At 36.3% G+C, this 144179-nt stretch overlaps 5 protein-coding genes, 1 long non-coding RNA gene and 2 pseudogenes across 58 annotated transcripts; 2 read left to right on the plus strand and 6 right to left on the minus strand.

Moving 5' to 3' along the window:
• Positions 1-12896: 12896 nt before the first annotated feature.
• Positions 12897-14213, minus strand: LOC116134119. Its single transcript, XM_031419810.1, has 2 exons — positions 13789-14213; positions 12897-12961 (listed from the first exon to the last, which is right to left on the minus strand). The coding sequence occupies exons 1-2, from the start codon at positions 14117-14119 to the stop codon at positions 12939-12941; spliced, it is 354 nt and encodes a 117-aa protein (XP_031275670.1). The 5' UTR covers positions 14120-14213; the 3' UTR covers positions 12897-12938.
• A 1023-nt stretch (positions 14214-15236) lies between these two features.
• LOC116134118 (scarecrow-like protein 3) lies at positions 15237-17364 on the minus strand. Of its 2 annotated transcripts, XM_031419809.1 has the most exons (2): positions 17120-17364; positions 15237-16951 (listed from the first exon to the last, which is right to left on the minus strand). In XM_031419809.1, exon 2 carries the CDS (start codon positions 16947-16949, stop codon positions 15537-15539), a length of 1413 nt encoding a protein of 470 aa, XP_031275669.1. In that variant the 5' UTR covers positions 16950-16951; positions 17120-17364; the 3' UTR covers positions 15237-15536. The 2 variants fall into 2 exon arrangements, with proteins under 2 accessions (XP_031275669.1, XP_031275668.1); XM_031419808.1 differs by having other exon boundaries at positions 15237-17364.
• Positions 17365-19809: 2445 nt separating this feature from the next.
• Positions 19810-96506, minus strand: LOC116134115 (putative disease resistance protein RGA3). Of its 48 annotated transcripts, none has more exons than XM_031419784.1 (23): positions 96483-96506; positions 95132-95267; positions 94963-95046; positions 94711-94830; positions 94536-94615; positions 91860-91862; positions 71137-71193; positions 70963-71041; positions 70754-70834; positions 70485-70678; positions 70178-70270; positions 69584-70083; positions 68548-68705; positions 68419-68454; positions 56026-56258; positions 55678-55905; positions 55166-55518; positions 54953-55044; positions 54741-54841; positions 54278-54575; positions 20758-23511; positions 20403-20636; positions 19810-20291 (listed from the first exon to the last, which is right to left on the minus strand). In XM_031419784.1, the coding sequence occupies exon 21, from the start codon at positions 22869-22871 to the stop codon at positions 20772-20774; it is 2100 nt and encodes a 699-aa protein (XP_031275644.1). In that variant the 5' UTR covers positions 22872-23511; positions 54278-54575; positions 54741-54841; positions 54953-55044; positions 55166-55518; positions 55678-55905; positions 56026-56258; positions 68419-68454; positions 68548-68705; positions 69584-70083; positions 70178-70270; positions 70485-70678; positions 70754-70834; positions 70963-71041; positions 71137-71193; positions 91860-91862; positions 94536-94615; positions 94711-94830; positions 94963-95046; positions 95132-95267; positions 96483-96506; the 3' UTR covers positions 19810-20291; positions 20403-20636; positions 20758-20771. The 48 variants fall into 48 exon arrangements, 26 of the variants coding, with proteins under 26 accessions (XP_031275644.1, XP_031275653.1, XP_031275645.1 ...); XM_031419793.1 differs by lacking the exon at positions 96483-96506 and adding an exon at positions 95608-95686 and having other exon boundaries at positions 94711-94794; positions 94963-95022; XM_031419785.1 differs by lacking the exon at positions 96483-96506 and adding an exon at positions 95608-95686 and having other exon boundaries at positions 94963-95022.
• On the minus strand, positions 26336-31720 carry LOC116134120. Of its 5 annotated transcripts, XR_004128675.1 has the most exons (15): positions 31582-31720; positions 31332-31392; positions 31158-31236; positions 30955-31038; positions 30695-30863; positions 30382-30474; positions 29799-29855; positions 28867-29024; positions 28541-28773; positions 28397-28461; positions 28273-28316; positions 28009-28065; positions 27731-27901; positions 26676-26884; positions 26336-26577 (listed from the first exon to the last, which is right to left on the minus strand). It is a non-coding gene; the product is annotated as an uncharacterized LOC116134120 (long non-coding RNA). The 5 variants fall into 5 exon arrangements; XR_004128676.1 differs by lacking the exon at positions 29799-29855 and having other exon boundaries at positions 30742-30863; XR_004128673.1 differs by lacking the exon at positions 29799-29855.
• LOC116134125 (putative disease resistance protein RGA3) lies at positions 36514-39008 on the minus strand. Its single transcript, XM_031419814.1, has 2 exons — positions 36624-39008; positions 36514-36531 (listed from the first exon to the last, which is right to left on the minus strand). Exons 1-2 carry the CDS (start codon positions 39006-39008, stop codon positions 36514-36516), a joined length of 2403 nt encoding a protein of 800 aa, XP_031275674.1.
• Positions 42958-50555, plus strand: LOC116134114 (annotated as a pseudogene).
• On the plus strand, positions 77376-88686 carry LOC116134126 (annotated as a pseudogene).
• Positions 96507-99061: 2555 nt separating the features above from the next.
• On the minus strand, positions 99062-101926 carry LOC116134127 (disease resistance protein RGA2-like). Its single transcript, XM_031419815.1, has one exon. It carries the CDS (start codon positions 101924-101926, stop codon positions 99062-99064), a length of 2865 nt encoding a protein of 954 aa, XP_031275675.1.
• Between the last annotated feature and the right edge of the window lie 42253 nt (positions 101927-144179).

Raw genomic sequence — 144179 nt, forward strand, 5'->3', positions numbered from 1 at the left:
TTGATGTTCGACCAGGAACTCGAATCCGGATGGAGTCAGCGGTACTCCTAATCCTATATTTCTGAGTCAATGGATCCCTTCTTGACCATCGTTCATTTTCGCATATGAACAACGCATGACCAAATAGGCTTTATCATACAAAACATGACTAGTCTCGTACTATACACCCTATAAACCATACGCATCCGTATCGGATCTGACCACAATGTCTTAGGTCAAATGACTACATCGTGCACTGATATAACCAAACGATAAATCATTGACTACATGCTTTTCCAAGTGATTTGTCATTATTCAGTCACGTTCGAAAAACAGTTCACAAACCGTTAATCCATACCAATGCCCCAGTGACATGACTATCATCGTCATCCGTACTTATATCAACTCATGATATCTTTCGGAAGCATCCAATATGACTACGTGCAATATAGTTTCCCAAATTATATGCTTCCATAGGGAACCCTTTTCGATAATTCATTTACTAATTAAATGAATCATCTGGACATTATATACATACTATTTTAAATGCATGACTGAATAAAGAAAGCAATTTATATATGAATTGAAGAACTCTCTTATATTATTATGATATATAGATACAAGACAAAATGCTCTAAAACCAACAACACGGATATTTTCTAGGGCATACACTAATATACACTAACAGAATGTCAATAGACATTGGAAAAGGGAAATCTCTGGCCAGAGTATAATGAATGTCAGATGCAAAGTAATTTCATATTGACGAGTTCCATTGTATCGATTGACAATTCGATTAAAGATAAGTTAGGGTTTGACATACCATGAACCATTCTTAATTGGGATTAGATGATGGAGGGATTTTACTACATAATACATCGATCAGAAAAGGTTCATTGGAGTTACACTATTGTGGTTTAGAGGTTATGGAACATGCTAGACATCTAGCTAATCAGTGGGGTTCGATTATAAAGAGTTTAACGAACATATATTGGGCCCATGGCTAGATCACAGTGAACTAAAATGGTCACACATAAAACCAAGCTCAAGGAGAGAGAGTAATACATATCATTAATCAGATTAATGATGTTCGAACGTAAACAGTGTGCATTCGAATTAACGTATGTGTGAGAAATGATTATCCATGGATAGCTAGCACTAACCAAGGGTAATAAGAATTATTAAATATATTATTGAATCGGATTAATAAGGGGAAAAAGTGCATGGTTTTATTCTAAGAGAGTTAGAATATTATGGGATTAAAATTTGGCTAATTATGAATTAACCATAAAACCAAGGACTTGACATAAATTCTCTTTTCCAAGATTAATTTTAAATTGTTGAGGACTTCCCAAGACAATTTAAAATTACTTGTGCCCATGGTATATAAACCAAGTGTTATACCGTTTTCAAAATATTGAATCAATTGAAACAAAAAACACTCTCTCATTTCTCCTCACTCTCTCGGCTCTCTTCCTGACTTGTGGACACATTTTGAGGTTCTTCAAGTCTAGAATTCCAAGAAAGAAGATTCAAGTGTTGATAGACAGGAGTAGGTATTATTCCATCTTACCTTGAAATTTTTTGGGCTTATGTGTATGTTTGTGTTCTACCTTGCATCCACATCTGTGTCATCATTTTACACCATTCCATGTCCAAAATGCATGAATCCCAATAGTATATGGGGAAGAGACACCAGGCTAAGCAAAGTGGCAGTGTAAGTTGATGGACAAGTAAGAACATTAGAGCAAAATCCTCTAACAAGCAAGGGGTTTGGATATCCTGGTACTGTGTCGTTTAGGAGGAGGTATAAGGTAATGGGGAAGATTTATAGAAGAAGAGTTAGGTGATGAAGGTGATAAAAGGGGAGAAGGTAATTCTATATGACTAGGAAGATTAATTGATGATTTTCAGTAATAGGAATCTGAGGTAAAGACACAATGTTGAGTAGGACTACTTTGTTTAAAAGGAAAAGAATGCTATGAAAAATGACATCCCTAGACAATAACACTGTTTTAGAATGAATATCAAACATTTTAAAGCTTGTGACCAGTGTTATATCCTAGGGAAACACATTTATAAGCTTTGGGGGCAAACTATCTTTAGTGGATGTGTGTTAGTAGCAAAACATAAGCATCCAAAGGTTCTGAGGAAAAATAATATGGAGGTTTATGGAAAAGTATTTCAAGGGGGTTTTCCATTAAGAACAGGAATGGGCAACCTGTTAATGATATAAGTAGCTGTGAGTATGGCTTCCTCCACCAAAGTATTTAGGTAGAGCTGATTGAAACATATAAGGGATCTAGCTATTTGAAGCAAATGTTTATGTCCTTTCAACTAATCCATTTGCTGGGGTGTATAAGTGCATGATCTTGATGTAAAATGACATGTCAAGGAAAAAAATCTGACAATCTTTACTAAGAAATTCAGTTCATATCGGTTGGATTTTTTAATGGACAGGGAGAACAGATTTTTAATCATTCTAAAAAATGTAGTCAATGTATGAAATACTTGACTACTGATTTAAAAGAAAGACTAAGTAGCTATACTGAAATCATCAACTATAGTCAAAAATAATGGGCCCCTGTAAGTGTAGCTACTTTATAAGGTCCCTAAATGTCGATATGAATCAATTCAAAAGCTGTTGAGAGTGAGTTGTGCTAGGATGGAATGGTAATCAATGTGTTTTGACAGAGGACAAACATCACAAATAAAAAGTGGCTAAATCAGAATGTTGATTACAAAAAATTATTAGAATATCATGTGATGGATGGCCTAATTTGATGCCACAAAGTCAATGGTGGTACATTATTAGTGACAAAATAAAAAGTGTATAAGTAGTGCATTAGCAGGTAATTCAAACCTAGATACAAATTGTGAAAAAATTTTAATTGTTTTTGTGTAAAGAGGTTATCTAGAATGTATAATATTCCACTAACTTGCCAACTATCAATAATGACTCAGTCTATAGGTCCTGTAACAGATAGTGACTAGGATAAAAACCAACTTGATGAATGCGGACTCTGAAGAATATTTACTGAAAGTAAGTGAACTTAAAATTGGAATATGTAAACCTCATTAGTTAAAGCTGTCTGCAAAACGACTTTCATGTGTTGGACAAAATTAATCGATCCATCAGGTAGTATACAGGTGGGGTTTATGAATTGAATTATAGGTTTAAACAAGGCAAGATCATTACACATATGACTCAAGGCTTCTGTATCTATATCAAGATCCTAAACCTAAAAACTCAATCGAACTTAATGCTTGTGTTAGACCAATACTGCAAAGTTAGCGAAATGAGCAAATCGATTGTAGAGACATTAGCTGATGCCTTTCTTTCAAAAGCTGGCAACTCTTGCTGGATTAATTCTGATATTGTTGTTCCCCACCAGTTCTAGTATTACGAAGTTCTTTCTCAACTTCCAGAGGTTTATCATAATTTTGCAAAGTCTTGTGTTGAGTCTTTCCCTTTTGTTCTTTCAAATTTGTACCAATCTAGATAACCATGAAGCTTGAAACAAGTCTCCTTCGTATGCATCGTTATTGCCAAAATCACAATGCCTCTCTAACTTTTTAACCATATCCTCCTCTTGTATCCTATCTTGCATTAGCTTCTTTCTTAACACCCTGTGCTTTTGCAAACATAGCACTATTTTCAAGATTATCTGCAAATGCTAATGTACCTCTCTCTGCTTTTCAACTCGCAGATCATTGAGTATGCCTATTAATGGTGGGTAACGGATCCATAACCAAAATCTGATTTCGAACATGATCAAAACTATCATTCAATCCCATAAGGAATTGCATCAAATGATTAAAAAGTTATCTTACCACGATTTAGCTGCTCTATAGCTACACTGTGGTATAGGCTAGACATGTCAATTCATCCCATAACATCTTTCGCTTTGTGTAGTATGTACTAGGCATATTTCCTTGATTAACTGAACTAATATCCCTTTGTATTTGATATAACAAAGGTCCATTACATTCACCGAACCTTTCTTCCAATTCCTTCCACAAATCTTAGCGAGGTTGTATACAGGAAAGCTTCAAATATCTCTCGCGAAATCGAATTCAAAATCTAAGTAACATGTTAATCTACCCTCCTTCATTGTTCAAATTCTAGAGAACTTTCATCAACCATTTTACATTGTCCATTAATAAACCTTGACTTCACTTTGGCTCCTAATGCGAGTTTCATCGAACGACTCCAAGACAAGTAGTTCTTATCCATTAGTGGAGAGTTGAACAAGAATCCTACCTGGATGATCAGAATTTTGCAAATAAAGAGGTCTTCACTTCTTATGTTGTCTCCAGTCATACTAAATCAGATTCCACGTTGTTTCACTTCGAAGATTCGAGCTCCTTATACCAAGTTCCATGTCGACAACAAACAATGTATATCACAAAACTAGAAAAGCAATGGATTCGTAGAGGATCTATTGCTCTGATCCCATGAACAAAGGTAACGCAAGCTTTACAGAGTAAAAGTAATTTTGGTAAAGTAGTACATTCTTATTATTGAGTAAAGTAAAATGTTGCTGTATTTATACAAAGAATTGTAGCTACGTACTTGATAGCTAATCAAAACTAATCTAACCAACTAACTACTTTACAGCTCAGCAACTACCTAGTGTATCCAACTGAACAAAACAATAAAATAATTTATTTGTATTTTATTCTGTACATTTTTGAAAGGTAAATATTCTCATTCCGGGTGACATGTTAGGTTAGTTTTGCAATTTGATGTGTGAAAATATTGTATGAAGTAACAATCGGATTAGATTAATCTGCAATATTCTCAATTTTTGTACAATGTATTTAAAGTACATTAATTAAGAAGAATGTCTTTATCGATTTTAACCTTTTTTTTTTTCATTCATGGTACCGGCCAAGTGCAAATCAGTTGGAATCACTGGGTGTGATTCCGACCAACTTTTTTTTTTTTCAGTTTTTTAATTTTCTTTTCAAAATTTTATAATTTTTGGATTTTTTTATTTTAACAACCGACTTTATTTTAATTTTTTTAAAATTTATTAACTCTAAAGTTAATATAAACCAAACTAGGGGTGAAAAATACATTTAATAAAGTTTAGTTGAAAAAAGGTTATTCAAGTTAAAAATTCTAAAGTCAAATAGTAAAGGGTATTATAGTCTTTTTATAATTTTACCCCTATTAGTTAACAGATTTCATTGACAGAGATTGACAATGGGTGAGAAAAAATATAATTACGGCAACCCTTGGCTGAAAAATGTTATTCACTCTTTAAAATTTTAATGATAGGGTGTTTAGTACTACGTTCTTACGAAACTAAATGTATTTTCACCGAATATTTACGTAAGTACCAATTTTAACATAAATTTACGTAAGTACCAATTTTAACATAAGGTCTAGGGGTGATAAAACTCGAGATCGGGTATAAGGCCTAGATTGAGGCTCCCCTGTCCCGGCCCAGGTTGATTACCTAGATTTTTGTGTAATTACCCAGCCCAGTACCGGGTAATCTTGGTTTTTTTTGCTCTATTCCTGATAAATTTGTCAGGCCTTTTATGTAGTATCTATATAAAAACCGAGAGCAAGCTCTCGAGCTTTTTTAGTTTAATTTGGGATAATACACAATGTTTTCGACCTTCCTCGTTCCCCTATTATACATATCCTAGATATACTAAGATCAAATCTTTGAGTGGAAGACAAATATGATTCCAAAGGTTTATATTGTAGTTATCACAATATTAATAATAGCAGGAGTATACTTCAAGGGATTGGTTTGATAGTCAAATAGATTTACTTTCTTTCTTAAGTTATTAGGTTCAAACCTTTGAACCACTTACTACAATAACATTGTGAGTTATTAGGTCTAATGTCGTAACGCGATGATTAATTAAAATACGTACAAATTAATCCGGACACCCCAATTTCCCCCTAAAAAAAAAAAAATAATAGCAGGAGTATTCATACAAGTTCTAGGGCAAAACTTTGAAACAAATATTTAGCTCTTATGTTGTAGTGTGAGAAGTATTTTTCAGAGGCAAGAGCGAGTGGATTCACCATCTTTAGGGTGTTCCGAGGAGGATATGACTGCCAAGAAGCTATGCATGCTAACTGTGCAATCTCATTACCGGCAAGATTGAAAATCATATCTGCACGAAGATCCTAATTTGTATACATAATAATATTGTTTTTAAAAATAAGTTCTGCGAAAATAATATTTTTAAAATCTATTAAATTTAAATTCTTCTGAACATAAAAATCATGCCCAGAATTCAAGCAAAAGCTCTGTCATCTCAATGTGATATAACACAAAAATTGTGTGAACCAACATACGAACCACGCCTTTCTTTCTATTTTCCATATTTATCTTGAACCAACATTAACAATACTCTGAAACCAAAATGAGTCCTAGGGTTTGTGTAACGCGCCTTGCAGTGTTGATAGTATCTAGATTATTAATCTCCGACACCAAAGTTTTAGCACAAGTCGATACAATTTGTCAAGTAAAAATGCTAATGGTTGAAATGGAGTGCGAGAATTCTGTTCTTAGTCCGCAGCCAGATGTTTCACCATCGCCACGGTGTTGCATGGCAGTGAGGAAAGTTAGCGTTTCATGCTTGTGCAACTTTGTGATAGCTCCAGTCGAGATTAATCTGGTTCATGTTGCTCAATATTGTGGCACTCAATTTACACCAGGAACAAGATGTGGAAGTAAGTAAATAAAATTTCTGTTTTTGTTCGGCTGATTTATGCATATGTTAATAATTAAGAAAATTCTCAGGTGCGGATATTCTGATATTTGTATAATGTGAACTATATTTATGTTGATAATATGTATTCTGGCTTTTGTTAGAGATGAATGGATTCTAAATACTAATGTTGTGATGCAATTGTGTTTGTTAGGTTACACCCTTCCACCAGCATGAAAATGGCAAAGCAATAAGCTACAAATGAGACAGATTGTTCTTCCACCAGTATGATATATTTGATTCAATATTTTCCACTTCAAGGCCACAATGTGCAAGTGAGATCATAAAATTTAATTATGTAACAGTGATGTGAAAGTAAAATATAATAACATTTCTACAATCTTTGTCAGAAAATTTGGTAGGGTGTTTGAATTTCATGAAAGAAAACTCATCATATGACCGAATTAATTAAATCCTTTTATCCAACAATATTAATCCATCAACTAAACTTCACCAAATCCCTTACAGATAATCACCAAGATCGTGGTCTTGATTTTCAAGCTCTGTTGGTCTGTTATAGTTAAGCTGAGATGATGTTAGAGTTCACAACCCAATTAGCATCAAAACTAGAGGTGTTATAGAACTTAATCATGTAATTTAGACCTTTAATTATCACCTTAATTATTTATTAACAGTAATGGGGACGTAATTGTTTTTCAGATTTCACCCCGCTTTCAAGAGCATGAGGATGGATATGAATTCTGTTGAATGTGTGACCGTAGCTACCAAATCTCCACTTTCAATAAGTACACTACATTTCGGTAACCAAATTTGCTAGAATGTATGAGGGGAAGAAAAGCAATGCATGATGTGACCTTTTACTTATAGGGTTGTTTTAAGTGTGTCCTTAGGACACACATTAAGAATATTAGGAGATAAAAGATTTATTTATTTCGACGTATATTATGTGTAAAAAGATAAAAAAGAAGATATTTTCAATATATCGAAATGCTAAACTTTTTGTCTTTCAGTGCCTCATGTTGAAAATCCATTAATCAAAACATTAAAAATTTTAATTTAGATACCAAAATCAGTTGTCCGATGAGTTTTATATTCTCGATTACGAGTGTCACTTCCTCTGTTGCAAGTTATATGTATCTGAGCAAGAGTGGTACGATTTTCTGAAAAAATGTGTTACTAACATAAAAACTCATCTTCAATTGTTCACAATTTGAACTTAATTCTCGAGAAAGGTTGTTCATCTACACAGCCACATACCAATATCATGCTCTAAATTCAAGCCAAAGCTTTGTCAATTTAGTCTGGGGTAACACAATATTTGTGAACCCAATTTTGTTGCTTCCCTTCATTTTATATATATATACACATTACACATTTTAGCCGCCACCAAGACTTGAACCAAATTAATTGGCATCAAATTCTGGAGTGATCACATAAAAATGAGTCCTAGGGTTAGGGTTTATGTAACTTTTCTTGCAATATTGATACTAGCTGGCGACCAAGCGTTAGCTCAAACCCGTTGCGCTACAAAAGTGCAAGATGTGGCCCTTGAATGCGAGGATTATATTGTCGACCCAGGGATGGAGGATTCACCATCTCTCGAATGTTGCGTGGCGATGAACATGGTTGGCGTGCCATGCTTGTGTAGCTATGTCATAGAGGGCTGGGAATATTTGGTTCCAGTTGCACAGAAGTGTGGCAAGAAATTTAAGCCTGGATCGAAATGTGGGAGTATGTAAAAGATGAAGTTAATTTACTCTTATATGTTATTCTTTCTCATAATTTCTTTCATCATGAATCATGAGGTTAATTAATTTCTTGAACTTTTTTAATTTGTTTGATTATGATTTTGACTACAATTTAGAAGAAAAAATAATTAATTAATTAATTACCTTGCAATACTCTTTATATGAAAGAAATACAAAGTTTTCTTGGTGAACAAAGTCCTTATATATTTTTAATATATAATTTATATTTTCGCTGGTTTGTCTTTTAATTTATCATATTAATTAGTCATTAAACTCTTAGATTATGTCGATATATATATCCTTTTTATAGGTTATAGCACACTAAAGATTAAGATTTTCGACATTTACACGTAAATCTTAATTACAAATATTAGGATAAGTGGAAGTATCATTTCTGATCAGACAATCGACATTGAATTTTTTTTTATTTTTTTATTTATTTATTATTATTTTTTTTTAACCATATACTCTTAGGTATCGATATGTTGATATAATAATTAAAAAAAAAAAATTATGTAAACATATATATCCAAATTTTGATGGAAAAGTATGTATTTTCATATGCTAATGTTGTGATGTATTTGTCTTAGGTATCACCATTCCATCTGGCTGAAAATGGGAGAGCTTGAAGTACTGACGAAGCAGCTGGGTTTTGCTTAAATTTTATATCTAAAATCATATATGAAAAATAATAAGCAAGATCTTGAGACCTTTCTTAATTATTGTATGTTTCTTTCTTTGAATGTTAGATTTAATAAATAAATAAATATGAATTTAATTTCCACTTCAATAGAATTTGGGAGAAAAGTATTATTATATTTTATACTTTACAGTAGATATAATAGATAGGATCGACCGAATTAACCTGAAAAGGAAGCTATCAACATAATTAATATGTTTTAAAAAATTTATATATAAAACATCACTCTTTAATTACATACAATATCACTCGAAACTCAATTTGATAGCCTAAAAGAAGGAACAATAAGACATGATGTAACGGAAATTGGATAGGCACTAGATACACTCTAGTGCAGCAGCTCGAATACATCGTTCTTGTATTTAAAACTTGTTATATTCATTAATTCATAGCTTCCTTTGGTATCTTCCAAGAATTCAATGCTCATGGAACCGTATAAACTGCAGAGAAAGATAAATATAATTCAATGCTAATTAAAATGTATCATTATCGAAATAAAATATAATGAACAACATTGCGAAATTAAAAGGAGATAAAAAAAATTATATTAAACTTAATATTGTATAGAATTAAAGGTCTAAAATTTGAATATTCTCATATTTCAAAAGAATAAAAAATAAAATCGACATCGCACATATGTAGATCTATTAGGTAAAGATGCAGTAAATAGCCAAGTCAATAATCTTAATTTCCCAAAATGTGAAAATTTCATTTAAAGACAAATTTAACCGTAAAATCGTATTCAACTATATATTTCTTTTTTATTTTTACTTTCTATAATGCTTGTAAGTAGATAGAAATCAGTCTTACTTCCACATTGCGTTCCATGTTTAAGTGGGTTGCCGCAGTCATTAGCCATCTCAACCACCTTCTCCAAGCTGATGCTATTTTCCAAGTCCTTGGTAATTCTTGAGCAAAAGCAATCCATGCCAATTTGTTGCAATGCAGCACAGCAAAGAGATGATAGAGGGGCGTTTGGCCCGGGCTGGTAAAAGAACATCCGGCATTCATACCAAAGGGCTGTGGCATCACCATCTGAACATGCAGCCTGCGGACTTTGAATCGGAGGCTGCAGCGGCGGCAAGGCCTGAGTGTTGCCTTCTCCCACAAGTAAGATGGCTGTGACAGCGATTAGGGTTAGGTCCATTGCCATGACCATTAGCTACTTGTAATCCTTCTGTCTGCTTACTCAAGCACTAGGCATTTGATTCTATGTTTCTGTATTGTTTCGACCATTTTTTAATACCTATTTACACTTCTAAATGTGGACAGAGTAGCATGTTGTTCTCTTTTGCTTACTAAATCTGGCAATTTTATTTGTTAAAAGATAGAAATTTTGGTTCGCACTGATCAAACTTGAACAAAATCAACCCAAAAAAAGCAAAATATAATTAGAAGTAATTCATTAAACCATACTTAATAAGAAGGATTGTTGTAACCATTTTCCTTCTTTCTTTTTTCTTTTTATTTGATTTAAATAAATTAAACCAAAGTTCTACTAGTAAAAATTATGTTAGGATTATTTTAGAATAAAGATAATTATGTTAAGTCTTTTATAATTATGTTATTATCTTATTATGATAGAATTAGGATTATCTTATTATCTTTTTATAATTATGATAGAATATTTGAATTAGACATTAGAGTACTTTTGGGAGTCATTTGAAGTCAAGTGTAAAGCTATATAATAGCTTAAATCTAGATTGTGGTTATCAATGAACAATTTATCAATTAATCTCTCTATCTCTTTTCTTAAAGGTCCATGTTCCTCATATAAATAGATCATATCCCAAGCCTTATCATTGGTGCTCATGTTCCCTTTCCATGGCCAACCTTTCTCGCCTAAAGGCTCTAAAAGATCTTGTCTCTCAACATGAGGTTAGGCTAGACGCCCAAGAGGCCAAACTTGACTCCCTAGAGGGTCTTTTAACGGTTATTACACTAAAAGAAACTACCATTGACACCAAGCTAGAACAAGGACAATGACGAAAAGAGCTCATGGGGGACAATGATGTGAGTGGCGATGGCCCTCTCCCGCTGTCACGCCTGCGGGGTGGGAAAGGCGAAAGAAATCCCTTAAGGGGGGGGAGACAGTACCTAGTGAGTCACGTACCTGTGTGGGCACCGCGAGGAACTCCTGTGTGAGGCCACGGGCGTGACAATAAAAAGTCACTCGAACCCAAGACCAAGGGGCTAGAGTCAATTAGGAAGCATGGTGGGGGGGACAGTACCTGCCACGTAGGGAGTTATGTGAATTCCGTGGCGGGGCCAATTAGGGTGTCAAAGCCAGGCGGTCTGTTACACCCGCTCGACTCAATTTCGCATTCTTTTGAGTCTACGCCACCTTCTAAACCTTTCCAATTGGAGGTGCTACGTTTTGATGACATGGATCCGCAACTCACGACTTTCTCCTCGAAATCGAAAATCATTTCTCAAGTGGGCCTCATCGACCATTTTGCCGATTATGTCATAGTTGTCGCTGACCACTAGTCTACGATTGACCTGCCCTTGGTCCCTCTCAGTCATAATAACAACAATCCTCCACCACTGTCGACGGCCCTCACCAAGCATCCCACAAGTTTCGATCTCACTCTGGTGTCGTTGCTAGGCATTGTGTTGGCTCACGACAAGGGAATAAATGACTTCTTTACTGTGCTGATTTTTGAACCTGGTCGAACTTTTGTCGTCTCTTTATTGCTTTGGACCTCATTTGCACCAAATGATTTCTTGTGGTGCAGTACCTTGCAACCTTGAGGACAAGTTTGAACTAAAGGGGAAGGCAATGTTAGGATTATTTTAGAATTAAGATAACTATGTTAAGTCTTTTATTATTATCTTTTATAATTAAGATATTTAGGATAGAATTAGGATTATCTTATTATCCATTTATAATTATGTTATTATCTTATTATGATATAATTAAGATTATCTTATTATCTTTTTATAATTATGATAGAATATTTGAATTAAGCATCAGAGTCCTTTTGGAAGTCACTTGAAGTCAAGTGTAAAGCTATATAATAGCCTAAATCTAGATTGTGGTTATCAATAGATAATTTGTTAAATTAATCTCTATGTCTCTTGTTCTTAGAGGTCTCTGTTCCTTATATAAATAGATCCTATCCCAAACTCTATCAAATTATTTGTTTTGTAGAAACTAATATAACCCAAATTGTAAAATATGATTAGAAGAAGTAATTAATTTTATAGTTTGACTCCTTAAGTGATTATGTTAAAAGTTGTATTTGTCGTACGTCGTTAAGTTGGTGGATTGTTATGACGTATATATCTGTGGTTTTGAGCTCCCTTCTCTCTAGAGTTAGCTTTTGAGAGTGAGTTTTATCCAAATCTACTTTATCATTGTGTTTGGACAGGTTAGTGGGGTTGTTACGATGTTTGGACAAGTTTGGACATATATATATGACATATATATGTGGATTTATGTCTTGATGCATAAACATTACAGGTTGAGAAGATATAATTAATATATTGCTACTAAGTTATTTTTTATATATTAATAACAGTGGCAATAGTAATTAATCTTCTAATAATGATTTATCAGAAGCATTAGTTAGCTTAATTTGACAGTAATATAAGAGAAACGCTTAGTTTGACAGTAATATAAGAGAAACAGATTCAAGCAATCACCATATGATTAAATAATAAAAATGCACTTTATTATTATTACTATTATTTCTCCATTAAAAATAAACTTAATGGAAGATGAAGATTTACATAATTAAAATAAAGATGTATTTCATTGAGTTATTTGTAAGTGCCCCCCATTAGCTTCCCCGAAGAAAATTTCATGCTGGTGGAACTGTATAGCCTGAAACAAATATCAGTTTCAAAATATTAGTGCCAAAAAATGAACACAACTAATATGAATTTCTTTTATAATATGCTCAATAATCTATAAGATTGGTGAATATTTTATAATTTAAGAGAGTATTTAATAATTTTTTAAAATACAATTTTTTTTAGAGCATATTTTTTGTGCTTCTAGCACAGTGTACCAACTCCATGACTCTAGCACAGTGTTCCTACTCCACTAATATGATACTATAAATTTGCTTCTATTTCAAATGAAGGTGATAAGATTTCAAAAGGCTTCAAATGAAAGTGATAAGATTTCAAAAGGCAATGCCAGCTAATTTCCATCAACGTTTTACTTTTCATACCTTACATCAATTCAAAACAATTCAAAACCCCTATTAGAAATAACAATTTCCCTCCTCTTATCACTATTTTATTCAAGTTCTAACTTTTAATGTTTAATTTAAGGGATTAGAAGTAAATAGGTTTAATCATACGAAAGAAAACTGATAACATAGACAAAAATGTTATCTCAAAAACCTGATAAGAGAAATCATTATTCACCATTATTTTCATTTTAAGTTAAAATTCGAGGACAAAAATTCATAATCGAAGAAAAAAATTAGATTGGAAATTTATCTTTTAATATTAGATGGTAACTGTAACCAAGAATGAACACAGTAAGTGGTGAGTGGGGGATAGTGACCCTACTAAAAGAAATCATTAATTTCGTTTGGTCTTTTGTTCTGACAATAAATGTATTAATGTTTCTAGATTTCAATCCACCTATTTACTCTTTTCATATATATACAGTATATATAAAATATTATAAAGTCTTACTTCCACATTGAGTTCCAGGAGCAAGAGGTTGGCCGCAGGATTGAGCCACAAAAACAAGCTTCTCCATGCTGAGGATGGCTTCAATATCTTTAGTAATAATCTTGCAGGTGCAGTTCATCCCAATCTCTTCTACAGCCTTGCAGCAATCACCCGATGGAGGGACTTTCGGCCCGTCCTTCAGAAGGAAATTCTGGCATCCAAGCAAGACGGCGAGGCCGTCGACACTCCCGCATGGACGCTGCTGCTGCTCGTGCTCCTCACTGCTGAAGCCTTTTACGAGGAGGATTGTGAAGATGGTGAGTAGGGTTAGTTTCAGAGAAGGAGTAGCCATGGCTGATGGGTTGTCTTGATGACAATGGAAGTTGGTCTTAATGGAAAGTGATTTTTGTGTTTATTTAATTTTTGATTTATTCACTTTATTATTTGTATTATTGTAACTGAACTTCAGTCTGAATAACAATTTCACCCCTGATCTATTGTGAAATTACAATGTTGTTACTTACTTTTGGAAACATCCAAAATTATTTCCGTTCTTTTAATTTAAGGTGTTTAAACTAGGAAAAGAGCAATATTGTCAATTCATAACGTTATATATGTGAGATATATTGACAAAATTACCCTTAAACTGTTAAACTTTCACGCTTGAATTCAAAAAAATGGGGATAATATGATTGTTTTCGAAACCACAGGGAGAAGTTTTTTTATATTAAAATTGGGTGTCAAAATATTCAGCCTTAGAATCTTTATCCACTTAGGGTCAAATTAAGACAATATTTGAGAAAAAAACAAAGGGTAGGGCTAAATCTATGCCTGAAATTGCTCTTTACATTTATTGTTCTAACTAAATTAGTTGGTAATTTTTTTTTTTAAATATTACTTTTTTCTGTACGAGTAAATTATATCAATAGTAAAAAATTAATGTGATATTAAATAATTAATTAGTGGGGTCTTTGGGTAGTTCAATGTCTTGCCTCTTGAATATGAGTATTTTATTGTTTAATTAATTATAAACGATGAACTTGGGCTGGGTTGGGATGACTGGGCCATACCTTTAAACAAGCCCATCCAGATATACGACGGGCACGGGTATCACCTATTTGAAATCCTTCAACTTTAATTTAAATGAGGTTTGGTTGGAGAGCAAATGGTTGGTTGATTTGTGAAAAGTAATGTAGGTGTAAAATAGGTCCAGTGCCCACTAGTTGTTACCATAAAGATAGAAGGGAGTGGTTGAATGTTACTGATAAAGAGGCAGCTATACCTTCCCCCTTTATTTATTTAATTTAATTTAAATTTTACTGAGAAAATTCTTCTCTACATTGCATTATGCATAAAGAATTCAAGCAATGTGACAACTATACCACACAGAAGATCAAATGGAGTGAAATAAATTTGGCGCCGGGCACCGGTGAAGATAAGAAGTATGGAGGTTTCTGAGTTTAATCCAATAAAGAAGCCAATCATTTTACTAATAAAGTTACACATAAACAGAGTTTCCACAATGAACACAGAGAGAGAGAGAGAGAGAGAGAGAGAGAGTTACAGGATCATACAAGCTAAATGAAATATGAGATTTAAGCCTATCTATACACACACCAAAGATCAGAATTGAGTTCCCTTAGATGATGTAAATGGGAAGAATTAAACAAATTAACTTTAGGTAAGACTGTGCATACAAAATCATTTCATGGGAAAGAAAAAAAAGCATCAACAACTAAAAACATTCAAGTGACTATTAATTTGAATCCTTACTTCCTACATCTCCAAGCTGATACTGAAAATAGAGGTCGATCTTGCCAGCAAATTAGCACACATCTGTTTTCTTCTTTGATTCTGTACCCGTCGCAATTATAGCTCTGCAGTAATCTTCTTGCCTGCAACATGCCGCAGTAGCTCAAAGGCACATTTCCGAAGCATGCCAAGTCTAGACGTTGAATCCACTTTTCGAGTTTCTCGTGTCTTTCCTTCCTTTCGGATCCCTCACATGCTATAATTTTTTTAATTTCCTCTCCGAATAACATCTTCTCCACCTTTAGTCTCTCCAATGATGTTCTTGGCACAGTGGACTCTAAGCAATCAAACAAGGCTGCATAAGAGTACAGAGCTTCCAAGAGCCTCTCCATGACAGAGGAACCGTTATGGTTTGAGTCTTGCTCTGTTACCACCATGATTTTTGGTGATAGACCCCACAGAGAGTTGAGGAAGCTATCCATCTTTACCGAGGCATTTGGAGACAGCGGCGATGATGAGGCTGAATCAGGACTCGGGCTATACCCGTTCGCCAGATCTCTCTCAAGCAACTCGCCTAATGTGTTTTGGCTCATTTGGAGTGCTCTTTGCAAATGAATACCATTTGCATTTCTTGATGCTAATGAGGATCTCTTCTGCACGACTTCATCATCGGTTGCCAAAAGTGAATGCAGTTGAAGAACTGAACTGATAGCCAGAGCCTCCCCAGTTTTAACTCGCAATTTTTCAACATCAAGATTCTCTAGTTTGCTAACAACCGAATTGAATTGAAATGGTATATCTAATTTCTCTGCTTCGTCTGTCAATCTATGCGCCATTTGATCCAACACCTCCTTCTGCGGATGAATCCCTGTAATTCTCAAATGAGGTGGCCCCTCCGGCCTTGTACTCAAAGCTTGAAGAAGTGCAATCCACTGAGCAGGCTCTGCAGCATTAAGATCAATAATATGAACCATCTTTTCCCCTTCCATGGCTTCAATTATAGCCTGGTTTGTGAGCACATAGGCCACTTTCAAGAACGGAAACATCTCGAAAAACAGTCTCCGAATGAGAATTTCTTCGGAAACCAAACTAATCCTAGTTGAATTAAGCGCCCTGTGAAGACCAGGCCAAGCCTTAAGGATTCTATGAGCAAGAGCCTCCGCGAAATAGGCAGCGATTCGTTGCATCGTATCGCCATCAGGTGAAGCCAGCATCGATATTTGCTCAAGGGCAATATTTGCATTCTCAAGACTACCAGAGGCCACATGATTTGCACAAGTAATCAACAAATGAATCAAATACAAACCCCTCTCCTCAGACTTGAGTTCTCTAAGCCATGGATATGGTGACCCTAAACTAGGTGACATCATTGAAAAAAACTGAAGTGGAGAGGATGATGTTACAGAAGATGATCCATCATCCTGAACCATTGCTATAACCAAACAATTAAAACAAAATTGAACCACAAAACACAGGTCACAAGATACAGAAACAAAATCAAGCTAAAATCAAACAACAAGAGACAAGCTAATACCCAAAAAAGGGTAACAGAAATTTCACAAATTGAGATCAAATTCAGCAAGAGCAAGAGATAGCTTACTGGGTTTTGTAATTGAGCAAAAACCCACAAAAAAATTCTCACGGGAATTTCAAGAATTGCAGGCGGGCTGGCGGGTTCAACTTGACTGAAACAAACCTCTTCTGGGTTTTCTATGTTCTTTGTAATTTTCTATGTGAGAGAAGAAAAGGAGAGAGTCGTTTGAAGGAAAAAGAGTTTTGTTTCATTCATGGCAACGTTGTTGAGTGTCGACAATGCGTGAGAGGTGGCTTTGTCGTCTTGTAATTTCTTGTCGTTTTGGCTGCATTAATGGAATATGGAATTTTATGAGACGTTGAGCCATTCTTTCTTTTCTGCAGTTTCTGCAACGATTACGTGTCGTCCCTGTAATATTAGTCTACACATTTGAGGACACTTATTTCAAATATTATCATTTTGGTGCTTTGACTAATTGACTTATAAGATTGACTGTTAACTTGAAAATATTTGAAAATGACTAAATCAACCTTACAAAGATAATGAAACATGTATTAATTATACAAAATACCACTAGTGTGAAATGCACTTGCTTAATTATTTTAAAGGAAATTGTTCGACTTACATTAGTATCATTTTTCTGATGCGATTTTCATTATATTTTAGAGGGGTATTTTTGTCATTTCAATAAAATTTCCAATTCAATTAACCATCAAAGCTATTGACTTGAAAATTATACTAAAATGTCAAAACTACCCTTTTCAAAAATAATGAAAAATGTAGTACACAACTCACACACTAGTGTGTAACGTATTTATTTGATAAACTTAAGAGAAACTATTTCAAATTAGTTAACAGCCAACTAACGTTCAATCGAAGTTCTGTCAAGTCAAATGACCAAAACGCTAGTATTTGAAACAAGTGTCTTTGATGAGGTCACCCAAAATCATAAGGATGAAAATGTAATTCTATGGTAGTTTCTATCTCTAAAACTTTTGTCTCATCCTCACTTTAAATTTTGGTCTTTCAAAACAAAAGGGGGTTCCACTTTAATGGGTTTTGTCTTGACATAAGGTGGATAGGGAATCAGCTGGCCTAACAAGTGCTTTTTAATATTCCCAACGCCGACTACAATCCAAACATGCCCTAACAAAGACAAACAATGCCCTCAGTTTTTGTTTCCTAGTGGGGTTTTGTTTAAAGTTGTGGTCATTGCAATAAACCCCCTCCTCAAAAGTGCCTCCAAATTTTGGTTTTTGTTTTTTTCTTCTCATTCAAACCCATTATGACTATTCAATTGGTTTTATCTTCGCTATTAACGACAAATGCACCGAGAGGTTGAGCTAACTTCCAAAAGCAGGATGGATGATGGCATCTCTTTGCATTTATTTGTGGAAAAATATCAATCCATCTTTTTACATATGTCTTAAGGTACATATTAACGTCGATAGAAAATAAAAAATTTAATTATAAAACAAGAGATATATTTTTTTTTATGAAACCCCAAGAATGGTTAATATTAAAAAAAAAAAAAAAATTTAAAATGGTTTGGGAATTAAATGCACAAATAAAAAAAATAAAAAAAATAAAAAAAACTTTTGTGTTATCTATTTTAACAAATTAGATAAAATTTACTATCATTGGTTTGAGAATATTTTAAAAGAGACAACACTTTGAAACGTGTCAATGAAGAGATCTCTCATATTTTGAGGCTTCTAAATTTTTCTTTAAGGAAAAAAAAAAATTTGATTTCTTGAGTTTCAAGGAAAAATGTTAGATTTTAGTAATTTATAAGTAATATTTTCTTGTCAAATAATACAGTGTCACATGTATATTTATTTTAAAGCAATATTGAAAGTAATATTTTAGTAATTAATAAGTAATATTGGAAGTAAAAATTTATAATGAATTGAATTATACCATTTGTAATATGAGCATAACATAGAATACTAGAAATATGTTATTTGACATCAACATCTATTAACCACCCTCGGGGACTCTTAGGGTATTACCTAAAAGATCTTGAGTTTAATTCACATCAGTTGCTATTAGGGGTGGCATTGGAGGTTTACCCAACCCGTTAACTTCAGGGTTCCAAGGATTAGTTGAGGTACATATAAGCTAGCTCGGACACCTTAGTCATCTAAAAAAAAAAAAAAATCTATTTATGTTTGAAAATGATATTTTTTTTCACACAAAAAAAATCTCTTCTTAGGTTTGCTCTTAGGAATGGAACCCTATTTTTCCGTCACTTGTCACCATTATGTTGGCATCTATTTTTGGGCTATTTGATTCGGCATGTGAGTTGTTGCGTACCCTTTTTATGGATTTTAATGGATTTCTACTTGCATGACCATCCCCCTTCGAAATGTGAATAATTAATGATCACTTCTGAAATGTGACAAATAAATACCGAAATGAATATGTAAGCCATAGAGCTGTCATGAACTAAAATTGGTTCACTGAATTTGCACTGAGCAAGTTTAATTTTTTATTGTGTAAGCTTGTATATTTTGACAGCTGCTTCTGCTACATGCCATTTTATTTCAATTTAGTTCCTTGTAGTTTTTGGTTTATTTTATTTTAATGGGTTGTACTATACATTGTTGTTATGTGACGTTATTGGTTGGTAATAATTATTAAATTAATATGATTTAATAATGTATAGTTTAATATATAACTAAACCTAAACTACTGTTAATTATCAAACCAATAATATATAAACAACTTGGATATAGTGGGATGATTATGCAATAATATATACTTCCTTTTATGAAAAATAATCCACTTGGTAGAGAGGTCTAATCTTGAGTGACTAAAATTTCACCGCTTTCATACTCTCGTACCAGAGTAAATATGATCTCCACCAGACTCGCTTTATCTCTTATTACGAGTCACTATTTTCACAAGAAAAACTTACATGAGATAGTCTCTCTAGATCACCTAATTCATATGATGAAACAAAAGGATTCAACACTTGTTTCATCAAGCGGATTTGCTTTTTGTTTCAAGTGGCTTGGTGTAGTTTCGGCCATTGCTTTTCCCTAGAGTATTTTCTCCGGTGATCAGTGACAGAAATTATGAACTCTTGTTACCGATAGTCCCAATTACAAAATCAGTTCTGCCGAGGGAATTTGATGATTAGTTTCAAAATCTCAAAGAGAACCAATGTGTAAATCTACATAGGAAACTTGGCTCACCACGAATGAGTCCTCAAAGATGGAAATGGAGAACCTCCCTGACAAGAGAATGATCTAACAGTTAGAAAAAGCAAAATGACATATGATAATTTCCTTTGCTGGTCAATAATAGAAATTTAAATTGCTCTGTTTTAACTGATCTAATTAACCTTGAAAATCCTTCACCCGGTTAATGGAAACAGAAGGAGGACTGTTTTTCAACGAATAAACAAGATCTGACCGTCATGAGATTGTCTCCAGCTAAAGCAGTAATGACAGCATGATCTTCTCCTCTTCTCAAAAATGACTTGGTAATAATGGACCGGCGACGATTATGTGGAAGTGTATACTCGAGTGTACCAAACAGATGGAGGCAGAATGCAATTTAGTTGCATCAGAAATCTCTTCAAAAAAAAAAAAAAAAAAAAAAAAAAAAAAAAAAAAAAAAAAAGGTGGAGTGATTGAAATTTAATCAGAAATTGGATTGAATAAATGGATTGATTAAAAGAATAAGAAAAAAAATACCTCTTATTTTAGCTTCAAGGGTAGCCTAGGAAAGGACAACGCCGAATACCTTTTACCAATGTTGTATTCTGGACAAGGTGGTTTGGTAATGCCATCAATTTGAAGCAGTTATCAATTTGCAAGGAAACCAGAGATGGCATGATTGTAATATCATCTTCTTCTTCTTCATTTCTTGGAATCTCATAATCCCACTCTTCCCAGTCATCTATGTTGGAAAACTCAATATGTTTCAATTTTGGGAAAAAGATAAATGATGAAGATGTGCCATCACTTCCTATTCCCAAAAATTCATTACTCACTCTTTTCAAACTGCTCATAAACCTTATTTTCAGAGATTCAAGGGATGGCAATTTTCCAAAAGGAGGCAAATGATTGCAGTTTATGCATTCATAGAGTAGTAAGTCCCTGAGCTTGGTTAAGGACATCATCCAGTTGGACATAATAGCATTGCCTATGTAATTTTCTAGCCATAACCTCTCCAAATTTAATGGTGGTTGTAAGATTTCAAGAAGTGCTTCATCATCCTCATTCGTCCTCTCTCCTTCATCTTTTCTGAAATTCAGAACCAAATGAAGGAGGTTTTTCCGATTCTTGAGCTCTAATCTTCTAGCCTCATCCACATTTGATACATTTCCCACCTTGTTTATCTCCAAATCATCTCCATATAGGTTAATGTTTTTCAAATCTTCAAGGCTGCATGCTTTGCCATCATTACCACCAACTGCACTCACAACGACTGACCTTAATGTCCGGAGGCGATTTAGTTTTTGAATTCTTATTGGCATGTATCTTAATGACCAGACCCCATGATTTTCTAGATGCCTTAGGTTTATTAAGTTTTCAATCCCTTGAGGTAGTTCTTCCAATTTTGTACAATAACTAATGTCTAAAGTTTGCAAATTATATAGTCCACATAATTCTTCAGGAAGTTTTCTCATTTCTAGCATTTTTAAATCAAGATATCTCAAATGTATCAATTTTCCTATTTCCTTTGGAATGTCGTCAATATTTTTTCCAAATTGACGCCAACATCCACCAATACTTAATGCCTTTAAACATGTCAATTCATCAAATAGTTTTGGTACGGTATTAGGAGGCAATGAAGTCTTGAAATCTTCAGGATTACGTAAAAAACTACGCAGCCTTTTGAGAGTGCCAATTGAATCAAGAAATGGAACCCCTTCATCAAGTGTTATCATCAAGTGACAAACTTGCTCGTGATAAGAGTTAATGTTTGGCTCTTTAAGACCATTAACTCCTATGTGGAGACATTCATTCTTACTCAGGAATTGAGCAAAGTCATATACTAAATCGTGCATCTTACATTTAATGATATTATTGTGATGGTCTTTTTCAAACTCTTGGAAGAATGAACGTGATGCTAAGTAGTCAAAATACTCTTGACCAACTATCTCCATTACTTTATCTCCTTCTTTGAGATAATCTTGAGCCATCCATAATTTAATCAAATAATCTTTTCTTATGCTATGGTCCTTCGGAAAGATAGCACAATATATGAAACATCGTTTTATCTTGAATGGCAAATCATTATAACTCAATAGTAGGGGACCAAAAATATCTTTTTCACACTCTTCAAGTTTCCACAAATCACTATCTAAGATATGTTGCCACTTTTCTCTAGTTTTTTTAAAGCGCAAAAGACTACCAATAGTCTTTGCAGCAAGAGGCAAACCCTTGCACTTGTTTAAAATTTGCTTGCCGGTCTCTTCTAGATGTTCAGACTCCTCTTGAGACCTACCAAAAAATGCTAATTGCCTAAACAACAACCAACATTCTTCATCGGGCAATTCTTTGACAACAATACTGTCAATTGATTCCATCATACATGCTACTGATTCCTTACGTGTAGTTATCAAAATTTTACTTCCACGAAGGCTATTCTTTAAACAATGATATAATGGTTTCCATTTTTTGTAGTCATCTGACCACACATCATCCAAGATAAGCAAAAATTTCTTTCCAGCAATAGATTCACTAATACGCTGAAAAAGCGATTCCAATTCAACCAAATTCGAAGTACAACCTTCTAGAGCCTCAATGATTGCTTTGGATATCCTGTATTCATCAAAAGGATTTGACACACACACCCACATTACTTTATCAAAGTTCTTTATCACCTGATTTTCTTTGAAGCAAATTGAGCAAGAGTTGTCTTGCCGATTCCCCCCATCCCTATGATAGAGATGATATGGGGTGCTGTTCACTACTCTCACACAACATGCGTACTAAAGTATTCTTATCCTCAATTCGACCATATATCTCAGACACATCAACAAATGAGATACTTTGTACTCGTTCGGACTTCCCAACACTTCTAATCACATTAAAATTATACATATCTTTTTGTTTCGCAATCACATCTAAATTTTCATTTACTTCCTTTATCTTGATCGCAATATCATGACGTAACCTAACTTGTTTGATTGAAAAGCAAGAGCAGGAAAAGGAGAAACATACCTTCTTAGAAGGAACAAGGTTGTTTTCAACCCCCTCAATTTGCTGTTTTAACAAGGCATAGTGCCACTCAGCCAACACATCTTCAATGTCATAAGACGTGTCCTTGAGCTGATCTAACCAAAGTCTAACATGTCTTTCCTTCAGTTGTCTTTCCTCTGCATCAAGGAGCACAGTTTGAATAGCTTCAAGATTGCTCCTAAGCCTTTTGACTTCTTTGTCGACACCAACAACTAGCCTCGCCTCCTGTTGTATCCCTTGGGCAATGATTGAAGTCAGCTCCTCCAAGACAGCGGAAATAATAGCTTCAGCCATGATCAGAGAAGGTGAATAATTGTAAGAAGAAAGAGCAAGAGATATAGTTGTGAAACTTTCCACATCCATTCATTTCTTATCCTGCATATAGAAGAAGTCCGGAAACAAACAAACAAAACAACGACACCAATAATTTAATAAAACATATGTAAAATTGATGTTGGCTTGGTTGGCACGCACCTTACCTCAGCTTTTGTTTGGTTTTATGGATAGTTGTGTCGTAGTATATAAAGCAGAAGTTGTAAATGTATATTATTAATTTAAATTATGAAGGATTTTATCCATATATGGGACCCAAATCTTTTACCCTTCATCGGTGAGACGCGGTTCATTTCAGGCCAATTACTGATAGCCAAGCATGGGATCTCTTTCACTTTGAAATGCATGTAAGGGGTTTATTGATTATTTTGACCATATAAAAACAAATAAATGTCTTTGAGATTTCTTGTCTGTAAAGACTCTGGTCTTGTGACCAAATGAAGCAACATAATAATTGGTCTTATATTTTGAAAAACAAATAGATTATAGAATCAGCTTTTTCCAAACCCAAAATTACAAACAACTAACAATAGCTTCTTTTTATGAGAAAAAAACAGGTGTTACAAATACAATAGTCAAGTATTCTATTATAGAACCCTCAATCAAGAGCAAAAAGAACATAATTTGGAATTTTGGGGGAACAAGTGAGAAATAAAAGAAGAAAGAAGGGAAACTGTTAAGGAAAGGAAGATGGAAAATATATTCCAATATTTACAATATTTGCAGGCAAATGCTTCCTCAACTATATTTACTTGTATAATAAGGCTTTTGTCACACGAAGAAACAAAAAAAAAATTACAAGCCTCTAAAAGCAAATACATATTAACAGAAGAAGTCTTTCAAAAAGATATGTAAAACCAATACCCTATAAAATTCTATCCCAATTGAACAACTGAAAATACATGAAAACTTTGATCTCTCTCAACCAATAAGCTGCTTTATATCTTGGTACTAGTCACCACTTTCATTGATTACATTTCCCAATTTAGCATGCTTGTTCCGTTACGTTCGAATTCCTTCTCTCTATTGATTCATCATTCCGTGATCATTTGACGCTAAACCACACTGTGACATGAAGATGCAAGCATTAATATTACAAATGACAGTGATGATGCTAATTAAAGAAGAAAGTAGGAGATAGTAATATAGCTCAGATGCTAGCTCACCAAGGAAATGTGAAAACCAGAAGACTCAGCACTTGTTTCATCAGGCAAAAGTTTCTTCTTGCTAGAAGTGCCTCAATGAAGATTCTGCCCTTGAACTATAAAAAATGGTCCTTTACTGTTTTTCCCTTGAGTACATTCTCTTTGATGAGTAACAGAAATTGTGGATTCTCAGCATATATAGGAAGCCATTGAACTAGTAAATCAACTCTACATATTAAAGTAAATAACAGGATCACTGCATCAGAATCATACATATCTCAGATACATCAATAAAGGTGGTACTTTGTACTCGCACACTCTTTTTACACTCCTAATCACATAAAAACCATAAATATCTTTTTGTTTCCTACTCTCACACAACATGCATACTAAAGTGTTATTATCCTCAACTCGACCATAATCAAACACGCCAACAAATGAGGTACTTTGTACTCTTCAGACTTCCCAACACTTCTAATCACATTAAAATTATACATTTCTTTTCGGTTTGTAACGACATCTAAATTTTCACTGACTTTGATTGATACCAATAATTCAATAAAAATATGCACAATTTAATGTTGATATATACCAAATCCGTTTAAAATAATAGAGTCAGTGATGGTGAGCCTGGTTGGCTGGCACCTTCAATCATCTTTTGTTTGGTTTTATGTATAGTTGTGTTGTAGTAATACTAAAGCAGAAGTTGTAAATGTATATTATTAATTCAGATTATGAAGAATTTTATCCATATATGGGACCCAAATCTTTTACTTTTCTTCTGTGAGACGATACGGTGGTTCATTTCAGGCCAGTTACTGATAGCCAAGCATGGGATCTCTTTCACTATGAAATGCATGTAAGGGGTTTATTCGTTATTTTGACCATATAAAAACAAATACATCTTGAGATTTCTTATGCAAAGAAGCCAACATAGTAGTTGGTGAATCAGCTGTTGTTTACATGACTAAATTGCATGGTTATCTGACTAAACTGCATACAAAGGCTTGGTGTGTTGTTACTGTTGAAAAAAAAAAAAACCCAAGTGTTGCAGTTTATTGAGCAGTTGGGATGCAGTAGTACTAGAATATTTAAGCATTAACAACTATTTCCAAAATCCAGATTACAAACAATCAACAATATAAAAAGCAAAGAACGCAACAAGCACACACAAACAACACGATATACGTGTTTGGCCGAATAGCCTACAGCCAAATATGATGTTGATTTCACTCTACGAGAAAAATATGTGTTACAATACATTCGGAATTCTCTTACAATAGCCAAGTGTTGCAAGCTCACTCAATCTCAACCAAATTTAGTTATAGAAAGTTATCTATACCAAGTATAAAATCTAGACTCTCTACAATAAGCTCTCTTTTGTCTCTACACTTTTTCTCTCAAGACTTGTCTCTTGACTTGTCTAAGAAGGCGATAAAATCCAGGACAAAGACAGTTTAGCACTTAATGACGAATATTCGCCAAATTTGAACATATATGCAAGAATGACATATTCTATTACATAACGATTAAGAGCAAATATATCAAAATTGGGGGCAAACGGGAGAGAAATAAAAGAAGAAAGAAGGAAAACTGATACGAGATCAAAAAGGAAAACAAATATTTACACTGTACTGTTTATTGTAGATTATATTTACGGCACCCGTGAGTGACAATAATTTCCAGAATTTTTATTCCTTAGCAGTAACATTTATACTTCTATCTCCATTGAACAACTGAAATTAAATACATGAAAAACTTAAATTTCTCAACAGAATTTACAATTATGTTCGAATTCCTTCCTTTAACATTTCATGATTCCATGACCATTGGATACTGAAGCACTCTGTGACAAGAAAAAGCTGGTATTATTTATAGGATTACATATGACAGGTGATGAGGCTAATTCAAGAAGAAAATAGGAAATAGAAATATAAAGCTCACCAAAAAAAATGTGAAAACCAGAAGATTCAGCAGTTGTTTCGTCAGGCAAAAATTTCTTCTTGTTACAATATAAGTGCCTCAATGAAGTTTCTGCCATTGAACTATAAAGAATTGGTCCTTCATTGCTTTGTACTTTTGTATTTCCTCAACTAATGAGTGAAAGAAATTGTAAATTCTCAGCATATAAGGAAGGCATTAGTAAATCAACTCTGCATATTAAAGTAAATAAGAAAATCAGAAACACAACACTGAAATGTGCCTTCTGTTTGAACATCATTGATGTATGCCTATTTGATTAGTCAGAATGCACAGAGAGTGACAAAGCACAACCAACCATCGGTTGAGTTTTGTCGACTACTCTCTTAAAGCCATTCTTCCTCTCTTCCATAACCCCAAAAACTGATGAAATTTTGAAACTGAAAACAGAAAACTACATATTTCTTAGTATTTATATAAAGAAACTGATAGGAACCCACTCCAATAACTCAACAATTTGGGCTGGACCATAGGTCTTTCATGGGCTTGGGTAGAACTCTCCTTGGAAAACCGGCTTGCCAAGGGAGAGTGCCCAAGCCTTTATAACCCACATGCCCACCCTTTTCCCTTTCAATGTGGGATCCCAACATTCCACCACGCTTCCGCAACCGACGTCCACGTCGACCTTTTTACCCCCGTCGGCCTCTTTACCCCTTGGGTGAGTACGCGGATCCCCTTTTCCCTCGGGCCTCCATGCCCTTTCTAGGGGTAGCAGCCCGGGCCCAAGGTCAGCCTGCCACGGGTCAGCCTGCCATGCGTGCGCTGCCACATAGGCACAGGATCATGCTCTGATACCAATTGATAAGAACCCACTCCAATAACTCAACAATTTGGGCTGAGCCATGGGTCTTTCATGGGCTTGGGTAAAACTCTCCTTGGAAAACCGGCTTGCCAAGGGAGGGTGCCCAAGCCTTTATAACCCACATGCCCACCCTTTTCCCTTTCAATGTGGGATCCCAACAGAAACTATTACTTAAAATATTATCAGAAAATTGATGTATGAAAAGTGGGGTTGTGACCTTTAAGGAGTACAGACACAGTCATACAAAACATTTCCCAGTGCTGAGCTAAAGTAGAGTTGCTGTGTTTGAGATTGTAGGAGCAGAAGGTGTTTCTTGAAATAAGAAATGCAGAATTTCCAGTTTGCAGTTACACCCAGCATTAATTTCTTAACACCGGTACTTGCCTCACTGCATCAAAATTAACATATCAAAATCAACACATCAAAATCAAGTTGTGTATTAGGGAAAACATGGCCTTACAATGTCCTACTAAGTAAAAATAAAAGGAAACAAACCTAGAATGAGTCCTTGAGGATTTCATAGAGGAAATTTAGTGTAATTAGAAGACCTTCCTGATTAAAGCAAAATCCAACAGTAAGAGAAAGCAAATGAAAGATTGAGTACAAAAAAAGAAATTAATTTTGGATTTGAAAATGTGCCTCCTGTGATTTTCTCGAAATATTATTCTAGAAATTGGTGTCGGAGAATGCTCTGTTTTCAGTTTTACTACTTCACAATAGCCCTGAAAATCCTGCAAATCCTTGATGATGGAAGCTCACCAAATTCCAGATGTGAAGACCCCGGAGTGAGCACTTGTTTCATCCTGCAGATAAAACTGTTATATGCTCTCTAATTAAACATCACAAACAAAAATTAAATCAGCATTGAGAAAGTATAACTAACCATTCATCGAGTTCTTTCGACTCTTCTCATAATGCCATTCTTCCTCTCTCCCATAACGCAAAATGCTGCACTACAAATAGAAAATTACATGCCTTGGAGAAAAATTTCCATAGAAAATTGAAGTATGAAAAGTGGGATTATGACCTTTAAGAAGTACGGTACTTTGAGGCCTGTCAAGTTACCAGCATGATAGAAAATTCTGTAGACCGAATTTAATGTCTGGTTTCAAAAAGCTGAAAGAGAAGAAATGCTTAGTAGATATAGGGAAGTTTTGGTCAAGCAAAGGTATGCAACTAGAACCTCAATCTGGCAACTTCTCTGATATATATATCATTTTTAACCTTGATTCTTCAGCAAATTCATGACATCTTGCCTCACTGAAGAAAAAATAACATATCAAAATCAAGTTTTATTAGAGAGAATGTGGTTTTCCAATGTCCTAAATAGTAGAGAGAGAACTAGAAGCAAACCTGGAAAGAGTCAACAAAATTTTAAAGAGGGCATCCAGTGTAATTTGATGAAATGAAGAAGAACAGAAAGCAGCATTGAGAAAGCATAGCCAACCATCAATCAAATTCTTTCGACTATTTTCTAATTTCATTCCTCCTGTCCTCCATAACGTGAAATGCTGCATTGAGAAAATAAATGTTATGATCTTCAAGAAGTAGGGATACACGAGATATTTCCTGGTCTGTCAATGTTGTCCAACATGATACAAAGTTCTATTAACCCAATTTGATGCCTTATTTTACTAAGATGAAGGAGAGCTAATGTCTTACCATAGGTAACTTTTGGTCAAGAAAAAGAATGCAACAAGAACCTCAATCATAGGTAACTTCTTAGTCCATCATATTTCAACCTTGATACTTGGGCAAATTCAAGACATCTTAAACTTGCCTCTCCGCATCAAAATTAATACATCAAGATCACGTTTAACAGAATAGAACATGGATTTTCAACCATTATTAATGCTGAGATGTTCAATCTAGTTTAAACATAAAAAATAAAAAATAAAAAACAGAGAACTGAGAAAGCATAACCAATTTATTAGTCCTCTTGGATATATAATCTCCTATATTTATCCCTTCTCTCTTCCATATTTGTTTTGAGGTAGAAATTCACATGCCTTAGTATAAAAAGTAAAAAAATTGCATAAACATTATCAGATGATTAATCTATGAAAAGTTGGGTTATGACTTAAAAGTATGGACATCTCCCATAGAAGATACTTCTAGGTTTATCCATTATTTTTCAGCATGACAGAAAGCTCTGTAGATGAAATTTAATGCGTTGTTTGAAGAAATTTGATGAAATTTTAAACTTGATTCACTGCATCAAAACTAACATGAAAAGGTCAGGTTTGGTTAAGGAGCAAACGAGAAGTATTAAGAAACAAAAGTACCTCACTCAACTATCCTAGTAATTCATAGATGGAATTCTATGAAATTGGAGAAGCTCCCTGAAATAAGAGAAAGGCATTGACAGTTATTTAACAGAGCAGTTCTACATCATCCTTTGAACTTGTTTTGGGAAAATCCTCTGTTTAATTGTTTCACTTAATGAAAAAGAAAACACTTTATAGAAAACTCAAAATATAAGATAGTGCTTGAGAAGAAAATGATTAAATCTTCCATTTGAGCTATTACATAATTTTGGTTCATGGAGTTCTTTAAAAAGCAATAAATTTTGAGAAATTGATGAAAGTTCTTTTTCAAAATTTAATATATCCTTAATTAAAATTAATAAAAAATTTTAAAGTACCCGTATAAAAATTCAGAGAAGAAACAAAATCTGAGTATAATGAGATTACATGGACAGCTACGTTTACACCGATAAGTATACTACAGATGTTCCAAAAGGATGGAGGCGCATCGCTGATTATTTCAACAAGTATTTTGATCAAGAGAGAAAAATAAAAAAATTACTGAAGTGATTAAATATTCAATCACACTTTAGATTAAACAAAAGGGAAACAAAAAGATTACCTCTTATTTTTCCCTTCAAGGGTGGCCTAACATAGGACAATCCTCAATGGATATATCCAATGTTGTATTCTGAACAAGGTAGTTTGGTAGTGCCTTCAATTTGGGGCAGCCGGCAGCCATCAATTTTCAAAGAAAAAACCATTCAGTCAATAGCAAAAACTTACGTGTTTTCAATTTAGGGAAGAAAATAAATGATGAAGATGTGCCATCTCTTTCCATTCCAAAAAATTCATTACTCTTTCCACACTCTACATATGCCGTATCTCTAAAGATTCAAGGGATGGCACTTTTCCCAAGGAAAGCAAATGCTTACAGTTTATGCAATGACAAATTCTTAAGTGCCTGAGGTTGGTTAAGTACATCATCCAGTCGGTGAAAATAGTGTTGCCTCTGTAATCCCATTGCTCCATATTCAATGGTGGGTGTAAGATATCAAGAAGTGATTTGACATCCTCATTGATTAGAAGAGTTTATGTTCATTCCTTGTAACAAAAAATGATGTGATATACTTTCAAATTAAACATCAAGAAATGTGGAAAAAACAGAAAGCGGCATTCAGAAAGCACAACCAACCATTAATCGAGTTCTTTCGACGCTATTCCTCCTTTCTTCTATATGGCAAAATGCTTCACCGAGAGAATAAACGTTTGATGAAATCTGAAACAATAAATAGAAAGTTGATGTATGAAAAGTGGGGTTATGACCTTCAATTTTCATAGATAACAATTGTGTAAAAACAGGGAACTTCTGGTCAAGAAAAAGAAAGCAACGAGAACCTCAATCTGGAAACTTCTTCATACATCATATTTCAACCTTGATTCTTCAGAAAATTCATTACACCTTAATCTTGACACTCTGCATCAAAATTAACATATCAAAATCAAGTTAATTTGAGAGAACAAGGATTTTCAACGTACCCACTAAGTAGAGAGGTAACCAAGGAAACAAACCTATCTCAATGAGTCATCAAAAGATTTCATAGAGGGAATCCACTGTAATTTGAGAAGCTTCCTGATAAAAGAGGTATCCAACAGTAAGAGAAAGCATATTATAGATATATGAATGAGTTCTGAATAAAAATTAAAGATTTTACTGAACCAGTAATGATGCTGTGATATGATTTCTTGTTTAAACATGAAGAGAAAAGAGAGAAGTGAGAAAGCATTTTCTAAGGCATGTAAATTTATATTCGATCCCCACCACTTTTCTTCCTCATACCCACAGCCACAACTCCACCTTTCAAGGCCGTCATTGCGGTCTCATGGAAGATGCAGCTACAACCTCTACTACTTGGGTTTCTAAAAGCCCAAACAGTGTGAGGTTTGCTGGTACAAAATCTGATTATTATGTGGATGTCACTTAGGCCAAGATTGGGTTTGTTGTGGATTTTGGTGGTGGAGCATTTTGGTTCTTTGGTTTTGTGCATTTGGGTTAATTTATTTTTAATTTGATTATATTTGATTAATTCTTGAATGAATACCAATATATTTGTGGTAGTAAGTAGGGCTGTTCAAATCCGGATATCTGATCCGAATGGTTTTATTTCTGATCCGATCTGGATTTTCGAACCAGGATATATCCTAATCCATATCCAATCCGAAATATGTGGATATCCGATTTTTTCGGATATCCGATTTTCCGAATCGGATAACTGGATATCTGAAATTTATCCGAATTTTTAAAAATTCTTATTAAAAATTTAAAATCAAACAATTCTTCTAATAAAATTGAAAATACAATGCATGATTATCAACAAATTAATCCACAAGTTGTTTAATGCCAACTTAACACAGAATCTATTACCCAAATTACAATTACAAATTTAATAAAAAGACAAACAAAATAGCCAACTTAATACTAATACATTTTTTTATCTTCATGCCAACTTCATCACACCGACTTCACTCTATTTCCTTCCTGGACTGAAGTGCGAGCAGGGTTCTTCATTCTCAAGTTAAAGCTACCTGCAATTTACAAAATACAAACTTTAAGTTTAGAATTTATGCTTCTTTAATTATTCATCACTAAAATTTAATTCAGCCTACTAATATATAAAGACAACATTATGTTAGTAGGGTAAGTTTGTGTATGATTATAGATGAATCTTCTAAGATTATCATTATGATATCAATAAATAGCTAATGTTTAAGTAGTATAAACAAATAAGAGCACATAATTTTTAGCCTTAAGGTGATCAATATATACCAAACCTACAAATTCTTTGTTTGGGGTGCGAGAATAAATCAAAAGGAATTTTAACCATGTCCCAAGTTTTAAGTATTACAAATACTGAATAAAGTAGTCCATAATAACTGTAGGTAGTACAGTAGAACAGAAGTAGTTCAATTTCATAAGTGAACAAGATAAGCATCCTGCAACTTTAAGTCTTAAAAAAAGCATCAAAGATCATAAAACTACAGAAACAATATGTCAATATCAATGTATTACCATCGGATTCTGTCTTCTGTTGAACCTATTGTGAGCAAAAACTTTTTATTTGGATTTCGTATATAAATGTTTTCCTATTATTTAACCTGTTTACTGGTAATCCATCTATTTCAATTATTTGAACCACAAAATTAATCATAAAATTCATCAAATTTCCCACGAAAAGTACAAGCTTTAACTCAATCCCTCTATTATCAAAGATAATTTGATTCAAATGACTGCAGATGAACATTCGCACAAATAAGAATTCCCACTTCAAATCAAACCATAAACTCATAAATATTTCAAAATGTAAATAACTAAGGAAATTGAATTCAAAAATTGAACGCAACAATTCAGCTGTATCTTAATTTATAAATGATTCAGAATCACATGCCTCAATGTCAGGAACACAGGGAAATTAAAATGCATCATATGCATTGAGATCAATGCATCAAATGTAGGCAGTTTGAATCAAAATTTCCCCCTAAACTTCAACCAATTTTCAATTAGACCCTAACATAAAAACATTCCTAACATAAAAACAGAAAGATCAAAAATTGAACTTGACTGTTTAAGATTATCATTATGATATCAAAAAACAAACCATTTTTTTCTTCACTGGCCTGTAGCAGAAAACAAACCATGAATGAAGATCCAACAATCCATAGTCAAAGCATCCATCATAAAACAAGACAGAAAATTCAGCAATTTATAATGGAAAACACTACAATTTCGAAAGGGAAAAAGAAAATTCAGCAAATCTAAAGAAATTATAATGGAAAACACTCCAAAAAATTAGGGATTATTTGTATTTACGATGTGGAGATGGAAGGTAAAAGAAGAGATGAGATATGGAGATGAATAAATACTTACGATCGATTTGGGGCTTCAATTAGGGATTTAGGAGAGGAACTGACGATTTGGGGTTGTTGACGATCTTGGCTTTGATGGTGGAAGGAGTGAGTGAGAGAGATGGCGATGGTGAGTTGGTGACTGTAAGTGAAGACTGAAGAATGAAGATGGCGATGGTGAGGTTGAGTCGTGTGTTTGTGACTGTCGTCTGTCGAGTGTCGAGCGAGAGAGACTGAGAGAGTTGAGTTTGAGTTAAATTAAAATTGTGTTTGTAGGGTTATTTTAAAAATCAAAACGACGTGGTTTTAGTAAAATCCGGATCGGATACGGATATCCGCTTTTTTAACAATCCTGATCTGGTATCCGATCCGAATATTCAGATTTTCTAAAATTATGATCCATATCCGATCCGAATTTTCAGATATCCAATTTTTCCGGATCGGAGCGGAGCAGAGCAGATCAGGATCGGATATCGGATTTTTTTGAACAACCCTAGTAGTAAGAGCATCTAAAAGGGTCTTCTCTATTTTAAAGATCATATTTTATATAAATAAAGAGTATCTTTATTGATTTTTTAATATAAAGAATAAAATTTTTATTCAAATCCAATAGACTCTTTAAATTTTAGGAGAGAGAATATGTTTTTTTAAGAAAACGACTTAATAAGAAAGATAAATCATAAATAAAATGCATAGAAACTTACAATTTATTATTTAAAATTAGGATAGAGAGTAAAATTTGACTCTCTAAGAGCATCTCCAACAGTACTTTTTATTTTAAAAAGCATATTTTATATAAATAAAGAGCATCTTCATTTAATTTTAAATATAAAGAACAAATTTTTTGTTCAAATCCAATAAACACTTTAAATTTTAGGAGGGAGAATATGTTTTTTCAAGAAGAAAACTTAATAGGAATGATAAATCATAAATAAAATGTATAGAAACTTGCAATTTATTATTTAAAACTATGATAAATAGTGAAATTTAACTCTCTAAATGTGAAGAGTCAAACTCACTAAAGAGTCTGTTAGACCCTTGTTTCTATAGATAAACTCTTTCTAATAAAGAGTTTGGGTCATATAAAGAGGCCTTTGGAAATGCTCTAAATATGGAGAGTCAATCTCACTTTTTAATTTATATTTTAAGAATAAAAAGTATGTTGGACTCTTATTTCTATAGATAAACTCTTTCTAATACAGAGTTTAGGTCATATAAAGAGTTTTTTTGGAGATGTTCTAAGAAGCGTAACTAGGAATTTTTTTTTTTCTTAATCAGGCTAAATTTTAAAAAATCTAGGCCTAGCCCACTCTATGGTCCACCCTTGGCGGTTGTAATGGATGGTGCCATGGTGGATGGTGATGGAGTGTGCTAGGGTAGGGGAGAGGGCTTTTTAGGAGATGGTGTTGGAGTGTGCTTGGATGGGGAAGGGGGCTGTTTGGTGGACAAGATAGAGGTTGCTTGGTGAGTGGGTGGGTTAAGGTTGCTGGGCATAGGGGATCGAGGGTATTAACGTCATTTAACAGTTGTCTATCAAAACTAACTGCAAAGCACTGGCGGTAGGGGGTCTTGAGTTATAGTCGATACCACAAGGAGAATGCATTCAAACAAACTTCAGGGGGTTCGAAGTAATTATCCCTATTTTACTTGATGATAAAAGAAAACAGTGTGTATATGAATAAATCCTGAACTTAAGAAAAAAATTCAAAATAAAACAGAGACCTTAGCAACTGTTGGAATATTTTTTAAAAAATAAAGCGGTTTTCAAAGACTAAACAAGATCTAACCATCCTGAGGTTGTCTTCAACAATCTTCTCCTCCTTATAAAAGACTGGTGATGATGGATGGCCACCATTATACGGAAGAGTATATGGGAGATGTTCCAAATAGATGGAGGGGCATTGCCTGTTCAAATTCTTCCTTTGTATCGATTCATCATACCATGATCATGTGATGCTAAAACACACACTGTGACATGAAGATGCAAGGATTAGTAGTATTTAAAGGATTACAAATGACAGTGAAGATGTTAATTAAAAGAAGAAGAAAGTAGGAGATGAGATATGCTACTCACCAAGAAAATGTGAAAACTATAAGATTTAAAACTTGTTTTAAAAGGCCTGTCGTTTTTTTCCAGTAGGATACAAAGTTCTGCAGAGGAAATTTGATGGTTGGTGTCAATATGCTCAAAGAGAACAAATGTTTAAACATAAAAAGACAAACGTTAAAGAGACCTCAAAGATTTCAGAGAGGGAATTCAGCATAACTGGAGAAGCTCCCAGACAAAAGATAATCCAACAGTTAGAAACTTAAAATGCTAACTAATCTCAATACCCATAAACAAGATATGACCGTCATGAGATTGTCTTCAAGTAAAGCAGCAATGACGGCAACTATGAATGGAAGAGCTTGTTGGAGATGCTTCAAACAAATGGAGGCGCATTCCTAATTATTTGCATCAGAAATCTCTCTAAAAAGAAGAAAAAAAAAATTGAAGTGATTAAATATTCCGTTAGAAATTGGATCGAATAAATGGATTGATAAAAAGAATAAGAAAAATTACCTCTTATTTTAGAATGAAGGGTAGCCTAGTAGAGGACAACGCCAAATATCTTTCGTCAATGTTGTATTCTGAATAAGGTGGTTTGACAGTGCCTTCAACTTGGGGCAAGAACGAAGTACCAAGGAAACAAGAGATGGCATTATTGTAATTTCCTCTTCTTCTCCTATTCTTGTAATCTCATATTCCCACTCTTCCCATTCAGTCATAAAATTAAAAGTGAGACTTTTCAATTTTGGGAAAAAGATAAACGATAAAGATGTGCCATCACTTTCTATTCCTAAAAATTCATTACTCACTCTTTTCAAACTGCTCATAAACCTTATATTCAAAGATTCAAGGGATGGCAGTTTTCCAAAGGGAGGCAAATGCTTACATTTTATGCATTCATGGAGTAGTACATCCGTGAGCTTGGTTAAAGACATTATCCAATTGGGCAAAATAGAGTTGCCTCTATAATCTGCTAGCAATAACTTCTCCAAATTTAAAGTTGGTTGTAAGATTTCAAGAAGTGCTTCCTCATCCTCATTTATTCTCTCTCCTCCATCTTTTCTGAAATCCAAAGACAAATGAAGGAGGTTTTTCCGATTCTTGAGCTCTAATCTTCTAGCCTCATCCACATTTGATACATTTCCCAACTTGTGTATACGCAAATCATCTCCATATAGGTTGATGTTTTTCAAATCTTCAAGGCTGCATGCTTTGTCATCATTACTACGAACTCCACTCACAACGAATAACTTTAAGGTTTGGAGATTAGTCAATTTTTGAATTCCCACTGGGATGTATCTTAATGACCAAACCTCATCATTTTCTAGATGCCTTAGATTTATTAAGTTTCCAATCCCTTGAGGTAATTCCTCTAGTTTTTGACAAAAACTAATGTCTAAAGTTTGCAAATTATATAATCCACATAATTCTTCAGGAAGTTTTCTCATTTCTAGTTCTTTCAAATCAAGATATCTCAAATGTATCAATTTTTCTATCTCCTTCGGAATGTTGTCAATATTTTTTCCAAATTGCCTCACTCTTCCACCAATATTTAATGCCTTTAAACATGTCAATTCATCAAATAATTTTGGTATGATATTACAAGGCAATGAATGCTTGAAATCTTCAAGATCACATAAAAAAGTACGCAACCTTTTGAGACTACAAATTGAATCAGGAAATGGAATCCCTTCATCAAATGTTATCATCAAGTGATAAACTTGCTCATGATAAGAGTTTATGTTTGGCTCTTTAAAATCATGAACTTCTATATGGAGACATTCATTCTTACTCAGGAATTGAGCAAAGTCATGTACTAAATCGTGCATCTTACATTCAAAGATATTATTGTGATGGTCTTTTTTAAACTCCTGGAAGAATGAACGAGATGCTAAGTAGTCAAAATACTCTTGACCAACTATCTCCATTACTTTATTTCCTTCTTTGAGATAATCTTGAGCCATCCATAATTTAATCAAATAATATTTTCTTATGTTATGGTCTTTTGGAAAGATGGCACAATATGTGAAACATCGTTTTATCTTAAAAGGCAAATCATTATAACTCAATAGTAGAGGACCAAAAATATCTTTTCCACACTCTTCAAGTTTCCACAAATCACTATCAAAAATATTTTGCCACTCTTCTTTAGTTTTTTTAAAGCGCAAAAGACTACCAAGAGTCTTTGCAGCAAGAGGCAAACCCTTGCACTTTTTTAAAATTTGCTTGCCGATCTCTTCTAGATTTTCACACTCCTCTTCGGATCTAGCAGAAAATGCTAATCGCCTAAACAACAACCAACATTCTTCGTCGGGCAATTCTTTGACAATAATAATGTCAATTGATTCCATCATACGTGCCACTGATTCCTTACGTGTAGTAATTAAAATTTTACTACCATGGAGACCATTTCTCAAACAATAATATAATGGCTCCCAATTTTTGTAGTCATCTGACCACACATCATCCAAGATAAGCAAAAATTTCTTTCCAGCAATAGATCTACTAATATGCTGAAAAATCGATTCTAATTCACCTAAATTCGAAGCAAAACCTTCTAAAGCCTCAATGATTGCTTTGGCTATCCTGTATTCATCAAAAGGTTCTGACACACACACCCACATTACTTGATCAAAGTTGTTTATCACCTTATTGTCTTTAGAAGCACATTGAGCAAGAGTTGTCTTGCCGATTCCCCCCATCCCTATAATAGAGATGATATGGGGGTGCTGCTCACTACTCTCACACAACATATGTACTAAAGCATTCTTATCCTCAACTCGACCATATATATTGGACACATCAACAAATGAGGTACTTTGTACTCGGTCGGACTTCCCAACACTTCTACTCACCTTAAAGTTATACATATCTTTTTGTTTCTCAATGTCATCTAAATGCTCATTGACTTCCTTTATTTTTATCGCAATGTCATAACGTAAGCTCATTTGTTTGAATGAAAAGCAAGAGGAAGGAAAGAAGAAATAAACCTTTTTCTTAGGAATAGAAGTAGATCCCTCAATTTGCTGTTTCAACATGGTGTAGTTCCACTCATCCAACACATCATCAATGTCGTAGGATGTGTGTTTGAGCCGATCTAACCAAAGTCTTACAATTTTCTCCTTCACTTGTCTTTCCTCTGCATCAAGGACCACTGCTTCAATAGCTTCAAGATTGCTTGTAAGCTTTTTGACTTCTTTGTCTACACCAACAACTAGCTTCACCTCCTGTAGTATTTGTTGACCAATGATTGAATTCAGTTGCCCCAAGACACCAGAAATAATTGCTTCAGCCATGATATCAGAGATGGTAACTGTTTGAATGATAAAAATGTCGGAGAGAATTGTGAGATATGAGATTTGCTTGTAAGTGTGAAAATGCTGATATGTTTTCAATTCTTTATAAAAAGTTATAATTCAAAGAAGGAACGTAAAAGATGATGTGAGTCGAATATGCTTGGCCCAACACTTGGTTTTTCTCAGTCACCAAGCAATCGCCATATGATGTACTAGCAGTAATTAGGATGCTTTAAAGGTGGTTAAGGCATGGAATATAGCTTTATTTCCTTTTGGTAATTCATTTTCATTGCTTTGTGTTATTCCCATTTCTCAAAGTAAGAATCTGATGCGAGAGTGGAAAGCAAGTAAATGGAGATAAAAAAAAGATATTAATTCTGATTTATGACTTAAGAAAAAAATGCATTCTGATACTTTCCATAAGTAGCAAGATAACCCCTCAAAAGTACCTCAATTTTACTAAACGATCAATTACTACCCTTAAATTTCTAATTCTATTACATTACTGATATGTAGCTTGATTACATAATAAACACTGCACAAGAAAGAATCAATATTGCACATGAAAGAAATTACAAAATAAAAAACATGATTCTGAGATGTGCTTCTATCTAAACATCAAGAAGTGAAAAAAAAATAAAGATTATTAGTGAGAATGCATTACAAACCATTAACTCCATATTAATTGAGTAATTTCAACTACTCTTCAAACCCCATTCTTCCTCTTTTCCTTAATGTAAAATGTTGCACTGAGACCATAAATGTTTAGCGGAATTTTAAACTAGATGTGTGTTTTGTTGGGGGTAATCCTTGATCATTGAGGTAATGTCATCTTATATTACTTGATTATTACGTTTGATATTCAAGTAATATAAAATTCCAGTAATCTTCCAAAATCAATAGTAATTACAACTGGTTATATAAGAGATAATATGATTACCTCTATTTTCTTAGGAATTTTAAGATTACTTGGAAATCTTTATTTTTTTACAATTCTACCCTTCACTTTTGGACAATAATGCTCTTATTTAAAATTAATTTACATGAACCTTGCCATTACAATTTTATTCCAAAATAATTATGTTCTAGAGAATAATGCCTTTGTTTTTAAAACAATTTACAAGCCAAGCCATCCAAGAGGACTACTGGCAGTCGACCACCACCACCAACCATTGGCGTCCACCATCAACCAACGTCGTCGGAATGGTGCACGACCGGTCAGATATTGCCAACAGTGTTTCGATCTGGCTGGCCTATCAACTTTTTCCAGGAGAGATATAAAGTACTGTAGGGAGAATCGGATTCAAAAAGGGTACTGGGTGAGTAAAAATTGAGAATAAAATTTTCAATGACCTTCCTCATCGTTATTTTTTTGGGTTAAATAAAGCAATCATGGAAGTACGTGGTTTCACCTTTATCATCTTACCTCCGCTTTGGAGTTTTAAGGCGGTGTTGTAGTCTTTAGATTCAATACAAAAATCTCCGGACCCGGATACTGAAGGCGATTTTGGAGATTCATTGAATAATATTTTTAGCTCTGGTTATGTTATAACTCTGCAACTATGACAAAAATTGCAGGCACGTTGCTGGAAAGAGAGAATAATAGAGGATCCAATCAGGCAAGAAGGCTCCACTATAAGAGATCATCATCATGGGCTGATCTTCCGCAAGAACTTCTTGAGATTATTTCTATAAGTCTAAATATAGTAGACTATTGAAACCTTGGTCGCGTTTGCAGAAGTTGGCGATTGTTTTATTCAGAATTTAAGCAGAGTTTTTTGACATCTCATTCACCACTTGTTGTTTATGCATCAGCCCAACAAGTATTGTTATTTCTTTCACATAGCTACTGGAATGGAATACAAGAGAAAGCTACCTCGATATATTTGGAACTTCAAGTTATGTCTTGGTGTTTCAAGTGGGTACTTAATCTTGTTCTGTCTCAAGACAGAAGATGTTTCAAGGGGTTGTTTATGGGTTATAAATACTTTTACAGGACATCAAATCCAATTCCCTTGCATGCCCCAGCCTCCTTGTAATTATGGATTATGATTGTGATGACCACGGCATCTTTGATTTTCTTATTATGATTCTTTCTAAGTATGGCTCAAGCTTGCAGTTCTGTACTTGTAGAGATAAGAAGTGGAAAGAATACCATTATGTTAACAAGGGTTGGCGTATATTGGACATAATTGTTTTTGATGGTAGGATATATGCTCTACATGAGATCAAGCTTTGTTTCGTGGCAATGATGGCAAGATGTGTTCCAAGGTAATTAACCCATCAAAGTGGGGAGGACAAAGCAACTGCGTATATAGTATCTCAATCTCCAGTACATGTGTTTTACAACCACGAAAAACTATTACCACTGAACTGCCAGAGCAAGGGTTTGGGAAAGGCTATGATTGTAACAAAATATGTTCTCTGTATTTTCTACACCAGATTGAGAGTGTAAGGGATGAGTAAAGATTTTCTAAGCTTAGAGTGTGAACTCTTTTTTTCTGTGTCGCAGTTATAAGTTGTTTCTTCTAACTCTTTTACAATTGAGAGTATGCTCAGAAGCAGTAACAATACAATATTGTTGACAATTTGCTAAATCTTGTATATTGCATTATCGGGTTTTTATCGGGTTTTTTTTTTCACACATACAAAGAAATTTATAAAGATTTTTTGTACAAGGTGAACTTGATAAATATGATTTGTTGTATTCACTCTTCCATTCATCTTTTACAATTTAACTTTGTAAATTTATTTATACGTCAACATTTTTTTTTTTTACATAGTATGCACATATGGATTCTAGTTGCTTCATTGATATCATATGTTCCATGATGTTACAGGTCAATATTGAATTAATTCGTATAAGGGCAATTTTGTTAAAAAAATGAAAATGGCTGGAAAAAGTTTAATATGATTTTACTTTAAAGTTTTAATTTTTTTTTTTTTAATAGGAGTTAAAAACCAAGATACTTTATTGATGTCTTCTTGGATCTATTTAGGGTCATTGTCTTCTTCAATCTTGAATATTATTTGATTTTGTATTTTATAATTCATTGTTTTAGCAGTATTAGAATTTTTATTCATATTTTAGTAGTATTATGATTTAGTATGCTAGATTACGGATTTAAATAACTAAATTTTTTGAGAAAATTTTCATTACATTATAACATTTGGGCTTCTTAATTACTTATGAAACCCTCTAGATTTAAATTTTTTTTTTTTTTAATTATAAACCTTTCGGGTAATAATCTCTCTCTTATAGCCTAAAAGCCACAATAATAACTATTACCACCCTTGGTAACTCAACTGGTCATACGAGCATTGAGACGTGTGGTGAAGGATTCGATTCCTCTGAACGATCTTAAATAGATGATCATGACGGTAGGATGTTATAATAGTTATTACTTACATGGATTAGTTAGTGCGCACATACAGACACAAACAGCAAACTACAATATATTTGGCTTTTTATTACTATTGTTGTTTGTTTTTTAAATTTATGACATATTAATTACTCTTTTATTAAACTATTGAAATTTAATGACACGTGTAATTGTTTATTTGATATATGCAATTTCTAATTTCTAATTACTCATTTTTCATTTTATTTTCACAGGGAAAAATAAACGGCTAGTGTTTTGGGTGAAATAGAGCCATCGTGAACTACGTCGTTTCACCTTGATCATCTTCCCGCCGCTTTGGAGTTTTAAGGTGGTGTTGTAGTCTTCAGATTGAATACGAAAATATCCAGACAACCCGGAGACTGAAGGCGATGTTGTAGTCTTTAGATTCAATACAAAAATCTCCGGACAACCCGGGGACTGAATCTGAAGACGCTACCACGTATTGGGCTTTGGCGGTTTGTTAGTCTTTATATAACCGCGAGTTCACTATTTGTTTCCAGTTTTCCTTCTATACTTATATTGTTGCTATTATTTATTTTTATTTTTTTTTCCTTATTCAGTTGACTGCTCATTACGGCTTGGTTAGGGTATAGCATTTTCTTTCTTTTCAATTGGGGTTTGAATTTATTTGAAATATACTTCCAATATGGCAGATCTGGGTGGTGCTGCGGAAGCACACGCCCGATTCAAGCAATATGAGTATAGAGCAAACTCGAGTCTTGTTGTCACGACGGATTCTCGCCCACGTGATACTCACGAGCCCACCGGCGAGCCTGAATCTCTCTGGGGTAAGATTGACCCCAGAAGCTTTGGTGACCGTTCTTACAGGGGCAGACCCCCCGAGTTAGATGAGAAATTAAAGAAATCTAAGAAGAAGAAGGAGCGTGATCCGCTTGCTGAACCTGTTCCTCGACAGAGCAAGAGATGTCGTCTTCGTCAAGAGAGTGTTCTTACTTCCTCTGAGGAAGGGCTTTACCAGCCCACGACCGAGGAAACCAGAGATGCCTATGAGCATATATGCTCAGTGTCATTCAACAACGGTTGGGTGGTTAGCCTCTTAATATTGGTAGTGCGGCTGCTGACGAGATTTTGGCCGTTCTTAAGAATGACACTGTTAAAAACCCTGATAAGAAGAAGGATATTGAGAAGTTGTTAAACTACCAAATCATATCTTTGATCAGTTTGTTTCCATTGGAAGGCTTATTACTGATTATCAAGATGGGAGTGATGCTGGGGCTTCCACTGCTAATGGCGATGAGGCACTTGATGACTATAATAGCTATGAGGCACTCGATAACAATATGGGCGTGGCTGTTGAATTTGAAGAGAATGATGATGAAGAGGAAGAGAGTGATCTGGATATGGTTCAGGAGGGTGACAAGGATGATGATGATGTGGCTGAGCCCAATTGTTCTTTGGCTATGCAAATGGGCGGTGGCATTGACGATGATGACTCACAGGACGCGAATGAGGGCATGAGTCTTAATGTACAGGATCTAGATGCTTATTGGCTTCAAAGGAAAATCTCTCAAGCTTATGAGCAAAAAATTGACCCGCAGCAGTGTCAGAAGCCTGCAGAAGAGGTTCTAAAGACGCTTGCTGAGGGAGATGATTGGGAAGTTGAGACTAATCTGTGGGTTCATCTTCAGTTTGAGAAATTCAGTCTCATTAAGTTTTTATTGCATAACCGTCTGAAGATTGTGTGGTGTACTCGTTTCGCAAGGTCCGAAAACCAGGAAGAGAGGAAGAAGATTGAGGAGGAAATGATGGGTTTGGGTCCTGATTTGGTTGCAATTTTGGAGCAGTTGCATGCAACAAGGGCAACTGCCAAGGAAAAGGCAGAAGAATCTGGAGAAGAGTATTAGAGAAGAGGCTCGCAGGCTGAAGGATGGGAGTGGTGGAGATGGTAACAGGGATAGGAGGGCTCTTCTTGATGGAGATGCAGATGGTGGATGGTTGCGGGGTCAGCGCGAGTTACTCTATCTAGACAGCCTTGCTTTTGAACAGGATGATCTTTTGATGGCAAATAGAAAGTGTCATCTTCCTACGGGGTCTTATAGACATCTTAGCCAGGGATATGAAGAAGTTCATGTGCCAGCATTGAAACCAAATCCCCTGGATCCCAATGAGAAGTTGACAAAGATAACTGAAATGCCAGAGTGGGCACATCCAGCTTTCAAAGGAGTGACACAGTTGAACAGGGTGCAGAGTAGAGTGTATGAGACTGCCCTTTTTTCAGCAGATAATATACTGTTGTGTGCTCCTATCGGGGCTGGGAAAACTAATGTTGCCGTGCTTACCATACTTCAGCAGTTAGCATTGAATCAGAAACCAGATGGTTCATTCAACCATAGCAACTATAAGATTGTCTATGTGGCACCGATGGAAGCTCTTGTTGCTGAAATCGTCGGTAATCTTTTATTTTCTAATCGTTTGCAGGTATATGATGTCCAGTGGGGAGCTAAGCAGACCAGACACTCACGCACCAACAAATTGAAGAAACACAAATAATTGTGACCACTTCTAGAACCAGAAAATCAGGTCGAACCTCACGCAGCTTGTGAAACTGCTTGTTATTATGAATTCATTTGCTTGATGATAATAGAGGGCTTGTGTTGAAAGTATTGTTGCTAGGACTGTTAGGCAAATTGAAACTACAAAGAGCATATTCGTTGGTTGGGTTGTCAGCTACACTCCCCAATTATGAAGATGTGACTTTATTTTTACGAGTGGATTTGGGAAAAGGGTTGTTCCACTTCGACAATAGTTATAGACCCGTCCCTCTTTCTCAACAGTATATTGGGATCACGGTCAGAGCACTGCAAAGGTTCCAGTTGATGAATGATTTGTGTTATGAAAAAGGTTATGGCATTTGCTGGAAAGCATCAAGTTCTTATTTTCGTTCACTTCAGGAAGGCAACAGCAAAAACAGCTCGTGCAATACGAGATGCCGCAGTTGACAATGATACCCTTGGTGGACTTGAAGGAGGACAGTGTCGCCGTGAGATTCTCCAAAGTCACACAGATATATATCTTAAAGACCTTTGCCTTATGTTTTTGCAATTCTATCACGCTGGGTGACAAGGGTGACCGTCAAGTTGTTGGGGATCTTTTTGTGATGGAAATGTGCAGGTGTTGGTTTCCACTGCACTCTTGCTTGGGGGGTGAATTTGCCTGCTCATACAGTGATCATTAAGGGAACCCAGATTTACAATCCAGAGAAAGGGGCATGGACCGGCTTAGTCCTCTGGATATTATGCAGATGCTTGGTCGTGCTGGAAGGCCTCAGTATGATTCATATGGGGAAGGGATTTCATTTGGTCATAGTGAACTTCAATACCATCTTTCTTTAATGAATCAACAGCTCCCTATTGAAAGTCAGTTTGTGTCCAAACTAGCTGATCAGCTAAATGCTGAATTGTTCTTGGGACTGTCCAAAATCCTAAAGAAGCCTGCAATTGGATTGGATACACTTACCCGTACATTCGTATGTATGAAATCCTTTGCTTTATGGTTTGTCGCGTGAGGTTCTGAAAGAAGATATAACATTGGGGTAGGAGAGCTGATTTGGTAAGAATCTCTATAGTGTAGCTTCTCTTTTTTTCTTTTTCTTTTCTTTTTTTCTTTTTTGTTTAATTGGCTGGATCTCTTTGTTTATCATTGTCTTTGTTTGATCTTTTGGATGCACGTTAGTTCTAGTTCCATTTTTGATCTGTTCCTTTTTCTCCTGATGGTGTTCCTTAGTATGGGGAATTTTTCGTTCACCAAAATGAATCATTTTTTTGGTCCTTGCATGAGGATTTGACTAGGCATTTAAAGATATGTATGTAAACTTATTTCGCCCATGATTGTTCCATCTCTGCACAGGCTTTTTTATTTTACTTTTTAATTTATTTTCAAAGTTTCTATTGATTTGAGAGTCTCTGGTTGTGCGGTTGCAATTTTTTGTTTCAACTTCCTTAGGTTTATTTGTATCCTTTATGGTAATTTCATAAATTTCATCATACTGTTGAGTTGCTTATCAACCATGGAACTTGTTCTTAAAGGACACAATAAGAAAAAAAAAAAATAGTTTTTTCAGTCTACTCCCTTATTGTCTGTTTTTCTATTATATGGCGGTCTTGTACACCTTGTAGCTCACCAAATTGATTTGTCTATTGCACGTTTGATTACATTTTACTGCTAGTTTATTTAATCATCCTAGTTCTTCTTTTCCATTTGCTGAAGCTGATGTTTGACTGTTGTTTGATTTCTTTTTGTAGATTCATTCCGCTGCACGATCTTGGACAGAAATAACTTGATCAAGTACCATAGGAAAAGTGGGTTTCCAGGTTATGGACTTTGGTCGCATTGCAAGCTACTACCATAACTCATGGACAATAGCCACATATAATGACATTTGAAGCCAACAATGGGCGATATTGAGCTTTGCTGGCTATTTTCTCTTAGTGAAAATTCAAATATGAACAGTTAGGCAAGATGGAAGATGGAGCTGGCTAAGCTGTTGGACTGTGTTCCCATTCCCATACAGGGAAGCCTGGAAAGCCTAGCGCCAAGATTAATGTTTTGCTGCAGGCATCCATTTCTCAGCTAAAGCTTGAAGGCTTTCATTGGTTTCTGACATGGTGTTCATAACTCAGGTTAGTTTTTCTTCTTGTTGCCATGTTCTTTCTTCTCATTCCTTTATATTCCTGAGAACACAAGATTTCACATATCTCTTTTCCTTTTTACATTTTTTTTTATTCTTAATAGAGGCGGGACATCTTATGAGAGCTCTTTCACAGATTGTATTGAAATGGGTTGGGCACAATTAGCAGAGAAAGCTTTGGAACTTGAACAAAAATGGTTACAAAACAGATGTGGAATGTTCAAAAACCTCTCCGCCAGTTCAATGGAATCCCAATGAAATTTTAATGAAGTTGGGGAAGAAGATTTTGCATGGGAAAGGTATTATGATCTCTCAGCTGCAGAGCTTGGGAGCTCATTCATTACTCAAAGATGGGCAGAACACTTCACAGATTTGTTCACCATTCCCAAAACTAAACATTGCAGCGCATGTTCAACAATAACCACCACTGTTTTAAGGGTTGAAATACAATAACGCCAGACTTCCTGGGATGACAGGTCCATGGATATGTGAGCCATTTGGGTACTGTGGAGGATAAGTTGAATACATTATTCATCAGAATATTTTATGCTGAAGAACAGCACATAGATAGGGACCACACACTGAATTTTACTCTGCCAATCTATGAACCATTGCCGCTCAGTATTTTATACGTGTTGTGTCAGATAAGCGGTTTGGGTTCACTAACTGTTTTACCTGTCTCTTTCAGGCACTATATTGCCAGAAAAGTATCCTCCACCGACAGAGCTCTTGGACTTACAACCTCTCCCGGTTGACAGCAGTGTGCAATCCAGCATATGAAAATCTTTATAAGGATTTTAAGCATTTTAACACACTGTCCAGACTCAGGTCTTTACTGTTTTGTATAATTCAGATGATAATGTCTTAGTTGCTGCACCACAGGGAGCGGGAAGACGGTATGTGCAGAGTTTGCCATTTGAGGAATTGTCAAAAAGCATCTGATAGTGTCATGCGTGCTGTATATAGCACCCATTACAGCTCTTGCCAAGGAACGTTTCCGTGATTGGAGGAGAAGTTTGGCCATTGTCTTGGAATGCAGGTGGTTGAATTAACTGGGGAAACAGCCATAAGATCTGAAACTGCTTGAGAAAGGTCAAATAATTATCAGTGCTCCAGAGTAATGGGATGTTTTATCCCGCCGCTGGAAGCAGAGGAAGTATGTGCGCAGCGTTAGTCTTTTCATCATTGATGGACTCCACCTGATTGTTCCTGTCTTGAGATATTGTTTCTCGGATGAGATATATTGCCAGCCAGTTGAAAACAAGATCTTCTTGTTGCTCTGTCTACTTCTCTACAAATGCCAAGGATCTTGGCAAATGGATGGGGGCTACCTCTCATGGCCTTTTCAATTTTCCTCCAGGGTTCGTCCTGTGCCTCTGGAAATACATATTCAGGGAGTGATATATCCAATTTTGATGCAAGGATGCAAGCCATGACGAAACCCACATGTACTGCAATTGTCCAACATGCCAATAATGGAAAGCCTGTGCTTGTATTTGTCCCTTCAAGAAAATATGTGCGACTCACTGCTGTGGATCTGATGACATATTCAAGGATGGACGGTGATCAGAATTCAGCTTTTCTATTGCGGTCCCATGAAAACTTTGAGAATATCTTAGTGGTATCAGTGAAGAGATGTTGAGAGCTGCTTTACGTCATGGAGTGGGGTACTTGCATGAGGGTTTTAAACAGTTCTGATCAAGATGTTGTTTCAGAGCTATTCAAAGGTGGATTCATTCAGGTTTGTGTTATGAGTAGTTCGTTCTGTCAGGGAGTGCCATTGACAGCACATTTGGTGGTTGTGATGGGAACACAGTATTATGATGGGCAGGAAAATGCTCATACGGACTATCCTGTTGCAGATCTATTGCAGATGATGGGTCATGCCAATCGACCTCTGCTGGATAAGTCTGGAAAATGTGTCATCCTCTGTCATGCCCCTTGTAAAGAAAACTACAAGAAGTTCTTGTATGAAGCATTTCCTGTTGAAAGTCATCTGCATCATTTCCTACAAGATAATTTCAATGCAGAAGTTGTTGCAGGAGTTATTGAGAACAAGCAAGATGCTGTGTATTATCTCACTTGGACGTTCATGTACAGGAGGCTCACTTAAAATCCAAACTACTACAATCTCCAGGTTGTAAATCACAGGCATCTCTCTGATCACCTCTCGGAGCTGGTTGAAAATACATTAAGTGATGTGGAAGCAAGCAAGTGCATCATTATAGAAGATGACAAGGACCTTTCTCCTTCAAATCATGGCATGATTGCTTCTTACTATTACATCAGTTATACTACTAGTGAATGGTTCGGTTCTTCTTTGACTCCGAAGACAAAGATGAAGGGTCTTCTGGAGATTCTTGCTTCAGCTTCAGAGTATATGGAACTACCTATACGACCTGGGGAGGAAGAGGTGGTTTGGAGGTTAATTAATCACCACAGATTTTCATTTGAGAATCCGAGATGCAGTGATCCTCATGTTAAGGCGAATGCTCTTCTTCAAGCACACTTCTCGAGACAATCAGTGGGTGGGAACCTTGCATTGGACCAGTGGGAGGTTCTCCTTTCTGCTAGTAGATTGCTCCAGGCTATGGTTGATGTTATTTCAAGTAATGGTTGGTTAAGCCTTGCACTCCTTGCAATGGAAGCGAGTCAAATGGTGACTCAGGGCATGTGGGAATGTGATTCCATGCTTCTTCAGCTCCCGCATTTCACAAAAGATTTGGCAAAGAAATGCCAAGAGAATCCTGGCAAGAGCATAGAGTCATTGTTTGATTTGGTGGATATGGAGGATGATGAGAGGCATGAGCTCCTGCAGATGTCCGATTCACAGTTAACTGATGTTGCAAGGTTTTGCAATCGTTTCCCCAACATAGACAGATCTTATGAGGTGCAGGATGGTGATATTGTAAGGGCTCGGGAAGACATTACACTGCAAGTCACCCTTGAGCGGGATGTGGAGGGGAGGACAGAGGTGGGACCTGTTGATGCTCCCAGATATCCTAAAGCCAAAGATGAATGCTGGTGGCTGCTTGTTGGCGACACCAAGACTAACCAGTTGGTTGCCATTAAGAGGGTGTCACTCCAAAGGAAGTCAAGGGTCAAGCTTGATTTTGCTGCTCCTGCAGATGCTGGCAAGAAATCATGTACTCTGTATTTTGTGTGTGATTCATATTTGGGCTGTGACTGAGAATGCAGTTTCACCGTTGATATCAACGAAGTTGGCGGCCCGGATGAAGGCAGTGAACAGGAATGAACAAAAAGTTTGCTGTTAGATTAGCAGGCTTCATAAATTTGCATTTTACTAATGCTTATAAACATTATATGATGATAATCACAAACACGGTACAAGGCACAACACTAGAGGAAATCCTCACATACATTTACTTGTATAAAAAGGCTTCTGTCATTCAAAGAAACAACATATTTACTATTCTATAATCAATACTGCACATGGAAGAAATTACAATATTAGAAACATGATCCTATAATGAGTATGATTTTTTGTTTAACTTTTCTATTCATTTTTTGTAACCCCGTTTTGTATAAAATCCTTTATAAGATTTTTTTATAAGTATAATTATTGAAACATCAATCAAACATACGCAATAAAATAAATAAAAAAGTAAATAAATAACACTTGTATTATCCTGATTCGTTCTAATTAAAGAATTGCGTCCAATATTCAAATAGAGATTTTATTGAGTTTCAGAACCCTGAAGCAATTACAAATCACTAATGACGGCAGCTCATTCTCTCTCTCTATTTTTCTTGTAACCCTAAGTTGCTCACTATTATATTATATAATAGAAAACCCTATCCCATTTGGGCTTACCTAAATTTAACGTGACCCAGACATAAATATTAATAAAACGATAATAAGTTCAATTACTAATTAGACTTACTGTGAAGGGGGCACTGCCCCTCACCCTCGCCTGCTCACCGGTGAGCAGGCGACCCTTGAATGCATTTACGTAGGGGTCAAGTTCATACAAAGTATGAACCATATCCAACAATAGTATTATTGATCTTCTATACTAAATTAACAACTAAAAAAAAAAAATTCAAATAAAAACTTAACCAAAAAATCTTCAAAATGAACAAAATTCATCAGGTGCTTCATTCACATAATTCATTGATCCTTCCCATTTTATACCAACAAAACCAATGTTTTAAAAACCAATTGGGCCTTGATTGATCTTCAAAAAACAATTTTTTATTTGAAAGGGAGCCTTGATTGATTGACCTAGCTAACATGTGAGGGTGCCCTTTAATTTCGGTCTATATAAATGATCGAAAATATATAAATATAAATGGTTTACAAGACTTTTAGTCTTAATCATTTGGTCGGTTATAGTAATGTAAGTGGTCAACTGGGTGGATTATTTTGAGTATAATTTATATTATAAATTTATAATAATCAACATCAACCCAGAAAACTCCATTTTACAAGTTGCAACATCTTTAATACCCAAAATCAATTTAAAGAACGTAATTGTCTTGTATAAGAATCAACTCAGCAGGCCAGCTTTAGATTTAGTGGGCAACATTGCTGGCTTGTCTTCTTCAATCTTGTGAATTTGCTTTTTCATGCTTCCTCAAACTTTGATGAGTCAAGTTTTTGTTTCTCTAACCACGAATAGTCACTCATCAATCACATATTGATAGAGCTTGGGATAGAATCTATTTATATAAGAAACAGAGACCTCTAAGACAAGAGACAGAAAGATTAATTGACAAAATTCTTCGTTGATAACCACAATCTAGATTTGATTTAGGCTATTATATAGCCTTACTCCAATGACTCCCAAAATGACTCTAATTGTCTAATTCAAATCTAATAAGATATTCTATCTTAATTATAAAAAGATAATCATAATTCTATTCTAATAAAATAATAACATAATTATAAATGATAATTATAAAAAAATTTAACATAATAATCATAATTCTAAAATAATCCTAACATTGCCTTCCCCGTGGTTCAACCTTGTCCTCAAGGTTGCGAGGTACTGCACCATGAGAAATCATTTGGCGCAAATGAGGTCCAAACAGTAAAGAGACGACAAAAGTTCCACTGGGATAAAAAATCAACACGGTAAAGAAGTTATTTAATTAATTTGCTTTAATAATGTAAAGTTTAATATGTAACTCAATACAAACTATTGTTAATTATCAAACCAATAATATATAAACAAATTGAATATAGTGGGATTATTATGCAATAAAATATACTCAATTTATGAAGAATAATTCACTGTAAAAGTTCGCTATATACATTAATTAACTAGTTTTCGCCTTCAAGGGTAGCCTAGCGGAGGACAACCATCAATATATTTTTCTAATGCTGTCTTCTGAACAAGGTGGTTTGACAGTGCCTTTAACTTGAGACAATTATAAATTTCAAGAAAACCAGAGACGGCATGATTGTAATATCATCTTCTTCTCCCTTTCTTGTAATTTCATAATCCCACTCTTCCCATTCATACATTCTCAAAAAAACAAAGAACTTTCAATTTGAGGAAGAAAATAAATAATGAAGATGTGCCATCTCTTTCTATTCCCAAAAATTCATTACTCACTCTTTTTACACTGCACATGAAGGAAATTACAAAATCAGAAACATGATTTTGAGATGCGCTTCTGTTTAAACATCAAGAAACGAAGAATGAATAAAGATTATTAGTGAGAATACATAACGTACCATTAACTCCATATTAGTCGAGTTGTTTCGACTACTCTCCGAATGCCATTCTTACTCTTTTCCATAATGTAAAAAGCTGCACCGAGACAATAAATATTTAATGAACTTTGAAACTATGAACAGAAAACTACATGCCTTATTATAAAGTAAAAAGCACTTTTAATGATTCAAGGAAAGTGAGATTATGACCTTTAAAATGTACAAACATAGGCTATGCGAAATAGTTCCAGGCCTGTCAACTTTTTCCAGGAGGGATATAAAGTACAGTAGACAGAATTGGAAGCCTGGTTTCTATATACTCAAATAGATCAAATGCAACAAGAAAACGACTTCACCACATCTTAAACTTGTCTCACTGCATCCAAATTAACATATCAAAATCAAAGTTTATTACAGAGAACATGGCTTTGTCATACTAAATAGAGAGAACCAAAACAAACCACACTCTTAACAGTCATCAAGGATTTCATCGAGGGTCTAGAGTAATTGGAGAAGTTTCTTCATCTAGCATACTTTCATTGATAAGAACTTCCCATCTAGCATGCTTGTACCATAATGTTCGAATTCCTCCTCCGCATCGATTCATCACTCCACGATCAACTGATGTTAAACCACATTGTGACATGAAGATGCAAACATTACTATTATTGACAAGACTAAAAATGACAATGATGATGTTAATTCTAAAAAGGGATTGTGTATATATGAATAGGTAATTGGCTATCATCAACAACAATTTGCTCTTTTAACGAAGCAATGTAGCATATAGAAATATAGATGAGATGCTACTCACCAAGCAAATGTGAAAAGAAAAACAGACCTTCTTATTAGGAACAAGGGCATTTTCAAGCCCCTCAAATCCTCTGTTTCAACAAAGCACAGTTCCACTCATCCAACACATCTTCAATGTCATAAGACGTGTCCTTGAGCCGATCTAACCAAAGTCTGACGTTTCTCTCCTTCACTTGTCTTTCCTCTGCATCAAGGAGCACAGCTTGAATAGCTTGAAGATTGCTCCTGAAGCTTGAATAGCTAGAAGACCAACAACTAGCCTCACCTCCTGTTGTATTCCTTGGGCAATGATTGAAGTCAGCTGCTCCAAGATAACGCGAAATAATAGCTTCAGCCATAATCAGAAAAGGTAAATATTTGTAAGAAGAAAGAGCGAGAGATATACTCATGAAGCTTGTGACATCGTTTGAATTCTTATACTACATAACATTGAAGAAGCCTATAAACCAACAAATGTTACATGGTGGCATGGACCTGCGCACCTTCTATTGATACCAATAATTCAACAAAAATATGCAGACTTCAATGTTGATATATACCAAATCCTTTTAAAATAATAGAATCAGTAATGGTGAGCCTGGTTGGCCAGCACCTTGAATCATCTTTTGTTTGGTTTTATGTATAGTTGTGTTGTAGAAATCCTTTTATATATAAAGCAGAAGCGGTAAATACATATTATTAAATTAAATTATGAAGACTTTTATCCATATATAGAGCTCACCAAGAAAATGTGAAAACCAGAAGATTCAGCACTTGTTTCATCAGGCAAAAGTTTCTTCTTGTTACAATATATGTGCCTCAATGAAGTTTCTGCCATTCAACTATAAAGAATTGGTCCTTCATTCTTCCTCTCTTCCATAACCCAGTGTTGTGACCTTTAAGGAGTACAGAGAGTTATACACAAAGATTTAAGGGATGACAATTTTCCCAAGGGAGGCAAATGCTTGCAGTTTATGCATCCAGCTAGTGTAAAGTCCCTGAGGTTGGTTAAGGACATCATCCAGTTGGGTAAAAGCACACTGACATATGAAAAATGCATTAATTATTTATAGGATTACAAATGACAGTGATGATATTAATTCTAAAAAAGGGTAGTAAATTGTTCTATTTAAGAAGCAAGTAAGAGATATATAGATCAGAGGCCAGCTCAACCAACAAAATGTGAAAACCAAAAGATTCAGTACTTGTTTCATGAGGCAAATTTGCTTTTAGTTCTACAAGAGCATCAATGAGGTTTCTGCAATTGCTTTGCCCTAGAGCATTCCCTGCGGTGAGGAAATCAGTTCTGCACATTAAAGAAATAGCAGATTCAGAAAGAGGATGATGTGATCTGCTTTTGTTTAAACATCAAGAATGAAGAAAAAATAAAGATTATTAGTAAGAATGCATTACCAACCATGTATTAACTCTGATATGTTTATTAATCACAATTCTTCAACTGACCTCTGAATGTCATTGTTCCTCTCTTAAATAACGCAAAATACAGCACTGAGACAATAAATATTTGATGAAACTTGCAACTATGAATAGAAAATTACATGCCTTAGTATAAAGAAAAAGAAACTTAAACAGTATCAGAAAATTGATTAAAGGAAAGTGGGATTATGACCTTTAACAAGTACATAGGTTCCAGGCCTGTCAACTTGTTCCAGGATGATACAAACTTCAGTAGACATAAAATGTGTGGTTCCAATAAGCTCAGATAGAGGGAAAAAAAAAAAAAAACACGAATTCATGACATCTTAAACTTGCCTGATAAGTAGAGGGACAACCAGAACAAACTTAGCTTCTTAGTCATCAAGGGATTTCATAGAGAATCCAGTGTAATGACAGATGCAGTTGCTCAATATCTACTTAAAAGTCACAAGTCACAACTTTCATTGATAATTCCCCTATTAGCATGCTTGTATCATTATGTTTGAATTCCTCTGTTACGATTCATGGTTCCATTATCATCTGATGCTAAAGCACACTCCCACATGAAGATGCAAACATTAATACCATATACAAGTTTTCTAAACAAATGTTGAATATAAATAGGTGATCGGCTACCATCAATGAAAGTTTGTTCTTTTGAAGAAGCAATGTAGCAAATAGAAACTCAGATGAGATGCTACTCACCAAGCAAATTTGAAAACCAAAAGATTTAGGACTTGTTTCTCCAGGCCTGTCAATAGTTTCCGGCGTGAATAAATGTTCTTGACAGGGAATTTGATGCCGGGTTTCAATGTGCTCAAAGAGAACAAACACCTTAACATAGGTAACTTTCCTTACAACTTGACAAGAGAAACCTCAAACTGAGTCCTCAAAGATTTCATAGATGAAATTCAGTGCAATTAGAGAAGCTCCCTGACAAACACCAAAAACCAGTTATTAAAGAAGAAATGAATAGGTAATGCGGTATCATCAATAACAATTTGTTTTCTTGAAGAAGCAATGTAGGAAACGGATAGATGAGATGCTACTCACAAAGAAACTTTGAAAACCAAAAGATATGCACTTGTTGGCTGTTTCATTGGGCAACTTTTCTTTTCGATAGAATTGCCCTCACCGAAATTTCTGCTACTGAACGATTACAACTTGTCCTTTCATTACTTTGCCCCGGAGTATTTTCTCTGCCGATCAGTGACAGAAGTTATAAATTGTCAGCATAAGTAATTTTATGCCTGGTCTGTCACTGTTTTCCAGCATGACAAAAAGTTCTGCAGAAGGAATTTTATGCCTGGTTTCAATTAGCTGAAAGTGAACAAATGTCTTAGCATAGGAAAGTTTTGCTGAAATTCAAGACATCATATGTCAACGTTGATTCTTCAGGAAATTCATGACATCTTAAACTTGCCTCTCTGCATCAAAATTAACATATCAAAATAAAGTTTAATTATAGAGAACATGGCTTTTCAATGTCCCCACTGAGTAGAGAGATAAGCAAGAAAATAAACCTATCACAATGAATCATCAAAGGATTTCATAGAGGGAATCCACCGTAATTTGAGAAGCTTCTGACAAAAGAGCAATCCAACAGTAAGAGAAACCAAATAACAGATACATAAATCAGTTATGCATAAAATTTAAAGAACATGCAAAACCAGTAATTGTGCTGTGATATGCTTTCTAGTTTAAAAATAAGGAAAAACAAAGAAGTGAGAAAGCATAACCAACCACTTGAGTCCTTTCGAGTACATAATCTCCTATATTTGTCCATCCTCTTCCATATTTGTTCTAAGGCACAAATTCTGAAGCTGTGATCAAATAGAAATTTGCATGCCTTAGTTAAACCAAAAAAATTGCATAAACAATATTATCAGATGATTAATAGTATCAAATTCTAGCTTACCAAGCAAATGTGAAGACAAAGGATTGAGCATTGATTTCATCTGGTAAGTTTTCTCTTTGCTTACAAGTACCTCAATCAAGTTTTCTTCAGTGCATGATGCCATGTGGTCAATTTGAAATTCCTAGCATTGTTGGCAACCATAATAAAAAAATAAATAACAGAACCAGTTACAAAATGTTGTGATTTGCTTTCTAAATAAACATCATGAATTAAAGAAAGAACAGACAGCAACATTGAGAAAGCATAACCAACCATTAATTGAGTTCTTTCTGCTACTCTCCAAAACCCATTCTTCCTCTCTTCAAAGTTTCCCTGGGTTTGGTTTTGGAAAATGCTGTGTGTCAAGTATCTATTATCAATAACAAATTGTCTACGCAAGAAGCAAACAGGAGATAGAAACATAGATCAGTCTGAAGCTCACCAGGGAAATGTTAAGAACAGGATTGAGCTCTTGTTTCATCTTGCAAATTATCTCTTTATACAAGTCCCTCAACAAAGTTTCTTCTTCCAAAAATGAGATAAACTGGTTCTGCATTTCTATGGCCTCTAGTAGTTAGTCTGATGATCAGTAACAGAATATTACTTAAACACATGAAATTTGAATAATTGATTAAATATTCAATCAGAAATTGGATGCATTTATTTAAACAAAAATAAAATATATTACCTCTCATTTTCCCCTACAACCAACAATCATATATATCTTTCATTGTTGTTCTTCCTTTATTTACTGCTTTACCCTTGAGTATTTCCTTCAAAGATGAAAGAGTAAATCACTTCAGCACATTAGAATCAGAAACACAAAGCAGTTATGTACCTTATTTTGTATTAATGACCCAATCCATTCTTTAATTTTACAAAAAATATATAAATATTCTATATTTATTTTTAATTAACTAAAAGTTTTGATGAAATAAAATTAATTTTATAAAGATAATGAAATCAAAAGTGAATATAATTAGTGAATCAAAATTGGCAATGCCAGGCCAGCCATATGTATTAATATTATATTTACTAATTCTTGAATTTGGACCATTATTTAAATTACCACCAACTAAATCTATCATTATCATTTAACTTAAACACATGGCTTTTTTCAATATCTTCAAACTCATTAATTATTCAATCACAAATACTTTTATTTAAACAAAAATAAAAAAATATTACCTCTCTTCTTCCCCTTCATCAATTGTAGCCTAGCAGAGGACAGCCAGCAATATGTTTTTTCAATGCTTTGTTTTGAACAAGGTGGTTTGGTAGTGCCTTCAATTTGGGGCATTCCAAAATTGTCAAGGAAACAAGAGATGGCATGATTGTAATATCATCTTCTTTTTCTCCCTTTCTTGTAATCTCATAATCCCACTCTTCCCATTCAAACATATTATACAACCAAAGAGTTTTCAATTTGGGGAAGAAAATAAATGATGAAGATGTGCCATCACTTTCTATTCCCAAAAATTCATTACTCACCATTTTCAAACTCCACATAAAGATTATATACAAATATTCAAGGGATGACAGTTTTCCCAAGGGAGGCAAATGCTTCAAGTTCATGCATGTAGAGAGCGTTAATCTCTTGAGCTTGGTTAAGGACATCATCCAGTTGGGCAAAATAGTGTTGCCTCTGTAATTCCGTATCACTAATTTCTCCAAATTTAAAGGTGGTTGTAAGATTTCAAGAAGTACTTCATCATCCTCATTCGTCCTCTCTCCTTCATCTGTATTGAAATCCAGAGATAAATGAAGGAGGTTTTCCTGATTCTTGAGCTCTGATCTTCTAGCTTCATCCACATTTGATACATTTCCTAACTTTGCTATACGCAACTCTCCGAATATGTTAAGGTATTTCAAACCTTCAAGGCTACATGCTTTATTATCAGTACCACCACCACCACCACCACCACTCACAACGAACAACCTTAAGGTTCGGAGATTAGTCAATCTTTGAATTCCTATAGGCATGTATCTTAATGACCAGACCCCATCATTTTCTAGATGCCTTAGATTTATTAATTTTCCAATCCCTTGAGGTAATTCTTCCAATACTTCACAATCACTAATGTCTAAAGTTTGCAAATTATATAATCCACATAATTCTTCTGGAAGTTTTCTCACTATTAGTGCTCTCAAATTAACATATCTCAAATGTATCAATTTTCCAATCTCTTTAGGAATGTCTTCAATCACATTTGCACTCCACTTTACCATACTACCTATGGTTAATGCCTTTAAACATGTCAACTCACCAAATAATTTTGGTAAGATATTAGGAGCCAATTGATCCGAGGAATCTTCAAAATTACATAGGAAACTGTGAATCCTTCTGAGACTAAAAATGGAATTAGGAAATGAATAGTCTCTATGAATTGTCACCATCAAGTGACAAACTTGCTCATGATAAGAAGAGTTTATGATTGGATCCTTAAGACCATCATCTTCTATCGAGATACATTCATTCTTACTCAGGAATTGGGCAAAGTCATGCACTAAATCGTGCATCTTACATCCTATGATATTATTGTCATCATCTTTTTTAAACTCTTGAAAGAATGAGCGTGATGCTAAGTAATCAAAATACTCTTGACCAACTATCTCCATTACTTTATTTCCTTCTTTGAGATAATCATGAGCCATCCATAATTTAATCAAATAATCTTTTTCTATGTTATGGTCCTTCGGAAAGATGACACAATACGTGAAACATCGTTTTATCTTGAAAGGCAAATCATTATAGCTTAATAGTAGAGGACCAAAAATATCTTTTTCACACTCTTCAAGTTCCCACAAATCACTGTCTAAGATATTTTGCCACTCTTCTCTGGTTTTTTTAAATCGCAAAAGACTACCAATAGTCTTTGCAGCAAGAGGCAAACCTTTGCACTTGTTTAAAATTTTTTTGCCTATCTCTTCTAGATTTTCACACTCCTCTTGAGACCTACCAGAAAATGCAAATCGCCTGAACAACAACCAACACTCTTCATTGGGCATTTCTTTGACAGCAATAATGCCAATTGATTCCATCATACCTGCCACTGATTCCTTACGTGTAGTAATCAAAATCTTACTTCCACGGAGACCATTCTTTAAACAATGATGTAATGGTTCCCATTTTTTATAGTCATCTGACCACACATCATCCAAGATAAGCAAAAATTTCTTTCCAGCAATAGATCTACTAATACGCTGAAAAAGCGATTCCAATTCACCTAAATTCGGAGTACAACCTTCTAGAGACTCGATGATTGCTTTGGCTATCCTGTTCTCATCAAAAGGTTCTGACACACACACCCACGTTACTTTATCAAAGTTGTTTATCACCTCACTATCTTTAGAAGCAAATTGAGCAAGAGTTGTCTTACCGATTCCCCCCATCCCCAGAATAGAGATGATATGGGGGTGTTGTTCACTGCTCTCACACAACATGCGTACTAAAGTATTCTTATCCTCAACTCGACCATATATATCGGACACATCAACAAATGAAGTACTTTGTACTCGGTCGGAATTCCCAACACTTCTACTCACATTAAACTTATACCTATCTTTTTGTTTCGCAATGACATCTAAATTTTCATTGACTTCTTTTATCTTCATCGCAATGTCATGACGTAAAATAACTTGTTTGAATGAAAAGCAAGAGGAGGGAAAGAAGAAACACACCTTCTTAGGAACAACAACATATTCAACTCCCTCAATTTGCTGTTTCAACATAGCATAGTTCCACTCATCCAACACATCTTCAATGTCGTAGGATGCGTGTTTGAGCCGATCTAACCAAAGTCTTACAGTTTTCTCCTTCACTTGTCTTTCCTCCGCATCAACGAGCACAGCTTCAATATCTTCAAGATTGCTCCTAAGCTTTTTGACTTCCTCGTCGACACCAACAACTAGCCTCACCTCTTGTATCCCCTCCTGTATCCCTCCAGCAATGATTGAAGTCAGTTGCTCCAAGACAGTGGAAATAATAGCTTCAGCCATAATCAAAGAAACTAAATATTTGTAAGAAAAACGAGCAAGAGGATTTTTGTGAAGATTTTGACGTTCTTTGAATTCTTATAATACATAGATGAAGCTGGAAACCAACAAATGTGACATGGTTGAAAAGGACCCACCCGCCTTTGAATCATCTTTTGCCTTGTTCATGTATGGTTGTGTCGTATTAATACTTTTTATATATAAAGCAGAAGTTGCAATTGATGCTTGGAATCCGGTAAAAGTAAATTAATCAGTAATGCTTTGCTTTGTTGGCCTGCATTTAATAAAGTGTCAAACTTTTGTTTCCTTTATTATTGCTAAAGAATTAAATCTCCATTTTTAGTCTAATTATGAAAATCTTTCTGCATTAATGGGACCCAAATCTTATTCTATTCATCATTTTAGATTTAAAATACGATTGATGGGTTGGGAAGCATGCGAAATTCAAGTTTGGTTAAATATCCAAAAAGGCCAGCAAGTTCTAAATATTACAGAACCATCAACAACTTGGTTTTAAGAATCATCAACAACATCGATATTTTTGTTTATGAGTTCTGGTAAGGCCTATTTTCAAACAAGTGGAAATTGGGATTTTTGGCTTGTTTGATCTGGGAGATGTCTTGTAAGTTTCCATCACTTTAACCAAACATGTTTAAAGAATAATACAAAAAGATTGATAAATTTTCATTTAAGAATTTACTCTGTTGTATTAACTGTCACACTGTCAGCTATTAAAGTCAGTACTTATTAACATAGTTTAAAGACTAATAATTAACTACTGTACACTAGCATATATATATATATATATAAGATCAAACTTTGCAACAAATCCTCAAGTAGATGCATAAAAGCCAGTTCCCTGTAACTTGATCTCACAACTCATCAATAAGTCGTTTTACATTGAAAATGATGCATTACCAAACCTATTGAAAATAATAGTAAGAAATATTGGCTTGGTGGGCCTGCACCTTCCATCAACTTTTGCTTTGTTCAGATTATGCAGATTTTTCTCCTTATATGGGACACAAATTTATTCTCTTCATTAATGACACCTTACATCAACTTTTGCTTTATTCAAATTATGCGGAATTTTCTCCTTATATTGTATGGACCCAAATTTTATTCTTTTCATGGCTTGTTGGTGCATTTCACTATGAAATGCAAGTAAGACTTATCGTTATTTTGATTTGTCTTTTTTTTTTTTTTTTTGTTTTGGACAAACTTACACACATCTCAACCAATCATTTGGATCCATTGAACACCCTACAAGCTCAAATGACCAAGTAAGTCACAAGGTGATGAGTAACCCCAAAGTTCGAACCTAAAAACTCAATAAAGGGTGCAAATCTCCTTGACCGCTAGGCCAATTAAACTACTTGGGGTTGATTTGTCGCCTTTATAAATCTACAGTCACTCAACTCTTTGAGGGCAATTTCGAACATCAGCCAAACCTAAAACAGGTTTTTTGACATGTCATATTATATGCAATAGATGAGTTAATCTAAATATCTAACTAACTATTCAAGTAACGGAAGTTAATGTTTGTTCTAAAAGAACTGCTGAAAAAATTGTAAACATCAACAATACATATCCAAATAATAATTAAACATTCATACATATCTATCGACCATAATTAACAATACATTAAAAATTGATACAAATTAAGTCAAAAATGGAACGTCCATAATAAAACAACAAAATAACTAAATAAGTCCCAATGGAAAACAACAAAAAAAATTGTGCAAATTTAGGGATTATTATTATTATTATTAGTAAACCGGTTTTCATTTTTACCCGAACCGAAAACGAACCTAAAATCCAATTTTTTGAATTCTTTGAACTGTAACCGAACCAATTTTTTGGTTAACCGGTATGTCGGTTCGGTTATCGATTCGGTTCTATTTTTACATTTTTTTTAACACCCCTAGATGGAGGGGCATTGTCGGTTAATTCAATGAAGTATTTTCTTCAAAAGAGGAAAAAAAAAAAAAAGTTAAAAGTAATTGAGTGGAACAAATACATTGATTTAATGGAAAAAAATCTAAAAATAGTTTGAAAATTAAATACACACAAAAAAAAAAAATTATGTTATTTATTTAGTCAAATTAGATAAAATTTAAGATCATTGGTTCAAGAACATTTCAAAATAAATAACCCAAAGGGTTGGCTTGATAGTCAATAAGATTTGCTCTCTTCATTGACTTTTTAAGTTCGAAACACCTTAGGGCCATCTACCACATTTATGGCTAACTCTAGAATATTAGACTTGTAGGGCGTTTAATGAACCATGTAGATTAGTTGAGGTGTACACAAACTACCCCAAACACCCCGATTATAAAACTACAAACTGTAGTTTAGCCCGTGCCCAAACCAAAACTACAAATTAACAATATTGTTGGATCAAATAGCCTATGCAGCATGTCATGATGCGAGTTTCTTTTATGAGAAAAAAAACAGGGGTTACAATAGTCAATCTCAACCAAAATTGAACCAATACTCAAGTATTCTATTATAGAACCCTCAACCAAGAGCAAAAAGAACATAATTTGGAATTTTGGGGGAAACAAGTGAGAAATAAAAGAAGAAGAAAGAAGGAAAACTGTTAGGGAAAGGAAGATGGAAAATATATTCCAATATTTACAATATTTGAAAGCAAATGCTGTAACTAAGAATTCCTCAACTATCTTTACTTGCATAATAAGGCTTTTGTGATTGTCACACAAAGAAACAAAAAATTTACAAGCCTCTAAGAGCAAATACGTATTAACAGAAAAGTCTTTCAAAAGATATGTAAAACCAATACCCTATAAAATTCTATCCCAATTGAACTGAAAAAACATGAAAACTTTGATCTCTCTCAACCAAATAAGCTGCTTTATATCTTGGTACTAGTCACCACTTTCATTGATTACATTTCCCAATTTAGCATGCCTGCTCCATTATGTTCAAATTCCTTCTCTCTATCGATTCATCATTCCATGATCATTTGACGCTGAACCACACTGTGACATGAAGATGCAAGCATTAATATTACAAATAACAGTGATGATGCTAATTAAAGAAGAAAGTAGGAGATAGTAATATAGCTCAGATGCTAGCTCACCAAGGAAATGTGGAAACCAGAAGACTCAGCACTTGTTTCAACAGGCAAAAGTTTCTTCTTGTTAGAAGTGCCTCAATGAAAATTCTGCCCTTGAACTATAAAAAATGGTCCTTTACTGTTTTTCCCTTAAGTATATTCTCTTTTGATGAGTGACAGAAATTGTAAATTCTCAGCATAAATAGGAAGCCATTGAACTGGTAAATCAACTCTGCATATTAAAGTAAATAACAGGATCACTGCATCAGAATCATACATATCTCAGACACATCAATATAGGTGGTACTTTGTACTTGCACATTCTTTTCACACTCCTAATCACATAAAAACCATACATATCTTTTTGTTTACTACTCTCACACAACATGTGTACTAAAGTATTCTTATCCTCAACTCGACCATATATATCGGACATATCAACAAATGAGGTACTTTGTACTCTTCGGACTTCCCAACACTTCTAATCACATTAAAATTATACATTCCTTTTTGGTTTGTAAGCATTAACAACTATTTCCAAAATCCAGATTACAAACAATCAACAATATAAAAAGCAAAGAACGCAACAAGCACACACAAACAACATGATATACACGTTTGGCCGAACAGCCCTACAGCCAAATATGATGTTGGTTTCACTCTACGAGAAAAATATGTGTTACAATACATTCGGAATTCTCTCACAATAGCCAAGTGTTGCAAGCTCACTGAATCTCAACCAAATTCAATCATAGAAGGTTATCTATACCAAGTATAAAATCTAGACTCTCTACAATAAGCTCTCTTCTGTCTCTACACTTTTTCTCTCAAGACTTGTCTCTTGACTTGTCTAAGAAGGCGATAAAACCTAGGACAAAGACAGTTTAGCACTTAATGACTAATATTGGCTAAATTTGAACATGTATCAAGAATGACATATTCTATTAGATAACGATTAAGAGCAAATATATCAAAATTGGGTGCAAACGGGTGAGAAATAAAAGAAGAAAGAAGGAAAACTGATAAGAGATCAAAAAGGAAAACAAATATTTACACTGTGCTGTTTATTGTAGATTATATTTACAACGTACCGTGAGTGACAATAATTTCCAGAATTTTTATTCCTTACTAGTAACATTTATACTTCTATCTCCATTGAACAACTGAAATTAAATACATGAAAAACTTAAATTTCTCAGCAGAATTTACCACTATGTTTGAATTCCTTCCTTTAACATTTCATGATTCCATGACCATTGGATACTGAAGCACTCTGTGACAAGAAAAAGCTGGTATTATATATAGGATTACATATGACAGGTGATGATGCTAATTCAAGAAGAAAATAGGAGATAGAAATATAGAGCTCACCAAGAAAATGTGAAAACCAGAAGATTCAGCACTTGTTTCATCAGGCAAAAATTTCTTCTTGTTACAATATAAGTGCCTCAATGAAGTTTCTGCCATTGAACTATAAAGAATTGGTCCATCATTGCTTTGTCCTTTTGTATTTCCTCAACTAATGAGTGAAAGAAATTGTAAATTCTCAGCATATACAGGAAGCCATTCAACTAGTAAATCAACTCTGCATATTAAAGTAAATCAGAAAATCAAAAACACAACACTGAAATGTGCTTTCTGTTTGAACATCATTGATGCATGCCTATTGGATTAGTCAGAATGCACAAAGATTAGTGACAAAGCATAACCAACCATTGGTTGAGTTTTGACAACTACTCTCGTAACGCCATTCTTCTTCTCTTCCAAAACCCCAAAAACTGATGAAATTTTGAAATTAAAAACAAAAAATTACATATTTTTTAGTATTTATACAAAGAAACAATTATTTAAAATATTATCAGGAAATTGATGTATGAAAAGTGGGAAAGAGCATCCAAGTCTTTTGGTCCTCAATTTTCATCCTTCCATCGAGAGTACACAAGGAAATTGAGGCCTCCCTTAGAGCTTTCTTATGGTCCGGGTCGGATTTGAAGAAAACTAAAGCAAAGATTGCTTGGGAAGATGTATGTGTTCCAGAGGAGGAACGTGGTCAAGGCATTATGAGAACTAAGGAATGGAACAAGGCAGCTATGATGAGGCATATTTGGAACATTGCCCAAATTAATCCCTCCTCGAGATGGGTCTCTTGGATCAAAACTTTTCTACTTAAGAACAAGAGTATTTGGGAAATTTCCATTCCCTATGATTGCTCTCGGACATGGAGGAGCATCCTTAAGCTTAGAGGTGAGGCTAGGTTGAGAATCAATTGTGAGGTTGGTGATGGGAGACATATCCGACTTTGGCATGATAATTGGCCCAATGTTGGCCCGCTTGCCCTCAAATATCGTCCTCGAATTATTTATGAATCTGGTTTATCTAATGATGCTTGAGTTAGTGAGATTTGCGATCAAGGTGAGTGGAAGTGGCCGGCTGCAAGCTTTTGGGTGTTGTTGGAAATGAAAAGGTTGGTTAATTTCAATCCCACCATGAGGGAGGATAGAATTGTTTGGATCCCTTCTATGACTAAGGGTTTTTCGATTAGTTCGGCATGGAATGAAATAAGGATGAGGAAAGCTAAGGTTGATTGGTCCCATCTTGTGTGGTTCACAAAATCAATTCCAAGACATGTTTTTATTCTTTGGATGGCTATTAAAGGGAAGCTCATCACAAAGGATAAGGTTGAGAGGTACGACATTTCACATAGCTCTTGTTGTTGTTTTTGTAATTCAGCCCAAGAAACCTTGGATCATCTCTTTTTCTCTTGCCCTTTCTTTAAGTCTATTTGGAGTCGGATCCTTGCCATTAGTTCTATGGGCTATAGGGCGGTGCCTTGTAATGCTTATATTCATGGCTTATCCTTAAATTGGAAGAAAAATAAGCTCAAGTAATTTTTGGCAAAGTTGTGTTTCAGTGCCACTATCTATTGGATTTGGAGGGAAAGAAACAATAAGGTGTTTGGAGGGGAGTGTAAAGATGCGCTAACCATCCACAATATCATTAGGTTAGTGGTAAGAGATAGGGCCATGGAGCTAAGGAAGATGAAGAGGACCACGGGAAATAGAAGCCTTGTGCAAATTTAGGGGTTACCGATGTCTATTTTTTATGGGTGATCACTTTGGGTTTTGTGATCTTGGTGGTGGTGGGACTTTAGCACAAATTGGTTATTGAGGTTCTTCTTATTTGGGCATTGTCTTTTAGCTTCCTTTGGTTATGTTCCTAACCCAGGGTATGTCCCGAGGTAGGAAGAGATTTTGTGTATATACATAGTCTTGTAAAGGCTATTGTTTTTTGGGTACTAACCCAAGAGATTGTCCTAAGGTAGGCTGGCCGCCTTTTATAGGCCTTTTGTACATTCTTTTTCTCTTCTCTAATGAAAGCTTACTTATCCAAAAAAAAGAAGTGAGGTTGTGACCTTAAGGAGTACAGACACAGTTATACAAAATGTTTCCCAATGTTGAGATAAAGTAGAGTTGCTGCGCTTGAGATTGGTGTAGGAGCAGAACGTGTTTCTTGAAATAGGAAATGCTGAATGTCCAGTTTGCAGTTACACCCAGCATGATACAACAGTCTGTGGAGAACAAATTTCTTAACACAGGTACTTGCCTCACTGCATCAAAATTAACATATCAAAATCAAGTTGTCTTAGGGAAAACATGGCCTCACAATGTCTTACTAAGTAAAAATAAAAGGAAAACAAACCTAGAATGAGTCCCCGAAGATTTCATAGAGGAAATTTAGTGTAATTAGATAACCTTCCTGATTAAAGCACAATCCAACAGTAAGAGAAAGCAAATGAAAGATTTGAGTACAAAAATAATAATAATAATAATAATAATAATTTAGGATTTGAAAACGTGCCTCTTGTCATTTTCTCGAAATATTGTTCTAGAAATTGGTGTCGGACAATGCTCTGTTTTCAGTTTTACTAATTCACAATAGCCCTGAAATTCCTGGAAATCCTTGATGATGGAAGCTCACCAAATTCCAAATGTGAAGACCTGGGAGTGAGCACTTGTTTCAACCTGCAGATAAAACTGTTATATACTCTATAATTAAACATCACGAACAAAAATTAAATCAGCATTGAGAAAGCATAACTAACCATTCATCGAGTTCTTTCGACTACACTCATAATGCCATTCTTCCTCTCTTTCATAACGCAAAATGCTGCACTACAAATAGAAAATCTTTCATAACGCAAAATGCTGCACTACAAATAGAAAATAAGGAAAATATCTGTAGAAAATTGAAATATGAAAAGTGGGATTATGACCTTTAAGAAGTACAGTACTTTGAGGCCTGTCAAATTACCAGCATGATAGAAAATTCTGTAGACATGATTTAATGTCTGGTTTCAAAAAGCTGAAAGAGAAGAAATGCTTAGTAGATATAGGGAAGTTTTGGTCAAGCAAAGGGATGCAACTAGAGCCTCAATCTGGCAACTTCTGTGATATATATATATATCATTTTTAACCTTGATTCTTCAGAAAATTCATGACATCTTGCCTCACTGAATCAAAAATAGCATATCAAAATCAAGTTTTATTAGAGAGAACATGGTTTTCCAATGTCCTGAAAAGTAGAGAGAGAACTAGAAGCAAACCTGGAAAAAGTTAACAAAATTTTAAAGAGGTCATCCAGTGTAATTTGATGAAATGAAGAAGAACAGAAAGCAGCATTGAGAAAGCATAACCAACTATCAATCAAATTCTTTCAACTATTTTCTAATGTCACTCCTCCTCTCTTCCATAACGAGAAATGCTGCATTGAGAAAATAAATATTTGATGAACTTTGAAACTATAAATTGAAATTTATATGCCTTAGTTAAAAAGTCAAAAAGAGCTTAAACATTATCGGAAAATTGATACATGAAAAGTGGGTTATGATCTTCAAGAAGTAGGGATACACAAGATATTTCCTGGTCTGTAAATGTTGTCCTACATGATACAAAGTTCTGTTAACCCAATTTGATGCCTTATTTTACTAAGATCAAGCAGTGCTAATGTCTTAACATAGGTAACTTTTGGTCAAGAAAAAGAATGCAACAAGAACCTCAATCATAGGTAACTTCTTAATACATCACATTTCAACCTTGATACTTGTGCAAATTCAAGACATCATAAACTTTCCTCTCTGCATCAAAATTAACATATCAAGATCACGTTTAACAGAATAGAACATGGATTTTCAACCATTATTAATGCTGTGATGTTCAATCTAGTTTAAACATCCAAAAAAGAAAAAAAAAAAAGAGAGAGAGAACTGGGAAAGCATGACCAATTTTATTAGTCCTCTTGCATATATAATCTCCTATATTTATCCCTTCTCTCTTCCATATTTGTTCTGGGGTAGAAATTTGCATGCCTTAGTATAAAAAGTAAAAAAATTGCATAAACATTATCAGAAGATTAATCAATGAAAAGTTGTGTTATGACTTAAAAGTATGGACATCTCCCATAGAAAATACTTCCAGGTTTGTCCCTTTTTTTCAGCATGATAGAAGCTCTGTAGATGAAATTTAATGTGTTGTTTGAAGAAATTCGATGGAATTTTAAACTTGATTCACTGCATCAAAACTAACATGAAAAGGTCAAGTTTGGTTAAGGAGCAAACTAGAAGTATTAAGAAACAAACGTACCTCGCTGAACTATCCTAGTAATTCATAGATGGAATTCTATGAAATTGGAGAAGCTCCCTGACATAAGAGAAAGGCATTGACAGTTATTTAACAGGGTAGTTCAACATCATCCTTTGAACTTGTTTTGGGAAAATGCTCTGTTTAATTGTTTTACTTGATGAAAAAGAAAATACTTTATAGAAAACTCAAAATATAACATAGTGCTTGAGAAGAAAATGATTAACTTTTCCATTTGAACTGTTACATAATTTTGGCTCATGGAGTTCTTCAAAAAGCAATAAATTTTGAGAAGTTGCTGAAGGAGTTCTTTTTCAAAATTTCAAAATTTAATATATCACTAATTAATATTAATAATAAATTTTAAAGTTCCCGTATAAAAATTCAAAGAAAAAACAAAATCTAAGCATGATGAGATTACATGGACAGCTAAGACTACACCGAGAGGATACTGCAGATGTTCCAAACAGATGGAGGTGCATCGCTGATTATTTCAACAAGTACTTTGATCAAGAGAGAAAAAATAAAAAAATAATTAAAGCGATGAAATATTCAATCACAAATTGGACGAAACAAAAGGGAAAGAAAAAAAATTACCTCTCATTTTCCCCTTCAAGGGTGGCCTAACATAGGACAATCCTCAATGGATATATCCAATGTTGTATTCTGAACAAGGTGGTTTGGTAGTGCCTTCAATTTGGGGCAGCCATCAATTTTGAAAGAAAAAAACCATTCAATCAATAGCAAAAACTTAAGTGTTTTAAATTTGGGAAAGAAAATAAATCACGAAGATATGCCATTACTTTCCATTCCCAAAAATTCATTACTCTTTCCCCACTCTCCATATGCCGTGTCTCTAAAGATTCAAGGGATGACAATTTTTTCAAGAAAGGTAAATGCTTACAGTTTATGCAATGACAAATTCTTAAGTGCCTGAGGTTGGTTAAGGACATCATGCAGTCGGCGAAAATAGTGTTGCCTCTGTAATTCCATTGCCGTAATTTCTCCACATTCAATGGTGGATGTAAGATTTCAATAAGTGATTTGTCATCGTCATGGATTAGAAGAGTTTATGTTCATTCCTTGTAACAAAAAATGCTGTGATATACTTTCGAATTAAACATCAAGAAATGAAGAAAGAAGAGAAAGCAGCATTCAGAAAGCACAACCAACCATTGATCGAGTTCTTTTGACGCTATTCCTCCTTTCTTCTATATCTCAAAATGCTCCACTGCGACAATAAACGTTTGAAATCTGAAGCGATAAATAGAAAGTTGATGTATGAAAAGTCTTAAATAAACATTTATGACCTTCAATTTTTATAGATAACAAATGTTTTAAATCAGGAAACTTCTAGTCAAGAAAAAGAATGCAACGAGAACCTCAATCTGGAAACTTCTTCATACATCATATTTCAACCTTGATTCCTCAGAAATTTCATTATATCTTAATGTTTCGCCTCTGCATCAAAATTAACATATCAAAATCAAGTTTATTTGAAAGAAGAAGGATTTTCAATGTACCCACTAAGTAGAGAGATAAGCAAGGAAACAAACCTATCTCAATGAGTCATCAAAGGATTTCATAGAGGGAATCCACTGTAATTTGAGAAGCTCCCTGATAAAAGAGGTATCCAACAGTAAGAGAAAGCATATTATAGATAGAATCAGTTTTGAATAAAAAGTAAAGATTTTACTGAACCAGTAATGATGTTGTGATGTGCGGTCTTGTTTAAACATATAGCCCAATATGTTTGCGGTTGTAAGGGGCGTATCTAGGAATTTTTTCTTGACCGGGCTAAATTTTCAAAAATCTAGGCCTAGCCCACTCTATGTTCCGCCCTTGGTGGCTGTAATGGATTGTGGATAATGATGGTGTTGGAGTGTGCTGGGTGGGGGAGAGGGTGTGCTTGGATGGGGAAGGGGGCAGTTTGGGGACAAGATAAGAGGCTGTTTGGTGAGTGGGTAGGTTAACGTTGCTGGGCATAGGGAGGCAAGGGTATTAACATCATTTAAGACGTGTCTATCAAAACTAACGGCAAAACACTGACGGTACTGTAGGGGGTCTTGGTTAATATCAATACCACAAGGGCTTTTATTCAGACAAACTTCAGGGAGTTTTACTTGATGATAAAAGAAAACAAAGTGTATATATGAATAAATCAAAAAACTTAGGAAGATCTAACCATCCTGAGGTTGTCTTCAACAATCTTCTCCCCCTTATACAAGACTGGTGATGATGGATGACCACCATTATACGGAAGAGTATATGGGAGATGTTCCAAACAGACGGAGGGCCATTGCCTGTTCAAATTCTTCCTATCTATTCATCATACCATGATCATGTGATGCTAAAACACACACTGTGACATAAGATGTAAGGATTAGTAGTATTTAAAGGATTACAAATGACAGTAAAGATGTTAGTTGTAAAAGAAGAAGGAACTATGAGATGAGAATATAGACGAGATATGCTACTCACCAAGAAAATGTGAAAACCATAAGATTTAGCACTTGTTTCACCAGGCCTGTCGTTTTTTTCCGGTAGGATACAAAGTTCTACAGAGGAAATTTGATGGCTAGTGTCAATATGCTCAAAGAGAACAAATGTCTAAACATAACAAGATAAACGTCAAAGAGACCTCAAAGATTTCAAAGAGGGAATCCAGCGTAATTGGAGAGACTCCCAGACAAAAGATAATCCAATAGTTAGAAACTAAAATGCTAACTAATCTCAATACCCATAAACAAGATCTGACTGTCATGAGATTGTCTTCAAGTAAAGCAGCAATGACGGCAGCTATGAATGGAAGAGCCTGTTGGAGATGCTTCAAACAGATGGAGGCGCATTCCTGATTATTTGCATCAGAAATCTCTCTAAAAAGAAGAAAAAAAAAATTGAAGTGATTATCTATTCCGTCAGAAATTGGATCGAATAAATGGATTGATAAAAAGAATAAGAAAAATTACCTCTTATTTTAGAATGAAGGGTAGCCTAGCAGAGGACAACGCCAAATATCTTTCGTCAATGTTGTATTCTGAATAAGGTGGTTTGGCAGTACCTTCAACTTGGGGTAGGAACGAAGTACCAAGGAAACGAGAGACGACATTATTGTAATTTCCTCTTCTTCTCCTATTCTTGTAATCTCATATTCCCACTCTTCCCATTCAGTCATAAAATTAGAAGTGAGACTTTTCAATTTCGGGAAAAAGATAAATGGTGAAGATGTGCCATCACTTTCTATTCCCAGAAATTCATTACTCACTCTTTTCAAACTGCTCATAAACCTTATATTCAAAGATTCAAGGGATGGCAATTTTCCAAAGGGAGGCAAATGCTTACATTTTATGCATTCATGGAGTAGTAAGTCCGTGAGCTTAGTTAAAAACATCATCCAGTTGGGCAAAATAGAATTGCCTCTGTAATCAACTAGCAATAACTTCTCCAAATTTAAAGGTGGTTGTAAGATTTCAAGAAGTGCTTCCTCATCCTCATTTATTCTCTCTCCTCCATCTTTTCTAAAATCCAAAGACAAATGAAGGAGGTTTTTCCGATTCTTGAGCTCTAATCTTCTAGCCTCATCAACATTTGATACATTTCCCAACTTGTGTATACGCAAATCATCTCCATATAGGTTAATGTTTTTCAAATCTTCAAGGCTGCATGCTTTGTCATCATTACTACCAACTCCACTCACAATGAACAACTTTAAGGTTAAGAGATTAGTCAATTTTTGAATTCCTACTGGTGTATCTTAATGACCAAACCTCGTCATTTTCTAAATGCCTTAGATTTATTAATTTTCCAATCCCTTGAGGTAATTCTTCCAGTTTTTGACAGAGTCAAAAACTGATGTCTAAAGTTTGCAAATTATATGATCCACATAATTCTTCAAGAAGTTTTCTCATTTCTAGTTCTTTCAAATCAAGATATCTCAAATGTATCAATTTTCCTATCTCCTTCGAAATGTTGTCGATATTATTTCCAAATTGCCTCACTCTTCCACCAATACTTAATGCCTTTAAATATGTCAATTCATCAAATAATTTTGGTATGATATTACAAGGCAATGAATGCTTAAAATCTTCAAGATCATGTAAAAAACTATGCAACCTTTTGAGACTACAAATTGAATCAGGAAATGGAATCCCTTCATCAAATGTTATCATCAAGTGATAAACTTGCTCATGATAAGAGTTTATGTTTGGCTCTTTAAAACCATGAACTTCTATGTGGAAACATTCATTCTTACTCAGGAAACGAGCAAAGTCATGTACTAAATCGTGCATCTTACATTCAAAGATATTATTGTGATGGTCTTTTTTAAATTCTTGGAAGAATGAGCGTGATGCTAAGTAGTCAAAATACTCTTGACCAACTATCTCCATTACTTTATTTCCTTCTTTAAGATAATCTTGAGCCATCCATAATTTAATCAAATAATCTTTTCTTATGTTATGGTCTTTCGGAAAGATGGCACAATATGTGAAACATCGTTTTATCTTAAAAGGCAAATCATTATAACTCAATAGTAGAGGACCAAAAATATCTTTTTCACACTCTTCAAGTTTCCACAAATCACTATCAAAAATATTTTGCCACTCTTCTTTAGTTTTTTTAAAGCGCAAAAGACTACCAATAGTCTTTGTAGCAAGAGGCAAACCCTTGCACTTGTTTAAAGTTTGCTTGCCGATCTCTTCTAGATTTTCACACTCCTCTTCAGACCTACCAAAAAATGCTAATCGCCTAAACAACAACCATCATTCTTCATCGGGCAATTCTTTGACAACAATAACGTCAATTGATACCATCATACATACCACTGATTTCTTACGTGTAGTAATTAAAATTTTACTACCATGGAGACCATTCTTCAAACAATAATATAATGGCTCCCATTTGTTGTAGTCATTTGACCACGCATCATCCAAGATAAGCAAAAGTTTCTTTCCAACAATAGATCTACTAATACGCTGAAAAAGGGATTCCAATTCACCTAAATTCGAAGCAAAACCTTCTAAAGCCTCAATGATTGCTTTGGCTATCCTGTATTCATCAAAAGGTTATGACACACACAGCCACATTACTTGATCAAAGTTGTTTATCACTTTATTGTCTTTAGAAGCAAATTGAGCAAGAGTTGTCTTGCCGATTCCCCCCATCCCTATAATAGAGATGATATGGGGGTGTTGCTCACTACTCTCACACAACATATGTACTAAAGTATTCTTATCCTCAACTCGACCATATTTATTGGACACATCAACAAATGAGGTACTTTGTACTCGGTCGAACTTCCCAACACTTCTACTCACCTTAAAGTTATACATATCTTTTTGTTTCTCAATGTCATCTATTCATTGACTTCCTTTATTTTTATCGCAATGTCATGACGTAAGCTCATTTGTTTGAATGAAAAGCAAGAGGAGGGAAAGAAGAAATAAACCTTTTTCTTAGGAATAGAAGTAGATCCCTCAATTTGCTATTTCAACATGGCGTAGTTCCGCTCATCCAACACATCATCAATGTCGTAGGATGTGTGTTTGAGCCGATCTAACCAAAGTCTTACAGTTTTCTCCTTCACTTGTCTTTCCTCTGCATCATGGACCACTGCTTCAATAGCTTCAAGATTGCTCGTAAGCTTTTTGACTTCTTTGTCGACACCAACAACTAGCTTCACCTCCTGTAGTATTTGTTGACCAATGATTGAATTTAGCTGCCCCAAGACACCGGAAATAACTGCTTCAGCCATGATATCAGAGATGGTAACTGTTTGAATGATAAAAATGTCGGAGAGAATTGTGAGATATGAGATTTGCTTGTAAGTGTGAAAATGCTGATATGTTTTCAATTCTTTATAAAAAGTTATAATTCAAAGAAGGAACGTAAAAGATGATGTGAGTCGAATATGCTTGGCCCAACACTTGGTTTTTCTCAGTCACCAAGCAATCACCATATGATGTACTAGCAGTAATTAGGATGCTTTAAAGGTGGTTAAGGCATGGAATATAGCTTTATTTCCTTTTGGTAATTCATTTTCATTGCTTTGTGTTATTCCCATTTCTCAAAGTAAGAATCTGATGCGAGAGTGGAAAGCAAGTAAATGGAGATAAAAAAAAAAGATATTAATTCTGATTTATGACTTAAGAAAAAAATGCATTCTGATACTTTCCATAAGCAGCAAGATAACCCCTCAAAAGTACCTCAATTTTACTAAACGATCAATTACTACCCTTAAATTTCTAATTCTATTACATTACTGATATGTAGCTTGATTACAGAATAAATACTGCACAAGAAAGAATCAATATTGCACATGAAAGAAATTACAAAATAAAAAACATGATTCTGAGATGTGCTTCTATCTAAACATCAAGAAGTGAAAAAAAAATAAAGATTATTAGTGAGAATGCATTACAAACCATTAACTCCATATTAATTGAGTAATTTCAACTACTCTTCAAACCCCATTCTTCCTCTTTTCCTTAATGTAAAATGTTGCACTGAGACCATAAATGTTTAGCGGAATTTTAAACTAGATGTGTGTTTTGTTGGGGGTAATCCTTGATCATTGAGGTAATGTCATCTTATATTACTTGATTATTACGTTTGATATTCAAGTAATATAAAATTCCAGTAATCTTCCAAAATCAATAGTAATTACAACTGGTTATATAAGAGATAATATGATTACCTCTATTTTCTTAGGAATTTTAAGATTACTTGGAAATCTTTATTTTTTTACAATTCTACCCTTCACTTTTGGACAATAATGCTCTTATTTAAAATTAATTTACATGAACCTTGCCATTACAATTTTATTCCAAAATAATTATGTTCTAGAGAATAATGCCTTTGTTTTTAAAACAATTTACAAGCCAAGCCATCCAAGAGGACTACTGGCAGTCGACCACCACCACCAACCATTGGCGTCCACCATCAACCAACGTCGTCGGAATGGTGCACGACCGGTCAGATATTGCCAACAGTGTTTCGATCTGGCTGGCCTATCAACTTTTTCCAGGAGAGATATAAAGTACTGTAGGGAGAATCGGATTCAAAAAGGGTACTGGGTGAGTAAAAATTGAGAATAAAATTTTCAATGACCTTCCTCATCGTTATTTTTTTGGGTTAAATAAAGCAATCATGGAAGTACGTGGTTTCACCTTTATCATCTTACCTCCGCTTTGGAGTTTTAAGGCGGTGTTGTAGTCTTTAGATTCAATACAAAAATCTCCGGACCCGGATACTGAAGGCGATTTTGGAGATTCATTGAATAATATTTTTAGCTCTGGTTATGTTATAACTCTGCAACTATGACAAAAATTGCAGGCACGTTGCTGGAAAGAGAGAATAATAGAGGATCCAATCAGGCAAGAAGGCTCCACTATAAGAGATCATCATCATGGGCTGATCTTCCGCAAGAACTTCTTGAGATTATTTCTATAAGTCTAAATATAGTAGACTATTGAAACCTTGGTCGCGTTTGCAGAAGTTGGCGATTGTTTTATTCAGAATTTAAGCAGAGTTTTTTGACATCTCATTCACCACTTGTTGTTTATGCATCAGCCCAACAAGTATTGTTATTTCTTTCACATAGCTACTGGAATGGAATACAAGAGAAAGCTACCTCGATATATTTGGAACTTCAAGTTATGTCTTGGTGTTTCAAGTGGGTACTTAATCTTGTTCTGTCTCAAGACAGAAGATGTTTCAAGGGGTTGTTTATGGGTTATAAATACTTTTACAGGACATCAAATCCAATTCCCTTGCATGCCCCAGCCTCCTTGTAATTATGGATTATGATTGTGATGACCACGGCATCTTTGATTTTCTTATTATGATTCTTTCTAAGTATGGCTCAAGCTTGCAGTTCTGTACTTGTAGAGATAAGAAGTGGAAAGAATACCATTATGTTAACAAGGGTTGGCGTATATTGGACATAATTGTTTTTGATGGTAGGATATATGTTCTAAAGAGTAATTCTCAGATTGGGATATTCAACCTGAGATCTTGTGATTTGAGGTTTTTGGAACTGAAATTTGCACCTCATATCGGCGTTTATTTTGATAAGCAGATTAGGTTGGTGGCTTCAAATGATCAGTTATTTGCAGTTGATTCTCCTGAACTTTACAGAATCGACTTGTCAAGGATGGAATGGGTGAAGCTGTATAATTTAGGTGAAGATCAAGCTTTGTTTCGTGGCAATGATGGCAAGATGTGTTCCAAGGTAATTAACCCATCAAAGTGGGGAGGACAGAGCAACTGCATATATAGTATCTCAATCTCCAGTACATGTGTTTTACAACCACGAAAAAATATTACCACTGAATTGCCAGAGCAAGGGTTTGGGAAATGCTATGATTGTAACAAAATATGTTCTTTGTATTTTCTAAACCAGATTGAGAATGTAAGGGATGAGTAAAGATTATCGGGTTTTTATCTTTTCTACTTTGCATTGTCGCCAATTCTGAAAAACATCTTTTAAATCATTAAAAGAGAAATAGAAGAGAGACAAATTTTCAAAACTGGAACAGAAGATTTCAGGGCATTACACTTTTCAGCAATGTTAATTCTTGTTGAGGGCATTACAAATTTATTTGTCTAATTTAGTTGTAAATTAAATCTTGCTATAGAGGTTTTTTTTTTATTTTTTTTATTTTTATTTTTTACGTACAAAGAAATTTACAAAGATTTCTTACATAAAGTGATTTGATAAAAGATTAATAGAAGAATGAATATGATGAATCTGACTTCTTGTATTCACTCTTTCATTCATCTTCTACAACTTAACTTCGTACAATAAGTCTTTGTAAATTTATTAGTACGTCTAACATTATTTATTTTTTTTCTTTTTACATAGTGTGCACATATGGATTCTAGTTGTTTCATTGATATTATATATTCCATGACGTTACGGGTCAATATTGAATTAATTCATATAAGGGCAATTTTGTTAAAAAAAAAGGCAAATGGTTGGAAAAAGTTTAATATGATTTTACTTTAAGGGCCCGTCTAGATCGGGTTTAAATTTTTTAACAAGGGTAATATTTGTTTAATTTAGCAGATTACTGTATTTGGCATTTTTGTAAAAAAAATTTACGAGAAAAAAAAATGACAAATAGTGCTCAAAAGGGAGAGGGGGGGGGGGGGGGGGGGGGGGGGGGGGGGGGGGGGGGGGGGGGGGTGGGGGGGAAGGGGATAAATTGCCGGGAAATTTGTACCTCATGGGGGGCTGTTATTAAAACGTTATTGGGTAATCATAATTTGTCCAATCTTGCCCCTAAACAGTATATTATGCAGACGAAAATACTTGACTTGGTTAATAATTACAAAAAAACCCAATTATAAAATGACAAAAACACCCCCACCACCACAGTGCTAGATTCCAGCCACCAACGCCGTAATCTGGTCGGAATCTACCGTAACAACTCAGAGTGGTCAAATCTGGCCGTTTATTCACCGATCTGGTCTTTTCCGGCTAGATCTACCATGGATCTAACCGAAAAAGAACAGATTTAAGGCTAGATCTGGCTGTTGATGGCCGAAAAAGGCCAGATCTGGCCTTCAGATACGGCCAAAGAGTTGGCCATCGTTGACCGTCAATGACGGCCAAGAGTTGGCGTCATTAACCGTCAACAAACAGCATGTCTTTGGCCATCGTTGACGGTCAGATCTAGCATTTTCCAGGCAGATCCACCACGAATCTGGCCGGAAAATGCCATATCCGAATAAAAGACCTTTTTCTGTCGTTTTTCAAATTTCTGCAGCATCATTTTCAATCAACGGTGCTTTTGATTAGGTTATGGTTCCAAGTGCTTGTTCCACATGACTCCTCAGTGTAAACTAAATGAGAATGGTTTGACACATACAAAAAGTGATACATCATTAATTACATCCATAGGTTTGCAACACTGGGTGGCAAGACGGTCAATTGAGACTCTTAGATGTATTATTCAAGAGGTATAAATTCTCGGTTCTAATAAGGGTGATCACTGAAGGACTTATCCGGTTGTTAACTTTAAGGTGTCAGAGAATTAGTCGAGATGTGCGTATAGCTACCTAAACACCTCGATCATTTAAAAAAAAAAAAAAAAAAAAAAAACTTATTTACTTGCAAAATTTACTTGTTCCTATTAAGAGGACCTTTTTTTTTTTTTTTTTTTTTTTAATATTTTTCATAGTAACAAGGACCATTGTTCGTTATAGTCCAAAAGCATATCTTCCTTTGTCGCTTCAAATATAAACTTGTTATTGGAATTAATAGTTGTTTGGAATGATAATCAACTCTGGATTTACAATAAATTTTTCAATGACCATGGAGGAGGGTTTTTTTATTTTTAATTTTGTTAATTTTGTTTAAAAATATTTGAAGTCTTTGCTTGATTTTTCAATCTGTCGCTTCTTATATTTATTAATTTTTAAACATTATAAAATTATTGTATAGTAAAAAAATATTTTTTCCTAAATATTTATGGTTTTTAATTATGTTAGATAAAATTATATTTTTACTTTAATGAAAAATATTTTTAGAACACTTTTCATAATTCATATACCATTATGTCTTATTGTTTTGCGTATTTTTTTTACATTAAGATAAAGATAAAAAAGTTTTCTGTACATTTTATCAGATATAGTATGTTAGATTACGAATTTAAATAACTAATTTTTGGAGAAAATTTTCATTACATATAACATTTGGGCTTCTTAATTACTTATGAAACCCTCTAGGTTTATTATTTTTATTTGTATTTTTTAATTATAAACCTTGAGGGTAATAATCTTTTATAGCCTAAAAGCCACAATAATAACTATTATCACCTTTGGTAACTCAAGTGGTCGGACGAGCATTGAGACGTATGGTGAATGATTCGAATCCTTTGAACGGTTTTAAACAGGTGATCATGACGGTAAAATGTCCTAATAGTTATCACCTACATGGATAAGTCAGTGCACGCAAGCGAACACAGACACCAATATACAATATATTTCACTTTTTATTGCTATTGTTTTTTGTTTTTTAAATTTATGAAATATTAATTACTCTTTTATTAGACTAATTGAAATTTAATGACAGTGTAATTGTTTATTTGAGATATGCAATTTCTAATTACTAATTTTTCATTTTATTATTTTATTTTCACACGGAAAAATAAAACGGCAAGTGTTTTGGGTGAAATAAAGCCATCGTGGAACTACGTCGTTTTACCTTTATCATCTTCCCGCCACTTTCGGGTATTAAGGCGGTGTTGTAGTCTTTAGATTCAATACAAAAATCTCCAGACAACCCGGAGACTTAAGGCGGTGTTGTAGTATTTAGATTCAATACAAAAATCTCCGGACAACCCGGGGACTGAATCTGAAGACGCTACCACGTATTGGGCTTTGGCGGTTTGTTAGTCTTTATATACCGTGAGTTCACTATTTGTTTCCAGTTTTCCTTTTATACTTATATTGTTGCTATTATTTATTTATTTTTTTCCTTATTCAGTTGACTGCTCATTAGAGTTTAGTTAGGGTATAGCATTTTCTTTCTTTTCAATTGGGGTTTGAATTTATTTGAAATATACTTCCAATATGGCAGATCTGGGGGTGCTGCGGAAGCACACGCCCGATTCAAGCAATATGAGTATAGTGTAAACTCGAGTCTTGTTGTCACGGCGGATTCTCGCCCACATGATACTCACGAGCCCACCGGGGAGCCTGAATCTCTCTGGGGTAAGATTGACCCCAGAAGCTTTGGTGATCGTTCTTACAGGGGTAGACCCCCCGAGTTAGATGAGAAATTAAAGAAATCTAAGAAGCAGAAGGAGCGTGATCCACTTTCTGAACCTGTTCCTTGACAGAGCAAGAGACGTCGTCTTCGTCAAGAGAGCGTTCTTATTTCTACTGAGGAAGGGCTTTTCCAGCCCACGACCGAGGAAACCAGAGGTGCCTATGAGCATATGCTCAGTGTCATTCAACAACAGTTGGGTGGTCAGCCTCTTAATATTGTTAGTGCGGCTGCTGACGAGATTTTGGCTGTTCTTAAGAATGACACTGTTCAAAACCCTGATAAGAAGAAGGATATTGAGAAGTTGTTGAACCCTATACCAAATCATATCTTTGATCGGTTTGTTTCCATTGGAAGGCTTATTACTGATTATCAAGATGGGAGTGATGCTGGGGCTTCCACTGCTAATGGTGATGAGGCACTTGATGACGATAATAGCTATGAGGCACTTGATAACAATATGGGCGTGGCTGTTGAATTTGAAGAGAATGATGATGAAGAGGAAGAGAGTGATCTGGATATGGTTCAGGAGGGTGAAGAGGATGATGATGATGTGGCTGAGCCCAATGGTTCTGCGGCTATGCAAATGGGTGGTGGCATCGACGATGATGACTCACAGGACACGAATGAGGGCATGAGTCTTAATGTCTAGGATATAGATGCTTATTGGCTTCAAAGGAAAATCTCTCAAGCTTATGAGCAACAAATTGACCCACAGCAGTGTCAGAAGCTTGCAGAAGAGGTTCTAAAGATACTTGCTGAGGGAGATGATCGGGAAGTTGAGACTAATCTGTGGGTGCATCTTCAGTTTTAGAAATTCAGTCTCATTAAGTTTTTATTGCGTAACCGTCTGAAGATTGTGTGGTGTACTCATTTGGCAAGGTCCGAAGACCAAGAAGAGAGGAAGAAGATTGAGGAGGAAATGATGGGTTTGGGTCCTGATTTGGTTGCAATTTTGGAGCAGTTGCATGCAACGAGGGCAACTGCCAAGGAAAGGCAGAAGAATCTGGAGAAGAGTATTAGAGAAGAGGCTCGCAGGCTGAAGGATGGGGGTGGTGGAGATGGTAACAGGGATAGGAGGGCTCTTGTTGATAAAGATGCAGATGGTGGCTGGTTGCGGGGTCAGCGCCAGTTACTCGATCTAGACAGCCTTGCTTTTGAACAGGGTGATCTTTTGATGGCAAATAGAAAGTGTCATCTTCCTACGGGGTCTTATAGACATCTTAGCCAGGGTTATGAAGAAGTTCATGTGCCTGCATTGAAACCAAATCCGCTGGATCCCAATGAGAAATTGATAAAGATAACTGAAATGCCAGAGTGGGCACATCCAGCTTTCAAAGGAATGACAGTTGAACAGGGTGCAGAGTAGAGTGTATGAGACTGCCCTTTTTTCAGCAGATAATATACTGTTGTGTGCTCCTACCGGGGCTGGGAAAACTAATGTTGCCGTGCTTACCATACTTCAGCAGTTAGCATTGAATGGGAACCCAGATGGTCCATTCAACCATAGCAACTATAAGATTGTCTATGTGGCACCGATGAAAGCTCTTGTTGCTGAAGTCGTCGGTAATCTTTCTAATCGTTTGCAGGTATATGATGTCAAGGTGAGGGAGCTAAGTGGAGACCAGACACTCACGCACCAACAAATTGAAGAAACACAAATAATTGTGACCACTCCTGAGAAGTGGGATATCATTACCAGAAAATGAGGGGATCGAACCTACACGCAGCTTGTGAAACTGCTTGTTATTGATGAAATTCATTTGCTTCATGATAAAAGAGGGCCTGTGCTTGAAAGTATTGTTGCTAGGACTGTTAGACAAATTGAAACTGCAAAAGAGCATATTCGGTTGGTTGGGTTGTCAGCTACACTCCCCAATTATGAAGATGTGGCTTTTTTTTTACGAGTGGCTTTGGGAAAAGGGTTGTTCCACTTCGACAATAGTTATAGAACTGTCCCTTTTTCTCAACAGTATATTGGGATTGTGGTCAAGAAGCCACTGCAAAGGTTTCAGTTGATGAATGATTTGTGTTATGAAAAGGTTATGGAAATTGCTGGAAAGCATCAAGTTCTTATTTTCGTTCACTCCAGGAAGGAAACAGCAAAAACAGCTCGTGCAATATGAGATGTATCACTTGAGAATGATACCCTTGGTAGATTCTTGAAGGAGGACAGTGTCAGTCGTGAGATTCTCCAAAATCACACAGATATGGTCAAGAGCAATGATCTTAAAGAACTTTTGCCTTATGGTTTTGCAATTCATCATGCTGGGATGACAAGGGGTGGCCGTCAACTTGTTTTGAGGATCTTTTGGTGATGGACATGTGCAGGTGTTGGTTTCCACTGCAACTCTTACTTGGGGGGTGAATTTGCCTGCTCATACAGTGATCATTAAGGGAACCCAGATTTACAATCCAGAGAAAGGGGCATGGACCGAGCTTAGTCCTCTGGATATTATGCAGATGCTGGGTCGTGCTGGAAGGCCTCAGTATGATTCATATGGGGAAGGGATTATCAGTACTGATCATAGTGAACTTCAATACTATCTTTCTTTAATGAATCAACAGCTCCCTATCGAAAGTCAGTTTGTGTCCAAACTAGCTGATCAGCTAAATGCTGAAATTGACCTTGGGACTGTCCAAAATGCTAAAGAAGCCTGCAATTGGATTGGATACACTTACCTGTACATTTGAGAGTTCTGAAAGAAGATAACATTGGGGAGAGGAGAGCTGATTTGGTAAGAATCTCTGTAGTGTAGTGCTCTTTTTTTTTTTTTTTTTCTTTTTTCATCGATTGGCAGGATCTCTTTGTTTATCATTCTCATTTGTTTGATCTTTTGGATGCATGTTAGTTCTAGTTGCATATTTTATCTGTTCCTTTTTCTCCTGATGGTGTTGCTTAGTATGGGGGAATTTTTTGTTCACCAAAATGAATCAATTTTTTGGTCCTTTACATGAGGATTTGACTGGGCATTTAAAGATACGTAAGTAAACTTATTTCTGCCCATGATTGTTTCTATCACTGCACTAAGGCTCTTTTTATTTTTACTTTTTAAATTTGATTTTCAAAGTTTCTATTGATTTGAGAGTCTCTCTGTGTGTGGTTGAAAATTTTTGTTTCAACTTCCTTAGGTTATATTTTTATCCTTTATAGTAATTTCATACAATTATTCATCATACTTGGTGAGTTGCTTATCAACAATGGAAGTTGTCTTTAAGGAAACAATAAGAAAAAAAGTCGTTTTTTCAGTCTCCTCTTGTATTTGTCTATTTTTTCTAATATAATTGCGGTCTTGTACACCTTGTAGCTCACCAAATTGATTTGTCTATTGCACGTTTGATTGGATTATTTTACTGTTAGTTTATTTAAATCATCCTAGTTCTTTCTTTTCATTTGCTGAAACTTATGTTTGATTTCTTCTTGTAGATTCATTCTGCTGCCACATTTTGGACAGAAATAACTTGATCAAGTATGATAGGAAAAATGGATATTGCCAGGTTACAGACTTGGGTCGCATTGCAAGCTACTACTATATAACTCGTGGGACAATGGCCACATATAATGAGCATTTGAAACCAACAATGGGCGATATTGAGCATTGCTGGCTATTTTCTCTTAGTGAAGAATTCAAATATGTAACAGTTAGGCAAGATGAGAATATGGAGCTGGCTAAGCTGTTGGACCGTGTTCCCATTCCCATAAAGGAAAGCCTGGAAGAGCCTAGAGCCAAGATTAATGTTTTGCTGCAGGCATGCATTTCTCAGCTAAAGCTGGAAGGGCTTTGATTGGTTTCTGACATGGTGTTCATAACTCAGGTTAGTTTTCTTCTTGTTGCCATGTTCTTCTGTCATTCCCTTATTATTCCTGATGAACACAGATTTCATATATGTCTTTTCTCATTTTACATTTTTTGTTCTTAATTAGAGTGCGGGATGTCTTATGAGAGCTCTTTTCGAGATTTTATTGAAACGGGGTTGGGCACAATTAGCAGAGAAAGCTTTGAACTTGAGCAAAATGGTTACCAAACGGATGCGGAATGTCCAAACACTTCTCCGCCAGTTCAATGGAATCCCAAATGAAATTTTAATGAAGTTGGAGAAGAAGGATTTTGCATGGGAAAGGTATTATGATCTCTCAGCTGCAGAGCTTGGGGAGCTCATTCGTTACTCAAAGATGGGAAGAACACTTCACAGATTTGTTCACTAATTCCCAAAACTAAACATTGCAGCACATGCTCAACCAATAACTTGCACTGTTTTAAGGGTTGAACTTACAATAACACCAGACTTCTAGTGGGATGACAGGGTCCATGGATATGTGGAGCCATTTTGGGTAACTGTGGAGGATAGTGATGGTGAGTACATTCTTCATCATGAATTTTTTATGCTGAAGAAGGAGTATATAGATGAGGACCACACACTGAATTTCACTGTGCCAATCTATGAACCATTTCCGCCACAGAATTTAATACGTCTTGTGTCAGATAAGTGGCTGGGTTCACAAACTGTTTTACGTGTCCCTTTCAGGCACCTTATATTGCCAGAAAAGTATCCTCCACCTACCGCGCTCTTGGACTTACAACCTCTCTCGATGACGGCATTGTGTACTCCGGCATATGAAAACCTTTATAAGGATTTTAAGCATTTTAATCCGAATAAAACTATGTGCACTAACCAATGTGTACTAATCCAAGTACTAACATTGGAAATTTGAAATTCCCTCCAAAAAAAAATTTTTAATTTCCAATGTTAGTACTTGGATTAGTACACATTGATTAGTGCACATAGCATTACTCTTTTAATCCTGCCCAGACTCAGATCTTTAATATGTTGTATAATACAGATGATAATGTCATAGTTTCTGCCCCAGCGGGGAGTGGGAAGACCATATGTGCAGAGTTTTCCATTTTGAGGAATCATCAAAAAGCATCTGATAGTGTCATGCGTGCTGTATATATAGCACCCATTGCAGCTTTTGCCAAAGAACATTTCCGTCATTGGAAGGACAAGTTTGGCCGTCGTCTTGGAAGGCAGGTGGTTGAATTAACTGGGGAAACAGCCATGGATCTGAAACTGCATGAGAAAGGTCAAATAATTATCAGTACTCCAGAGAAATGGGATGCTTTATCCCGACGCTGGAAACGGAGGAAGTATGTGCAGCAGGTTAGTCTTTTCATCATTGATGAACTCCACCTGATTGGGGGTCAAGGTGGTCCTGTCTTGGAGGTGATTGTTTCTCGGATGAGATATATTGCCAGCCAGGTTGAAAACAAGATGCGCCTTGTGCTCTGTCTACTTCTCTGGCAAATGCCAAGGATCTTGGCGAATGGATAGGGGCTACCTCTCATGGCCTTTTCAATTTTCCTCCTGCCGCTAGAAATACATATTCAGGGAGTGGATATATCCAATTTTGATGCAAGGATGCAAGCCATGACAAAACCCACATATACTGCAATTGTCCAACATGCCAAGAATGGAAAGCCTGTGCTTGTATTTGTCCCTTCAAGAAAATACGTGCGACTCATTGCTGTGGATCTGATGACATATTCAAGGATTGACGGTGATCAGAATTCAGCTTTTCTATTGCGATCCCATGAAAACTTTGAGGAATATCTTAGTGGTATCAGTGAAGAGATGTTGAGGGCTACTTTACGTCTTGGAGTGAGGTACTTGCATGAGGGTTTAAACAGTTCTGATCAAGAAGTTGTTTCAGAGCTATTCAAAGGTGGATTCATTCAGGTTTGTGTTATGAGTAGTTCGTTCTGTTGGGGAGTGCCATTGACAGCACATTTGGTGTTTGTGATGGGAACACAGTATTATGATGGGCAGGAAAATGCTCATACGGACTATCCTGTTGCAGATCTATTGCGGATGATGGGTCATGCCGATCGACCTCTGCTGGGTAATTCTGGAAAATGTGTCATCCTCTGTCATGCCCCTCGTAAAGAATACTACAAGAAGTTCTTGTATGAAGCATCTCCTGTTGAAAGTCATTTGTATCATTTCCTACACGATAATTTCAATGCAGAAGTTGTTGCAGGAGTTATTGAGAACAAGCAAGATGCTGTGGATTATCTCACTTGGACGTTCATGTACAGGAGGCTCACTCAAAATCCAAACTACTACAATCTCCAGGGTGTAAATCACAGGCATCTCTCGGAGCTGGTTGAAAATACATTAAGTGATCTGGAAGCAAGCAAGTGCATCATTATAGAAAATGACATGGACCTTTCTCCTTCAAATCATGGCATGATTGCTTCTTACCATTGCATCAGTTATACTACTATTGAACGGTTCAGTTCTTCTTTAACTCCAAAGACAAAGATGAAGGGTCTTCTGGAGATTCTTGCTTCAGCTTCAGAGTATGTGCAACTACCTATACGACCTGGGGAGGAAGAGGTGGTTCGGAGGTTAATTAATCACCAGAGATTTTCATTTGAGAATCCAAGATGCACTGATCCTCATGTTAAGGCGAATGCTCTTCTTCAAGCACACTTCTCGAGGCAATCAGTGGGTGGGAACCTTGCATTGGACCAGCGGGAGGTTCTCCTTTCTGCTAGTAGATTGCTCCAGGCTATGGTTGATGTTATTTCAAGTAATGGTTGGTTGAGCCTTGCACTCCTTGCAATGGAAGTGAGTCAAATGGTGACTCAGGGCATGTGGGAATGCGATTCCACGCTTCTCCAGCTCCCGCATTTCACAAAAGATTTGGCGAAGAAATGCCAAGAGAATCCTGGCAAGAGCATAGAGACAGTGTTTGATTTGGTGGATATGGAGGATGATGAGAGGCATGAGCTCCTGCAGATGTCCGATTCACAGTTAACTGATATTGCAAGGTTTTGCAATCGTTTCCCCAACATAGACATATCTTGTGAGGTGCAGGATGGTGATAATGTAAGGGCTCGGGAAGACATTACATTGCAAGTCACCCTTGAGCGGGATGTGGAGGGGAGGACAGAGGTGGGACCTGTTGATGCTCCCAGATATCCTAAAGCCAAAGATGAAGGCTGGTGGCTGCTTGTTGGCGACACCAAGACTAACCAGTTGGTTGCCATTAAGAGGGTGTCACTCCAGAGGAAGTCAAGGGTCAAGCTTGATTTTGCTGCACCTGCAGATGCTGGCAAGAAATCATATACTTTGTATTTTATGTGTGATTCATATTTGGGCTGTGACCAAGAATACAGTTTAACCGTTGATGTCAAAGAAGTTGGCGGCCCGGATGAAGGCAGTGAACGGGAATGAACAAAAAGTTTGCCATTAGATTAGCAGGCTTCATAAATTTGCATTTTACTAATGAGAATTATCTTATAACATTATATGATGATAATCACAAACACGGTACAACGTACAACACTTGAGGAAAGAACAAGTAAAGTTTGGCTTAGCTATGCTAGAACCCTCAGTTTGAAAAACCATCAACGTTCCTCCCTCCGTTAATTATATATTTAAGCAAAGAGAATATTATTCCAATCAAATGTCGTAAGAAATTCTCACATACATTTACTTGTATAAACATATTTACGTGCTTCTGAAAGTAATTGCACTAGATGATAACAAGTTTATGCCCTTGCTTTATCCCTTGAGTATTTCCTCAATTGAACAGTAACAAAAATTATTAACTCTCAGCACAGGTGGCCCGATTACAAAATCAATACTGCCCATGAAAGAAATTACAATATTAGAAACATGATTTTATAATGCGCATGATTTTTTATTTCACTTTTTCATTTATTTTTTGTAACCTTATTTTGTATAAAAACTTTTATAAGATTTCTTTATAAGTATAATTGTTGAAACACTGGCCAAATATATGCAATAAAATAAATAAAAAAGTAAATAAATAACACTTGATTTACCTTGATTCGTTTCAATTAAGGAACTACGTCTAAAATTCAAATAGAGATTTTATTAAGTTTTAGAACTCTGCAACAATTACAAATCAATAATGACGGCAACTCACTCTCTCTCTATTTTTCTTGTAATCCTAGGTTTCTCACTATTACATTATATAATAGTAAACCCTACCCCATTTAGGCCTATCCAAATCTAGGCATAAATATTAATAAAACAATAATAAGTTCAATTACTAATTAGACTTACCGTGAAGGGAGCACTGCCCATCACCCTCGCGGCCTCACCCACTCACCGAAAAGCGAGACCCCCAAATGCGTTTACGTAGGGGTCAAGTTCATGCAAAGTATGAACCATATCTAACAATGGGATTATTGATCTTTTATACTAAATTAACAACTAATAAAAAAATTTCAAATAGAAACTTAACCAAAAAAAATCTTCAAATACTATATCATTTTACAATTTAATCACCATTAATTCATCAATCAGCTCCATTACAACAAAATGAACAAAATTCATCAGGTGCTTCATTCATATAATTCATTGATCCTTCCCATTTTATACCAACAAAACCAATGTTTTAAAAACCGATTAGGCCTCGACCCGCTTGCATAATTCAGTGTCAAAGAGTATAAATCCTTTTTTTCTTTTAACATTTACAGTTTTACACTATGAATCATTCTTTTAAAACACCATTTTGAAAACAATTTCCTGGTTTTATTTTAATGGGTTGTATTATACATTGTTGTTTTGTGAAGTTATTGGTTGGTATTAATTATTTAATTAATTTGCTTTAACAATGTAAAGTTTAATATATAACTCAATATAAACTATTGTTAATTATCAAACCAAAAATATATAAACAAATTGAATATAGTGGGATGATTATGCAATAAAATATACTCAATTTTTGAAGAATAATTCACTGTAAAAGTTCGCTATATACATTAATTAACTAGTTTTCGCCTTCAAGGGTAGCCTAGCAGAGGACAACCATCAATATATTTTCCCAATGCCGCATTCAGAGCAAGGTGGTTTGACAGTGCCTTCAACTTGAGACGATTATAAATTTGCGAAGAAACAAGAGATGGCATGATTGTAATATCATCTTCTTCTTCTCCCTTTCTTGTAATTTCATAATCCCACTCTTTCCATTCATACATTCTTAAAAAACATAGAACTTTCAATTTGAGGAAGGAAATAAATAATGAAGATGTGTCATCCCTTCCTACTCCCAAAAATTCATTACTCACTCTTTTCACACTGCATATGAAAGAAATTACAAAATCAAAACCATGATTCTGAGATGCGCTTCTGTTTAAACATCAAGAAGCAAATAATGAATAAAGATTATTAGTGAGAATGCATAACGTACCATTAACTCCATATTAATCGAGATATTTCAACTACTCTCCAAATGCCATTCTTTCTTTTTTCCATAATGTAAAAAGCTGTACCGAGACAATAAATATTTAATGAAATTTGGAACTATGAACAGAAAACTACATGCCTAAGTAAAAAGCACTTTAACACTATCGGAAAATTGATTTAAGCAAAGTTGGATTACGACCTTTAGAAAGTACAAACATAGGTTATGCGAAATATTTCGAAGCCTGTCAACTTTTTCTAGGAGGGATACAAAGTACAGTATACAGAATTGGATGCCTGGTGTCAATAAGCTCAAATAGATCAAATGCAACAAGAAACGACCTCACGACATCTTAAACTTGTCTCACTGCATCAAAATTAACATATCAAAATCAAAGTTTATTCGAGAGAACAGGGCTTTGTCATACTAAAGAGAGAAAACCAAAACAAACCTCACTGTACCAGTCATCAAGGGATTTCATCGAGGGTCTAGAGTAATTGGAGAAGCTTCTTCATCTAGCATACTTTCATTGATAAGAACTTCCCATCTAGCATGTTGTACCATAATGTTCGAATTCCTCCTCTGCATCGATTCATCATTCCATGATCAACTGATATTAAACCACATTGTGACATGAAGATGCAAGCATTAATATTGTTGACAAGATTAAAAATGACAATGACAATGTTAATTCTAAAAAGGGATTGTGTATATATGAATAGGTAATTGGCTATCATCTACAGCAATTTGCTCTTTTAACGAAGCAATGTAGCATATAGAAATATAGATGAGATGCTACTCACCAAGCAAACGTGAAAAGAAAAACAGACCTTATTAGGAACAAGGGCATTTTCAACCCCTTCAATTCTCTGTTTCAACAAAGTACAGTTCCACTCATCCAACACATCGTCAATGTCATAAGGCGTGTCCTTGAGCCGATCTAACCAAAGTCTGACGTTTCTCTCCTTCCCTTGTCTTTCCTCTGCATCAAGGAGCACAGCTTGAATTGCTTGAAGATTGCTCCTGGGCTTTTTAACTTATTTGTGAAGACCAACAACTAGCCTCACCTCCTGTTGTATCCCTAGGGCAATGATTGAAGTCAGCTGCTCCAAGACACTGGAGATAATAGCTTCAGCCATAATCAGAAAAGGTAACTATTTGTAAGAAGAAAGAGCAAGAGATATATTCGTGAAGCTTTTGACATCGTTTGAATTCTTATACTACATAACATAGAAGAAGCCTAGAAACCAACAAATGTTACATGGTGGCAAGGCCCTGCGCACCTTCTATTGATACCAATAATTCAACAAAAATATGCAGACTTCAATGTTGATATATACCAAATCCTTTTAAAATAATAGAATCAGTAATGGTGAGCCTGGTTGGCCAGAACCTTGAATCATCTTTTGTTTGGTTTTATGTATAGTTGTGTTGTAGTAATACTTTTATATATAAAGCAGAAGCAGTAAATATATATTATTAAATTAAATTATGAAGAATTTTATCCATATATAGAGCTCACCAAGAAAATGTGAAAACCAGAAGATTCAGCACCTGTTTCATCAGCCAAAAGTTTCTTCTTGTTACAATATATGTCCCTCAATGAAGTTTCTACCATTGAACTATAAAGAATTGGTCCTTCATTCTTCCTCTCTTCCATAACCCAGTGTTGTGACCTTTAAGGAGTACAGAGACAGTTATACACAAAGATTTAAGGGATGGCAATTTTCCCAAGGCAGGCAATTGCTTGCAGTTTATGCATCCAGCTAGTGTTAAGTCCCTGAGGTTGGTTAAGGACATCATCCAGTTGGGTAAAAGCACACTGACATATGAAAAATGCATTAATTATTTATAGGATTACAAATGACAGTGATGATGTTAATTCTAAAAAAGGGTAGTAAATTGTTCTATTTAAGAAGCAAGTAAGTGATAGATATATAGATCAGAGGCCAGCTCACCCAACAAAATGTGAAAACCAAAAGATTCAGTACTTGTTTCATGAAGCAAATTTGCTTTTATTTCTACAAGTGCATCAATGAAGTTTCTGCAATTGCTTTGCCCTAGAGCATTCCCTGCAGTGAGGAAATCAGTTCTGCACATTAAAGATATAGCAGATTCAGAAAGAGGATGATGTGATATGCTTTTGTTTAAACATCAAGAATGAAGAAAAAATAAAGATTATTAGTAAGAATGCATTACAACCATGTATTAACTCTGATATGTTTATTAATCACAATTCTTCAACTAATCTCTGAATGTCATTGTTCCTCTCTTAAATAACGCAAAATACAGCACTGATACAATAAATATTTGATGAAACTTGCAACTATGATTAGAAAATTACATGCCTCAGTATAAAGAAAAAGAAACTTAAACAGTATCAGAAAATTGATTAAAGGAAAGTGGGATTATGACCTTTAACAAGTACATAGGTTCCAGGCCTGTCTACTTGTTCCAGGATGATACAAACTTCAGTAGACAGAAAATGTGTGGTTCCAATAAGCTCATATAGAGGAAAAAAAAAAAAACACAAATTCATGACATCTTAAACTTGCCTGATAAGTAGAGGGACAACCAGAACAAACTTAGTTTCTTAGTCATCAAGGGATTTCATAGAGAATCCAGTGTAATGACAGATGCAGTTGCTCAATATCTTCTTAAAAGTGACAACTTTCATTGACAATTCCCCTATTAGCATGCTTGTATCACTATGTTTGAATTCCTCCTCTGTTACGATTCATGGTTCCATGATCATCTGATGCTAAAGCACACTCTCACATGAAGATGCTAATATTAATACCATATACAAGTTTTCTAAACAAAGGTTGAATATAAATAGGTGATTGGCTACCATCAATGACAGTTTGTTCTTCTGAAGAAGCAACGTAGCAAATAGAAACTCAGATGAGATGCTACTCACCAAGCAAATTTGAAAACCAAAAGATTTAGGACTTTTTTCTCCAGGCCTGTCAATAGTTTCCGGTGTGGAAAAATGTTCTTCACAGGGAATTTGATGCCGGGTTTCAATATGCTCAAAGGGAACAAACGCCTTAACATAGGTAACTTTCCTTACAACTTGATAAGAGAAACCTCAAACTGAGTCCTCAGAGATTTCATAGATGAAATTCAGTACAATTAGAGAAGCTCCCTGACAAACACACAAAAACCAGTTATTAAAGAAGAAATGAATAGGTAATGCGGTATCATCAATAACAATTTGTTTTCTTGAAGAAGCAATGTAGGAAACGGATAGATGAGATGCTACTCACCAAGAAACTTTGAAAACCAAAAGATCTGCACTTGTTGGCTGTTTCATTGGGCAACTTTTCTTTTCGATAGAATTGCCCGCACCGAAATTTCTGCTATTGAATGATTACAACTTGTCATTTCATTACTTTGCCCCGGAGTATTTTCTCTGCCGATCAATGACAGAAGTTATAAATTGTTAGCATAAGTAATTTTATGCCTGGTCTGTCACTGTTTTCCAGCATGACAAAAAGTTCTGCAGAAGGAATTTAATGCCTGGTTTCAATTAGCTGAAAGTGAACAAATGTCTTAACATAGGAAAGTTTTGCTGAAATTCAAGACATCATATGTCAACCTTGATTCTTCAGGAAATTCATGACATCTTAAACTTGCCTCTCTGCATCAAAATTAACATATCAAAATAAAGTTTAATTATAGAGAACATGACTTTTCAATGTCCCCACTGGGTAGAGAGATAAGCAAGAAAATAAACCTATCACAATGAATCATCAAAGGATTTCATTGAGGGAATCCACCGTAATTTGAGAAGCTTCTGACATAAGAGCAATCCAACAGTAAGAGAAACCAAATAACAGATACATAAATCAGTTCTGCATAAAATTTAAAGAACATGCAAAACCAGTAATTGTGTTGTGATATGCTTTCTAGTTTAAAAATAAGGAAAAACAAATAAGTAAGAAAGCATAACCAACCACTTGAGTCCTTTTGAGTACATAATCTCCTATATTTGTCCATCCTCTTCCACATTTGTTCTAAGGTACAAATTTGGAAGCTGTGATCAAATAGAAATTCGCATGCCTTAGTTAAAAGGAAAAAATTGCACTAACAGTATTATCAGATGATTAATGGTATCAAATTCTAGCTTACCAAGCCAATGTGAAGACAAAGGATTGAGCACTGGTTTCATCTGGTAAATTTTCTCTTTGCTTACAAGTGCCTCAATCAAGTTTACTTCAGTGCATGATGTCATTTGGTCAATTTGAAATTCTTAGCATTGTTAGCAACCATAATAAAAAAATAAGTAACAGAACCAGTTACAAAATGATGTGATTTGCTTTCTAAATAAACATCAAGAATTAAAGAAAGAACAGAGAGCAATATTGAGAAAGCATAACCAACCATTAATCAAGTTCTTTCCGCTACTCTCCAAAACCCATTCTTCCTCTCTTTAAAGTTTCCCTGGGTTTGGTTTTGGAAAATGCTCTGTGTCAAGTATCTATCATCAATAACAAATTGTCTATGCAAGAAGCAAACAGGAGATAGAAACGTAGAGCAGTTTGAAGCTTACAGGAAAATGTTAAGAGCAAGATTGAGCTCTTGTTTCATCTTGCAAATTATCTCTTTTTACAAGTCCCTCAACGACGTTTCTTCTTCCAAAAATGAGATAAACTGGTTCTGCAATTCTATGGCCTCCAGTATTTACTCTGATGATCAGTAACAGAATTCTTGAATTCTCAGAATAATTAGCATGACTAGAAAATCACTTCTTCACATACATCAAAGCAAGAACAAAAAGCAACATTGAGTAAGCATATCTAAACACTAATTCAGTTCTTTCAACGACTCTTCTAAAGCCCTTAAGTCCTTCTCTCTTCGATAAGGTATTAATGGGCCAATTCATTCTTTAATTTTATAATAAAATTTAAATAAGTAATAAGAAAATCTATGAATAAATATTACTTAAACACATGAAATTTGAATAATTGATTAAATATTGAATCAGAAATTGGATACATTTATTTAAACAAAAATAAAATATATTACCTCTCATTTTCCCCTACAATCAACAATCATAAATATTTTTCATTGCTGTTCTTCCTTTATTTACTGCTTTACCCTTGAGTTTTTCCTTCAAAGATGAGAGAGTAAATCATTTCAGCACATTAGAATCAGAAACACAAAGCAGTTATGTACCTTATTTTGTATTAATGAACCAATGCATTCTTTAATTTTACAAAATATATATAAATATTCTATTATTTTTAAATAACTAATAAGAAAAATTTTGATGAAATCAAATTAATTTTATAAAGATAATGAAATCAAAAGTGAATATAATTAGTGAATTAAAATTGGCAATGCCAGGCCAGCCATATATTATATTTACATAAAAAAAAAAGAAAAAGAAAAAAAAATATTTTTTAAATAAGTAATAAGAAAATTTTGATGAAATAAAATTAATTTTATAAAACTTAAAAAAGGTGGATTTACCTGACCTCAGGAGAGTAAAGTTAACGAAATGAATATGATTAGTCAATTAAGTTGAGAATGGGAAATAAAAATTGGCCATTTATTAATACTATACAGTATTTACTAATTCTTCAATTTGGACCATTAATTAAATCTATTAATAAACTTAAACAGATGAAATTTCAATATCTTAAAATTAAACATTAAAAGGTCAATTTTACAAAAAAATATAAATATTCTATATTTTAAAAAAACTAATAAGAAGATTTTGATGAAATAAAATTAATGTCATAAGGCCAAAAATACATTCGAGAAATTGTATTTTTTTTTAAATAAGTAATAAGAAAATCTATGAGTAAATATTACTTAAACACATGAAATTTGAATAATTAATTAAATATTCAATCAGAAATTAGATCATTTATTTAAACAAAAATAAAATATATTACCTCTCATTTTCCCCTACAACCAACGGTAGCTAAGCACAGGATTGTCATAATCATAAATATCTTTCATTGTTGTTTTACTGCTTTGCCCTTGAGTATTCCCTTCACAGATGAGAGACAGAAATTGTAAAGTCTCAGCATATATAGGAAGACGTTGAAACAGTAAATCACTTTAGCACATTAGAGTCAATAATTGAATCAGAAACACAAAGCAGTTATGTACTTTATTTTGTATTAATGAGCAAATCCATTCTTTAATTTTACAAAATATATATAAATATTCTATTAATTTTTAAATAACTAATAAGAAAAATTTTGATGAAATAAAATTAATTTTATAAAACTAAAAATACATTCAAGAAATTGTATTTCTATTAAGGAGAGGAGACCAATCTCATTTCATTTCAATGTAAAGATAATGAAATGAAAAGTGAATATAATTAGTGAATTAAAATTGGCAATGTCAGGCCAGCCACATGTATTAATATTATATTTACTAATTCTTGAATTTGGACCATTATTTAAATTACCTTTAACTAAATCTATCATTATCATTTAACTTAAACACATGCCTTTTTTCAATATCTTCAAATTCATTAATTATTCAATCACAAATACATTTATTTAAACAAAAATATAAAAATATTACCTCTCATTTTCCTCTTCATTGATGGTAGCGTACGATGAGGACACACCCAAATAGTCCACACCCAAATACCCTTTTTCAATGTTGTATTCAAAATAAGGTGGTTTGATAGTGTCTTCAATTTGGGGCAGCACCAAATTGTCAAGGAAACCAGAGATGGCATGATTGTAATGTCATCTTTTTATTCTTCGCCTTTTCTTGTAATCTCATAATCCCACTCTTCCCATTCATCCATCATTGAAAATCTAAGGCTTTTCAATTTGGAGAAGAAAATAAATTATGAAGATATGTCATCACTTTCTATTCCCAAAAATAAAATCTTGATGAAATAAAATTAATTTTATAAATCTAAAATTACATTTAAGAAATTGTATTCCTATTTTTCTTAAAACAAGTGGAGACCAATTAGGCATGGCAATGGGGCGAGGTGGGGCGGGGATCTCATTCACCGTACCTATCCCCACCCTCAAAATCATTCCCCACCCCCGCCCCATCCTCGTTACGGGGATGACAAGAATTCCCCTTCCCCACCCCAAAGGGATGTTGGAGGCCTGTCCCCGTCCCGTTAATTTTATATAAACATAAATTAATTTGAGTATTACCAAACACAATAGTTAATTCTCGTCCACATGACAAACACTTAAATTAATCGTTTAAACATAATTAATTATACATAAATATGGGTCAGGGTTTGTTCTTGTTCAATTGTTTAGGGTGAGGGAAATTAGGAAAATATGGGTTTATATAGATAGGATAATTATGTAATTAGGTGAAATATAGGGGTATTAGTAAAAAGTAAATATATATATACATTTTTTTAATTTTATATATTATATACGGGGCGGGCCGGGGGAAAGGCATCACCACCCCCACCCCATCCTCGAGGACGGGGATTAAAACACCCCCCACCCCCGCCCCTATCCCCAAAAAAACCGGGGCTTCTCCGCCCCATATGAGGCGGGGCGGGACGGGTCCCCGAAATCCCGAGGAACATTGCCATGCCTAAGACCAATCTCTTCCATTTCAATGTAAAGATATTGAAATGAAAAGTGGATATCAAAGAATATAATAATAATTAGTCAATTAACTTGGGAATGGGAAGTAAAAATTTAATAATTGTTGAATTTGGACCATTAAATTACCTCTAAATCTATGAATAAATATTACTTAGAAACATGAAATTTGAATAATTGATTAAATATTCAATAAGAAATGATGCATTTATTTAAACAAAAATAAAATATATTACCTCTCTTTTTCCCCTACAACCAACATTCATAAATATCTTTCATTGTTGTTCTTCCTTTATTTGCTGCTTTACCCTTGAGTATTTCCTTCAAAGATGAGAGAGCAAATCACTTCAGCACATTAGAGTCGATAATAGAATCAGAAACACAGAGCACTTATGTACCTTATTTTGTATTAATGACCCAATCCATTCTTTAATTTTACAAAATATATATAAATATTCTATTTATTTTTAATTAACTAATAAGAAAATTTTGATGAAATAAAATTAATTTTATAAAGATAATGATATGAAAAGTGAATATAATTAGTGAATTAAAATTGGCAATGCCAGGCCAACCATATATATTAGAATAATACTACAGTCACCGAAAGTAGTACACCGAATTTGTACACCGAGTGACGTAGCGCAATCCTGACCGTCTATTAATATTCAGTTATAATTAATTGACAGTCATGATTGAGTCACGTCATTCGGTGCACAAATTCAGTGATTGTATTAGTTTCCTATGTATTAATATTATATTTACTAATTCTTGAATTTGGACCATTATTTAAATTACCTCTAACTAAATCTATCATTAACTAAAACACATGCCTTTTTTCAATATCTTCAAATTCATTAATTATTCAATCACAGTACTTTTATTTAAACAAAAATAAATTATATTACCTCTCATCTTCCCCTTCACCAAGGGTAGCCAAGCAGAGGACAGTACCCAATATGTTTTTTCAATGCTGTATTCTGACCAAGGTGGGCTGGCAGTGCCTTCAATTTGGGGCAGTCCCAAATTTCCAAGGAAACAAGAGATGGCATGATTTTAATATCATCTTCTTCATCTCCCTTTCTTGTAATCTTATAATCCCACTCTTCCCATTCATTCATATAACGAAAAGCGAGAGTTTTCAATTTGGGGAAGAAAATAAATGATGAAGATGTGCCATCACTTTCTATTCCCAAAAATTCATTACTCACTCTTTTCAAACTCCTCATAGAATATATACACAAAGATTCAAGGGATGACAATTTTCCCAAGGGAGGCAAATGCTTACAGTTTATGGAGTTAGAGAGTTTTAAGTCCTTGAGCTTGGATAAGGACATCATCCAGTTGGGTGAAATAGTGTTGCCTCTGTAATTCCATATATGTAATTTCTCCAAATTTAAAGGTGGTTGTAAGATTTCAAGAAGTGTTTCATCATCCTCATTCGTCCTCTCTCCATCTTCTTCTGCTTCATCATCCTCAATTGCCCTCTCTCCTTCGTCTTCCTCTGATTCATCATCCTCATTCGTCCTCTCTCCTTCGTCTTCTTCTAATTCGTCATCCTCATTTGTCCACTCTTCTTCGTCTTTTCTGAAATCCAGAGTCAAATGAAGGAGGTTTTTCTGATTCTTGAGCTCTAATCTTCTAGCTTCATCCACATTTGATACATTTCCTAACTTATCTATACACAAATCTCCATATGGGTTAAGATATTTCAAACCTTCAAGGCTGCATGCTTTATCATCATTACCAACAAAGAATTTCCTTAAGGTTCGAAGATTAGTCAACCTTTGAATTCCTATTGGCATGTATCTTAGATCATAGACCGGATCATTTTCTAGATGCCTTAGATTTATTAATTTTCCAATCCCTTGAGGTAATTCTTGCAGATGTTGACATTCATTAACGTCTAAAGTTTGCAAATTATATAATCCACATAATTCTTCAGGAAGTTTTCTCATTCCTCGATTGACCAAATGAAGATATCTCAAATGTATCAATTTTTCTATCCCTTTCGGAAAGTCTCGTCCAATAAAGGAAATAGTTAATGCCTTTAAACATGTCAATTCACCAAATAATTTTGTGAACATATTAGAAGGCAACGTAATGAACAAGGGAGCTTCCTTATCAAGTATGAAACTACGCAGCCTTTTGAGACTACAAATAGATAAAGGAATTGGAGTCCTTTCATCATCATGACCTGTTACCATCAAATGAAAAACTTGCTCATGATAAGAAGAGTTTATGATTGGCTCTTTAAGACCATTAACTTCTATGTGGAGACATTCATTCTTAGTCAAGAATTGAGCAAAGTCATGTACTAAATCGTGCATCTTACATCCAACGATATTATCGTGATCATCTTTTACAAAATCCTGGAACAATGAGCGTGATGCTAAGTAGTCAAAGTACTCTTGACCAACTATCCCCATTACATCATTTCCTTCTTGTTTGAGATAACCATGAGCCATCCATAATTTAATCAAATAATCTCTTTCTATGTTATGGTCCTTTGGAAAGATGGCACAATATGTGAAACATCGTTTTATCTTGAAAGGCAAATCATTATAACTCAATTGTAGAGGACCGAAAATATTTTTTTCAAACACTTCAAGTTTCCACAAATCACTATCTAAGATATTTTGCCACCCTTCTCTAGTTTGTCTAAAGCACAAAAGACTACCAATAGTCTTTACAGCAAGAGGCAAACCTTTGCACTTGTTTAAAACTTTCTTGCCAATCTCTTCTAGATTTTCACACTCCGCTTGAGACCTACCAAAAAATGCAAATCGCTTAAACATCAACCAACATTCTTCATCGGGCAATTCTTTGACAGCAATAGTGTCAATTGATTCCATCATATGTGCCACTGATTCCTTACGTGTAGTAATCAAAATTTTACTATCATGGAGACCATTCTTCAAACAACAATATAATGGCTCCCATTTTTTGTAGTCATCTGACCACACATCATCCAAGATAAGCAAAAATTTCTTTTCAGCAATAGATCTACTAATACGTTGAAAAAGCGATTCCAATTCACCTAAATTTGAACTAAAACCTTCTAGAGCCTCAATGATTGCTTTGGCTATCCTATATTCATCAAAAGGTTCTGACACACACACCCAAATTACTTTATCAAAGTTATTTATCACCTCATTGTCTTTAGAAGCAAATTGAGCAACAGTAGTCTTACCAATTCCCCCCATCCCTATAATAGAGATGATATGGGGGTGTTGGTCACTAGTCTCACACAACATGCATACTAAAGTATTCTTTTCCTCAACTCGACCACATATATTGGACACATCAACAAATGAGGTACTTTGTACTCGTTCAAACTTCCCAACACTTCTACTCACTTTAAAATCATACATATCTTTTTGTTTCACAATGACATCTAACTTTTCATTGAATTCCTTTATCTTGACCGCAATTTCAAGACGTAACCCTGCTTGTTGGTACGAAGAGGAAGAGGGAGAGGAAAGATGTACCTTCTTAGGAGGAACCCCCTCAATTTGCTGTTTCAGCACAGCATAGTTCCACTCATCCAACACGTCTTCAATGTCATAAGACATGTACTTGAGCCGATCTAACCAAAGTCTGACGTCTCTCTCCTTCACTTCTCTCTCCTCTGCATCAAGGAGCACAGCTTCTATAGCGTCAAGATTGCTTGTGAGCTTTTTAACTTCTTCGTCAACACCAACGACTAGCCTCGTCTCCTGCTGTATCCATTCGGGAATGAGTGAAACCAGATACTTTTGGAGACAGGAAACAATAGCTCTAGCCATAATCAGAGAAGATAAATATTTGTGAGTAAAACGAGGAAGAGATAATATTTGTGAAGATTTTGACGTTCTTTGAATTCTTATAATACATAAATGAAGCTAGAAACGAACAAATGTTACATGGTTGAAAAGGGCCCACCCGCCTTTGATTGATGCCCATAATTCAATAAAAATATGCCAACTTTAATGGCAAATCCCTTCAAAATAGCAGAGTCAACAATGGTGTGCCTTGTAGGCCAGCACCTTTGAATCATCTTTTGCTTTGTTCGTGTTTGTTGTATAGAAAGCAGAAGTTGCAATTGATGCTTGGAATCCGGTAAAATTAATTAATCGGTAATGCTTTGCTTAATAAAGCCTCAACTTTTGTTTTGTTTATTATTGCTAAAGAATTAAATCTCTATTTTTAGTCTAAATTATGTACATCTTTCTCCATTAATGGGACCACATTTATTATTTTCATAATTATAGATTTAAAATACAATTGGTGGGACGCATGTGAAATTCAAGTTTGGTTAAATATCCAAAAAGGCCAGCAAGATCTAAATATTACAGAATCATCAACAACTTGGTTTTAAGAATCATCAACAGCATCGACATTTTTGTTTATGAGTTCTGTTAAGGCCTATTTTGGGACGAGTGAAAATTGGGATTTTTGGCTCGTTTGATCTGGGAGATGTCTTGTAAGTTTCCATCTCTTTAGCAAAACATGTTTAAAGAATAATACAAAAGGATTAATAAATTTTCACTTAAGGATTTACTCTCTTGTATTAACTGTCACACTATCAGCTATCAAAGTCAATATCTATAAACATAGTTCGAAGACTAATAATTACTACTAAACATTAACATATAATACATAAGCAAATATTGTAACAAATAAAGGTGGAACAAATGGGCCGGGTTAGGCGGGTCAATCCTAACCAACCCGCCTAACCTGACCCGTAATGAAGAGGGTTCAATCCGCCAGCAACCCCCGGGTGGGCCGGGTTGCAAAATGGCAACTAGACAGCCCGCGGGTTGCTATTTTGTCCTCTCTGTAGGAGGACCGCCATCCCGCTGGGTTGGCCGAAAAAAAAATTAAAATTAATTTATTTTTTCAAATTACCCTTTTACCCTTGAAATATAGCCGTTTTATAGCCGTTGGAGGGGTCTTTTTCGTCATTTTCTTTCCCCATTTTTTTCTATAAATTGGCCCTAAACTCTCATATTTTTCTCACAACTCAAATTCTCTCATTCTCTCATATTCTCTAATCTTCATTCTCTCAATTATTCATTTATTCTCTTAATCTTTTTGTTATCAATTTGCTCTTATTTTAATTTTTATTAGTTTTTGCAATTTTCAATTCATATTTCCAATTTTCCAAATTCCAATTTCCATAAATCCATATTCCAATTCTCTTTCTTTAATTTTTATTTCTTCTACATCAATTTTTTTTTCAACTACAATGGATAGATATTTCTCTCCCATCAATTTCAATGATGAAGAAAACTACTATCCTAGTCCTAGTCCCGCTGATTTTACTATGAATGCAGGAGATTCAAATAGTCCCGCTGTCCCAATCCCAGTCTCTGAATCCGATACACCTCAAAATATGCCCTTAATTCCAACAGCTCTCAGTGGTTCTAGAAGTCGTCCTCGTAATCGTCGTCCTCGTCCAACTCCATCTCAAGTTGAGGCGGGATCATCAACTGCCGTCGAAACCGAAGACAGACACACATCAGACGTTTGGGCGCATTTCGACAAGTTTTACGAGATAGAAAATGGCGTTCAAGTCAAGAAAGCAAGATGCAAATATTGTGGAAATGTTTATAAAGCTGATTCAGGTAATGGTACTAGTACTTTAAAAAGGCATGCTAATAAACATATTAATCAACATGGAAATAGAGAAAGCAATCAAACTCAAATAACTAATATGGGTACTACTTGGCGTTATAATTCTGATGTATATAGGGAACAGTTAGCTTTATATATTGCTGCATCTGATCAACCTATTAATATGGCAGAAGATAAATATTTTGAAAGATTTGTTCAAAATTCATTTTTTCCAGGATTTAAAAGTTATTCTAAAACTGCAACTAGAAATGATTTAATAAAATTGTTTAAAAAAATGAAATTAGAATTAAAAAATAAATTTCATACTTGTCATATTAGTGTGGCTTTAACTGCTGATATTTGGAGTGGTAGAGCTAAACAAGATTATATTTGTGTGACTAGTCATTATTTTGATAATGAATTTAAATTAAATAAATCTTTATTAGGATTTAGATTAATGGATGTGGATCATAGTGGTTTAGAAATCTATAATAAAATTATTGAAGTTTTAGAAGATTATGATATTATTGATAAAGTGATAAGTTTAACTTTAGATAATGCAAGTTCTAATAGTAAAGCTATAGAATTTTTTCAAAATAATTATCTTTTATATAATAATTTGAAGTTTTTTCACCAACGTTGTGCATGTCATGTTATTAATTTAATTGTGAAAAGTGGTATGAAAACAATTAAAAAAAATATTGATAGAATTAGGGAATCTTTAGCTTGGATTACTAGTAGTAATAAAAGAAATGCTGAATTTCAAGAAGCTTGTATAAAATCAAATATGTCTCCTAGAACTTTTGCATTAGATATGCCTGTTAGATGGAATAGTACTTATTTAATGCTTGATTCATGTTTACCTTATGCTAATATAATTAGTTATTTTGTAGCAAATAATAGAGGTCCTCATCATTTGGTAGAAAATGATTGGAAGATAGCTAAAGTATTTCATTCTTTTCTCAAATGTTTTTACCAAGCCACTTTACAACTTTCTGGTGTGTATTATCCTACTAGTCCATTGGTAATACATGCAATTATAAAAATTTCCGAGTTATTTACAAAAAACAAAGACAATGAAATTTTACATGCACCAATAAAGGCAATGGAAAATTTTTTTTTGAAATATTGGAAACCCGTTCCTTTTCTTTATTGTTTAGGTGCTATATTTGATCCTAGAATTAAATTAGCACGTTTAGAAAATGGTTTTGACAATTTAAGTGAAAATTTACAAACCGAATCATATGTCAATCAAATAGGAGAGGTAAAAAATAGTCTTTTCGAAGTATATTTCCAATATGAAAACAGGTATGGGAACCCGCAGTCGCAAAGAGGCGAAATATCCAGAGAAGCTGTAGCAGAAGAAACAAATGAAGACTTATTCTCTTGGAATGCACTGAATAGGCCGAAGAGGACCCGAGTCCGAAGCACAGCCTCCTCTTCAGAAGCACCACCACCAACAACAACAACAACTAATATGCTGTCCTCCATGGAGTCGCAGAGTAATGAACTTCAACAATATTTGGCAACCCCCGAAATGTTTTCAACAGGTCACTTTGATCTCTTAGAGTATTGGAGAGCCAGAAAATGTATTTTTCCGGTATTATCAAGACTTGCCTTGGATGTTTTCGCTGTTCCTGTCTCAACCGTCTCATCCGAACAAACATTTAGTGCAAGTGGAAGGATTTTAAATGAAAGGAGGACTAAACTTGCTCCAAAAATGATTGAAGTCCTCACATGTCTTCGAGATTGGGAACGATCGCGCCATCAAGATCAATACGAGGTTATCGACAATACTTTAATAGAATCATTTCAATTTTGTAATATAGATGATACAGATGAGGGAGGTCCTAGTGAACCACCCCCAATTTAGTTGTTTTGTAAAATGTAATTTGTAAATTAATTGTCAATTATTGCACTCTTTTTTCTTTACCAAGTTTTTCTCCCATTGGGTTTTTCTTGGTGAGGTTTTTAACGAGGCAATAATTGTTGTAATTTCTTATTTTATTTTTTGATAAATGAATAAGTCTAATTTTTCTTATATTACAATTTTATTGTATTAAAATTGAATTAATGTTTGAAATGTTAACAAAAAAAAAAAATTGAATTGAATTGAATTATTGATATTTAAAAAGTTAACTAAAAATAATTATATTTATAATTATTTATTTGAAAAGTTAAATAAATAAATAAAAAAAGGGGCTAACCCGGCCCGGACCGCTGCCTAACCCGACGGGTTAGGGTTGGCGGGCCGGGCTGGGCTAGCCATTTTCTCTAAAATGGCAAGCCTAACCCGGCTTGTCTTTATTGGCGGGCGGGTTAGGCCCAGCCCGCCAAACTTTGCAATCCATCGCGGGCCGGGTCGGGTTGGGCTGGGTGGGTTATTTTTCCACCTCTAGTAACAAATCCTCAAGTATATGTATAAAAATGCATCTATCATGAAAATAAAAAATAAATTTACATTTTTTTAAAAGACAGTTCCTTGTAACCTGATCTCGCAACTCATCAATAAGTCGTTTTACATTGATGTTGATATATTACCAAACCTATTGAAAATAATAGTGAGAAACGTTGGCTTGATGGGCCTGCACCTTCCATCAACTTTTGTTTTGTTCAGATTATGTAGATTTTTCTCCTATTTTTCTCCTTACATGGGACCCAAATCTTATTATCTTCATCAATGAGAGACATATATGTGGCTGTGCATTTATTAATAGTCAATTATGGGTTGGACAAGCGACCAGTCAATACGTTGTATTGTAGGGAAGGGACCCACATTTTTTAAGAGGAGGAGAGAGGAAGGATAAGCAAGTAGTATGGGATGTTGGTTGAGTTTACCAAAATTAGTTTATGTGTAACAAACGTTGATAAGCTAATTTTAGCTTATAAATATTTAAAATTTTAAATAATTATGTGTTTGGTTAAAATGTTTATAAGTGATTAATAAGTAATTGACATGTTTGATAAAATGTGACTTATAAGTATATTTTATTATAAAATAACTAAAAAGGATACTATATTGAATAAGTGTATATTATAGAATTTTAAAATTAAACAAGGATAAGTTTATAAACTTAGACAAACACTTCAAGTGTAAGTAATGATGCCATGTGGTCCTGAGTTAATTGGGGTGCATCGTGATGGACCCAAATGGACCTAGAGGATGTGTCTTAATCATAGTTATTAATATTTTACGGGCACGATTCGATATGGATAGTATAAAACTCCTCCCTAGTCAAGTATTTTTTAAGTATCCCTTGACCATTGAGAACCTAGAAAACATACGCCTAAAAAAAGAAGTTTATTTTAAAATCCTATTTATATAATAAACCTATAGTTTAAGAATATATATATATATATATATATATATATATATATATATAGTATATATATTTTATTCTTTCATGGCTTGCCGGTAAATGCATGTAAGACTTATCGGTTATTTTGACCATACAAAAACAAATACATCTCCAATTTCTTATGTGAAAAGCATCTGGTCCCATGACCAAATGAAGCAACATTGTAATTGGACTTATATTTTCAAAATAAATAGATGATAGAATCACCGACATGCTCAAGTGCCTAATAAAATCCAGAAGGTTCAGCACTTATTTCATCAGGCAAAAGTTTCTTCTGTTACAAGTGCCTCAGTGAAGATTCTGCCCTTGAACCATAAAAAATGGTCCGTTACTGTTTTTCCCTCGAGTATATTCTCTTTTGATGAGTGACAGAAATTCTTAGCATCTACAGGAAGCCATTAAACTAGTAATCAACTCTGCTATTAAAGTAAATAAAAGATCAGAAACACAACGCTGTGATATGCTTTCCACTTAAACATCAAGAAATGAAGAAACAATAAATATTAGTGAGAAAGCATAACAAACCATTAGTTGAGTTTACAAAAGTAAGAAATTGACTTTCTATTTTCTGAAATTAGCTTTTTAAAATGTGTCGATGAATGTGTGTTTTGATGTATCTTTTCTAGATTTACAATACAACCTCATAACATTTCAAACTTTCCCAAGTTTGGTTTCCGAAGATGCTCTTTTTTCATGTTATAACTACTCTTGTAATATGCTTTCCATTTAAACATCAAAGAATGAACAAATGAAGAAAGAATAAAGATTAGTGTGAAAGCTCCCTGACAAATAGAGGGATCTGATGAAAGCGAACGTCAGATATTTAGGCCTGTACATTGGCATCAATTTTTTTTTTTTTTTTTTTTTTGCCAAACATGTTTTCAAAAAATGAATTTGAAAATAAAAAGAAAATTAAGTTATATTGATATCATTCTCTTAAAACACCATTTTGAAAAAAAAAAATGTCCTGGTTTTTAAAAACTGATCTCCAAAAAGGTTAAACAATGTTCATTCTCAAAAGGTGTTGGTATATGCAGGTATTGGCTTTTTCAAGAAGCAAGTGCGTATAGGAAAAGGCTAGCTCACCAAGCAAGTGTGAAAACCAAAAGATGCAGCACTTGTTTCATCAGCAATTTTTTTTTTTTTTTTTTTTTTTAATATTGCCTCAATGAAGTTTGCAAAGCTGTCGGAAAAGGGTGTTGTGACAGCAAATGCTGCCTAAAACGGGCTTTTTTCTTGTCATTGATATTGGTCCTTGATTGGTCTACTGATCTGTGACAGAAATTGTAAATTCTCAGCATAGGGAGCCAACTAGTAATCACTTCTGCGTATCAAGAGATAACAGAACCAGCACACTGCTATGATATGCTTCCCACTTAAGCATCAAGAATAAACATTGTGAGACCGCATAACAAACCATTGGTTCAGTTCTTTCAACTATCCTCCTAACGCCATAATTCCTTCCATAACCCAAAAATTTGATGAAATTTGAAACTATGGATAGAAAATTACATTGCCTTGGTATAAAGAAAGAAAGATTTAAACTTATTTGAAAGTTGATGTATTAGGCGATCTACTCTCCTTTGTACTGAAATCAGTATTACTATTTATCAATAATTAGCACTCATTTGTCTGTTTCTGCTGAGTTATTTTGCCTCTATAATTAATATTATTTGTGTCTACTAGCTGTAATCTACATGATTAATGTGCATATCATTTCCTGGTAAGTAATTTGACTTCTTTTCCCTCAAAAATGACTCTATTTGCAGAAAGTGAAAAAAAACCAGTAACAGGACTTGTGGAGCTTAAAACAAAACCAATTTGAGGAAGTCCTGACAGTTGCACGTAAATGTCAAACTCTTTAAAGATTTTCTGATATTCGTAACTTTTCCAAAAAGTTACTTAAATGTCAAACCCAGTTTTATGAGTGGAAAAAATTAACGTAGCATGAGATTTTTGGAAAACTTGGATTATATACTTTTAAGAAAAACTTTAGTAGTACCTCCAAAAAAGTCAAGCTATAATGCATGCAGTGAGATATTGCACTTCAAAAGTATCGGAGCAATATATGCAGCACAGAATTTCTCAACCATGCAAATTTATATGTCAATAAAACAACAGAAAGAATAGAAATTCAAATATATGCTTTAGTTGTTTTATAGCTAGAGAGTAGAGAAGTTACCTGCACCAACATCCAAAGAAGTAACTTTTGACTCTGCCCTGACAAGGTTTTTACAAGCTTAAAGTCTTGGCCAGTCCAAACCTGAACACATAAACAAAAAAATTTTAGTGTCTTGAACTTGCCTCACTGCATCAGAATTAACCTATCAAATCAATTGTTATTACAGAGAAAATGGCTTTTCATATCCTACTAGGTAGAGAGACACAAAAACAAACCTCAAACGTTTTTACGAAAGTAAGAATTGACTTTTCTATTTTCTGAAATTAGTTTTTTAAAATGTGTTGATGAAGTGTGTTTTGATATATGTTTCTAATTTAGAATACGACCTCGTAACATTTCAACTGTATGCTCAGTTTAAGCACCAACGAATTCTCACGTGTATAACGTTGATTGGCTATTCAATACACATGAAATAAATATATAAAAGCGAAATAAATGTAAGGGAGTTTTTTAATTGGTTCAGATGCTAAGGTAGCAAGTCCTACGTCCACTGATTTGTATGATTAGTGGGTGTCAGGTCGCGGTCGCGAGCTGACTTACATAAGACGAAAAAGTCAAAAATGATTACAGCAGAAATAAATTTCTTTCGTTGTATAAAAAATCGCCGAATCCCCCTAAATAAGGGTTCTTCTTCATTTTATATCAGACTAAAGCGTGTAATCATCACTAAATCCATGTTTTGGTGTGATTGTCAGGATGTAATCCGCTTTACGTCCCATTTCCCTTTTCCCAAGCTGACATTGCACGACTTGTTGCAAAAAAGGACGCGTGTGGACTCCATATCACTTGGCAGGTCTGACGTGTTCGCGCTGCCTGACGGGAGCAGGTCACCCTTCACGTGACTTTCCCACGTCAGCCCCATTTTCCTGGGCATAACAGAAGCCCCCTAGTTTTTAAGGTTCGAGGGTCGGACCTTGGAAACTAAGTCACTCGGGTCTTTTGGTTGCTCCGACCTGAATGGGACGAGCTCGGCACAGGACTCTGGTGAACACGATCTCACGTTGTTCCCGTCAGAGCGACCTGACAATCTCCACCTTAGCGACCTGGATCTGAGGGGCGCTCCTCTGTACAGATTCAACGAACCTGGTTTCATGCTGTCATGCAGTCTGCGCGCGTTAAAGCATGTCAGGCACATTAAATGCCCCGCGTGCTGAGCTGGCACCGTTTGGCAGTGTTAAGGCGCAGCGAACCGAAACGACGACCATTACCACGTCATTTAATGCGACGTGGGCGCATTTAATGCGGGGGAGAGAGTGGGCTGTCGTTTCATTTCAAGGGGTGGTAACCGTCGATTCGCAACCCTCATATAAAAACTTGCATTTTTTTGATGAGGTCACCGAAATTTCTTTCGCTTCAAGTGGAAAATCTTTACACACCAGGAACAATTTTCTTCCGATCGGCGTTTTTCAGGAAATCGAAACGAGTTTCGGCGTCGGCTTCGCATCTCAGAGAGTAAGGTTTTTCTTTTCCCTTATCATTATTATCTCTTTTTTTTTTTTGGCACTGGTTTGGTTGAATAGTGGCGTTGGGTCTCCTGGCTTTTCACCGGAGACCGACCCGCGCCCTTGGATTCGAGCCGTGGATGCGGCTCGAGTCACTTGTAGATTCTAAGATGTCCCACACCATTACTCGGGGAACACAAAGGCCCAATGCCCGTGTCTATCATGTTGCAGACTGGGATGGAACCGTCAACATCCAGACCCGAGGAAGAGCCAGCTCGTCCTCAGGGAAGTCCCTGAGACGCAGCCTCGATGTCTACTCGGTTCTCACTTCCGAGGAGTTTAATAGAATAAAGACGCAGTACGATATTTGCGCGGAGGTGTTCCTCGACCACACCAGGTCGTCACGGCGCCCGGTCGATGGCCTTGCCGCGATCTCTGAGAATCTTCAGGGTGGAGGGAGGATTCCCTTCCATCCTTTCATCAGGTCGGTCCTGGATCATTTCGGGATCGCACCGATGCAACTGACGCCAAACGAGTATGTCATCACTGTTGCGATGTACATCGCGTGCTGCGAGCGGCTTGGGAGAGCCGACGGCGGTGGAGCTTGGTGTCGCCTACTACCTTAAGAAGAGTAGGACAAGGACTCGTCTACCTGTCTCGCGACCTACCATTGCCGCGGGGATACACAGCTATCCCAGCAATGCGGAGCCTACGAGACGAAGTTCTTCTTTTTCTTTTACAACCTATTGCCGTTTTCAAATCCCAAGTAGTTTTCTCTTGCTAGTTTATTATCTGCTCGCCTGATCTACGTAACGACCTATTTTGTTTTGCAGTTAATAGAATGACCGAGCAGTCACTACTCGCTGATCCGGACAGGCTTGTATCCTTCAGTACTGGACGAGGATAGTCGCGACGCGAGGAAGCTTGTGACCACCGCGAACTTGCGGAAGTACGATTTTTTCAGTGACCAGGCGTCCTTAAAACCTCCGGAAGGTAAGTTACACTTGGTTCCCTTCTGGTCGTAGAATGATTTCGTTTACTAACGACCTTGAATGCAGAAACGATGCCCCCAAAGGAGTCCGGGCAGTCCCGCCGAGCACCGTTTGTCTTTCCTCAATCAAGGATCGAGAGGGAGGCTGATGCTGCTCGTACTGTCCCGACACAGCTGGTGCGAACAGTCCCACTTCCCAGCCCCGCCCTGCTGCGCAAGGGGCAACCAGGACGGAACAGGCCACTCAGGCGCCGACTGCTCGCCCCAAGCGAAGGCTCCGGCCCAAAGGTCAAAGAAGAGAAGAAGATTCAGCCTAACGAGTTGGAGACTGAATCAGAGGGAGAGCCTCTGAGGTCGCTGCCAGGATCCCGGAGGTCGGCAAGGAGCCCGTGAGCGAGCAGGTGCAAGCGACAAAGCGAAGGACGCACCTGTTCTAGACTCGTTGGGGAGTCTACCCGATTACCTGCAGCCCATCGTATATGGACGTGCTCGATTGCGAGCTATCGGAGTCGTACATGAATTTACGGACACGGGCGACGACCTGCTGGCTACGTCGTTTCAACATCTGAGCAAGGTAAGACTAGCCTACTTGAAATTTCAATCCGGTCTATTTCTAACTTGTACTCTGCTCGCAGGGATTGCTTGCGATGAGGATGTCCATGGAGAAGACGCGGCTAGGGGACGCGAAGGGACAAGCGACCTGAAGAGGAGGTCCGAAGCTTAAGCAGAGCTTGGTGTCCGTCGAAGCTGAAAGAGCACAAGCGTTCGAAGCGGCGGATAGGTATCTGCATCAAAAGATGCCGCCTTGCGATCAGTGGATTTCCAAAGGCTGAGCTTGACCGACGGTGCGGAGGAGATTAAAGAGCTTCAAAGGACACCGCCCGGCTCACCAAGGAGGTCGGCGAAAAGGACCAGGAAATGTGGGCGACTTTCGAACAGCTCAGCGAGCTGAAGAAGATAAAGGGGCCTTCGAACAAAAAGGCTAGCCCTTGAGGCCGAGCTTCAGGAGAGTCGGGAGAGGGTCACTGCACTGACTGCGGAAAATGCAGAATCAGTCTGAGAGATGGAGGAGAAGGCCGCGGACTGGGCGATCAGATCCATCTACACCCTGCGTGCAAGGAACCCTGATTTGGACTTCTCTGACCTCCCGGAGCTCTGGCAGGCGACCTTGCGGCCCATGGCCGAGGAGGACCAGGCTGCCGCGACCGCCCAGGACCCGACCAGGCAGGTGGCTCCGGCTCGAAGGATCTCCCGACCAGCCTTAGTGTTAGAGAGTCGTTCCCGTTGTACCCGAGTCTTAGATTTTTTGTACATGACATTTTCTTTACAATGGAAGTTTGCTTTTTTATAAATATGCACTGTTTACAATTGTGATTTACATAAGCGATCACATATAATTCTTACATGCGAACAGAACACATTCGAACTGTTTTAAGCGAACAGTGTAATCCTTGAAAAGAAATTAACAAAAACTGAGCTGAGTTTGGGATTACTGATGTATGGCCGAAGGTGCTGGCGTTCCAAGCTCGGGGTACCTTGGAGCCGTTCAACCTTTTGAGATGATAGGTCCCCGGTCTGATCACTTTGTCGATCCGGTACAGACCTTCCCATTTAGGCCCTAGTACTCCCGCACTTGGTTCTCTGGTCCCGAGGAGAACTTCCTTTAGCACCAGGTCTCCGACCTGGAAGTCTCTTCGCCGGACCTTTGAGTCGAAGACCTTTTTGCTCGCTGCTGGTAGGCTGTTATCCTTAGCGAAGCCTTGCTGCGACGCTCTTCAATTAGATTCAAACTTGCTCTCAGAAGTGCTTCGTTGTCGTCCTCGTTGTACAGGTCCCTCCGAAGAGAACCGGTCCCGACCTCTACAAGGATCATCGCTTCGCAGCCATAGGCCAGCGAACATGGGGTTTCCGAGGTGGAGGTCCTTGGATTTATCCTGTACCCCATAAAACTTTGGGGAGGTGTCAGCCCAATTTCCCTTGGCTGCCCCGAGCTGCCTTCAGAGTGTGCTTGATGGTGTTATTGACTGCTTCAACTTGGCTATTCGCCTGTGGCCTGGCGACTAGGCAATTTTTTATGGATGCCCAGCTCTGTCGCAGAACTGCTTGAACTCCTCATTATCGAATTGCTTTCCATTATCTGGATGAGGGTGTGAGGATTCCGTAACGGCACACTATGTTCTTGAAGACGAAGTCTCTTAACTTCCTGGTCGTGATCGCGGCTAGCGGCTCGGCTTCGACCCATTTTGTAAAATAGTCTACCGCGACCACGGCGTACTTGACCCCCCCCCTTCCCAACTGGCATGGGGCGGATAAGGTCAATCCCCCACATGGAAAATGGCCAGGGCTTGACATAGTAACCAGCTCGTGAGATGGTGCTCGCGGAATGTTCGCGAACCGCTGGCATTTGTCGCACTTCTTGACAAATTTGTGCGCATCTTCGTGGATTAGGGCCAATAATATCCCTAGCGAACAATCTTGTTCGCAGAGATCGAGCTGCTGTGTGGTTACCACAGTCCCTTCATGAATTTCCCTCATGATGTAGTCTGCTTCTTCACTGGTTACACATCGGAGGAGAGGGGCACTGAATCCTCTCCTTTACAGCTGATCCCCGATGAGTGTGAAACGAGCAGACCTTACTCGCAGGATCCTTGCCTTGACCTTGTCGCTAGGCAAGGTCCCATCCTTGAGGTACTGTACAATGGAGTCATCCAGGAGTCTTGCTGAACCACGTTCATGGCCTGTTCGGTCGAGCTGATAGTCGGAGCATCGACAAAACGAACAGGAATGCTATCAGGGGCCTCAGAATCAAATGATGAGGCTACCTTTGCCAAGGCGTCTGCTATAGAGTTGCTTTCCCTGGGGATCTGAGCGATTTCATAGTGCCTAACGACCCCAAAGAGACCTTAGCTTCTTTCAGGTAGCGGACCATGTTCTCCTCCTTGGCCTGGTATTCTCCTAGAATCTGGTTGACCGACCAGCATGGATCGCTGTAATACTGATCGGGGTTGCCACCCATCTCTTTGGCGAGTCGCAACTCGCGAGCAGAGCTTCGTATTCAGACTCATTATTGGTCGCCTTAAACCCGAACCGGAGAATTCCATGAATTCAGATCCCCTCGGGCTCACCAGGAGAAGACCGGCACCGGCTCTTTTCCTGTTTGATGACCCGTCGACGTAGAGGCTCCAGGTTGATCAGGTCCCGAATATTTTTCTTGCCCGACTTCGCTAGACTGCTGCTCGCTTGGGAGATAGGAGAATTCCAGATGAAGTCTGCAACAGCCTGCCCTTTGATGGTCGACCTGGGCGTATACTTTAGGTCGAACTGGCTCAGCTCCATGGCCCATTTGAGCAGTTTTCCTGAGGCCTCTGGTTTCTGGAGGACCTGCCTGAGGGGGTAATTTGTCATTACATTGATTGTATGGGCATGGAAGTAAGGTCGTAGCTTTCTGAACGCGACCAGTAGGGCAAAAGCTAGTCGCTCCATTTCCGGATACCTCATCTCGGCATCCGATAGACGTTTACTTGCATAATATACTGGCCACTGAGCTTTTTCCTCTTCCCGGGTTAAAGCTGCACTGACCGCGAACTGAGACACGGACAGGTAGATGAGCAGGATTTCCTGTGGAAGAGGTTTAGAGAGGAGCGGTGGCTTCCCAAGATGCTCTTTTATACTCTGGAATGCCTGCTCGCATTCGGAAGTCCACTCGATTTCTTATTGGCCTTCAGAACATTGAAGAATGGTAAACACCCGGTCTGTTAGCCTTGATATGAAGCGACTGAGTGCCGCTATTCGCCCATTCAGACTCATGACCTGCTTTTTTGCTGGTCGGGCTCTCCATATCGAGCAGGGCTTGAATCTTTTCGGGTTTACTTCTATGCCCCGCTGATTGACCATATATCCCAGGAATTTTCCTGACGATACCCCGAATGAACATTTGAGAGGTTCAGCTTCATTCTGTAGAGCCGTAGTATGTCAAACATTTCAGTGAGATGCTTAATATGTTCTGAGGCGTCCTGGGACTTGACCAGCATGTCGTCCACATAGACCTCCATTGTCCTCCCGATCTGGTCGGAGAACATTCGGTTGACCAGCCTCTGATAGGTCGCACCCGCATTCTTGAGGCCGAAGGGCATTACCTTGTAGCAGTTAGCCCCCGCTGTAATGAAGGTCGTATGCCCTCATCTGGCTTATACATCGGGATTTGATTGTATCCCGAGTATGCATCCATGAAGCTTAACAGCTCGTGTCCCGAGGTGGCATCAACGAGCTGGTCAATTCTTGGCAGGGGGAAACTGTCTTTCAGGCAAGCTTTGTTCAGGTCCTGAAGTCTACGCAGGTTCGCCACTTGCCATTTGGCTTCTTTACCAGGACCGGGTTGGCGACCCAGGTCGGGTAGAGAGCCTCGCGAACAGATCCATTTCGGAGAAGGTTTTCCACTTTTGATTTTAATGCGGCGTACCGCTCTGATCCATCGCCCTTCTCTTTTGGCGTACTGGCTTACTTCACTGCTGACGTTCAGGGAATGACAAATAACGTCCGGCTGATCCCGACCATATCCGCATGCGACCAGGCGAACACATCAATGTTCTCCTTCAAGAAGTTTACCAACTCAAAGCGAGCTGGGGATTAAGACAGCTTCCGATCTTTAGCATTCGGCTCGGCTCTTTTGGATCAACCGATACTTCGGACAGATCCTCAACCGGCCACTCGGGGATTTCCTGAATTCGTGGGTCTATATTATCTTCCGCTGGACCAGCTGTGGCTCGATCCGGCTGATCGCCATAGCCTGACGGGGCGCGCACCGCGAAATGCCCTTCCCCTTGTCGGCCATTTGGACCGCTTTTACATAGCATTCTCGTGATGCGCTTTGCGACCCGCTTACCTCCCCGATCCCCGACGGAGTGGGGAACTTCATCTTGAGTGATAAATGGAAGTAACTGCCTTGAAGTTCTCAGTAAGGGTCGCCCTAGATTCCATGAAGGCCGATGGGCAGTCCCACGACCAAGATTCGTAACCCTAGTCACCTCGTCGTAGTCGCCGAGCGTGACCGGGAGCTGGATTGTTCCGCTGGGGATCAGGTGATCCCCTGTAAAACCGTATAGAGGCATCGAGGCTGGCTTCAGGTCGGCCTTGACCAGTTCATTCTATCGAAGCGGACTTGAACAGAATGTTCACAGCGCTTCCGTTGTCCACAAGCATTCTGCAGACATTATGTCACCCTATCAGGCGTGATTACCAGACGTCCTTGTGCGGTGTGTGCAAGCGAGCTGCCTCCTTCTCGCAGAAGGTGATTGGTTCTTCCTTCCTGGCTTTCTGAGGTCGCTGCGATGTGCTCAGGACCCTGATCGGGTCATGATGTGCTTCCCAAGCATACCTGTCCTGCCCCCTCGCGTGTTTCCAGCGAGGTGCGGACCCCCAAAAATTAGCTTCACACTGCTGAACCCGCTGCGATCACAGCGCTTGTTCTTTCACTCCCTTAGTTTTCTTTCGGGGAGTCATCAATGTACTCTTTGAAGTGTCCCTTCTTGATAAGCTCTTCAATAGCCTGCTTTAGAGCTCGGCATTCATCAGTGTGATGCCCGTTATCCCGATGATAACGATAGTATTTCTTGCTGTTCCTGGCTGTTGCAGGAGTTTTCATGGGTTCTGGCTCACCGAGCAGGTTGGCTTCCTCGGATTTGTCGAGGATCGCAGATATGGACACATTCAGTGGAGTGTATTGGCCCTGTCGCGGTCGTGACGGGGGACAAAGCATAGGACTTTTTCTGCTCGTAGCGGGTTTTTTTTCCCTTTTCGCTGATCGTCATTGTCTCCTTTTCTATCAGCTCGCCTGTTGTCTCCCCACCTGACACACTGCGGGAGGTGCCGTGATCGCGACGGCGAAGTGCCGCCAATGAATTCTCTATTCGGAGATACTTTTCCGCCAGGTTGTAGAATCTGGTGGGGAATATCGTCCTCCGCCTGCAGCTCCTTCCATAGGTCGGTTTGCGGGCGAACTCCCGGCTATTATAAGAGTTCGATGGACTCTTCTGGGGCATGAGCCACCTTGTTGAGTTCCCTGTGGAAGCGATCAACGTAAGACTGCAGGGATTCGTCTCTTTTCTTTGCCTTATGTTGCTGAGGTAACTCAAAGGCATTGAAATTTTCAGTTGGCTTGGAAATGCCCGCAAGAACGTCGTGCTCATCTGAGGCCACGAACTGATCGATCCTGCTGGGAGCGACCTTAACCACCGTTTGGCGTGAGAAGTCAGCGTCACAGCCAAACAACGGCATTTCGCAAGGTCCGAACACCTGGTGGAGCTCCATCAGGTCGTTGAACTCATATAATGATCCTGCGGGTCATAGTTTCCATCGAACGCCGCATATCTGGCATTTTGAACCCTGGTGGAAGTGGGGCAGCTAGCACTTCCAGAGAAAATGGGGATGTAGAGGCGACCTGCGCCTATTCATTTTGCTGCTCCCTTAACCTGTCCAGAGCTCGCTGGGAGCTCCTCAATTGCGGTAAGGAGCCAATTGGGGGTTTGTTTTCACCCGTGCGAGCCCTCCTTCTCGGTTGCGGTTCAGGACAGTCCGAGAATCAATTCCTCCTCGCCTCGGCCGGCATTTCCGGCCGCACTTGACACATGCTGACTAGGGCATGTGAAGATGACGGTTGTGAGGGGCACTTTCACCGGCCCGCGGTGGTACAATCGCCCCACGAGGTGTAAGGGCCTCCCGCATAACGATCGGGATCGCTCTGCTGGTGGTGATCGGACCACCATGCCCAGCATTTTTGCTTGGGTTTGCCTGCATCGTGGCATGGACAGCCCGGGGTCCACTCTTTCGCCAAGTCTCAGCTTTGCTGATACCTTGCTAGGGGCACCTTTGGTATTCGCCGGCCCTTGGGAGCCCGTAGGCTTATTTTTTTGCCACTTGTTTACCCTTGCGCTTACGCGCTGCAGTGCTCGCGGCACGGGCTATCGCCCTTTGCCGCGCTTTCGCGCGACCTGCAGGTGTTTTTGGCGGTTGTACCGCTCCGGCTGTCGTGATGACATGCCTTGGTCCAGACGGTCCAACCTCTGGTTGACTGTCTGGAGAGTATTATCGAACCTCTCCAGGTAACTCCTGATGGCAGGGTCCAGTTGCGGGGCTGTTGGGGTATTCCCAGCAGCATTTTGCGAAATTAGAGGTATGTTGGAAGGGGTGTCCCTCTGGGCCAGGGGGACTCCTTCTGCATGCTGGTTCCCTTGCTCAGGTTCAGATTGGCGGGCCATTGTAGCTGTAAGACCAGTAGGTCAAAGATTCTCCTGATGAAGGGTAGACACTAAATCAGCCCTCCTTCTAGCGCCAAACTGTTGATGCTAAGTTTTTGCACCAACGAATTTTTACGTGTATAATGTTGATTGGCTGTTCAATACACACGAAAATGGAACATATAAAAAGTGAAATAAATGTAAAGGGAGTTTTTTAAGTGGTTCGGATGCTAAGGTAGCAAGTCCTACGTCCACTGATTTGTATTGATATTAGTGTGGGTCAGGTCGCTGTTGCGAGCTGACTTACATAAGATGAAAAAGTCAAATAATGATTGCAGGAGAGAGATCTCTTTGTATGAGAAATGGCCGAATCCCCTTAATGAAGGGGTCCTCCTCACTTTATACTGGACTGAAGCGTATAATCATCACTAAATCCATGGTTTGGTGTGATTGTCAGTATGTAATCCGGCTTTACGTCCCATTTCCCTTTTCCCAAGCTGACATCGCACGACTTGTTGCAGGAAAAAGGACGCGTGTGGGCTCCATATCACTTGGCAGGTCTGACGTGTGCGTGCTGTTCTGACGGGAGCAGGTCGCCCTTCACGTGACTTTCCCACGTCAGCCCTTTATTTTCTTGGGCATAACACAATTAATTGACAAAATTAGAAAACATAATTTCGTCTTGATGGATTATCAATGATTTAATTAATTATTAATTGTTTGATTAAGCTTACTTAATTAATTAATTAAGCATTGGACAGGCATCCAAGAGAGGTTTCGGGAAGGTGCAATGCAAATGCAAATGAAGATAATGCAGTCAAGCAGCATCTACATATTTTAATATTTGAGATGGTACCTCCAACATCACATTATAATTAAATTAAGCCTGTTCACATTTTTAGTTTTATAAAATTTGAAATAATAGAATATTAAAATAGAACATTATCGTCATTGTTGACAGCATAGAGTTAATAAAAGTTATATATATCCATGCAAATAATAATTGAGTTGCCACTTGGAAGTCTAATATAACTTGTAGGAGGGGCTCATTAATATTTATACTATAATATAACTAGTACAAATATAAGTTTCCAAACAGATGCTGGTGGAAGTAAAATCCATAAAAATCATGTTATAAAAACGTAACATATGGACATTAACATTATTATAAAGATCATGACATATGAAAATATTCAATGAATATTCCATCTTGCATTGAAAGAGTCTTTTGATCACAAACCAAATATGTATATAACATGTTAGATTTTAGTTTAGAAATAATCAATTATATTAATTATAAATTAAGATAAAATAGAATGAATAAAAAAAGTTAGAGGCGACATAGAATCTTTGGGTTGTGATACACATGAAGAGGTACTATTGTAGTATTCAATAGATTTTTTCATCTTTTATTTTCTTTTTTTCTTTCAGGGGTTGGAAAAGCGACCTAATTATAGTTGACATTTAAAAGTCTTCGTCTTCTTCTTTCAAAGACAATCTTGTAGTTGGGGTTGGGAAAGCGACCTAATTATAGTCTTGGTTCGATCCTATACTTGGATCGGTAGCAAACACGTTCAGAGACAATATTGGTGGAGCCTCCAACGTGGGTATGAATCTAAACCTTTGGATTTATTTTTCTGCAGATTCTTATAAAATATAAACTGTAATTTTCTATGCCCTGATTTTGGGTTCTAAGGAACGATCCATGGTTGTAATTTTTTGTTTTTCCGCTGCGCAACCGGGTCGTTTCCTAACAGAGTGAAAACTAGAGATAGATAAATGCTACCTATGAGACCTAGATAAAATTCCATTAAGCTTAAGAGACTCTGAAATATTAAACTTCAATTTTTGGGTGCGGAAGGTTAATAGGAATAAGTCGGGTGGCATAACCTGAGAAGGAGTGCTAAACAATTTAGGAGATTCGGTTTTCAATCAAAGAATTAGGAGCTTGGGTAGTTAAATCTGTGTATTGGGTTGGAGTATCTTGGTGAAATCAAATGCCCTAGAGTTTTAGACCATTTGTGAATTCGTGTTAATATTGGATTTTGCTTTAATTTCATTATTAATTGTTTTTATTTAGTTAATTTGTTAGTAGTGATTAATATTGCATCAAATCAATTTTCATTGCCTAGATAAGTCTGTAATTAAAAAGCTATCCTTATGGGAAAGATACTTTATTTCATCATTTTATTATTTCATGCGACTAGTGTACTTGCTAATATGCATCTGAAGTCACGTATCATAGAGTGGTCAAACTCGTAAAGTGAACCAATATATTGATTGGACCAACCTGTAGAGTAGATTTTCTATGCGATGAGATATGTTAAGCGACCAACTGGAGTTAGCTCATGGCACAAAGTCGTGTGTATAGTATATCGGGCCAACTAGAGTTGGGCCGGCAATCAGAGTTGGATTGAGGCACTGGGCCGTAATATATGACCAATCAAAGTTGGGTCAAGGCATAGGGCTGTAATATAAGACCAATGGGAGTTGGGTCGAGGCATGGGGCTATCTATTAATGGTCTCTGAAGCGGAGTCAAGTGTTATTGAGCCTATCAGAGGTCCAATATGATTTTTTGCCCAAACAGTTTGTCTCCCACTCTCTAAGTTAAGGGGTTCTTAGCTTAGAGAGTAAATTGAGTTGAATTTGAGTGTGAACTAAACGAATTAGTGCTAGCAGATTGTCAGGTCAGATGGACCATCGATTGAAATATTGTGTCACCGCCGCCGTGTATAATCATTTAATGTTTGTATCAAATAGAGGAGAAGGAATTTCAGAATTCCTTATTCATTCTTGCTTCAAGCAGGTTCGAATATGATAAGTACATTGATTCGATTGAGGTCGTGTGGCTTGTCTCCATATGCAAACTTAGTGCAGACTAAGTTATCGTCGTGGGTAAGAACATAGAACTTGGGTCATTAGCTCCTGTGTTATTCCAAATGTTAGAACCTTGCTTACCGTACCTAGCTGAGTGGAGTATAGAAGTGAGAGGCTTGGTAAGCTTTTGAGTTTTGGACAACTCAGCTCGACACATGGTGTTAAGCGTGATGCTTGGATGGTCGTCACTCTATAGATTGTGATCGCCAGCTGTTTCCTTTTGAGGTGAACACGAACGACGATCTAATGTTGCGAGCACAATGATATGACCTTATGCATGGTGATCATGAGGACCAAAATGTTGGTTGAAGGCTGAGCTTGATCTGCTTACTATAGATTTGTTTTGTGAAAGAGCGAGGTTTGTCTTTCTAGCTAAATGTTTAACCACACATTTAATACTGACACACTAGCAATGTGGCTCCCTTTCCAAAGATGTTTTTGACCACAAGAAGGAGTTACAACAGTCATGGAGAATGAGGGGCGAGCTTGAGGTGAAGTTGAGGGAGCTCGCCAACGAGTTGAAAATCAATAAGTTGTGTACGAATGAGGCCTTATCTTTTAGGAACAGAATCTTAGTAGAAATGAAAGGATCTCTAGAAGAAAACAATCAGGCTCTGTAAGAGGCATTGCAAAAGATAGTGGTCTCTTGGTTGCAATTTGGGATGGACATTTTGTCTCGGTTGAAGCATCCAACGTAATCTTGGAGGGGTTCTCCATGTTGCCGGTAGACTTTGTAAAGATCACCACAAGGTTTTTCCCGTTTCTTGCTACTAGCAAACTGTTCAATGAAGGTGTTCTTGAGCTTGGTGGATGACATAATGGAGTTGTTTAGCAAGTTGGTATACCACTAGAATGCAAGACCTATTAAGCTAGAACTGAAACTTTTGCATATGCAGTCTTCTTGAAGATCGTGAGGTATTGTAGTTGTGAACATCTTTTGTTTATGGGATGCAATGTGGTTATTAGGATATATCATGTTGTCGTAAAGCTTCATGTTGGGGAAGGAGAACTCTACAAGGGCAATAGAGTCAACAAACAAGGAGTTTGCACAACTTTGAGGAAGGCTCTTCTTGATTGGGGTTAGCATTCTAGGAATTTGTTGGATCATTGCATCTATCTTTGCAAGATTTTTTTGCCATCACTTACTATAAAGGAGTTCTGGTTGATGAAAAGTGGCTTGCGCTAGTGGTTGCGAATTGTGAGGGGTGCCAGTTTGTCATAATAGGTTGAGTTGAACCAATTGTGTGGGACCACTAATGAGTTAACCCAATTTTCTAGAATTACGAATCGAGGCCGACTGTGGAATTGCTCCAATTGACTAGAATGGTGAAATCGAGGTTGATTGGATGATTGTGGTTTTCGTTGTGTAGAATGGAGTGGTCTCAGTTGATTTGGCTTGGAATCCAAAGACGAAGTCTCTAGAGGAAGTCATTGGTGTGATCGTTGAACTATTGGTGATTGTTGACTGGGACGGTTAAGGTTGGCTTGCCGATCCCCCGTTTTTAGGTGTAGCGAACAATTACATTGGGTTGATTAGAATGCAAAGTCTAGTGTCGTGTGGCTAATTCGACGTGAAATCAAGGAGTACAACTGTTGAGTTCTCTCTTATAGAGTTTAGTTCTCCACTCAGATGGCAACATTCCCTTATTCTAATGCTCTAAATTTGCTAGCGTTCTCTTGCACTTAAGCGGTGACAACGACTATTGAAGTTGTGACATCACTAAAGGAATTTCTATGTTTCTCGTCATGGTAGAAATTGTCTCTTAGGTCAAATGATTGTCAAGGCCCTATGGTGGTCGCCAAACTGTAGACGGTAAAATTTACCTAGAAGTTGTTTGGAATTGATCATGTGAGGAAGAGCCATTGATAACTTCTTAAACCTACAGAGAAACATGAAAAGTGAAAGTGAAACACTTGGGATGCTGATGTGGTGTCAACCGACTCCGATGCTTAAGTCAGCAAGGTTGTCATGGGAAATTGAGCATGAAAGGTAAAAGGAAAGGTTTACATGTTTGCAGAGTTAAGGCATGACTATCATCGTAGAGTGGTCGGAGCTCAGCTCTAGGAAAAGAAAGGTGGGGGAATTGTGTATATTGTCCGAGTATTAGGATGAAAGTTGAATCCTTTTCTGAGAGGACTGACCTCTATTTTTATAGTAGGCCAAGGAAGGCTTAGTCCTCATAGAATTTGGAGTATTAGTTTTATGGAACTAGGAGTACTCGAACCGAAAGAATCCATGTACGACTTGTAATCTTAACAAATCATAATTCCTTTAGGATTTGGGGTCCTTGAGGGTTAGAATCTTTATGGGACTTGGATGCCATTGACAAGCAGAATTCGCATAAGACATGGAGTTTTGTGTGCGTTAGACTCTCGTTAGATAAGGAATCTATGGAGAGTTAGGATCAGATCCGGAGACCCTGGTATGTTAGAATCCTCTCAAGACTTTGAGTCTCGATGGAGGTTGCAGTCACTTTGAGTGGACTAGCTCGCAAATGGGTTCAAGTTATAGAGCAACCTAACTCATAGAGCAACCCAAATCACAAAGTGGTATGATCCGTAGAGTAACTAGCTCGCAGAGTGGTTAGACTCATAGCGTGAACCATCATATTGATTGGATTAACCTGTAAAGTAGATCTTTTACACAATGGGATCTGTTAAGTGGCCAACCGGATTTAGGTTATGGCACGAAGTCGTGAGTATAATATATTGGGCCAATCAGAGTCTGGTCAGCCAAACAGAGTTGGACTAAGGCATTGGGCCGTAATATAAGACCAACCAAAGTTGGGTCAAGGCACGAGGCCATAATATAGGACCAACCAGAGTTGGGTTGAGGCACGGGGCTATAATATAGGACCAACCGGAGTTGGGTCAAGGCATGGGGCGGTCTATTGATGGTCTCCAAAGCAGAGTCAGGTGTATTAGGCATGTCAGAGGTCCAATACAATTTTTTGCCCAAATAGTGTTCTACTGGATCAGTCATAACATTGTACATTTCAATATTTGGCATTTCAAACTTTCTAGGTACAAGTGTAGTAGCAATTTCATCAACTAAAAGGGATCAACATCTAAAACGTTAGACAAATTACCTAGGTTGGTTTAATGAGTCTTCAAGGCTTGAACCTCTTGCTTCAATCTCCTAAGTTCCTTTGCAATATCTATAGGTCCATCGCCTCTCCTAGCTTCTTCTACTCTTCTCTTGGCTCGATTGCTTTCTGTTTTGTCTCTTGTATCAAAGTTCATGCATGCTACCTGGTCTGAGAACTCTCAATAACACTCATTTGCAACCTAAGCCCAAACCTTTCCTAGTTGTGCCTTCGAGTACATCTCATTTGTTGACCCCTTTATTCCTCCTTGACCTTCGATTTCCCTACTACAACATTTCCTTTACGGGGTTCACTAAGGACATGCACGTTGGGTTGTTTTTTAGGTTCTACACTTGGATTGATTGGTATTGCCCCCTCATTGAGCACCACTTGACTCCTTGGTTAGCCAATGGTACCTCGAAAACCTTTTCCTTTGAAGGTCCAGTCCTATTCACCTCCACCTCTTGTACTTGCTCATGCAGTCTCTTATTATCCTTTTGTAGTTTTTTAGTGTTTTCAACATCCCTTAGCCTACCAGTTTGGCTTTTCGATCTCCCTGGCCTCCCTTGCTCAACCTCTTTGTTCTCTTGCACACTCCCAAACTCTACTGGTTGTTCCTCACCTTCCATTGTGTTTAATTTACTACAAAACTACTTGACCTTTCTTTCTTTCCCCACAAACAATGCCAATTTGTTAATACTCGATTTTGTCATCTAGGTAAACGGTCCTTTCTCGGCCTAGAATCCATTGACACTCACCTCCACTCCCATGAAAGAGTGTGAAATTCGACCTGCAACACAAGAACAAAGTCAAAAAAGGGTCAATGGGGGTGCCACTGGCGAGAGTCCTCTCATGCCCGAGTCAGTAAATTGAATCCATGTTAGTCTGAAATACTAATCCGTATTAGTTACTTATACATTGGACTTTCAACCCCTCGTAACATTGGACTCACCCCCTTTTTTTATAGGTGTATTAATTGATAATAATGAATCTAGAGAATGTTCTTATGAGACTATAAAGGACCGTGTAGAGAGAATGAGCTAAAAGTTGTGATTTTTCATTATCCCTTTTTACCTTATAAAGTTCTCTTTATATAGTGGATAAGTAATTTGCCAAATGTCTCAGTTACGTTCACAATTAAGTGTTTGCCCCCCATGTTGCTTACTTCTCACTTCGCAGCTGCATACCATTATTTAAATAATTTCTCTCTTCAAAGGGATTGTGTGCCATCAAATGAGGGAGGCTTATTATGTCCGACTAAGTTTGTATGTAATTATGATTATTTAGGAATTTGTTGGTGATTCACTTTCTATTAAAAATTAAATTTGTGGGTAGCCAACATTCACTTGATGCTTTGCCGATTTTATAGACCATTTCTCGAGATAGTTTTATGGACTCAAGCGTCCAGTGACTGTTCCTATTCCAACATTGGCATTTGCATCGAGTCCAATGCTTGTAAATAAAACTTCATTTTAGGCCAATACTTTGATTAATGGACCCTCATTTGTCCCCATTTAGCAACAGTTTTACTCTTTTAGTCATTTTGGCCATATTATCCACCAAACTAATTATGTTAATTCTTGTTATGCCTAAAAAATACACAATGTTGTTAGCACCACCAATCAGAGCTCAACAAGCACTTCAAGGCAACGAGGTATTAGCTATCAAAACCCAAACCGTCTCAAAGAGATATTATATAACACCTGTCCCACCTTTATTAAAATAAAGGATCAAGATGAATGAGAGCTCTCTATGTGTCAAGGCAACTTGTAAAAGCACTCATTACATTGGGCTCAAAAGTGTATAAATTAGCAACTCTCTTCATGAAATGAGGAGGCTGGACATATGAGAGTTGGGCATAAATTTGAGCTTCAACCATTATTTTTTCTCTGTAAGCAAAGTGTTTCTCCCTTTTTGTATGCCTTACAGGCAATATCAGCAAAATAGTTAGAGACTAATAAAATAACAGCAGATGTGGCTTTCGCTTTAAGCATCCGAACCACTATAAAAATCTCTCTTGTCAATCTTTTATTTATGTTTCTACAAACATATGTCACCACAACTCTTATAATCATTTCACGTGTAATTTCTAAGACTCTCTTAGCACTTTGCACATGTGACATCGTTGGTGTCCGAATAAAGCATTATCAGTTTGGCGCTAGAAAGAGGGCATGATTCACATCAATTTTCTATGTTTTTCTAGCAAGTCTCAACTACTTCAGCAAATTCCAGCTTCTTTTCTAGAATCAAGTTATTAGATGTGAAAATCTGAGTAAGATAAAGTTTGAATCTGGCAAAGTGTTAAACATAAGAGTTGTAACCCTTCGAGTTAGCTTTATGATGGTCTAAGAATAATCCAAATCCGAGGTCTGCATCTTAAGTTATCATCAAAATATTAAAGCCTATTTTAGATCAAATCTCTCAAATTGTGCGGCCGGATTGCTCAGATTGAACCAATTAGATCCCTCAAATCACATGCATCAGATCTCTCAAATCGCATAGATCAAATCACTCAGATCGCATGGCCAGATCACACAGTTAGATCGCTCTGATTGAGCGAATTAGAGCTCTCAGATCGCGTGACCAAATTGCTCAGATCGCGCGCATTAGATCACTTAGATCGGGTAGATCAGATCTCTTAGATCGTGTACATCAGATCATGCAAATCAAATCTTTCAGATTGCACGGCCAGATCACTCAGATCACGTGGCTAGATTGCTCAGATCGCTCTAATCTTCAACACTCAGATTGCGTGAATCATAACTCTCAGATCGCACGCTCAGATCACTTTGATCTTCAACAATCAGATCACGCACATCAAGTCTCTCAGATCGCATGGCCAGATCGCTAGAATCGCGCGCATAAGAGCTTTGTCAAGCTCTTTAGCTCCCAAGCTCTTGAGCTCTTAAAGCGTTTAGATCACGCATTCAAGATCCTTGAGATTAAGCGTTTAGATCATTCAAATCGTGCTTTCGAGCGGCCATATTATGCTTTTGAGCACCTAGATCGTGCTTCAGGGTGGTTAGATCGTGCTTCAGGGCAGTTAGATCGTGCTTCTAAGCAACCAGATCGCACACTTCCGAGTGCCTAGATTATGCTTCCAAGTGCTTGGATCGCTAAGACCATTCAAATCTTGTGTTCTCAGATCAAGCTTTGTGCTTTCTGATCGAACTTCTTGTGTTCTCAGATCAAGCCTTATGCTTTCTGATCGAACTCCTTGTGTTCTCAAATCAAGCCTTGCGCTTTCTGATTGAACTTCTTGTGTTCTCATATCAAGCCTCACGCTTTCTGATCGAACTCTTTGTATTCCCAAATCAAGCCTCACGCTTTCTGATCAAACTTCTTATGTTCTCAGATCAAGCCTGGGGTTTTCTAATCGAACTCTTTGTGTTCTCAGATCAAGCCTCTTGTTTTTTGATCGAACTCCTTCTGTTTTCTGATTGAACTCCTTAAACTCTTAGATCACAAAGAGCTCTCAAGCTCTCAGATCGCAAAGAGCTCTTAAGTTCTCAGATTGAGCTCCTTATGCTCTCAGATCGAGCTCCTTATACTCATTGATTGAGCTCATAAGCTCGCTCATTTTCTTGAGATCACGTGCATAAATCGAGCTTCTTAAGCTTTCAGACCGTGCACTCCAGATCAAGCTCTGTGCCTTGAGATCGCGTATTGGATTGTTCAGATCGCGCGCCTCACGCTCTCAGATCAAGCCTCTATCAGATCGCAGTCAACTCCTAGCTCTCAAATCATGATTAGCTCTCAGCTCTGAGATTGTGAACAGCCTCAGATCGTGTTCTCAACTCTCAAATCGCGATCAGTTCTCAGTTCTCAAATTGCGACTAGCTGCCAGCTTTAGAAAAATGCATAGGAAACTTAAACAACCCTGAAACAAGTCGAAACTGTGGATTTTGGCCTCGAAAATGATCCCAATTGGGTTTCCCGTTGCCATGACATAGAGCTCGGAATGACCTTTTCATGTAGATCTTACGGGCTCCAAAACTCCTCTTAGATAAAAAGTTATGGCTGTTTTAAATTGGCATGTTCGTTTAGGACCTCTGAACTGTGTGTTTTGGTTTCCGATGCTCAACTCTCTCCAGGAATTCATCTACTAGACATTTTATGTTAGTTATCAGATCGTGATCAGCTTCGGATCACTCCAAGCTCTCATATTGCAGTCTTAGCTCTTAGCACCCGATCGTACCAGGCATAATTTAGCTCAAAGACATAAGTTTTCGAAGCGTGATTACACACTCCAAAAGCTTGGGGCGGGGGGTTCTGTTATGCTTAAAAAATACACAATGATGTCAACATCACCAATCAGAGCTCAACAAGCACTTAAAGGTAAAGTGGTATTAGCTGTCAAAACCCAAACCGTCTCAAAGAGATATTATATAACACCTATCCCACATTTATCAAAATAAAGTATCAGGATGAATGAGAGCTCCCTATGTATCAAGGCAACTTGCAAAAGCACTCATTACGTTGGGCTCAAAGGTGTATAAATTAGCAACTTTTTTCATGAAATGAGGAGGCTAAGCATATGAGAGTTAGGCATAAATTTGAGCTTCAACCATTATTTTTTCTTTGTAAACAAAACATTTCTCCATTTTTGTATGCGTTTAGAGGTGGAAAAAATGGGCCGGGTTAGGCGGGTCAACCCTAACCCGGCCCGTAATGAAGAGGGTTCAGCCCGGCCTGCCATTTTGAGCCCAACCCGCCAGCAACCCCCGGGCGGGCCGAGTTGCTATTTTGTCCTCTCTGCAGGAGGACCGCAACCCGACGGGTTGCAGGCGGGTTGGGTGTGCCAACCCACCGGGTTGGCTGTTGCCAACGGCCAACCCCCGGGTTGGCCAAAAGGAAAAATTAAAAAAAAAATGCAAAATTTATTTAGTTTTTTAAATTATACTTTTACCCTTGAAATATAGCCGTTTTATAGCCGTTGGAGGGGTCTTTTTCGTCATTTTCTTTCCTCATTTTTTTCTATAAATTGGCCCTAAACTCTCATATTTTTCTCACAACTCAAATTCTTTCATTCTCTCATATTCTCTAATCTCTATTCTCTCAATTATTCATTTATTCTCTTAATCTTTTTGTTATCAATTTGCTCTTATTTTAATTTTTATTAGTTTTTGCAATTTTCAATTCATATTTCCAATTTTCCAAATTCCAATTTCCATATTCCAATTCTCTTTCTTTAATTTTTATTTCTTCTACATCAATTTTTTTTTTCAACTACAATGGATAGATATTTCTCTCCCCTCAATTTCAATGATGAAGAAAACTACTATCCTAGTCCTAGTCCCGCTGATTTTACTATGAATGCAGGAGATTCAAATAGTCCCGCTGTCCCAATCCCAGTCTCAGAATCCGATACACCTCAAAATATGCCGTCGATTCCAACAGCTCCCGGTGGTTCTAGAAGTCGTCCTCGTAATCGTCGTCCTCGTCCAACTTCATCTCAAGCTGAGGCGGGATCATCAACTGCCGTCGAAAGCGAAAACAGACACACATCAGACGTTTGGGCGCATTTCGACAAGTTTTACGAGACAGAAAATGGCGTTCAAGTCAAGAAAGCAAGATGCAAATATTGTGCAAATGTTTATAAAGCTGATTCAGGTAATGGTACTAGTACTTTAAAAAGGCATGCTAATAAACATATTAATCAACATGGAAATAGAGAAAGCAATCAAACTCAAATAACTAATATGGGTACTACTTGGCGTTATAATTCTGATGTATATAGGGAACAGTTAGCTTTATATATTGCTGCATCTGATCAACCTATTAATATGGCAGAAGATAAATATTTTGAAAGATTTGTTCAAAATTCATTTTTTCCAGGATTTAAAAGTTATTCTAAAACTGCAACTAGAAATGATTTAATAAAATTGTTTAAAAAAATGAAATTAGAATTAAAAAATAAATTTCATACTTGTCATATTAGTGTGGCTTTAACTGCTGATATTTGGAGTGGTAGAGCTAAACAAGATTATATTTGTGTGACTAGTCATTATTTTGATAATGAATTTAAATTAAATAAATCTTTATTAGGATTTAGATTAATGGATGTGGATCATAGTGGTTTAGAAATCTATAATAAAATTATTGAAGTTTTAGAAGATTATGATATTATTGATAAAGTGATAAGTTTAACTTTAGATAATGCAAGTTCTAATAGTAAAGCTATAGAATTTTTTCAAAATAATTATCTTTTATATAATAATTTGAAGTTTTTTCACCAACGTTGTGCATGTCATGTTATTAATTTAATTGTGAAAAGTGGTATGAAAACAATTAAAAAAAATATTGATAGAATTAGGGAATCTTTAGCTTGGATTACTAGTAGTAATAAAAGAAATGCTGAATTTCAAGAAGCTTGTATAAAATCAAATATGTCTCCTAGAACTTTTGCATTAGATATGCCTGTTAGATGGAATAGTACTTATTTAATGCTTGATTCATGTTTACCTTATGCTAATATAATTAGTTATTTTGTAGCAAATAATAGAGGTCCTCATCATTTGGTAGAAAATGATTGGAAGATAGCTAAAGTATTTCATTCTTTTCTCAAATGTTTTTACCAAGCCACTTTACAACTTTCTGGTGTGTATTATCCTACTAGTCCATTGGTAATACATGCAATTATAAAAATTTCCGAGTTATTTACAAAAAACAAAGACAATGAAATTTTACATGCACCAATAAAGGCAATGGAAAAAAAATTTTTGAAATATTGGAGACCCGTTCCTTTTCTTTATTGTTTAGGTGCTATATTTGATCCTAGAATTAAATTAGCACGTTTAGAAAATGGTTTTGACAATTTAAGTGAAAATTTACAAACCGAATCATTTGTCAATCAAATAGGAGAGGTAAAAAATAGTCTTTTCGAAGTATATTTCCAATATGAAAACAGGTATGGGAACCCGCAGTCGCAAAGAGGCGAAATATCCAGAGAAGTTGTAGCAGAAGAAACAACAAATGAAGACTTATACTCTTGGAATGCACTGAATAGGCCGAAGAGGACCCGAATCCGAAGCACAGCCTCCTCTTCAGAAGCACCACCACCAACAACAACAACAACTAATATGCTGTCCTCCATGGAGTCGCAGAGTAATGAACTTCAACAATATTTGGCAACCCCCGAAATGTTTTCAACAGGTCACTTTGATATCTTAGAGTATTGGAGAGCCAGAAAATGTATTTTTCCGGTATTATCAAGACTTGCCTTGGATGTTTTCGCTGTTCCTGTCTCAACCGTCTCATCCGAACAAACATTTAGTGCAAGTGGAAGGATTTTAAATGAAAGGAGGACTAAACTTGCTCCAAAAATGATTGAAGTCCTCACATGTCTTCGAGATTGGGAACGATCGCGCCATCAAGATCAATACGAGGTTATCGACAATGCTTTAGTAGAATCATTTCAATTTTGTAATATAGATGATACAGATGAGGGAGGTCCTAGTGAACCACCCCCAATTTAGTTGTTTTGTAAAATGTAATTTGTAAATTAATTGTCAATTATTGCACTCTTTTTTCTTTACCAAGTTTTTCTCCCATTGGGTTTTTCTTGGTGAGGTTTTTAACGAGGCAATAATTGTTGTAATTTCTTATTTTATTTTTTGATAAATGAATAATTTTTCTTATATTATAATTTTATTGTATCAAAATTGAATTAATATTTGAAATGTTAACAAACAAAAAAATTGAATTGAATTATTGATATTTGAAAAGTTAATTAAAAACAATTATATTTATAATTATTTATTTGAAAAGTTAAATAAAAAAACAAAAAACAAAAAAAAAAAGGAAAATCTGGCTAACCCGGCCCAGCCCGCCACCTAACCCGGCGGGTTAGGGCTGGCGGGCCGGGCTGGGCCAGCCATTTTGGAGAAAATGGCGGGCCTAACCCGGCCTGCCTTTGCTGGCGGGCGCGTTAGGCCCGGCCCGCCAAACAAAGTAACCCACCGCGGGTCGGGCCGGACGGGTTACTTTTCCACCTTTATATGCGTTACAGGCAAATTGGCAAAATAGTCAGAGAATAATAAAATAACAGTAGACGTAAGATTCGTTTTAAGCATCAGAACCATTATAAAAATTTCTCTTGTCAATCTTTTATTTATATTTCTACAAACATATGGCACCACAACTCTCATAATCATTTCACATATAATTTCTAAGGCTCTCTTAGTACTTTGCACTTGTGAAGTCGTTGATATCAAAATCAAGCATCAACCATTCTAGTTTTACTTAATTAGGGATACTAATTTTATTTAAACACTATAACCGATTCAGCAATTTGTTTTGACACATTTATTAAAAAATAAATAAAGGAAAGACTGAGGTGTAGGAAGCCTAGGAATTTAAATTTTAGAAAATGATTTCTTGAGAATAAAACTATTAAAACCAAACTATAAGAATGTATAAAATCACCAAATATAAAATCATATTAATTAAAAGCATTAAACCCAAAACAGAAAGATCGAGATTCCATAAAATAATCCTTTCAAGATATTCATATATATTGGGATGTAATATTGATATATGGACCCACTCCATATCGTCAAGTCTATTCATCAATTACGAAGTTTATATCTGCGTAGTGTCCCATCGTTTAATTTGCCTCACATCTTTTACTACTACATTTGATCGCGATTTTCATATGCTTAATTTTCCAGTTGAAATCAACCGCGTCTCAGATATTAAGAAAATATGATTGCGATTGCACATGTTCGTCGCTCTTCGTTTTCTTAGGATCACACTGGTCCTTGGAGGACCGACTACGAAGCCAACGTGCCTCACTGGCGATTATTGGATTCTGGCAGTCGGCCGCCGGTTTCGGGCAATCAGTGCCAGACCTTTTTTTTTTTTTTTTTTTTTAGTTTTTAAAAACTTATTACAAAAATCATTTAATCAATTAAATCACTACAAGAAAAAATACTTTTTGCAATTAATATTTTTTGCAATTAGGCAAAAATAGTTACAGAAACCCCATATTTAGTAACTAAATTCCAATTAGTCGACCAAAGGAAATAAAATTCTGGGACTCATTTGTTCCCGTCTTTAACGTCTAAAATTAATATTTTGCGACTAATGTGATTTGTTATCCAAAATATCACATCAACGACTAATTTATTTGATTGTCAATTCTTGCGCGAACACAATTGACAACTACAACAAGAGATTTTACAACTAAAATTATGGTTACAGAAAACAATTATTTGCAACTATTAAATAGTTGCTAAATTAGATGCAAATATTTATTAATTAATTTGTAACTTTATTAGTTACAAAATAATACAATTCCTGAAATATCCAAGCTTTTGACAATAATTACAAAGGGCTCAGGGTACATTTGACAACTAATTATTTTGTGCATATTACAATTAGTTGCAAAAACTCATGTATAGCAACTAAAATGTATTTAGTCGCTAAAAGTTGATGAATTTTTTTGAACCCAACTTTCCCGGTAAAATGAAAAAAATATTATTTTAATTTGTGACTAAAATTACTGTTGCGTAACTAATTGGTTAGTTGCAAATTATCTTCTTTTGGCAACTAAGATTTTAGTTGCCAAATGTATGGTAAATTTTGAGCGCCCCAAGTTCCCGCTTGAAATAAATTATCTTCTTTTGACAACTAAGATTTTAGTTGTCAAATGTATGGTAAATTTTGAGCGCCCCATATTCCCGCTTGAAATAAATTGAAATTTTGGGTATGTTATTTTTACAACTAAAGTTATAGTTGTTAATAGGATTTTTTTACAACCAAAATGTTAGCCACTAAATATTGTTTATTAAAAATAATACATACTACTAGTAACCAAAATCAATTTTATTGTTTGATTCTACTTTTGCCACCTACATTACCCCATTGAAGGTAACTTTTTTTATTTTATTTTTATGTCAAAGCTCATTCTTTTATAGATGGTATTTCAATTTTATTGTTTGATTTTCAATCAATTTCTTCACAACATTTGCTTTAATTTGTTTAAGCATCTGTTGTTAGTGACGTTCCTAAATAGGTGGCTTTAACTTCGTAATGGGTGATTTTATTTTTGTCTTCTCTTTCATCTGACATTACAATGAGAATTATAATTATAATGAGTGCTTTAAATTCGTTTATTGTTACTAATAAACGAATGGTGTTTGATTTTATTTTTGTTTTCTCTTTCATCTTATATTACCATTTTTCCCTAAAACTTTTGCTTAACCACTATTTCATTCATTTGTACAAACCCTCATAGTTGACCTCCTTCCAGCACTGGAACAACAGTTCTAGTTTCTATCACTCTCGTTCAGTAGACAACGACTCGCTCACTGACTTTGGTGCTTATTCCGTGCCATTTTGTGGAACCGGTTGGTTCCAGTTCTAGTTCTAGTTCCAGTTCCAGTTTCAATTCCAGTTCCTATGGTGTAGGAACCAAGAACCGGAATCAGAACTTGGGTATGGTACTTTGCTAGGAACCGGGGTAAAAAAAGTAATCTTAAAAAATGGGGGGTTTTCTGTAATTTTTATTTTTACAAATCAAAAGTCAAAATACATAAAACAAAAATCTGAATCTGGGGTTTGTAATTTCACGAATTGGGGAAGAAGGAAAAAAAAAAAAAAAAAAGTGAAGGTCCGCTTATCGAAATCAAATCTCTGGTGCCAATCTTCGAGTCTCCTAGACGCCAAAAGTCGTCGATTCACTTCCTACCTGTCAGTCTTCAACTTGTAAGCCCGTTGTTTCTCATTCGAGTGGTTAGACTTCTGGTTTTGGGTTCAATTGCTCTTTGATATAGGTGATAAGATGATGGTTAATATGAACTATAAGTGTTATCTATTAGCTTTTCTAAAATCGATTTTTTATTTTTTTATTTTTTTATGGTATTTGTTTCTCTTGTCATGACACTTGCTTCTTCAAAATGAAATTCCTAAACGGACTTCGTTCCAAGCAAATCACACCGGTTTTGGTTAATCAAGTAAGGAAATAAGTTTTTCTTGTTTCCCTTTTATCACAAAACTTTATCTCTAATTCCTTGAACCCTAACATAACAATAACTCCCAATTGTTTGTTTTTGGAGTCTTACTTCTAATTTTGTTTTTGTTTCAGTTAGGAGTGGGTTTAAGAATATCATAATGTACTCTCAATTGTTTGAAGAGACCCAGTGCTGCTAACTTCCTTGGGTCTTTTTAAAGTACTAGTAAGTTTAATTTGATTTGTTTACTTTATTTAGATTATTTAGTTATTTTTTGTTATCAATTGGTTTGGTTTTAAACATTTAAATATTGATAGAAATGTTTATTAGTTTGCTACTGGTTTTATCACTTTCATGTGGGTTCTTTGCAACTTTAATTAATACTTTAAGACATTCATAACCAAATATAGCCAATTATGCTGTAATTGTATTGCTATTTGGCCAACATGAAGATTATAATATTCAACCACTTTATTTTATATTCTCATTCTAAGTAATGGTGATAATTGCTTTTATGTGGTTCACTTGATCAGTGAATTTCCTTCTATAGAAAGTATATGTATTCTAGCTCTTAAGATAAGGTGCACAACAATTATACTTTGTTGAGGTGGCAAAAGGTGTTATTTCACATTGTGAGAGAGAGTACCTCAATTTGGTTCCTTTTTTCCTCTTCTGGGAGCTTTAGCTTCTACTTCAGTTGTATTGGACTCTTCTGTTGCATTCTCTTTACCTTAACGCATTGGCAGCATGTTGTCATGTGAGGCATTTGATGAGTCTGGAGTAATTATGGTGTTTCAGAATTGTGAGTCTTAGTCAGTGTTACTGAGCATTCCTTGATTAGATGACTTTTTATGACTTACTATGATTTTATATCTGTTGTCAGCGTATAATTGATCTGAAGGTGAGACTATGCTGTGAATCTTGCAATAACCAGCTCAAAAAGATATTGAAGACAAGGGTGAGACATTATGTAACTACTAATTAGCATAGATTTTGCTTTTTATTATTACTATGTATAGCTAATCTTATCAGCATTAACTGAAATGTTTTTGTTAATTAGAATAGTTAAAGTCATAGCAAGTTTAGTGCTAGTTGCATGATTGACTGAGGATAAATTATTATATTGTATATATAATGCAGTGTATAAATTAAAATGTTGTTATTTTTGGATATCTTTTAAAAGTGTTGTGATAGGAAATGCTGTATATAGCATTGGAAATGATTCAAGTGCAGGTCACCTTTATCCAGTGCATAAAAATATCATTTCTGTTGTATGCTGTGTCATGTGAGCCAACCGAATATCATTATTGAACTTATTTTTTTAATGTTTCAATATATGTGTCCTTGCTCTAACAAACCATAAGAATATCATTACTGATTTTGCTAATGCTTCACTCATTTATGCATTCTTGCTCTTACAAAACCACACTTGAGCATTACACTTATGTTTCATTTTTTCAATTGATGAAGTTCCCAGTGTATTGTTTTATCCAATGGTGTGTTTTAAAAACTTGCTCAATGATATCCTGGCATCTTGGTGCAGCCCAAGTTGAACGATTCATTATTGTAAATGTTTCGAAATGAGTATATTGGAACTGCTCCATACATATCATGCACGCCTTCTCTTCATCAATTTAGACTCTGCGCAAGAGATCAATTTTTGATCCTCTCATCCAATGGCTTATATCAGTATCTAACCCATCAGGAAGTGGTTTCAAATGTTAAGAGTTTCATTGAGAAGTTTCCAGATGGTGATCCTGTTGGAGACGATGAAGCAGCTAATTATAGCCCTTGAACTACAACAATCTGATAAATCTCCAACTCAACAGCCATTGCCATCTCCAACTGATGAGACTCGTCCTCATCAGCTACAACTATTTCAAAAACCTCAACTGGTGACACTTGAGATGCTAACAATATTGATGGTTAGTTTTTTGTTGCATGGGCAATAGATATTTTGACATGGGGGTAAGACTATCTTTTTAGGATTGTTTGCATATATTTGTTAGATGGTGTACATGGGGTGGACATTTTTTTGTTAGTTATGCACATATAGATAACTAGTGGGGAAAATGTGGGTGCATGCCTTTTTTTTGTTATGCACACGTGATAGTGCATTTTGGATTTTTATTGCTTATTATGCATAAAAATCCATGTATAGACTACATATATAAATATATATATGTATGAAAATATGATATTTGATGTTAGTGATCAGATTTTTATATTGTGTCAATTATTTTGTTGATGTTGAATGCATAAACTAGATGTCAATATGAAATGCTTGTCACTAATTATTTTCTTAAAAAAAAAACACATTTTGCAACTAATTTTTTAGTAGCAAAAAGTAATTTAGCATAATTGCATTCCACATTCAGCGTCTAAAGTGATTAGAATTAACCACCAAATTTTAGTCACCAAAAGATACATTCGTCCACTAATAAAATAGTCTTGAAAACCTTTTGGATTTCACATTCAGCATCTAAAATTATTAGAATTAACCATTAAATTTTGGTCACCAAAAGATACATTCGTCCACTAATAAAATAGTCGCAAAAACCTTTTGGATTTCACATTCAGCGTCTAAAATGATTAGAATTAACCACTAAATTTTGGTCACCAAAAGATACATTCGTCTACTAATAAAATAGTCGCGAAAACCTTTTGGATTCCACATTCAGCGTTTAAAATGACTATAATTAACCACTAAATTTTGGTCATCAAAAGATATATTTAGCCACTAATAAAATAGTCGCGAAAACCTTTTGGATTCTATATTCAACGTCTAAAAGTATTACAATTAATCACCAAATTTTGGTTACCAAAAGATACATTCGTCGACTAATAAAATAGTTGTGAAAACCTTTTACGAAATTACCCTTACACCTTTAGCGTTTAATTTTTGTGGCATTTACGACAAATTATTAGACACTAAAAGGTATATTTTGCAACTAATTGATTAGTCGCGATACCATTTTACCAAATTACCCTTGAACAATTAGCGTCTAAGGAACTGATGTATGCGTGATTATGAATAATCAGCGATAAGCAAATGATGAATATAAAAAGTAAATGGCAAAGAGATTTTTAAAGTGGTTCGGCGAGATAAACTCTTAAGTCTACAAAACAAAACTTTTAAAGCATAGATCGATTCCTTTCTAAACCAAGATCAGGGTACATATAATATTAAATAAAAAAATCTACAGTAATATGAATGATCAGTAAAGATTAAAGTTCATATGCACCTTTGGAGGCTCCTTCAAACTTGTTTCTAACTGGGTTCTCTACCGATTCAAAATAGAACCGAACCAGCGGTAATCCAAACGAAGATAACCCGAAGAGCTAGAGAGGGATTTGCTAGATCCTCTTTAGCTTCAAGAACCAAATTAAAATCAAAGAGACTTTGATTCAATCACCAAGGGTGGCGAGAGATGTAGAGAGAAAGTAGGAGAGAGGGCTGCCTCCTTTCAATGATTGAATAATCACACAAATGATTTCTCTCTCTTAAAATCACAAAACACATGCACTTATATAGTGCATGTGAAACCATATTCCAATGAGGAATAGGCTTGGGCTCCAACCCAAACAGCCCCTATGTCCAAACACTCCCAATCATGATATTTTATTTTAATTATTATTATTCCAATTAAACTCAATTAATATATTTATAAAATATATTAACATTTAATAGTAATAATAATTCATTTAAATATATGCGTACATATATTTAAATATAATCTCACTTATTTAATTTTAATATCAAATTAAGTATAGGCAACAACCTCAACAAATTTAATTGCACTGTGAGATTACCAAAATACCCTTTCACTCTAAAAGACGAAAACACCCCTTGCACAAACTAATTCTTAAATTATCTTTTATGTGTGTGACCCATAGGCTCTTCATCGTACCGGCAGTGAGTAGTATTACGATTACCATCAATTAATCGTTTCACTATACACAGACCAAGATTGACCCCTAGCAAGGCATCATGGCCACCCAATAGATTCGGATTCAGCGAAGCAACTACCTGTCAACGATATGATTACCGTGTAATCAAATCCTTTCATCATTTGTTATCTCATCGAGACTGAGATACATAAATAGTGTCAACCTCAGTTACTGTCTCTATATATGTATTCAGTTACTAGACCAATGACCGTAATAATAAATTTGATTGAGCAACAACTTAATCCCACTGTGGCCACAGTTTTAGTGTCATTGTCATTTACTGAATTGCGCAATGAGATAACTTCTCCCGTACCCAAAAGTGATGAATCATTTGTCGATCCACCATAGTCTTGATACACTCCTTGATGCAACCAATCACTACCGTATTGACAACTCTGAATAGAACTGTGTTAGGCTAGTGTCAAACTACACCAATCGGTGCACAAGGCGCTTCGGTGATCTCAAGTCTAAGGATCACATGCACCACCATTCGTTAGAGGATTTATTCCATAGACACTGGGGTTACCATCTATATGGAATCCTCCGGTGGGTCAGTCCTGTGAACTTGCCTACAGCAAGCACCCATGTGTTGCACCAGGTTGTCACCCAACAACCTTGACAAGTGAGATCTGTCACTACCTTTCGACAGGGTTGTTCAACACTATGATAGCCTTACCGTATTATCTATGCCCTAAGCCAAATTAATACTAGGGCTACGAATGTTTCTAGAATGGCCACCATATGTGCTTACAGGGTTCTCACTATCAAGATTTGAAACACTTGATACCCTCGTCATGGTTATACCATTCTAAGGACATATATCAATACATATAGATATGATTTACACGATATAGAATAAATTGTCTTTTACTGATCAATGAACATTATTACAAAGAGTCAATTTTACAATAATTGATTGACTCTAAGACACCTACTCTATCATGTCTACTATTCTTGTATTTGCTGTGAGAGCTCACTATGAAAATTTTGTAACCCCTTTTCCATCATTTGAGGGGGTTTATATACAATGTTTGTACAAAGGAAAGAGCGCAAATAAAGGGATTACAATTGATTTGAAATGCAACTCCGATATTCTCGCGATTAGGTGCTGTGATTATGTAGAGATTACTGTTAATCTGATTATTCCCATAATATATGGGATTTGAAATTATCTGGGAATCGATTGAATGATCATTTGGATTGTTCGCAACTAGCTTGTTCTGGGTCGAGCTATATGTCAACGAGCTTATGCTGGGTTGGACAACCAGTAGAGTCAGACTAATTCTAGGTCGAGCTAATACCTCACAACTCACCAAGCTTGGTGGAAAAATCACACACAACATCTGCCTTCTAGTGTTTGACGCTCATTTTCGAGCTTCAAAGACTATTGCTCGATTTGATACCGAGTTTAATGTTGTCAGTAGGCCACCAGATGCAGGCTCCATGGAGCTCCAAGGGGCAACTTCATGCCCAGTCGACGTACTTCACACTTGAATCTTCTATCTTCCGTGATACCTAATAAACTCATAATATGAAAAGTTAGAACAATTACGTAAATTTCATGCAGTCATGTTGCATTAAATGCAGCAGCCTTTGGTAGTCATGTTTCGTCGCGTGTGGGCTACTACAACTGTCCATGCACGGAGTCAAGGTGACATGTGATGACAGTTATCATTATAGCAGTCTGACGGTTCGTCACCTCTCGTGGATGGATGACATGTGGCCACATCCAAGGGCTGAGATTGCTCAACGAACGAAGGGTTAAGATTCACTATAGATCGACGGTCACGATTGAACCCCGCCCTTTGGTCTCCCATGCAAGCCACTATATAAAAGCTGGTGAAGTAGTCAAAATACTCACTCAACCCACAAAAATATTTTGACGTCCTTGTTCACTGTGTTGTTGTTTTCATTGTCATCACGGTGCTTTTTCCGACGAGTTCTTACACTCCTCTTGTTCCGGTAAGGCTTCTTTTCCCTTTCTTTATTTGTTTTTCTGATTATTGTGTCAAAGGGTGGCCATTCTTGTGGCCACATTGAGTGTTCTTGGGCTTTAGTAGGGTTTTTTGGTGTGTCTCCGACAGTTTTGGGTTTAAGGAAGGTTTATCATGGTGGCCACCGAAACCCTAGGTAGGTCGCGTGCGTTTGTCATATGGCGCGAGCTATCTTGGGTGCCTGGACCAAGTTTTTTAAGCTTTGACGCATGTTTGCTTCTATTTCAGGTACCCAGAAGCGAGCTATAATTATGTCTCCTTCTAGTAGTCACATAATTGATTGCATGTTTGACTCACCCGCGGGCTCGACAGTCCTTGGGGATATAACCCCCGAGGTCTCTGAGAAAATCATCGCGCGAAGCTTGGACCCCAACGCAGTGGGCTCTTTCGATCATGCTTTGATTTAGTTGGCTCAATTGAAGCAGTCTCCAGTTCACAGGCTATGAAGGGAACCACAATCCTTGATTACCACTAGGTATCTAGAGCGCATAAGAGAGGTCTAATCACCACAGCTTGATTTGATAGTTCTGAGGGACTCTTCTCGGAAGAATCCCCTGCCTGGATGGGTGGCGATCTCTGAGACCCTCCGAGATGCGGGGTTCCCTCATTATTTTATTGACAATGTTTTGAGGCGGCTCGACATCATTCCCCTCCAACTGTCCACGAATTCGTATGTCATTATCATCGATCTGTACATTGTGTACATGATCGCTGAATTGGGTGAGCCATCTGTCAAGGAGCTCGTCCATCTGTATAGGCTTAAGAAAGGGAAAAACTAGATGTACTACCTTTCCAAGGCGAGGAAGGCACGTTTCAACGGGCTGGTTGATGTCTCGAATAAGGTCCCGCATTGGGACTCCCAATTTTTCTTCTACAAAGCCTAGGAGACCAGCATTTTTGCTTCAGAATCAAGTAAGACTTCGATTTCCTGTGTGTGCAAGGATCGCTTTCAAGCTTTGTGTTCTAGCTAACTGAGTTGTTTTGTTTAGCAGTTAACGTCGAGCAGAACTATCTCCCTGCTGTGAGCTTGCAGAGGCTCTAGCATTTTAGCAACCTTCCCGACGGACAGTGTAATGTTAACAAGATCATCATGCTTCCTCACTTGAGGGCATATGGCTTCTGTCAGGGCGATGCCAAGTTTCTTACCATTCTTGAAAAAGGTTCAAGTTATCATTGCTCGCACTTATTTTTCCCATGCAGATAGGTCGCTCACTGTTTGTTTGTTTGTTTTTTTTTTTTTTTTTTCCCAGAAATGTGGGCCAAGAAACCAAAAGGCCTTAAGAAAAAGGTGACAGCTTTAATGGCTATCAAGAAGACATCGGCTGCTTTAGCTATGAAGTAGCCCGCTGACATTGTCGGCGTGAAGCGCGGTGGGGTGAGCTTGGGGGAAGGCCTGAGCTCGAAAAAGCCTGTGATTGCCTCGAAGGCAGTTGGTGGGAAAAATTCCCCTGAGCTCCAAAAGGGGCTAGTGAAAAGGACACCCGAGCTGACTAAAGGCTCGGGTAAGAAGAAATCGATCGAGCTTATGTGGGGGCTCCGGTAAGTAAAAGGTGGTCAAGTAGCAGGTTGGCTTGGGCAAAGAGGTCACCGTGCAAGTTGGTAGGCCAAAGAAATCAACGGCCAAGGATTTGGCCAAGAAGAAGTCCGCTTTTGCGAGCGAGACTAGCTTTCCTAGGGGGAGTAAGTCTAGCTCGTCCCAATCAGGAGGTAAGAAAATGGATAAGCAGCTTAAGCTGCGGTTGATGCGTGATCAATCAACTCCATGACCACATCAGCATTAGAGCCGTAGTGGCCAGGGATGACACCACCCCACGAACATTCGCGGTTGTTAGAGACTCGCCTCCCACTCAAATGTCGCCCTTGTTGTGCAGTTACGCTACGAAGGTACCAATAGTTTGCCATTCTTTTCTTTTATTCGCTTGCTATCATTACTTCTTGCTGACTTTCCATCTTATCTTTTTTAGGCTACCATGGCGAGCAGACTTTTTTATGATGAGTGTTATCTCACCTAGGAGGGCACTCATAAAGGGTGGCAACTAGCGGAAACGATGAAAGAGGACACTCTGGCCAAGGCTGAGGTTGCTGAGAAGGAGAAGAAAGCCAAGCAGGTTGTGCTTAAGCAGCTCAGAGATTAAATGGCGACCTTCGGGGTCAAGGAAAGGGAATTCCTTGACAAGTTCAAAGTGAGCAAGGCCACGCGAGCTAAGGCAACTGAGGCTGGAAAGAATTTGGCACAGTAGCAAGGTAACAATAACATACTGAATTCCGAGCTTTCCTCGGCTCAAAAAGTTACCTCAGATTGGGAGGCCAAATTCAAGCAATCCTCACTCGACCTTGCCCAGGAGGCAAAATATCAACAAAAAGCCGAAGCTA

The sequence above is a fragment of the Pistacia vera genome, unplaced genomic scaffold (genome assembly GCF_008641045.1).
Source record: "Pistacia vera cultivar Batoury unplaced genomic scaffold, PisVer_v2 Contig283, whole genome shotgun sequence".
NCBI lineage: Eukaryota > Viridiplantae > Streptophyta > Magnoliopsida > Sapindales > Anacardiaceae > Pistacia > Pistacia vera.

Bases quoted from the DNA above. Each gene is read 5' to 3' on its own strand.
- LOC116134118 (XM_031419809.1), bottom strand. From the start codon at position 16,949: ATGGTTCAGGATGATGGATCATCTTCTGTAACATCATCCTCTCCACTT.
- LOC116134125 (XM_031419814.1), bottom strand. From the start codon at position 39,008: ATGGCTGAAGCAATTATTTCTGGTGTCTTGGGGCAACTGAATTCAATC.
- LOC116134127 (XM_031419815.1), bottom strand. From the start codon at position 101,926: ATGGCTAGAGCTATTGTTTCCTGTCTCCAAAAGTATCTGGTTTCACTC.
- LOC116134115 (XM_031419779.1), bottom strand. From the start codon at position 60,484: ATGAAGATAAAAGAAGTCAATGAAAATTTAGATGTCATTGCGAAACAA.
- LOC116134119 (XM_031419810.1), bottom strand. From the start codon at position 14,119: ATGGCTACTCCTTCTCTGAAACTAACCCTACTCACCATCTTCACAATC. The intron at 12,962-13,788 runs GTAAGACTTTAT...TATTTGTTTCAG, and splicing joins TCCTGGAACTCAATGTGGAA to GCTATACAGTTCCACCAGCA.